General features: G+C 43.2%; 4 protein-coding genes and 1 long non-coding RNA gene across 10 annotated transcripts; 3 read left to right on the top strand and 2 right to left on the bottom strand.

Annotated features, from left to right (window-relative positions):
- Window positions 1-5,422: 5,422 nt before the first annotated feature.
- rsf1a (remodeling and spacing factor 1a) lies at window positions 5,423-28,689 on the top strand. 2 transcript variants are annotated; one of them, XM_079677462.1, is made up of 18 exons: window positions 5,423-6,019; window positions 9,097-9,188; window positions 10,172-10,264; window positions 10,371-10,576; window positions 11,055-11,173; window positions 14,672-14,764; window positions 14,864-16,160; window positions 16,530-16,707; window positions 16,799-17,041; window positions 18,019-18,123; window positions 19,717-19,796; window positions 20,237-20,285; window positions 20,544-20,650; window positions 20,745-20,809; window positions 21,552-21,726; window positions 21,860-22,086; window positions 22,532-22,729; window positions 23,521-28,689. In XM_079677462.1, the coding sequence occupies exons 1-18, from the start codon at window positions 5,866-5,868 to the stop codon at window positions 24,231-24,233; spliced, it is 4,194 nt and encodes a 1,397-aa protein (XP_079533588.1). In that variant the 5' UTR covers window positions 5,423-5,865; the 3' UTR covers window positions 24,234-28,689. The 2 variants fall into 2 exon arrangements, with proteins under 2 accessions (XP_079533588.1, XP_079533587.1); XM_079677461.1 differs by having other exon boundaries at window positions 11,055-11,179.
- Window positions 28,690-35,339: 6,650 nt separating this feature from the next.
- Window positions 35,340-52,574, top strand: clns1a (chloride channel, nucleotide-sensitive, 1A; the record flags this gene model as incomplete). Of its 2 annotated transcripts, XM_079675495.1 has the most annotated exons (7): window positions 35,353-36,005; window positions 39,963-40,099; window positions 40,952-41,080; window positions 48,060-48,170; window positions 49,584-49,757; window positions 51,975-52,041; window positions 52,150-52,574. In XM_079675495.1, coding segments are annotated over exons 1-7 (738 nt in total). In that variant the 5' UTR covers window positions 35,353-35,886. The 2 variants fall into 2 exon arrangements, with proteins under 2 accessions (XP_079531620.1, XP_079531621.1); XM_079675494.1 differs by lacking the exon at window positions 52,150-52,574 and having other exon boundaries at window positions 35,340-36,005; window positions 51,975-52,045.
- A 1,220-nt stretch (window positions 52,575-53,794) lies between these two features.
- Window positions 53,795-69,522, bottom strand: LOC307035539 (zinc finger MYM-type protein 1-like). 3 transcript variants are annotated; one of them, XM_079675012.1, is made up of 5 exons: window positions 69,420-69,516; window positions 68,933-69,010; window positions 68,660-68,758; window positions 68,345-68,499; window positions 53,795-54,537 (listed from the first exon to the last, which is right to left on the bottom strand). In XM_079675012.1, the coding sequence occupies exons 1-5, from the start codon at window positions 69,508-69,510 to the stop codon at window positions 54,532-54,534; spliced, it is 429 nt and encodes a 142-aa protein (XP_079531138.1). In that variant the 5' UTR covers window positions 69,511-69,516; the 3' UTR covers window positions 53,795-54,531. The 3 variants fall into 3 exon arrangements, 2 of the variants coding, with proteins under 2 accessions (XP_079531138.1, XP_079531137.1); XR_013807126.1 differs by lacking the exon at window positions 53,795-54,537 and adding an exon at window positions 57,954-58,951 and having other exon boundaries at window positions 69,420-69,522; XM_079675011.1 differs by lacking the exon at window positions 53,795-54,537 and having other exon boundaries at window positions 66,004-68,499; window positions 69,420-69,522.
- A 34,914-nt stretch (window positions 69,523-104,436) lies between these two features.
- Window positions 104,437-106,700, bottom strand: LOC307035791. Of its 2 annotated transcripts, XR_013807202.1 has the most exons (4): window positions 106,640-106,700; window positions 106,367-106,480; window positions 104,877-104,933; window positions 104,437-104,506 (listed from the first exon to the last, which is right to left on the bottom strand). It is a non-coding gene; the product is annotated as an uncharacterized lncRNA (long non-coding RNA). The 2 variants fall into 2 exon arrangements; XR_013807203.1 differs by lacking the exon at window positions 106,640-106,700 and having other exon boundaries at window positions 106,367-106,499.
- A 724-nt stretch (window positions 106,701-107,424) lies between these two features.
- Window positions 107,425-114,153, top strand: LOC307035790 (uncharacterized protein). The gene is made up of 2 exons (XM_079675493.1): window positions 107,425-107,556; window positions 112,847-114,153. Exon 2 carries the CDS (start codon window positions 112,900-112,902, stop codon window positions 113,653-113,655), a length of 756 nt encoding a protein of 251 aa, XP_079531619.1. The 5' UTR covers window positions 107,425-107,556; window positions 112,847-112,899; the 3' UTR covers window positions 113,656-114,153.
- The last annotated feature ends 5,838 nt before the right edge of the window (window positions 114,154-119,991 follow it).

The raw sequence follows: 119,991 nt of genomic DNA, 5'->3' as shown, positions 1-119,991 counted from the left end.
ATTTTCCAGGGCTAACACTCTCTCCATGACATGCGAGATTCGGAAGGAGACTTGCGGGGATCCGAATGTCACGTTTTTAGTTTTGTATGTCTAGGTTTGGGTGTATTTTGCTGTTCGGTTCTCCCTGTCATGTTTTCCTCCTTGTGTATTGTCTGGTCCCTCTCTCTGTGTTTTTCCTCCCTGTCGTTAGTTTGTAATGTTAGGGATCCAAAATAGTGCCACTACAAAGTACTACCAATCGAATCCAAATTGCCTGAAACGTGCTCCTAACTGTTTTTTGGGTGGTCAATTTTGGCCTCAACACAAACACAATTTATGTGGGATATTTCTCCCACACCCCCCACCACCACACACAGACTACACCTCCCCTCCCCTACAGAGTACCCCCCTCCCTCCCCCATCAAGAAAAAAAGAAAAGGCAAACAGCATAGATTCAACATTAATTCAATGTTGGCATTTCAATCATTAAATTCGACCACAATACAACGTTGATTCAATGACATCTTTTCAACATTTAAGGTTGATCCACCATCAATCTTCAACCTTAACCAAAAATCAACATTTTTGACCATAATTCAACATTGATTTAACATCTTTTGCTATCTGTAGTTACATTACAACACTTTTGTTTATAACTGTCAGCATTGTCATCCCTGCAGCTTCCTCGATTCACCTACTCCGAGACATGAATACAAATGAGCATAATTCACAAAAGGTTAAAGTTAAACTATTCCTAGACCCAACATACCAATTTGAAATCTCACTTCTGCACTCTGTAGCCATGAGCCATAAGGAAGAGCTGGCAATAATGGAATACTTCACACTTGTTAACGGTCGTTCTATAACCGAGGGTACACTGAAGTATTCTCCGGAGACGATTTCAGCCAACAGTGATGTTTAAAAGAGGCGTGACGCATGGCTGGATGTCAACAAAGCACAGCTCTGCAAACTGTTCCCGTTGTGATTATAAGTTATTCAAGATGATCAAATGTGCATCAGACTTTCTGCCCTTTACCGTTTGTTTGTTTGTTTGTTTGTTTACTCACTAATCACATCTCCCCTGGATGTTAGGTTATGCTTTCATTGTGAGGCGATGTTTACAGTGAGAACAGCTGCTGAGGTCAGTGCAGAAAGCAGAACAGTGTGTATAATATATATCGCTCAATAATATATGTAACAGGCCTACATTTCACACTTTATTTGTAGGCTTTAGGAGATATCTACAAATAAACAGTAGATATTTTTCATGAAACCATAGTGCTTCACATAAGCCTGATATTTAGTTATGCTTTAGGAGCTGTTTGTGTTTGTTGTACAATGTGTAGGTGTGGTTGTGTGTGTGTGTGTGTGTGTGTGTGTGTGTGTGTGTGTGTGTGTGTGTGTGTGTGTGTGTGAGTTGAAGGTGCAGGCAGACAGGCGGGTCTCAGTAGCTTAAAGGGGACCTATCATACTATATTTGAATAATATATTGTAGGGCCATACCTATATTTATAAGTTTTATTTTCAAAATACCAAACAGATCATGCATTTTAGCCATGCCTCATTTTGCCTCACTCCAGCTCTGTCTTTGCATGAGCTGGAGCTGACCCCCCCCCCCCCCCCCCCCCCCCCCCCCCCCCGCAAAGGAGGGGGCGAGGCACAAGCGTCATGTTACTATGCTGTTGCCATGTTGTTGCTATACTGTTGCCATGCCACTGCAACCTCTCATTCCCCTGATAGGTGGGGAGTTGACCATACAGGTGGAGTGACATCATAGAGGTGCAAATCAGAATCCACATGTATCAAATTCGTTGCAGCCCTGTTTTTAGGTCCCCTTTAAGGTAGTATGTGACTCTTAAATGGTCAAAAATGGTACATTCTCCATTAGCTTACGATCTCCATGTTCAAGCGATCGACTATTCCTTCGCAATGTTGCATCCCATTGGATATCCGCTTAAGTTGCCCTAGATTGGAATTTTTCCGATCATTTCCCTATGACGAATTAGCACAAATGTGCTTAAAATTAGTGATTTTTCCAAAATGTGCTCCACAATTAAGTATCATATTGGATAGGGGCTGAACTTGTCCTGGATTGGAATTTTTCCGATCATTCCCCTAGGAGGAGTTCGCAAGAATGTGCTTAAAATGGCTGAAAAACGCCCATTTTTCAAAATGGCCGACTTCCTGGGGGGCGGGGCTAATGGAAGGCAATTTGAAATATGTGTGCAATCCTAATAGTATTGTGTATACAGCGTTTCGTGAATATCGGAAAAACTATATGAGAGCAGTTTGGAGCAATTTGCGCCATGTAAATCGTCAACAATTGTGTATTCGCTGTTAGCTTACGACCTCCACGAGTGATTTTTCCAAAATGTGCTCCGCAATTAAGTATCAAATTGGATAGGGGCTGAAGTTGTCCTGCATTGGAATTTTTCCGATCATTCCCCTAGGAGGAGTTCGCATGAATGTGCTTAAAATGCATGAAAAACGCAAATATTTCAAAATGGCCGACTTTCTGGGGGGCGGGGCTAATGGAAGACAATTTGAAATATGTGTGCAATCATAATAGTAATGTATATATAGCGTTTCCTGAATATTTGAACAACTGTATTTGAGTAATTTGGAGTAGTTTGGAGTCATTTGCGACATGTAAATCGCCAAAAATTGTGTATTCGCTGTTAGCTTACGACCTCCACGATTGAGCTATCAAAAATGTTCTTCTCAATTTGGCATCATATTCGATAGGGGCTGAACTTGTCCTGGACTGGAATTTTTCCGATCATTCCCCTAGGAGCAGTTTGCAAGAATGTGCTTAAAATGGCTGAAAAACGCACATATTTCAAAATGGCCGACTTTTTGGGGGGCGGGGCTAATGGAATCTATTTACAAAAATGTCCGCAATTTCATGAGAAATGTCTGTGCCAAATATCGTGAAGTTCTAAGAAACTATATGTGACTACCACACAATAGGGGGCGCTAGTGAGCAGCTTTTTTGAAAAATTACGTTTTGTTTTTACATTCTCGAAAAGGTCGTGGGCTCTGACGTGTGTCCCAAGTTTTGCGTCCGAAGCTCATTTTATGCTATCGCAATTTAAAAAAAATGTATAGGCCACGCCCACATTCTGGATTCTTTACGACACTTTACACCTGAGTTCGTAGTCACCCTGAGAGTATGTCTAAAAAAAAATTAAAAAAATTAGTCCATCAGCTCTTGAGTTATAAATTGGTGGTGTATTTGGCGCCCCCTATAGTCCAAAATGAAAATGCTTTGGTGTGCCTATTCCACAAGACAGTGTGAACCTATCTACCAAAATATGTGTTGTTTGGATACATTGTTGATGAGTTATGAGCATTTCTTTCTAAGCCCCGCCTTTTTGCGAGTACGTTTTTTATTGACGGCGGCAATATTTATCGTCCTAACATGCTCATTTTCTACGGTAATGTGTCTGACCCTCCACCGATACTGGATATGCAGTTTGGTGTTGAAAAACAGAAAATTGAAATGTAAGTGAATATTTAAATGTTTTGAACATTATGCTAATTTAGAAGAAAAAATATGTAGGCGGAGCTTAGGGTTCCAAGAGGATTATTTGTATCCACCCGGATATGTGTGCGGAATTTCAGGACATTCGGAGTTACGGTGCGACTTTGTAAATTTATTCCGAAATGGGATTTTCATAGGTGGCGCTAGCGAGCAGGTTGAATAATTTGAACCCTTTGACTCCAGAATGTTGCAATTTTTACGGGTCCTGGCGTCCTTGCAAATGTATATAACTTTGTCAGCATCCTAAAGGCCTCAAAAACAGGAAAGATGGCGACTAAAAAAAAAAATAATAATAATAATAATACCACCAATAACAATAGGTTCCTCGCACTTCGTGCTAGGATGTCGTTGGGTCCTAGCGCTCCGTGCTCGGGACCTAAAAATAACAAAGCTTTGTGTCAACTGAACTGTTATTTTATAAAAAAAACTGTATAGATTTCAAATACACAGACACACTGAAAAAACAACAGGACACATTAAGAAAGTATTCCGTAATAATATTAACCACGGTGCAAAACGACTTGACATCTAATATTAGGTATAAATTAGTCATAGCAGCAAAAAATAAAGGTTATAAGTATGCTATTACCTGGCCTCTACATAATGAATGAAGGCAGCCAGTCTTATGTCATGTCTCAGGAGGAGAACTTCTTTGATCCTCATCGTGGGAGCATGTTTCTATTTGCAGCTCATAGAATGAATGAGTGTGTCATTAGGTTTATGAAGCCTTGCCATAGTGGAAGAGGACTGTCACAATTGACATAAACATATCTTATTCGCATAATGACTTTCCAGGTCCAAATGAGCTATCTAATTGAGAGGCATGGAACCAGGGCGTCTCTCCCTACAGGAAGATCACGCAGACTGCGTGGGGCCTCACCTCGCGGAGGGGGCCTCATCTTGCGGAGGGAACTTATGCGTTTATGCGGCGCAATTAGTGTGGTGCGGCACGGTTTCGCCGCTGCGAGGCTCCAATAGCACCCCCCCCCCCCCCCCCCCAGGAACGGCCCTGCATGGAACTGTTATCTTTCACATTCAACATTCAAAAGCAAAGGAAAGAATCCCGAAGCACTCGAAAATGCTGACTTATTTAAGACATTATTTTAAGAGCCTGTCTTATTAAATAGAGCTCTTAAGACAAAAAACATGTTAACTGCAAGCACATTGTGTAAAATCAAAATCCCTCTGACGTGCCAATATTTCCAACAGTCCGTAAAGGCAGCATGCTCCTGGGCAGCATGACTCTATACGCAGCATGCAGTGGTGCTGAGCTCCTACAGAACAGAGCATTTGGTCCAACCATTTGAAAATAAATAAATAAAAAGCTTTAATCATAAAAAGAAATCACATGAGATGCAGCGTCAGTTGTTATGCTTTTGTTCACACCTATGTTTGGTCACTAATGTGTGTTGAGGACTGAGGCCATGCGATGCTATTGAGCTATTTTGGAATCGTTTGAGGAGCAAAAACCATTTTGAAATGGTTTTAATGTGTCTCTATCGCGGTGAATTCTGGGCATTTCTCTCTCTACCCTCCATGGTCCTCCCAACTTCTCCCAGCTGCGTCAAGCTCGCGCACATGATGCCCAGTGTTACCGGAAGATAAGGGTTGTGTGTCCACAATGAAGTACATGAGGGCAGAGGTTCTCAATAGTAGTTTATTATTTTACAGTCGATGCCCCTTTCAAGACCGAAAATATGACTTTAATGCATGTGTTTGAACCATACAGTCTATGGTTTGAACTAAAACTTGACTATCTCTACAATAATAAAAACGATTTACTTTAGTTAAATTAGTCGCAAGCAATACATGATGCCCAGGGTTACCGCATAGGTGCGTCGCATATTTTTAAAACAAAAATATTAAAGGCAAATCCAGAGAAAACGTATAATTCCAACTTTCAGAATATTTTAAAATAATAATTTAATAATATTTAATACATATTTTAGATTTAAAAAATAGCAATCTTCAAAGCATAAAACTGTTTGGGGAATAAAAGACATCACGATCATTTAAACAATTGAATTCCCCACTCCACTGTGAGAAAACACGGTTTTATGGGAGTCAACAAAGGATGACACTAAACATATTGAAACAACACTCTCTGACACATTAAAATGATTTTGAAAAAGTGTGAGAAACTTGTGTAAGTTTCCATCTTGTTAAGTTTTCTGTTTACCGAATCCAGAACGGTAATTTGAAAATCCTAACCGGAAGCAGCATGCTACCGTGTTGTCCCGCTTGATCCCGGTAGATGCCGCTTCACCCCCTCCATTCATTTCATTCGCACAAAGTCGCATCCCAGCAGCGCCCTCCCCTCCTGTTTCTCTCCGCCTGGAAAGATGGCTGCTCCGGTGCTGCTGAGAAGCTCCGGCCCGCCGCTCTGCCCGAGCTTCGCAGAGGTCTGTTCGTTCCTGGAGCGGTACGGAGCAGTGCTGGACCTGCCCGAGATGACTTTCCCGCAGATGGAGAGATATCTGCGTGACACAACGACAGGTGAGAGATCGGTGGTGGGGCGAAGTAGTGGTAGAAAGCTGCGACACTTGAAACCGAAGGAGAAGGGGTCCACCACCATCACCACCGTGATGAGGAGGATGTGGAAAATGTAGATAGTGCCCCCCCGGCAGGGCACCATTAGATCAGCGAGCAGCTACACTCTGTGGCACCTTTTGGCCCGTGTCAGACTCAGTTTTCCTCGAAAGAGAACCAGTTTTTGTCCAAGTTTCTGAGTAAATATTTGAGAAAACGCAGACTGCTAACACACAGCTAACCCAATCCACATCCCAAACACTCAGGGCTATGTTGTGCTACAGTCAGGGATACAGGCGGGAGTAAAACAGTTTTGCTAGCTATCCCCGTGGGTAAAAGTCAAGTGACAGATCGTCGATAATGTTTTGTATTGATCAGTGAACGCTGGACGGTGTGGGAGCCATGATGCAGCACTGCCTAGTGACCACACACAGACACAGCTAGCTGCGGAGGGTTGTCAGGTGTTATTTCCCCCCCGGCCTTGCCCCCACAGGCAGTCGGACTGGACGTCATTATTGTGCTGGTATTCTCTTGGATCTGTCTTTTAGACGGCTGCCAGAAGTGAGCCACAGCTGAACACAGGGGATGTTATTTTTGAGGCATTGGTAGAGAGGCTGTCAAGTGTGCGCATGCGCAATGGTGACTGGCTACTGGCTAACTAGTTAGCATCGATGAGTTCGTCAACTTTTAGCCAAAGTACAACACCAAGCCCTTCAGTTAACTGAGGACGTGTTTAAGGATAAGACGGAGATGCCTGAGGCGTGTAGTTGTGATGTTTGTGTCTCTACAAACCGTGTTAGCCCTCACAGCGGGACCGTTTTCAGTTACCGTTAGTTATGTTGCTTAATGTAAGCCTTCACTTTCCATAACGTTAGAGCATAAAGTCAGACATAGTTGCTAACATTCTTTAGTGAGCTACAATAATCATATTACATTCTAGACTCTGGTCTGATTAACTGCGTTTTCTCCCGACACTGAATTGTTGTCTTTTTTTGAGCCTAGAAAACGTGCGCTACAGAGAGAACTGGAATTTCCTGTAAATTCATGGTATCCTAACAGCCTCACACAGACCACACAGTCAGGTTGTTGATGCAATGCTCCGAGGCTGTGATTTTAGTTATTGACCTGGTAATAAATGCCAGTTGTTTACAGTATCATGAGAACAATAAACAGGACATGCATAATGACACAACTATTTCTTTCATCTTGAAAAAACTATATTGCAGAATAGCTAAAATAAATAATGAAGACAAATTAATGGAGTCTTCTTAAATGAAATGTCACTAAGTACAATCCCCAAATCTCCTGCAGAGTAGAGAGTACTTTAAAGCGATGAGGTTCATGTTAATGTCAGGCTTTTCCTTTAGGAATTTCATCTTATCAATAAATCATTCCCCTGCCAAAATTTAAAATAAATCATTTGAATTGGCATTATTTAAAGAGTTATTAGAAAGGGAAGGAATTATAACCTTTTTTCGGAAGTGGGACAAATGACCCTGATGGGTTGATTTTATTGATACCTGGACAATTATCATTTTATAAAACAATTACAAACTATTTGCATTTATTTTAACAAAACAGTGTACATGGCAGAGTGATAAATGTTTACCTGGAAATAAACATTTAGCTGTGAGATCTGTGCACAGTAAACCTTTGTTGACCCAGCATCACACTCATGAGCCACCAGCTATATAAATGATACTTATAAAGCACAAAAAGTAAATAAAGACAGTGTCAGTACAGAGAACACATGGGCAAAAGTGTCTGTTTGTAATGCTTATCTCAAAGCTTTTATAAAGCACTGAAAACTGGCTGATAAGCGCTCAAAGATTACAGTACGACATAAGGGCTTTGAGTCTGTAAGAACACCGCTGTCATGATAGGAATCATACAGAGTGTAAATTCCTTTTTATCCATTCATCGCTGGATTACTGTTTTCCAAAAACTGCTGAAAGAAATAAAAATAAAAAACCCCTATGTTACACACGGCGGCGTGCGTTGCCGCTTCCACGCTTCTGCCCATTCACTTTGAATGGGGTGACGTCACGATTCACCGAACTGCATTGTGGGAGCAAAGCGTAGCTTCTCTCGCGGTGCTCGCTGCAAAAGTAGAGCAATGTTCTACTTTTGCCGCCTCGACGGAGGCGTCAGCCAATCGAATCATATGCCAGTGCAAGCTCTAGCCAATCAAACGGCGTGCTTGTGTGTCTGGGGCGGGAGACTCATGTGATTGGTTGTTGGTCGAGTTTCAGCCCCCCCCGCCGGCAAGCGGCAACGCACGCCGCCGTGTGTATGCTCCGTTACGGCCCGTCCAAACAACAGCGGCGTGCGTTGACGCTTGGCGTATCGGAAGCTTGGGGATTATTTGCTAGCAACGCGACCAACAACCAATCACATGAATCTCCCGCCCCCGACATACAAAGCAATAGCAATGTTAAAATGAAGTACACTGGATATAAAATCCCCAAACAGGCAAAAACCTACCAGTTTCACCCACTGTCTCTGCCACGTCCCTCCATGCCTGGCTCCTCCGGTTTGTATCCCGGTAGACGAACAGGGACTGATCATACAGCATCGGGTGATTCACTACCGCTATAATGAATTTTCCCTCCATTTCCATTTTTTGGAATATGAGGAAATGACCTGCGTAGTCTCTCCCAGCACGCGGTTTGATTGGCTAGCGCTTATACTGGCAGATTTGAATAAACGGGATTTCATTGGCTGACGCTTCTGCGAGGCGTCAAAAGTTGAACATTGCTCAACTTTTGATGCGAGCAACGCGTAGCTACGCTCCCCACAGTGCAGTTCGGCGAAGCGTGACGTCACCCCATTCAAAGTGAATGGGCAGAAGCGTTGAAACTTCAACGCACGCCGCTGTGTGGACGTGCCTTTACAAATCTGATTTTCATCATAAGAAGTATTTAGAATCCGGAACCAAGTTAAAGATGAAATAAGTTCTCTTTTGTTATGAACTTGGTTGTTTTACATACCTCATAAAAGAAATGCACAGTATTATGTTTGTAATCATCCTGTGTGTTTTCCAGTTCCTAAACCCCTGGTGGAGCTCCACGTGAAGCTGCTCAGAAAACTGGGGAGGTCTGTGACCACTGACCGCTGGGAGAAATACCTGGCTAAGGTGTGTGTGTGTGTGTGTGTGTGTGTGTGTGTGTGTGTGTGTGTGTGTGTGTGTGTGTGTGTGTGTGTGTGTGTGTGTGTGTGTGTGTGTGTGTGTGTGTGTGTGTGTGTGTGTGTGTGTGTGTGTGTGTGTGTGTGTGTGTGTGTGTGTGTGTGTGTGTGTGTGTGTGTGTGTGTGTGTGTGTGTGTGTGTGTGTGTGTGTGTGTGTGTGTGTGTGTGTGTGTGTGTGTGTGTGTGTGTGTGTGTGTGTGTGTGTCATGATTAAACAGGTTCAGCCATCAGTGAGGGAGCTGTCTCCGGAGGGTGCTTGCTGCATCTTAAAGGGATAGCTGAGATGTTTTGAAGTGGGGTTGAATGAGCTAAATATCCTCTGTCATAGATTAGCTAGAGTAACATGCGACCCGAACGACCCCAGTTTGTAGAAGCAGACAGGAATACCAGCCCAGAAGATAAGAAATGTTGTGCTTTTCACCGTTTCCCCTTGCCTTCAGATGTCCCTTTTGGACATATTTCTTTATTAGCGGTTAATCAAATGACAAGGCAAAATAAGACTAAATGTCTCTTCTAAGTAAATAAATCTGGAGTTTTGCTCACTCAAAAAACTACTCACTTTCACTTCAGCTCATAAACTTGCCCTTGAAAAGAAACACAAATGTAGAACCCTGTACCCTGTCTGCTTCACCAAAGAAGAGATCAACATTTACTGTATGTAAATGCACCCCACTTCAAAACATCTAAACTATCCCTCTCAAGTTTCCTTACCTGTGACCACAGCCTACAACTAAAGTAGTTGTGTAGGAAGGATAGAGTGTTTTATTATAGGAAGATAACATATGTGTATTTTGTACAGAAACTGTATGCAAGTAAATTGAACATCCACCTAACTGTAGAGCCTTGCTGCAGTGGTCAACAGATGGAGACTTGAGAGATGAAACAAATCCTGTGTTCCTTACTGACCACATCCTAACCGTGTGTTCCTGTAGGTGTGCCAGGAGCTGAACAGCACCTGGGCCTGGGAGCTGGAACAGAAGGGCTACCAGGAGATGTCCATGGAGTGCAAGTCATGCATCCTAAAAGTATGACATGCCTGGTTTTTAGTCAATGCAACAAGTGTAACTAAAAGTCTAAACATCTGCAGTCAATGCAATAACACATTGATGTCCTCCACCTTCTCTCCATCAGTATCTCTGCGAGTGTCAGTTTGATGACAACCTGAAGTTCAAGATGGCGATCAATGAGGAGGACCCAGAGAAGATGCGCCTCCAGCCAATAGGCCGGGACCAGCAGGGCCTGATGTACTGGCTGCAGCTGGACCCTGAGCAGAACATCCGCCTGTACACAGAGGAGCAGGACGACCTGGACGGCTCCACCTGGAAGTGCATCGTCAGGTATCACTGTCTCACATGTCTCAGACTGCACGCACAGCTATACTTACTTTTTTCTCAATTATAAAAAAAAAAAAACTATATCTAAACATCTATTTGCAAATTCTCCCCCAACTTGTGCAGTAATACCCAGGTCTCATCCAGTCGTACGATCACTCAATTGGTTCACAAGTTACTTAAAACAAACAAACTTCCACATAAACTCTAACTCTAGGTCTCTTGATGTTCCACCATTTTCTTAAATTCATCAAGTTTCTCAATTTTTTGATTCTTTTGAGAAAAAGAAAAAGTTGAGTAATTGATGTAAAATGTGTTGTTTTTGGATTGACGTCTAAAGTTGGTGAATTAATCTGCACTGTTATATTAAATATTCCTTTTAAGGCCGTCTTAAAGCCGTCTCCTCACACTGTGCAGCGTCATGTCACACCCTGCTGCCCTGTTGTTATCTGTTTTGAGCCGCTTGTCCATACTCTGTTCTCAGGAACCGCACAGACCTGGCGGAGGCTTTGGAGCTGCTAAAGGGACAAGTTGAACCCAAACAGAGTCAGGACCAGGAACAGAACCAGGACCTGGATAGGAGTGCCAGCCCCACACAGACAGGTGCAGGTGAATGGAGTTTAGATCATACAGTGATGCAAATTAGTCGCTTTTCGGCGCCTCCCGCTTTTTTAACGCTGATTTGGGTGACTTGTGTAATTCGTGGAGAACCGAAGAGTTTTCGTTTTTGGGAGGGGGCAGTCCGTCCGTCCAACTGACTGACGGACGGACGGACAACTTCTCACTTCAAAAAAGAAGAAGAAATCTAGATCGCAAAATAATTAAACAAGCGAGTGCCTGTTTTTCCTGGCCAAGGACAGGTTCATTGAACACAACACGAGCGTAACGTGTCTTCACCATAGGTCTTCACGTGGTTATGTCTCGTCTGAAAGGAGTAACGGAGAGCATCGGAACGCCGCTCCAGCTCTTCAAATATTAGAGTACCCATAAGTAGCCGTACACATGCCGCAGTGTTTGCGTGGCTGTGTCTTTATTTGTTAGCACAGTGGCGATCTGTTGTTATTAGCATCTGGTTAGCTAGCTATGCTAAAGAATTTAAAGAGCTTTTCTATAACCAGGTGGAAGAGAGCTCTCTCCTGAGAGGCTCAAATAACCTCAGCTCAGTGAGGTTAAGGCACACCTTGATATGATCATTATAGTTATTAATGAGACATTAGAGACTAAATGAAAAACAGGTATAAAATACTATATGACAGTAACAAAAAAAGTTGTTAAAAATAACAAGAATGGAGTTTAAAAGGGAGTGATTTGTAAAATATCCAAAAAGAAAAATCTGCTTACAGTTCTGTTTCATATGGATGTTGAAAGATGTACCCATAGATCTCCTCATGTTGCTCTCAAAGTGCACCAGATTGATGCTTTTAACTTCAATATTTAAAAAAAAATCTTCCCGGGGGAGCATGCCCCCGTAACCCCCGAGAGGAGGTTAGGTCCCCCCCACTTAAATCATGTTCACATGGATAGGATACTAAATACATTTGCCCACATCTTGTGTCCATATATTTTTCTGTTTTGGTGGTCATGCCACACCGTGCACATTAGGGCTTTGCAATTTAATCGATCCTGCGATATATATCGATATTTTGTTTCCCGAGAAAGTATCGATATTTCAGCCGCGGGTATCGATACATTAACTCCCATTCAAATCCCCAGTGTTCCGCCTGGCACTCTGCTCGCTGCCCATTCCCCCTGTTCGCTTTGCATGAAGAGCGGTTACGTCAGCCAGCCGAGCCGCTTGTGTCGCTGTAGAGCATTTCTAGATACACAGACGCCGGTGTCTTCTTCTCGCAGTGAGTGCGAAGCGGTTCAGGAGAATGGCGGCAAACATTAACCACACTGGAGAGGGTCTTCTCTACCGCCGGAGATATCGGCCCAATCCCAAACCACTCCCTCGACGGAGTGAACTCCGTCTGTAGCCACATTCGCAGCTCAACAAGGCTCCCTCCTATCAGATGGAGGGAGTAAATACAGCAGCAAGCTTTGGGACGGCCTCCCCTCTCTCCGGCAGAAACAGGAAATGCCGTAACTGTATGTAACAACGGTTTCAAATCAGCATCTCTTAGACAAAAAGTTTAAATTAATAACTCAAATAAAACTCCGAACATCTTTCATTGTGTTTCAAAGCTCTTTTAGTTTTAAACCTGATGTTTATAAGCTTCTTAGTTTTTGCAACGGTCTGTAAATATACACAACTTTATAATAAAATGCACACATTTACCTTTTTCTAGACTAAACACAGAAAAATCCTAAGTTAAAACATATGAGGTTATCATGAGGTTGTTAACATCGCAGTTTATCAGTGGATGTTTGCTGGAACTACTTGTTAACAGCTTGACAGCAACGGACACACACAGCGCGACTCCGGTCAGGTAGAGACCGGTCTCAAGTCAGCACTGCTGCAGACTCGCTGTTTGAGGGCTTGATAGCCCACTCCCCCTCCACACCGCTCCACACTCGTAGGCGGACCCTCCGCGTCTATGCGCAAACGGAGGGGTAGGGTGTAGGGGGCGGTTTGGGAATGGGCCATCGTCACTGCTCAGAGAAGTGCACTTCTCCCAGACCACGTTGATCAGATTATATTCCTGAACAAAAATCTGAAGACAATGTAGATGCAGTTATGTAGAGAGGAGCCTTTCTGTTTAGTGTTTTTGGCTTAAATGTTACTCCTTTGGACTTGAATTATTGGCAGGTACATTTTACATTAAATGTTGTTCTTAGTGACTTGAATGATTGGCTACCTCATATTCTGTGTTAAGCTAAAAATGCTGTAAAAGAATCTGTTCAGAACAGGCCACCTGCTGCACCTTTTAATTCTCCATTGTCCATTGTGATACTGCACTTTATGTACTTACGTTTCAAAGGCTTGTAAACTACAGTTGGCACTGTTTCAATAAATGAAATAAATTTTCTCACCACATCTTTTGAGTCATTTTCTCCAGCATTTGCAAGCTGTAGACTCTCTGTCCAGTCAGAGCCATATATTGTATAATTGATGCTTTCAGTTTTCAGTTGAATTAATTCAATCCAAGTCAATGGAACACTCACAAGATGTCACCAAAATCACACTGTCCCTTTAAAATCTTTCAGAACATGATGTAAGTGTATCGAATTATATCGAATCGTATCGTTGGCTGAATATCGTGATATATATCGTATCGTGAGCTCAATATCGTGTATCGTATCGTATCGTGAGATTAGTGTATCGTTACAGCCCTAGTGCACATGCATGCATACGTGAGTCATCTGGATTAAGAGGTTGCTTTTTCTTTGCACAGCATGAAAGAAAGGCCAAATGAATGGGCTGTGATTTTAGTTTTTTTAAGCAGAGGTTGAGTTCAATAATTTGTACGGCCCTCGGAGGATGTTGTACAAATTGAAAGGAAAAAGGTTCCCTTCTGTAAATAATAATAAAAACCCTTGATTTATCACTTAAAATCTCTGTCTCTATTGATCTGAGTAAATTATAAAGAACAGTTAATTGAAGCATTATAACACAGGCCTTTGTCAGATGGTATATTACGCTGTTTTTTTTCTACTTCTAATAGTTCTCTCTTTTTTCACCATACCTGTGTTTGCATCACTGATCATAGGAGTATTACCGAGAGAGAATATATAAAGTTGTTGTCCTCCTCCAATGACTTTAATCACATTTAGGCAGGGAACACTGATCTAAGATCGGCAAAGATGAGAAAAAAAGGAACTCAGAACAATTTCCCTCTTTTAAAGGCCAAAGATAAAAGAAATACCAAAAGTGATAATGATCTGAAATTAATATAATGAAAGTCAAATAGTGTGTGTGTGTGTGTGTGTGTGTGTGTGTGTGTGTGTGTGTGTGTGTGTGTGTGTGTGTGTGTGTGTGTGTGTGTGTGTGTGTGTGTGTGTGTGTGTGTGTGTGTGTGTGTGTGTGTGTGTGTGTGTGTGTGTGTGTGTGTGTGTGTGTGTGTGTGTGTGTGTGTGTGTGTGTGTGTGTGTGTGTGTGTGTGTGTGTGTGTGTGTGTGTGTGTGTGTGTGTGTGTGTGTGTGTGTGTGTGTAAAATTCAGGGGGTGAGGCTGTTGGAAGCACCAAGACCCCAGAGGAACAAACTGACAGTCGGGGGGGTGAGCTTGTAAAGGCAGAGGAACACCTAACTGCAGGTACCTCGATCACATATATCTGTTAACCCCCCTGTTTGCTTTGTTTCAGGAGGAATAGAACATTGTCTTTAATGGTTCACTCTGTCCCTCTGTGTGCAGTGATACAGCTGGAGCACACCCAGCCGGGGAACACTGAGGTGAAGGAAGAGAAGACAGAACACATATCATCACCTGTCTTTGACAACCGCGTGAGCACCATAACCACCGTCATCAAATCAGAATCCAGGGACACTGACAATCCAAAAAATGCTGTGTCGGTTGTCATGGCACCAGGTGCGACTGTGACAAAGCAGGAAGTGAACAAGGAGGAGGAAGTGGAGCGGGCTGTGGTCACTCGCAGCGAGCAGGCCAAGATACCACTGAAGAAGAGGGAGCTGAAGCTGGCGGAGAGCTTCAGTAACCACCTGAAGAACAGCAGCAGCATCATCGTGTGCAACCCCTCCGTCATCCAGGCCAAGGCCCCCCCCCCCTCGCAGCAGCTCCTGGTCACTGCATCAAGTCAAGAACTGAGCAACGGAAGGGCCCCTCTGCCCCCGCCCCACAAAGAGGGTCACAATGGAGTCATTGGGGTCATAGGTCAGGTCGGCGTTATAGGTCATGTAGGAGTCATCCGCAGCCCGCTGGAGCGCCATAGAGCCTCCGGGGCTGAGCAGCAGGAACTAAACGGGACCAGCTTAGACCAGCGGGGGGGGGAAGACAGGGAGGTGAGCCGGCAGTCAGTGCTGGTGAGGAAGGGGGATGCTGAGGGGGAGACGATGACAGCAGCAGCCAGCGCTCCTGCAGCCATGGACACTCAGACAACCAGGAACCAGCCGCTGCCATCCCGGAAATCTGTTCCTCTGCCTGACGCTGCAGAGAGCCCCTCCTCACTGTCTCTGCCCTCAGAGGACCCTCAGGGACACACTGCAGAGGACCAGGGTCAACAAGTAACTGAGGAGCAGCTACACAGGGAGAGGAAGACTGGACACAGCAGTGAGGAGAGGGAGGAGAGGGGGAGTGTGTCTGGGTGCCCTGTGGAAGAAGGAGGAAGTAAAGATGACCAGGAAGATAAAATCACTTTAGCAAAGGTGGAGGCGGAACCACAGAGCAGCTCTCCAACTCTTAGAAAAGTTGACCAGGAGGAGAAAAAGGAGCAGCAGGGAGGGGGGGTCAATTGTGGGACGGCTGCCCAGGTCAGGGTGAAGGACACTGGGCTTGCATCAGGGGAGAGGCAGGGTCCCCTGGAGGAAGCCTCCTCTGAGCTCCAGAAAGAAGGAATCAGGCTGAAGATCAAGATCCCCCCCCATCGCAGGAGCAAGCTAAGGGGGAAAGGGGGAAAGGAGGGGCAGAAAGAGAGGGGGGAGGAGGAGGAGCAAGATGAAGGGAGGATGCTCAGGAGATCCTCCAGGATCTGCAGGTACGTGTTGAATACCCTCCATAAAGGTGTGGGTTTGATTAGAAGGGTGGTCCGACCTGATGAATCCCATTCCCTGTCTGTTTTAGAGCTATACATATAATACAGCTTGCCTCACTTTTCTTACATGGAAGAACAGTTGTACACAAAAGTCTGCATGTTACAGTCTCTATGAACGTGTGCTCGTGTCTGCCCCACCCCCCTGACAGCGGGTTACATACATGTGTTGCATTACTTTGATGTAGCACACTGCGCTCACTAGCGATCCCTTTCTAAATCTCCAGAATGAACTCGCTGCTTGTTTTTCATATCAGATACAACTTGTTTGATTTTGACAATAAATTCAGTCCATTTCTACTTTTCTTCTTGAAGATCATCTGCTTTGCCAAACTGCAGGCCAAGCTCCAAGGCTTCTGAGAGCCAGAGAAAGAAGCCTAAACAAACACAGGCACTCTCTGATAGAATGGGGGAGGAAGATGAAGAGGAGCAAAGCTTAACGACAAAGAAAGAGGGAAAAAAGGAACCTGTTGGGCAAATAAGGAAACAACGGGTAATCATTTTCATGTGCTTTGTGAGAATGAACATCAACTTGGGTTTTCTTTGCCGGTTTTCATTTGTTGAATTCTCTCCTTCATGTTCAGGGTAAGCGGAGGCACCGGCGCCCCCGCTGGTCCAACGTCCGTGTTAAGAGACGCAAACTGAACGAGGAGGAGGAGGTGGAGGACCGAGGGAGGAAACGAGGAGAGGAGGAGGAGGACCGAGGGAGGAAACGAGGAGAGGAGGAGAGTGAAGAAGGGAGTGATTCTGAAGAATTGTGTAAATCACAGGAGCTTCCCAGTGAGGACGCCTGCAGTCACTGCGGACTGCCCAACCACCCGGAACTGGTGAGGGGGTCTCAGAGGGGGTCTCAGAGGGGGTCTCAGTCTCAGAGGGGGTCAAGGAGTCACAGAGGGGGTCTCGGAGTCACAGAGGGGGTCTCAGAGTCACAGAGGGGGTCTCGGAGTCACAGAGGGGGTCTCAGTCTCTCAGAGGTGGTCTCAGAGTCACAGAGGGGGTCACGGAGTCACAGAGGGGGTCACGGAGTCTCAGAGGGGGTTCAGTGTCACATTAGTGTGGCCCTGTGCTCTGCATAAAGAGAACACGTAGTAAAACTGCATGAAACAATATTTAACACTATAAATACACAAGTTGCCTGGAGTTTGAAATCCCTGTCTATAAAGTAGACCAACATGAAAAGCCTGAAGAGTAATGCATGTGCATGAAGCAGATCAGCGAATGGTCCCTTTGGAGAGGCTGTCAACAGAAAAAGTCGGCCATCTTTGATGGATATATGATGATGATGATGATGATGATGGATCGTCTCTGCAGACTGATGAAGGGCTGGATCCAGGGTAACTTCCAGCACTGGCTCCAGTGTTATTAGGCCGTGTGAAGGCCTGGCTGTTTGTTCTTCAACAAAGTGAAATAGAACAATTGAAATGAATTCAAATCCAATTTGAATCCAATCCACACTCATTTGCTACACATGTCTACAGCACCACACGCAGTGAAATGTAGCCACAGCATTTACCCATCATAGTATTAAGAGTAGTTTATATAGTGGTTTATATCAATGCAAAGAGTTGTCCCTGAAGTGTGTGTGTGTGTGTGTGTGTGTGTGTGTGTGTGTGTGTGTGTGTGTGTGTGTGTGTGTGTGTGTGTGTGTGTGTGTGTGTGTGTGTGTGTGTGTGTGTGTGTGTGTGTGTGTGTGTGTGTGTGTGTGTGTGTGTGTGTGTGTGTGTGTGTGTGTGTGTGTGTGTGTGTGTGTGTGTGTGTGTGTGTGTGTGTGTGTGTGTGTGTGTGTGTGTGTGTGTGTCCTCAGATCCTGCTGTGTGACTCCTGTGACAGTGGGTACCACACCGCTTGTCTGCGGCCGCCGCTCATGTTGATTCCAGACGGACAGTGGTTCTGTCCACCCTGCCAACATGTAAGCTGTGTGTGATTTCCATGCTGTTTACCGTGAAAGTATTTAAAGTAGGGCTGTCAGTCGATACAAATATTTAATCGCATGATGTCCATAGTTAATCGCAAATTTTTTACCTGTTCTAAATGTACCTTAGAGGAATATTTTTCAAGTTTTTAATACTCTTATCAACATATGAGTGGACAAATATGCTTTATGCAAATTTTTGTTTATTATCATTGGAACAATGACAAATATTCTCCTGAATATTCTCAATACAACAACCTGGAACCTCTCTCTCTCTTACTCTCTCTCCTAACCCTGTGTACTTCTCTGCACTGAGCCAGTTGCTCAAACAGACAAGCCTGTTTACAGTTGTCGGCGAAATGCCGCTCCTCTGTCTTCATAACAGTCAAAGCATGAGACTGAAGTTCCCACTGTGGGTCAGAATAATGCGCTGTGATGTGCAGTCTACACGTTGGATGCGATCCCAATTATCTCACGCAGCCCCTCGTCCTCCACAATGTTAAGCTGTAGCCACCCATTTAGCTATCGCTGTTGAAAGGTTGCTGCTCGTAGACGCCGTGTCCAGGCGTCTCCCCGGCAAACTTTCAAGCGCGGTCTGCCGCAAGCAAGTGGCAGGAGCGGGGCTGTCAGCATCAGCTGTGTGCTTGGCTTGCTGTTTAAAACACCTTTTTTTGTATCCATATCTCTCACTAGAATCTCCCACCATCCAACTAACAACAACAACAACGTCAAGCCTTTGGGCTCTGAAACTACGGGGCGGGCCGAGGACAAATACACATGCGTTAATCGCATGTTAAAATAATTAGTGGCGCTAAAAAAAATGTCGTTAACGCGTTAACTTGACAGCCCTAATTAAAAGGCTCCGTCCATAGATACACTCTCCAGCCCATATTAAGACACTGAGCCTTAAACAAACTGTCCGGACCCCCATAAGGTTGTGATGTGTCTGCACCAGATATACAGGTATATGTGTATATGAAAGCATATGTGCAGCTGTGGAATGAAGGCAGAGTGCACAGATACACACCTGCAAACACCGACCAATCAGAGCGGGCTGTTTTTGGGTGACATGCTAAAACTTCAAACTGAGGGGTACACTTGTATATTCAGACGCAGAGTATCAGAAAATAACATATGCTTTGAACATAAAAGCATTTAAAGATGTTCTAGTAAAAACTCAAGTATGTATTTAAGTTTCTGATGATTAGACTAAGAACTGATTGTTCGTTTTGCTTTCATATTGACATAAGGCTGAGGTTTTCCATACAGTACCTACACACATAGTACATAGACAATACAACACAATAACTACACTACTAAGCTATATTAGCTCAGCTATGTTGAGATTAATTTAACAAATTACAACAACGTGCTCAAATATTTCATGCTTTCAAATAAATTAGGAAATATTTTCATCAAATAACCACCGAATCATATTTTTATTTTGAACAGACATTCAATGCCAGCTTTCAGAAAGTAATCAAAACTCGGTGCTTAGGAACACATTTCAGTGTTATGAAAGAGTGTTGATGTTCACTAACACAAGTTTTCCAGCATTTGATTTGTTTTGATTTGTTTTCCTCCCTGCAGAAGCTGCTGTGTGAGAAACTGGAGGAGCATCTGCTGAACCTGGACAGTGCTCTGAAGAAAAGAGAGAGAGCAGAGAGGAGGTACACACACACACACACACACACACACACACACACACACACACACACACACACACACACACACACACACACACACACACACACACACACACACACACACAGTAGCAGTTATGTCAATGAGAATCTGAAGTACCAGGCTCCTCCAACAATGCAACATAGTATTTATAAGACATAAAACAATACGAATAGCGCAAGAAGAAACAGAGTAGAATAAATTAGTGCAAGACCGATATGCAAGTCATGCAGAAGAAGTAAACTATATACAGTACAGGTCAAGAGAACGTAAGAGTAAAAAATAAATGCAGGACTCTATATACATGTTAATAGAATAGGATAAACACAAACAGAATGTATAATGAAATAATATACTGTTAATTGTAGTTCCACGTGTTAAAGTGAACATGGTGTGTGTGTGTGTGTGTCTCTCCCTGTGTGTCCAGGAGGGAGCGTCTGGTGTACGTGGGGATCAGTGTGGAGAACATCATCCCTGTGAGTAATGTCCAGCACGTCATCTTGTCTTCTGTAATGTCCAAAACTAACATTTAAATATAAAGATTGACTTTTGGAGTTGCTAACGTTCAGAATTTGCAGTTATCACAATGAAGCTGGCCATTGAAACTAACACATTATGACACTGTCTAATGTCTTAGAAAAAAACTGACCTGACATTGTGCCCATCTGTTGATGTCAGATATATACGAGCCCTTATTAAACAGATCAAGATTACAACTTTTCTTGACTGTTCAGGAGGGGGATGAGGTGGAAGAGGAGAAGACCACAAAGAAGAAAGATCCCAAAAAGAGCAAAAATCTGGGGAGGAGATCCACCAGAACCAGGAAGCACATCAGCTACAGGTGGGTGCCGCCGGCGTGGGGGGTTCTGTTGCATTCATTGTCTCACCCAAATATATTGCCACACAAACAAGGTGCTCTGAAATGTGTGTTGCAGGTTTGATGATTTTGATGATGCCATCGATGAGGCTATAGATGAGGACATCAGGGACCTCTGTGGGGGTGAGTGTGAGGGGAGGGGGGAACATGTGGCACATTTCGTGCTGTGATGAGGTTATCTGCAGAATTAGAAACACCGTTTATATGTTAAGATTTTTATTTTAAAAGTTGTATTAATATTCCTACCCTTAGACAGCAGCTCTTAGGAGCATGTTGATGAAGTCATACGTTTTAACAGAAGCTCGGTTTTATAGTTTCTGCATCTGAACATGATGACATTCAGGAGATCTCTTCCTCCAGACTGCATTAATGATGCATGAGTGTTAGTCAGTCATTACAGTCAACTGGCATAACACCACGGACACACCTTAATGTATGCATCCAGTATTTGACTCCACATCCTGCTCTCACAGTTAAAACGTGCTGTATGTGTGTGAAGAGCAATTACATGATGTTTTTAATGTTTGTCCAACATTTTTAAATGGTTTAATAAATCTATATTCCTCATTTAATAAATCCCTATAGTAAGATAAGTACTAGGTATTAGAACCTTTTGGTATCTCCCGGTTAGATTTCATAAACCAAAATCCACTCAGTGAATCATTGGACTTCCCATCTCTACATGTATTCTGTATGTATCTGTTAGGGATGCAAGGATAGCCCTTTTTTATTGATGATTTCAATTTTTGCCTATTTTCTACTTCAAGGAAATAAAACTGATATTTACACAAACATTGACCTTGCCCATTAAGATGATGGAGAACACATCTAACCATCTGCTCTAACCTGGACTGTTGTGATGTAGGAGCACGGCGGGGTAGAAACCTCACAGCCATCCTAGCCGAGGAAGGGAAGGAGAGCCAGCGGCCAATCAGAGGCCAGGCTCACGCTGCCAGGAACAGGAAGAGGCGGAGACTGAATGACCTGGAGAGCGACAGCACGGCAGCTGAGAGTGAAGATGAGTTCATGCTCAGCAACAGGTAACACACACACACACACACACACACACACACACACACACACACACACACACACACACACACACACACACACACACACACATACTTTCTTCCATTTGTTTGCTTCATGTTTTCTTCCTCTTCCTCCTCAAAGCTCAGAGGAAGAGGAGTTTGGTGCGTCAGGGCCTGATGAAGACGAGGAGGAAGATGAAGATGCCGGCAGCGATGTAGACAGCTTAGACATCGGGTCGCGTTCTAAACGGGCAGGGAGGGGGGCATCTAAGCCCCGCCCTGGAAAGACCCAGCGGCGGGGCAGGAAGCGGCTCAGACGGCGACGAAGACGATCCTCAGAGGAAGAGGAGGAGACTGAGGAAGAGATGGGTGAGGCTTCCACGCTGCAACACAGAATGGTTTGCATTACATTTGCAGAGTAGACTGATTGTGTTTGATGAAATCTAAAAGCAGATCTCCCTTGAAAAAGAGATCTAGGATTTCAATGGGACCAATCTGGTTAAATAAAGGTTTGAAATGAAATGAAAATAAATATTGTGAGAACACAGCTGTTCCAGCTGTTCCAGCTGATGGAATGAATACTTAAAGGATGGATGGAAAGCCCCTGCAGCTGTGTTAAGGCATATATAAAGCATAACATTCAACCGATAGCGTTTAGAAGTTGTAATAAGGACTGATTCATTTCCCAGAGAATAAGGTGTTGTACTACCAACAGTATAATGCCCCCAGATATTCAGTCTACCCTGATGTTCAGCAGAGGAAAGAAGAGTCATTTATATAAAACACTTGAGTAAGGGTCTTCTCTCCTCTCCAGACTCTGATCAGTTCAGCGACATGACTGACAGTGACGATGACAAAAATAGGCGGGGCCTGAGGCGGGGCCAGCGTCAGCAGGTAAACTACCGCGAGACGTCTGAGTCCTCCGACAACTCCCGGGCCTCCGCCAAGAAGGTGGGGGTCCGACCCCGTGGCAGATCTTGCAAGGAGCATCTCTCCAGCGACTACAGCGACGGTCAGTCAGTCCTCACACACTGCATCACACAGTAGTCTAGTTGTCAGCCCATAGAGTCCTGTTACCAACCCGGAAATATTGGGACCCCAAAGTTTTATGTTAGAATGTATAGTACGGTCCCCAGCACAAGTTGCACATGTTGGGTAATTAGCACAAGTTGCATTCATTCGTATATGCAGACAATAGCTAAAAAATAGCCTGGCCGATTTGGACAATTTTGGTCGGGTTTTGGAGGTTATTGAGGATGCTGAATGCATTTCTGACATTTTAGGATAAAAGATGGCAGTATGGAATCCCCTAAAACGTATAAATCGACCCAAAGCTCATAAAAATCACCCCACCGTGAATACAAATATGGCCACTTCCTGGTTAAAACTGAAATGTATTGAACATCCTCAGTAACCTCCAAATTGTCCAAATTGGCCAAACCATCTTTAAGCTATTGGTTGCATATGCTAATTAACTAAATGTTTGCTAATTATGCAAATTGCCGGCTAGCATCCGGAAGTTTCTATGTGCTGGGGACCCTACACTAAATTTCTATCATAAAGCTTTGGGGTACTCAACATTTCCAGGTTCACAGTGCTGACACGTGGACTTCAGTATTGTGTGGAGATGACCCGGAGAGACCCCCTCGGGCTGCAGAGCTAACGGCTACAGTAATGATCAATCTGTGGAGGCTGCTCATGTTCTTCTTCACAGTCCTGCTGTTGGTATTTGTCACAAGGATAAATGGACACCTCATCGGTTTTGCTGACGTTTTATTACTCCCTCTTTCCTTTTTGTTTTAGTCACACCGTCTTCCAGAGACTCAGAGGAGGACAATTATGAAGACCTAGATGATGATGACAGGAGACGAAGAGCGAACAAGAGGAGAAGAGAGGAGGAAGACCCCCTGAGGAAGAGGACGAGAGGAAGGCCGAGGAGAAACGAGGAGGATGAGCGGGAGCGAGGGAGGCGGCTGAAAAGGAAACGGTTAGAGAAGGACAGAGACAAGAGGAAGAGGGTGAAGAGGACGGACAGAGAAGAGGAGGACCTGGAGAAGATGGGTCGGGGGAGGAGGAGGGAGATTCTGTCCCAGCAGAGACGCAAGCGCCTCGCTCAGATGCTGAAGAAGAGGAGACCTTCTACTGACGAAGAGGAGGACGAAGAGTCTGAGTCTTCATCAGAGGAGGATCGTCCAGTCCGCAAAAGACTCAACCGCATTGACTCTGATGATGAAGAGGAAGACAGGGAGGAGGAAGAGACGATGAAGAAGTGTTCAGAGGTGGAGAGGAGGACCGACAGTGACACTCAGGAAAAGAGGAGGGGCCGGAGCCTGTCCCCTTCAAACAGACATCGGACCCCCAGGGGCCCAGAGGAGCCGGTGGCCGAGGGTCCTGCTGCAACCAGAGACAGAGCAGAGCCCGGCTGCCACAACGGGCCCTCGCATCAGGAGGGGGAGGAAAAGGAGGAGGGGGAGGGCCAGACATTGAACTCTGTCCAAAACAGTCCGCAGTCATGATGACGTGTGAATAAGCTTTCTGTTTGCTTTTTTTAAGTGTCATGCCTTTCACCCACAGACATGCCCCCCCCCCCCCCCCCCCCCCCCCCCCGTGCTGCTCCTCCTCCTCGTGGTTGTGTTAGAGTGCTCTCTCCGTCACACACTGTACTTCAGACTCAGGATTATGCATTCACACTCATCCTCACCTCTGCTCAGCCGCCTCACAGCCGGACCGGAGCCACTTCCTGTGTCAGCGGCTGCACTTCCTGTGTGTGTCTGGCTGCACTTCCTGTGTGTGTCTGGCTGCACTTCCTGTGTGTGTCTGGCTGCACTCACACTGCAGGTTGTGCCTGGACTCACAGGAGTGTTTGTACCTCATTCTAAAGCACTTCATCATCCTCAGAGCACTTGCCGACCCGCAGCCAGAGGAGAGTCGGTGTCACAGTAACACTTCGGAGGCTCCTCTCTTACCTCCAGACGATCCCACCACGCAGACACTTCTGCTTTGATTTCTCTAGGTTTTCAAATGTATGTTGGGTGGTTGTTACATGCACACTCCTAAATAAGATTGTCTCCAGATCACGTAAAGAGCAGGTGGGGGGGCATCATGACTGCAGTTGGAATAAGGAACTGATGACAGGTCATTTGCGTCATGAGGAGCAGGGTTTTGTGAGAGTGGGAATGACAGTGAAATATGAATGTTCATTAGCCACAGGAGCTCAGAATAGCAAGAGAACGTACACATGTTGCTCTTCCCGTCTGTAAACTACCTGCTGGTTGGATCCTACTGGAGGTAAGTTGGAACATCATGAAGCAAACGCTGTGGAGCTTTTTTTTAAATGCAACTGCAGTACTCATTATTTTCTGGGACTGATGAGGGATCAAACTGAAGCCCCCCGCCCCACATCAAAGCTTCAGCAACACTTGCGGTGCGTTCAGGTGCTCCTTGTCAACGGGGGAAGTCAAAATGCTTTCTGCAGAGGTGAGCTCAGTGCTGACTCTGAGCAGAGCTGCAGCCTCTCGCTGCTGAACGCTTTTAGTTGTTCTTTGCATTAGCTTCAACTGAATAGTTTTAAGTTGTCAGCCAATTAGGTGTTGCAGCCCAGGTTCATATTTTCCTATATCTTCCATCACTTAGTTTTGTACACTTTGCTACAGGTGGCTAACGGGGTGAAGGTTATACTAACACAAAGATGGAATGACAAATAAGGAATAACACAGTAAAGGAATTGGTAACCTCTGGCAGGAGCCATAGAGAGAAAGAGTAGATCCCAGAGAAAGATGGCGTCACTTTAACGTCAACAACTCAACACAATGTTGACAACATGAATTGTATCCTCCTCTGCATGTCCAGCAGCATTTGATCTGATTTTCACGCAGAACTACTTCAGAGATCACTCATGGTTTTAAATCTACTTGTTATCCAACATCTGCCCCTTCAAATGTCTTACAAAGCACATATCTACTGCAGGGAAATCCAAAATGCTTGTGGGGACACCTGAGCCCCCCTAGCAGATTATTCAAGGACCTCCGTATTTATAAAATCCTGCGTACGGCCATAGTTCAGGGTGTAAATGATGGATGCTCCATTCAATGACTTCCCTTTACTCAAGTTGACCAGGATCACCTGAACGTGCATCAATAAGCTGCCCCTGCCTCCCACAGTCTGATACTGTTGGCTCAAAGCCCCCCCCCCAGCTGAAGTGTTGCTTCACCGTCCTCTCTTTCTGCTGGTCCCAGGTCTGCTGTACAGACTGCCTTGTACGCTGTAAGATAATAGATGTCTGTTCTCTTAGTCCTGTTGTAAAAGATAGTGTTATATTTTCTATATGAAGGAGAGGAGGTGTGTGGGGGTGTCGCTGCTTTGCTCCTGTTCACTCTGCAGAACACTGCTCACCTTCATCTGATTTTATACCTGAGACACCATATTGATATAACAACCATATTGTAGATTTTTGATAACTAATCATCTGTGATGTGGATATAATGACCTAGTGGGTAAAAAATAATAATACAACATATAAAATCAGCCTGTAATGCAGCCTTTCAAATCAGGAAAGTACGTTAATTACAATATTAGGATTTTAAATATTCCAAATGTAGTCTCATGATATCTGAATGATATCCATAAACTGCCCAGACATATTTAGAGGTTTCCTCTGGTGTTCCATTGGAGGTGTGTTGACGGAGGGTCCCTGCCTGCAGAATGGAACATTCCGTCACAGTCACATGATAGTCCAGCTCTGACAGCCTCTGACCTGCTGAGATCAGTCACTTCCTGCAGAGGGCAGACTTGGTGTCAGTCCAAAGGTTTAGTTGAGCTGAAAACAGATGATGTCCAAACTCTGAGAACAGATATAGAGCTCTAAAGTCACTCTGCCACATTCTTCATCACATTCTTTAAACACCTCACATTTGACTGGTACTTTCTTCCTGCAAAAATATGATCGTTTGACATTTCAAAATGTTCGCTAGCTATTAACATGTTTAATAGACTAAGAAACATATATTTATGATAAGCAAAATTTGAATAGGCGTGAAATCATTCGAAATTGGCTGAAATTGAAACAAAAATAAACTAAACGGAGAAACTTGTTGTGTAAGTCAGTAAACATTAGTTAAGTAAAATAAAGTACACATTGAAGTTCAGACACATGGGCTTGTTTCAGTAGAAAGAGGATATGGAAGTATGTCAAAAAACACAGTGCATTCTAGTTTGATCAGATAAATACCTTATCAAATGCAGTTGATAACTACCTGATACTGAACGCTCAGCTAGACCTTCATTCAGCGTGAAAAACATGTCACACATATGTTTTATCATCAAGGCTGTGAGTGGCAGTAGAAGTGATTTGATTTTGATCTGAAATCCAGAAGGTCCTTCTTCAGTTTGATGGAGACGGCCTGATCTCCTCTGAGCCTCTATTATCACATGTTTCATATAATAAGCACTGCTTTCAAACACAACAAAAGTCAGTGATTTATATTTCATTAGCGTTATCCAAGTTCAAGTTTACTCTCCCATCATCTCTGGAGCTTTCTGGGTACATGCAGTTTGAATGAGCAGTGCTCCTTAACCAGCAAAGATTCAAACAGAGAAACATTCATTTATTTCTTTATTGTAAAATGTCAGAAAAGGAATAACACTACTGAACAAAGGCAGAGGACCGCCACCAGTATACAGAGTTGGAGGACGGGCTGATTCCAACTTTAGGAATTTTTCCTGTGCAGAGTGATATGTTACACACAGTGTTTAGCACCTCTGGGGAAATGCTTCTGTCAGTTGTCAGACCAAAACTAAAATGAAAAAAAGATGTGAAGGGCATCCTGAAACTGAAGATGTACATACAGAGGAATCCTTCAGACAAAGAGAAAGTTAGTTTTTTTTTCAGATGTGGTTCCATTTTAAAAAGGACATGGATTTCTCAGTGAGCACATTGTTGCTTCTGCTTGGTCATTGGTTATCACACTTGGAAGGACATACTGTAATGACTGAAAACAAGAATAAATAAAGTGTATTCCTCAGATTATATCAGGAGACAATGAGAGAAAACATCTGAAATTGATCAGTTAATCTTTGCAATAATGTTAGATTTTTGAGTCACGAATACAGAATATTAGAAGACCTTCTCAGCGCCCCAAAGCTCCATCAAAAGATTGAGTGGTTGATTTAGTTACTGGGATAACTGAAACGTACTGGCCCTGCGGTCTCACTTAGAAATTGACAAAACAAAATGTGCAGATGGCTGGAGATTTGAGGGGCCTCTTCATTAGGTGTCTAAATGTTCTTTCAGGTACTTTCCTGTGAATGCTCAGGTGTTTTGGGACCTCCTTTTGGGGAAAGTCCAAATACATTAAATAAATACTCTTCGTACAGGGACTCATTACCTGCTAACTTGTTTGATAACGTGTTGTTCTGAAGATCCCATTGCACATACATGTCTAGATTACATTTCTTAGATTTTAAACAGAGTGTATTGGAAAACCCTCCTTAAGGCAGAAGCACATTATTGTATCATCACAAATATTTCTTATAATTGATGAGCTCAGTTAGACTCAGAACAACGTTTTAAATATAGATTCAGGACCAACATTCAATCTGTTACAACGGATTTGTTTTTGTTGTGATGGAGAGTTTCTGACAGCATTTGGAGACCAGTGATAACACCCTCTGAGAACTCTAAAGGCAAGATGAACCCCCCCACCACCACCACCTGTTAGAGCAGGACGGGGAGAGTAGTGTGTGTTAATGCCCCCAGCCCCACATCATTCCACTGAACCCGGTGTGACTGTGTGTTGGCACTGTGGCAACATCTGTTGCTTTTCTAATGTTCAGACCCAGTGGTGTGATTCAGAGGCTCCACTGAACGTGAAGGTGGCTCCTTGCATTTATCTGTTGTACTGTTACTGTAGTATTGCTGTAACATAAATGTTTTCTAAGTTATTAAAAACCAACAGCCAAGGCATCTCCTCAAAAGCTCACTGTGTCCTTGCCTTATTTTCATTCCTGAAATGATTTTTTACAAGAAATGTATTTCAATCCTAAAAGCCTTGAAGTGGATGTTTCTGCTTTGAAGAAGTCCCAGCTGAGCTGCTGAGATAGGGATGTAGGTTTTATGTTTAAGTTATTTTTGTAATACTGTACAACTCTGTTTTAAAATGCGAATTTGAACCATGGTCTTAGGAGATAAAAACCTAGTGTAGTGATGTTGCTAAACAGAAATGTAATTGAATCATATTTTTGACATATAAACATGTATACATTGAATGTATTTCTCTGTAAATAATAAGGACTACAGCAAGCTTTATTATTTTAATTTAACTTGTTTTTTGTACTTATTTATTCATTTAGATTTACTTGTAATTGTGTTGTGTAAGTATCACCGAACTTCACGGTTCTTTTACTTGTCTGCCCTCTGGCTACAGTGAGACGCTACATATACCATTTGCGTCAAGAGCATACAATTACACATAATAAGCACATCCCGTTGAAACCATAGACTGTATAAAGGTTGAAACCTACAAAATAAAATGATTTATCGCCATGCTTTAATAGGTAAAATTGCACGCAATCATTAATTAAGTTAAACATATTAGTTATTTTACCATTAAAGCTGACATATTATGTCACATTTCAGATATTTGACACTAGGGAGGGTTACTTGTCAGAAATGTGTTCTAGGTGGTCTATTTAGTCTAAATTATGTTCCCCTTAAAGGTAGGGTAGGTAAGAATGGAGAAACCAGATCGAGTGCGCTAGAATATTAAAGTATACATCCGGAAAAAATCTGCCCCTTCCTTCAGACTTCCTTACAGAGCTCCTCCTCCAACACACACGAGCGCGCACATGATGACCAATGGGCACGAGATCAATTTGCTCACAGATGGAAGGCTGACAGGCAGGTAGGCCATACAGTTATTTTAGCCGGGCCGGCTCAAATGATTGGTCGTGCTTTTTACAGCGCCACGGCTTCCACAGATAACATTTTATTTATTTATTGTCAAAGCATTTAATATATTCATTGCTATCGGGATGTTAAGAGCATTCCATGGAATACAATTCCAAACAATATTATGAATCCTTATGAATCCTCTATTCAAAAATATTATTCAGTGTCCATCGACATGAAAATAACAAAAAAGTTCATGCTGGACTCAAACCCGAGTCCCAATAGCAAAAATCACTCGAGCCATGCGCGTTATGAATGAGCCATATAATATACATAAAGTAGGCATTTGCTTTCAAATAGTATACTGACTGAGGTCTGTATCAAGCCTCATTAAGACCCACCGAGATCAGATATCCTAGTTTATCAGCCTGCGAGCCTACATCATGTTGTGATAAGTGGTCATTTCACATATAAATGTATTCTAGTGCACACATTAAGTTCAAATATGCAAATCAGGCCATGTGTTGCGTTATGTAGTAGCTAGGTATAATCATCACCGACAGATGGAAAGACAACAATAACAAGGAATGACTATAATAACAACTCAGACAGACTGTATGCAGTGGCGTCAATTCAGCCAAAGCTAAGGTATGGCAAGGTTACTAGTCACATGACTTAACTACAGTATCAATCAATATACATGCCCAGCAAATAATCATAACAAAAGTGACAAGTCTGCTATGTAGCTTTTCTGTGTGGTTAGGAAAATTTGAACTTTTTCAAATGCAGCCTCACTCACATCCCGCTAGCGCAAGTAACTATGGACACAAACACTTAACTACGCACGTCAATCAATCAATTCAGTCAAATGCGCCGTTACGCATCCGTTTTCAGCACCATGGATAGCAAGCGGCAGGGTTAGACAGCAGTAATAGCCTTTCTGACACAATTTCACTCTTTCTGTTCACTTCATTCACTATGTAATTGCAACAATATCACGTGAACATACCAGGTAAACTGCTGTAAACTGTTAAAGTCCAAATATAAAGAGGAGAGGGAGGGAGGGAGGGAGGGAGAGAGGAGAGGGAGGGAGGGAGAAGAAAAGAGAAAGAGAAATCATATTAATAAGATGTTTGGGTATCTTACTTTGAGATGAACTTTATTAATTATTCCACAAGTGGATAACGGCGGGTCCTCAAAGCAGCAAAGTTATTGACGAGTTCATCTGCGTCCAGGGATTTTACGACAGCAGGCTCAACAGCCATCAACATGAGGTTTGTGAGCCTGTCATCGCTCATGGTGGTCCGCAGGTAAGTCTTGACTCTTTTTAAAACGGAAAAGAATCTTTCGTTGGATGCAGTGGAGACAGGAATTGTTGCTGCGATCTTGAATAGCTTGATGACCTCTGAAAAAGCGACAGACATGGTCTTCAGTCGTGTCAAAGCCAGCATTATGTTTTTCTATCGGGATGTTAAGAGCATTCCATGGAATACAATTCCAAACAATATTATGAATCCTTATGAATCCTCTATTCAAAAATATTATTCAGTGTCCATCGACATGAAAATAACAAAAAAGTTCATGCTGGACTCAAACCCGAGTCCCAATAGCAAAAATCACTCGAGCCATGCGCGTTATGAATGAGCCATATAATATACATAAAGTAGGCATTTGCTTTCAAATAGTATACTGACTGAGGTCTGTATCAAGCCTCATTAAGACCCACCGAGATCAGATATCCTAGTTTATCAGCCTGCGAGCCTACATCATGTTGTGATAAGTGGTCATTTCACATATAAATGTATTCTAGTGCACACATTAAGTTCAAATATGCAAATCAGGCCATGTGTTGCGTTATGTAGTAGCTAGGTATAATCATCACCGACAGATGGAAAGACAACAATAACAAGGAATGACTATAATAACAACTCAGACAGACTGTATCATGTTTCACTAACAGACTGTATGAAAGTATAAACGGGTCTCAAATCAACTCGACATCATGTTAATAACTATATATGATACAAATATAAGACTGACAACAAGAACAAGCCACAGAAGTATCACAAGTTATCCTTGGCGGAGCTCTCCACAGCTGAAGACTTCTCCACGCTGCTTTCAAACTGTGAGTAAACAACGTGTGCTTAACTTGGGCCCTTTCTCATTTCTCTAACTCCCCTCCTCGACTCCTATCCTCGACTCCTATCCTTGAGACTTAGTCCCGCCCACAGGAGATGCGAGCGGAGGAGCCGAGGAGGGGAGCCGAGGAGAGAGGAGGGGAAGCAGCAGACGGTTAGAGAAATGAGAACTCCTCTCCTCTGAGCGGTCATTTTAAAGAGACGTCCATTAATGATGACAGGAGGCACAGCAGCCCTCTGTCTGATGGACAGATGTGTTCATGACGACTTATACTGAACAAAAATATAAACGCAACACTTTTGTTTTTGCTCCCATTTTTCATGAGATGAACTCAAAGATCTAAAACATTTTCTATACACACAAAATAACCATTTCTCTCAAATATTGTTCAAAAATCTGAAAAAATCTGTGATAGTGAACACTTCTCCTTTGCCGAGATAATCCATCCCACCTCACAGGTGTGGCATATCAAGATGCTGATTAGACAGCATGATTAATGCACAGGTGTGCCTTAGGCTGGCCACAATAAAAGGCCACTCTGAAACATGCATTTTTGCTTTATTGGGGGGGTCTGGGGGCGGTCCGAAAACCAGTCAGTGTCTGGTGTGAGGATTAGGATTAGGGTTAGGGTAATGTTGTGAATCGAGTGGCCTGTGTTCATCTTCCATAACATACGCCTGCCCATACCATAACCCCACCACCACCATGGGCCACTCGATTCACAACATTACCCTAACCCCAGCCCTTTGGTGCGGCAGCACGCAGCAACACGATTAAAAGTGCCCTAGTGACGACCAAGTAAGTAACCACCAGGTAACAAATACAACGAGTGTATTGTTTAATCCCCTAAATCAGATGGCAAACTAAACTATAACTTCACTTCTTTTCTTGCATCCATCCATTTAGTCTCGTTGTGCACTTTTGAAAATAGCAGATCTACAAGCTCACAAAGGTCTTAAAAGTCACTTGTTAATAAAGTATTTAGTCAATCAATCAATGCTCACTCAAGTCATTATTTAGTCAGTTATTTATTTCATAGAAACTAAAGCATGCATGCACAATGTGGCACTGCAATCTTTGTTTGTTCTGTTGTTGCTTATTTAAATTGTTACAATAATTTACCAGAAACCAACCTGTTGAATGTTATAAACATCTGCATCAGACAGCATATGGTTATTGAAATAAATATATATGCAATTACGACATACAAGATGTGCCTTTAATAAATCTCACACTACTAAGGCAGCCAGCTCCACCAGGGCTGTCAATCCCGGGGCGGGGGGGGTTTGTCCCCCCCTAGCTTCAGATTGGACCCCCCTAAGTCATTTAGAATAATACAAATTTAAAATAAATGTTAAAATAATAATAATTTTGATAATAAATCAGTAAAATCAGGCAAAAATCAGAATTAAATAACATAACCCTAACCTAACCCTAACCCCGAAATAAAGTAAACAAAAACCGAAAAGAAACTAACAAAATCCGCCATTATCCGGCAAAGTTTTTGCGCACAATTTCGGCGCGCACAATTTCGGCGCCCGCGAGAAGGTGCCCTTTTTTTTTCTCTTGAGCACCTGCCCCTATAAATGTCTGTGTACGCCACTGTTAAAGAGCAACTTCCAGGTTAAAGACACCTGTGAATAAATGTGTAGGAAAATGATGAATACACTAGATTTTCAAAAAAATATACAGAAATATACACTACAGTGACATCTGGCGTCGTTTTTGTAAGAAATGTTCACTTCCGCATAAAAAAGCCTCGGCACGTGACCTCCCACATGTGACGTAACATGGGGGAAACAAGGGGGAGAGCGGCCGGTGTAACGTATTAATAAACATGGATCCCAATGCTAGTTTTGACACAGAAGACACAGAAGAAGTTGAACATGAATATTCAAATGCATATGACGGACCACAACCTTATAATTATGAGCCTGCTAGGCATCCAAGAGACCAGGAGCAGCCAAGGATTAGAAGAAATAACGGCCATCGGAGAGAAATTGAGCTGTGGTGTGGGGAGAACCAGTGGAGAACTGGGCAGCTATCTTGGTGAGTGACCGGCGTTAGCTTCAGAATGTTAATCTTACGTCACATCACAACATTGTGAAGTTAGCTATCATATATCAGGCTATAACTAACGTAGCATTGATAATATAGTAACGTTACTGGCAGGACTGTTGATACTGATCCATAACAGAAACTAATGCGCAAGTATCAGCCGTATCTCGCGTTACCTAATGCAACTCCACACTACGGTGCTGTGTACCGGAGGGGAGACGCGAGATACGACTGATACTTGACGATCTGGCGGAGAAAGGTTGTGGAGCTTCCGTTGATATGCCGTTGTAAATGGCTTGATGGAAAGCATGTGTACAGTCGGGGAGGGTGCACAGCTGATTGCAGCAGGTGAGTGGAGGTTGAGCCGGGAGCCAGGAGTGACAGCCACCACGCTCACACAAACAACACAGACAGGGGGAAACAAACAAACACAAAGGAGACGGCTGGAGCAGTACAGCCACCACAGCGTTACCTAATGCAACTCCACACTACGTCTTACGGTGCCGTGTACCGGAGGGGAGAGAGAGAGAGCAGCGAAGGGGGGGGGGGGGGGGGGGAGAAGTAATACGGTTTCCTGATAAAGCTGTGGAGAGTATGTGCTGCAGGGAGGTGGATGCACAACGCACCCAGGAACGAACGCTAGCTCCGGTCCTTTTTACTGTGGACTCGATGTCCTGACAGGCTGGTATTTGTGTAACCTGCACAAACACAATACTGCAGCATGATTACAAATGGTGAAATACAATGTAAAACTACCGAAAAATACCAGCTCACTAAAACACAACCGCTCAACTCAACGCAACTACTAACTATACCCGCGGTCAGAGAGCGGAGATGTTTACCCTTTGTTATGTAATATGACGCGTTTGACGTATGACCTTAAAAAAAAGCCGTTTTTAAGAGCAGAGCTCAAAATTGCTCCTTTCCCTCTGAATTCCTGCCCTTATGTCTCGTAAAACATATCAAATCCTACATTCACTTTCTTTAATTGTAATTTTCAAGCAAGTTTAAGCATAAATGTAGAAAAAAAAACCCCGTGCAAGATGCTCTTTAACAATGATATTCAGTAATAGGTCTGGCAAAAATAACTGGTTTAAATGATTTATTCAAGCTTGCAATGTTTTAAACAGACATCCACAGTCACCTCATGTGTCTTTTTGTATTCCTTGCTGTACGCGTCCGTATATCGGCATCGCAACCACAACCTCACACACTGTTACTGAATGTGCATCAAAGTGTTCCTATCCAGCCAAATATACCAAAAGATGAATATTAACGACAGAAGAAGCGATCGAAATGTGTATTTCCTGGTTATTCGACAAAGGCCACGCCCCTGTCTAAAATAATAGAATGACACTGGCGACGGTGTTACAGTATAACTTGAGTCATGACAGCTGGTCATGTCATGACTCAAGTTATACTGCAACACCGTCCCCCGTTCAAATGAAGTCGCCGCCAATCATATTTCCAAGCTTGCTCCAGGGCCGGGCACAAGACTCGCGTCTTGTGCTGCATTCACTTGCACTCAGACATTAGAGATTTTCTCTCATAAATGTCCGATTAGCCACAACTTTTCTTTATTTTTTAAGGTGACAGTTGCCACCATGCCACCCCGGTAGATCCGCCCCTCGTACAAAGATTTCCGGTAGTAACCTTGTACATACAATGTTTTACGGAGCATGGCTTCAGGAATAGGGATGTTACGTAAAACAGACGTAACCATCAATTTAACCCAACCACGCTTTGTTCGCGGGAGTCACGTGATTATTGTTTTTTTTAACGTATTGCTTGGAGTTATCTTGCCGCGATATTTCAGCTTCGAAAGGTCTACAGCGAGGAGCAACGAGTTCTTCAACAATTTCCTTAAAGTGTGTTTTCAGACTGTCCGCCCCGGTTTCCTGCTCTCCGGAGGCCTCGGCCTGGTTTAGGTAATCCCAGAGAAGAACCGCATAGCTCGCAGTTTATCCGCATCCGGCTCACACAAGTTATACGGGGTACATCAGCAAGCTTTTGTGGCACGAAATAGAACACACAGCTTCTTGCTGTCACCAGGGTCCTGTGTCTCTACCCTCCGGCACACGTTAACGATGGTTCTGCTGAAAGACCTCCATCCTCCCACCGAGGGAGTGCGGCACGAGCAAGCCGAGACCACGGCGGTGTTGGACGGCCAGAATCTGGGCTGTGGCACGCTGTACGTCGCAGAAACGTAAGTGATGCACGTGGCGCTTGTTTTTGTCTTTACAACACCAGTGTTAGTTTATGTGTTGAATCTTAATGTGTTGAATCTTAATTGTTGTTAGATTTAAATACATGAATTGTGTTAAAATAAACCAGTAAACAGCATAGAGCGTTTTAAAAACAGATGCTCCACTCGGCGTGCTAACCACTTCCGGAGTAGTCACTTTCAAAATAATAATTACAAATGTATTGGATGAAAAAACACATAATTAATCACCCAAAAAGTACAGTGGTGAAACAGTTAGAAGCACTTTATTTTACAAAGACTTGCAAATCTGTAGCAGATACACAAACGAGTTGTTTGTAGGATGTGTAAAGATCTACCTAATACTAGATCAGAATATTAATAACTATTTTCATAGTCAGATTTTCGGTTCACGTTTCAATGTCAGATCGGTTCTAAAATCTGAGGATTTAATTGATTTTATTTTGTGATTATTAATATGAGTGAATACAAATTGGTTATACATAATTATAATTGTCTTGAAAAAGCACTTTTTTGCAATAGTTGGTAATTGATTTATAAAAAATAGTGAAGTTGCAGCCCTGCAGTCAGGTTGTTTTTATTTGAACATAAGCCCGAAGCTGCTTTCAGACACTGACTCTCACTTAGCCTGACTTTCCATTCCAAATCACTTCCTGAAATTGGGAATAATGTTCCCACGGTCTGTAAAACTTGTTCTGGATGCCTGGAAGTACCATTAAATGTACCTTAATGCAATTATGTAACTTTTGTATTCTATGTGTGTGGACACTACAGGACTGTCTCAGAAAATTAGAATATTGTGATAAAGTTCTTTATTTTCTGTAATGCAATTAAAAAAACAAAAATGTCATACATTCTGGATTCATTACAAATCAACTGAAATATTGCAAGCCTTTTATTATTTTAATATTGCTGATTATGGCATACAGCTTAAGAAAACTCAAATATCCTATCTCTAAATATTAGAATATCATGAAAAAGTATACTAGTAGGGCAGGGGTGCCCACACTTTTTTGGCTGGTGAGCTACTTTTGAAATGACCAGCTAACCGAGGTCTACCAACCAAAAATAAAATCCCAAATTGCAAGGGTTGCTGAATAACACGTTTTATTTTTACATGGGATAACTACAATAGGGCTGCAACAAACGACTAATTTGATTATCGATTAATCTATAGATTAATGAAACGATTAATCGACTATTCGGACTACTACTGTGTGCCTTGCACAATTTCTCAAACGCTCTTATTTAGCCATCAACTTTTAGATTTAGTTTGAGGTTGTTTTAGGCATGTGGAAACTAACAATGAAGACAATAAAGATGAATACTTGATTCAAAAATACATATATGATTAAATTAACTTAACAAATTGTCAAGAAAATTAACATTGCTTTTTATTTGAATTAAATAAATAATATTTCACATCAAAAGAAACAACAATGTTTTAACAAATCTTATTAAATAATCTGATGACAGAACTGGAAACAGAATAGCTGAAACTTTAACAAAATAAATAACTCAGTTACCTCTAATCATTAACCCATGTTTGTATAATGTAGTTAACTCCGTGTGTTGCTGCTAGCATACATAACACCTGACGTGGAAACGTTACTCGTGGATGGGGCTACAGAGCTACTAGAAAGATAGTCGAACCCGGTGCATTCGTCCGTCTGAATGTGGTGCACTTTTGCTAAATGTTTAGACAAATTTGTCGTGTTACCGCCCTTACATGCTAAACACTTTTGGTGACGAGCATTGTCCACCTCAAGACGGGTAACATGTAACCACACCTTGGAGCGCTTCTCTCCACCATCTCCTCAGTGTGTTGCTGCATGTAGCAGATGCGTGTGTGTAAACTGCCCCGCCCCCTTGCAAACAGACGGGGGAGAGAGAGATCTCTTCTGGATTGGAAAGATAGAAAATACACCGACCATAGACGCATTTGTTTGTCTTTTTGCATGTTAGAAACGAGTTGGCGACACTAAGACTAAGAGATAATGTTTGTGTAGCAATAATACATGACCTTTCTCTTTCTCAACTCGCTACTCGGAGGGAAGTCGCTGTCATATGCCTTGTGAACACTCCGATAATGCCTCTCCACTTTACCTTTCTTTGGCAGAGCGACGCTTGCTTTACAAATAAGGCAAATAACCTTTGAATGTGACATTACAAAAAAAGATTCTCCCTCCCATTCTGTGTGGAAGTGGTATGTTTTTAGCTTTTTGCTCGTTCCCGCACTCATTTTGTTGTTTGTCTCTCCCGGCACTTGACTGATTTTGTATCGCTTTGCATTCTGGGTTAACAGACTGGAAAGCAATAGGTCGCTTTTTCTGTCAATCAAGTCAACTCCTGAATTAAGTGGCAGGGAGGCCAAGGGAGGAGAGATCAAAACCTGTTTTGTCTATTTTAACGGAGCTGGATTTTTATTTATTTATGAATGACTCGCGATCTACCAGCATTGCCCCCGCGGTCGACCGGTCGACCGCGGTCGACGTACTGGGCACCTCTGTAGTAGGGTGTTCAACGAATCACTTGAATCGTCTAATTAACTCGAAACACCTGCAAGGGTTTCCTGAGCCTTGAAAAACACTCAGCTTGGTTCAGTAAACTAAATCACAAGTATGGGGAAGACTGCTGATCTGACTGCTGTCCAGAGGACCGTCATTGACACCCTCCATCAGGAGGGTAAGACACAAAAAGAAATTTCTCAAAGAGCAAGCTGTTCACAGAGTGCAGTTTCAAAGCACATCCACAAAAAGTCTGTTGGAAGGGGGAAATGTGGCAGGAAACGCTGCACAACCAAGAGAGATGACCGCAGCCTTAACAGCATTGTGAAGAAGAGTCGCTTCCAGAATTTGGGGGAGCTTCAAAGACAGTGGACTGAAGCTGGAGTCCAGGTATCAAAAGTCACTGTTCACAGACGTGTCCGGGAAATGGGCTACAATAGCCGTATTCCCATGGTCAAGCCACTTCTGAACTCAAGACAACGGAAGAGGCGTCTGACTTGGGCTAAGGAAAAGAAGCACTGGACAGTTGCACAGTGGTCCAAAGTCCTCTTTTCAGACGAAAGCAAGTTTTGTATTTCATTTGGAAGTCAAGGCGCCAGAGTCTGGAGAAAGGCTGGAGAGGAGCAAAATCCAAGTTGCTTGAAATCCAGTGTGAAGTTCCCACAGTCAGCGATGGTTTGGGGAGCCATGTCAGCTGCTGGTGTTGGTCCACTGTGTTTCATCAAGCCCAGAGTAAATGCAGCTGTGTACCAAGAGATTTTAGAGCACTACATGCTTCCGTCTGCTGAAAAGCTCTATGGAGATGAGGAATTCATTTTCCAGCATGATCTGGCACCTGCCCACAGTGCCAAAACCACCAGTAACTGGTGTACTGACCATGGCATTACTGTCCTCGATTGGCCTGCAAATTCCCCTGACCTGAACCCCATAGAGAATATGTGGGGTATTGTGAAGAAGAAGCTGAAAGACACCAGACCCAACAATGCTAATGAGCTAAAGGCCGCTATTGAAGCATCCTGGGCATCCATAACACCTCAGCAATGCCACAGGCCTCCATGCCACGCTGCATTGATGCAGTAATCCGTGCAAAAGGATTCCCAACCAAGTACTGAGTGCATTAATGGACATTTTCAAATGTTTGATTGTGTTTTGCTGTTATAAATCTTTTTTTTTATACTTGGTCTGAGGAACTATTCTAATTTTTTGAGATAGGATTTTTGAGTTTTCTTAAGCTGTATGCCATAATCAGCAATATTAAAATAATAAAAGGCTTGCAATATTTCAGTTGATTTGTAATGAATCCAGAATGTATGACATTTTTGTTTTTTTAATTGCATTACAGAAAATAAAGAACTTTATCACAATATTCTAATTTTCTGAGACAGTCCTGTATGTGAAGCATCAGCTGTTAGATGCATGTGTCTTTTGGCAGGCAGCTGTCATGGTTTGATGGCTCGGGGCTGGGATTCTTTCTGGATTATCCCAACATCGGCCTGCATGCCATCTCCAGAGACGTCAGCGCTTACCCACAGGAGCACCTGTACGTCATGGTCAACGGCAAGATCAAAGGTGAGAGAAACAAACAGGATGCAATCAATGTTCGGAGGATCATTCACAAAGCTGTATTTTAACCATGTGTGTCACCTTCAGTGATGCAAATTAGTCGCTTTTCAGCGCCTCCCGCTTTTTTACCGCTGATTTGGGTGACTTGTGTAATTCGTGGAGAACCGAAGAGTTTTCGTTTTGGGGGGGGGGTCCGTCCGTCCGACTGACGGACGGACAACTTCTCACTTCAAAAAAGAAGAAGAAATCTAGATCGCAAAATAATTAAACAAGCGAGTGCCTGTTTTTCCTGGCCAAGGACAGGTTCATTGAACACAACACGAGCGTCTCGTCTCGTCTCGTGTGGAAGGTGTAACGGAGAGCATCGGAACGCTGCTCCAGCTCTTCAAATATTGCAGTACCCATAAGGAGCCGTACACATGCCGCAGTGTTTGCTAGTCTGTGTCTTTAGTTGTAAGCACAGTGGCGATCTGTTGTTATTAGCATCTGGTTAGCGAGCTATGCTAACGAATTTAAAGAGCTTTTCTTCAACCAGGTGGAAGAGAGCTCTCTCCTGAGAGGCTCAAATAACCTCAGCTCAGTGAGGTTAAGGCACACCTTGATATGATCATTATAGTTATTAATGAGACATTAGAGACTCAATTATTAACAGGTATAAAATACTATATGAAAGTAACAAAAAAAAGTTGTTAAAAATAACAAGAATAGAGTTTGAAAGGGGAGTGATTTGTAAAATATCCAAAAAGAAAAATCTGTCATTGTCAGATGGTATATTACGCTGTTTTTTTTCTGCTTCGAATAGTTCTCTCTTTTTTCACCATACCTGTGTTTGCATCACTGCACCTTCTGTCCTGGCAGGGGAGAATGTGGTAGAAATGGCAGAGAAAGCTGGGGATGACGAAGAAGACAACAGCAGTGACAGTGGTGATGAAGATGAAGAAGGAGTGATCACAGAGATCCGTTTTGTGCCCAGCGACAAGGTGGCATGTGAGTGACCACGCTGAGCCTGAGGGCCACACTGATGCTCTCCCTTTTTATGAAATGTTTCGTTTTTTTACAGCCTGGGCCTCTGCCATGTTTGAATTCGGATCTGATTTGGTTGTATTTTTAACTTATTTTTAGATTATTATTTATTATGTCTATACTTTATTCCATCAAAAACACAGATCATAAGATAAATGTTAAAATTACTGTTTTAACAGGTTGTTGTAAATGCGATAGGGCTGTACCCGAATACTCGGTTGTTGGCCTACTATTCGGTTTTCAATTTTGTTATTCGGATATTCGTTTTTTAATTTGGCACTGCGGCTGCCAAATTGAATTTATTGAAATCTCCAATATCAACGTAAGAGCTTGTGCCTCTTCGGGGGGTGCTAACACTTAACCATAACCGTTATCGTTTACTTTCTCCGTCTTTATATGTAGATATGACTTTTATCCGTTAATCTCCGCTCCTTTTCACGTTGTTTCCATAGCAACAGCAACTTCCTGTCAACAGCACTAACTCTCCTTCAAAATAAAAGCATGTCCATACAAATTGGAAGCCAAGCCAAATTACACTTAAGACATATACAACTGCAACGAAAGTACCAAACACAATGCAATATCCTTTTCAATTTCAAAGAACACAAATTGGGTTGTATACAGATGTAGCACCTCATTTCAGACAGTTTGAAACGCGAGGGCCGTGGCCGGCAGGGGGTCTGCCCTCGCTCAAAGGAAAACCTCCTGCGTGACTTGAGACCGCACCCGTGATAAATAAATGTAATTTATAATGAAGCCAGCTGCAATGGATCATTGATCCACCAGGGGGTGCAGTGGGGTTCCACACTGGAGCTCATGTGAAATAAACTCTGATACAGTACGGTAGATTTATGTCTGGTAGGCTACTACTGTATAGCGGATCTTTGTTAAGATCCATATGTCACGGATAGGATCATTCTCTGTGCTAAATAAGAGACATGTAATCATTTACAAAACATCACCATGTTTTTATTTAACAAAATAATGTTGTTTAGTCCACAACTACTGTACAAAAAACATCAGGAAGCCCGCCGGCTCCAAAAACGAACGGGAGGAAATGCAGCCCGGCTCTCGATTTTTAATCCTAATTAAATCATCATCTTCACCACGATCATTTATGTTTATGTTCGCTGAATTTAAATGAAAGCATTGACAAATATGAATATACTACAGTCAGCTTCATTAAAACGTTATTAACGTGCCTAAACTCAGTAATTCACTAAAAATATTTATATTTTAATGGAGCCTGAAGGGTGTTATTTTCCCCATAATGAACAAGTCGCTGCACATTATCCCACTTATTACATTGCTACATTCTCAACAAAGTAACAACATGACTCCCAATATTAATTGAAATGCTTTTATGGATTTAGAAAATATTTTTATTGATTTAAAAAAATAGTTGTATGTATTGATTTAAATTGACATGCATCCGCTAAGAAAAATAGTCCGTTGTTACCGTTTTTTAAACAGTCTGAATGAAACGGCAGCTCTCAGGTGATCAGTGTGTTTACACACCTAATGGCCCACAGCTCTCTTCCCCCCCCCCCCTTCTCCAGTAGTTAAGTTAAAGAGCAACTTTCAGGTTAGAGACACCAGTGAATAAGGCCCTGGCCCCACGAGGACGCATACGGCAAAACGCATAGGATTAACGCAATCGCAAAAAAGCTTCCGTCCACACGCAATATTCACCTAGTGTATTCAATATAGTGTCTGTCCACACGAGACAGCTCCGCTTAGCTCCAACCGCTGGAAAAAGCAGCAGTACATATGCCGAGCCTCTATGTGGCGCTGTAACTTCCTCCACAAAAGCAGCGAAGAAGCATGGTTGCCCTTCTGTTTATTCTCCGCAGTGGGGCCAAGGGAACCGGGCAGAGTTTTTCGCCAGTCAACGTGTATTAAAGTTAAAATCTTCCGGACAAACTGATAAAAGTGCCAGTCAAAGGTCTTCTTTGTTATTTATTGAGCTTTAAAACAAATGAATAAAGAATCTATATAATATAATAATAAAATACATGGAGCCTCTCTTTTTCCTCCCTCTCTTCGGACAGCGTCAGTGTCTGTCTCATGCAGCAGCTGATCCAGTAATGAGTGACCCGGCCGACAGTAAAAATAAACATATTTATTACTAGTTTAGGTAGTTTGAGAGGTAATTAAAATAGCTACGGGTGATGATCTGACTTGAAGTGTGTGTTTTGCTCCGTTCACCGCTGCATTACAGCGGGAGGAGCTGCAGGTGAGCAGAGCTGCGTGTCTCCGTCCTGTCAGATTAGACTTCACTCGCGTTTATGTCCATATCGAGAGAAAGATAAATAATCTGAATTCAGTGTGCAGTTTACTTTGACGCTGGGGTGAGCAGCAGAGGTGGGGAGAGGCGGGGCTATTGCGTCATCATTATCAGAAAATGGTCGTATAGGTCCTACACACGGAGCTGTTGGACCCCCCAGAGCGTTGCGTATGCCGTGCTATCCACCTTGGGACCCGTTATCGTTACCGCAGTTGTTTACTGTCATATTCGGTCGTCCTAGTGTGGCAGAACGGTCTATATGACACTAAACAGTATCGCAAACGGCCGTAGTCGTTCCCGTGGGGCCGGGGCTTAAATGTGTAGGAAAATGATGAATACACTAGATTTTCAAACAAATATACAGAAATATACACTACAGTGAAATCTGGCGTCGTTTTAGTAAGACATTTTTACTTCCGCATAAAAAAAGCCTCCCACGTGTGACGTAACATGGGGGAGAGAGGCCGGTCTAACGTATGAATAATCATACGTTAGATCACAATGCATTGGATCACAATGCTAGTTTTGACACAGGAGAGGTTGAAAATATATATTCGGATGCATATGATTATAATTATGAGCCTGCTAGGCGTCCAAGACACCAGGAGCTGCCAAGGATTAGAAGAAATAACGGCCATTGGCGAGAAATGGAGCTGTGGTGTGAGGAGAACCAGTGAAGAACAGGGCAGCTGTCTTGGTGAGTGACCGGCGTTAGCCACAGTTAATGTTAGCTAACGTCAGTCACATCACAACATTGTAAAGTTAGCTATCATATATGAGGTTATAACTAAAGTAGTATTGATAATATAGTAACGTTACTGGCCGGACTGTTGATACTGATCCATAACAGAAACTAATGCGCAAGTATCAGGCGTATCTTGCGTTACCTAATGCAACTCCACACTACGTCTTACGGTGCTGTGTACCAGAGGGGAGACGCGAGATACGACTGATACTTGACGATCTGGCGGAGAAAGGTTGTGGAGCCTCCGTTGATATGCCGTTGTAAATGGCTTGATGGAAAGCAGGTGTGTAGTCGGGGAGGGTGCACAGCTGATTGCAGCAGGTGAGTGGAGGTTGAGCCGAGAGCCAGGAGTGACAGCCACCACGCCCACACAAACAACACAGACAGGGGGAAACAAACAAACAAACAAACAAACAAACAAACAAACACAAAGGAGACGGCTGGAGCAGTACAGCCACCACAGCGTTACCTAATGCAACTCCACACTACGTCTTACGGTGCTGTGTACCAGAGGGGAGAGAGAGAGAGCAGCGAAGGGGGGAGAGAGATGTAATTAGGCATGGGCGGTATAATTTTTTTCATACCGTCATACCTTGCTGACATCATACCGTGGTATACGGTATATGACGGTATCAGTCCCAATTTAAGGGGTAATTTTCCCCCCCAAATTTTTTTTACTCACTATATCAACAGCCCCACCAAAAATATTTTCCACCAGCCGCCACTGACGGTATGACTTGGGTCGACTTGAGTGAGGTGGCGTTCGGCGGCAAATAGATGTTTCGAACGGTATATTATATGTTCGGTGTAAAATGCAGCCCGAGCCGGTAGACGCTCGCAAAGTGCCGCGACGTGCGCGCTAGTACAAAACAAGGGCTTTTTTTTTTTTTTTTTTTTGAGATCGGATACAGGACGCGTTTGTAGATGGCCGACGTTGTTTCCATAGTGAGCTAAGTTAACAATATATCATCATACATAAACATTTTCCGGGAGTAAATACTTGACTTATTGAATAAAGTTTGCTATATTCACTAACTAGTTTGGCAATATTATTCCGTGCATGTGTTAAAAACCTTATTTCCATTTGATTCATTGGATTACTCGCGTGAATGTTTAGCACGTAAATGCTTTCGTTTTTAAAACCGTCCGACCTCGACTACAAAACCATCAACCAGTTGCATAGGATTAAAAAATGTCAACACTCACTCACCCCGTCTTAAACATTCCCAAAGAAGTGCCTCTGTCTCTCGTTGTGCTGGATGAAGTCACTGGCGACGAGTAAACCCAAAATAGTCCCAAACAGGCGCAGAGGCATTTTTCTTTTTTACTGGTTGTCCGAGTTCGGGGCCGGCAAATGCTGCCGCCATCTTGCTCAGCTCAGCTCTGTGCTGAGCTCTGAGAGCGGGAAAGACGGACTGCCCTCCCCTGCCCTCTGCTGGCGCGTGCTGTGCATTACAACCAATGTCGTCCCTGTCAAAACTCCGTGTCAGTGTAATAGAATGAAACGCATCTGTGATTTGGCGCACAGTCTGTGACGTTCCGGTATTGAAAATCATACCAACGGTATTTCGAAATACCCTGGTATACCGTCATACCGCCCAAGCCTAGATGTAATACGGTTTCCTGATAAACGTTTTGCTTGAGAGGGAGGGAGGTGGATGCACCTCGCACAACGCACCCAGGAACGAAAGCTAGCTCCGGTCCTTTTCCTGTTAGGGAAACTGTGGACTCGATGTCCTGACAGGCTGGAGTTTGTGCAACCTGCACAAACTCCAGCTCACCGTGATTAAAAATGGTGAAATGAAATGTAAAATTACCAAAAAAATACCTGCTCACTAAATTACAACCGCTCAAACCAACTACAAACTACTTCCGCGGATTGGGCAGAGAGGGAGTCCGAGAAAGTTGCTCCCCCATGTGACGTAATGTGACGCGTTTGACTATGACGTTAAAAAAAAGCTGTTTTTAGTTGCAGAGCTCAAAACGGCTCCTTTCCCTCTGAATTCCTGCCCTTATGTCTTGTAAAACATATCAAATCCTGCATTAACTTTTTTAATTGTAATTTTCAGGCAAGGTTAAGCATAAATGTAGTATAAAAAAACCCTGCAAGTTGCTCTTTAACTGTAGGTTACTCTGAGTGACAAGCTTACAGTTAGTGAAGTAACACTTTTTTTTTGTGAGTCACGACCTGGCTATTTCATTCTAACATAAGCTCCAAATGTTACTGTTTCCACTCGGACTTCAATACAGCTACACCATTGTTTGGTTTCCATGGTAGCGCGTCTCTTTAGTAGCATTCAGCCACAGCTCCCTCTATGCAAATCAAACTGTAGACGGTGTGAAATCGCCTATTGTTTTAAATAATGGTCGGAATGTGAGCCAGAGAACTCTAAACAAAAATGTTCAATCAATAAAGTAACATTTTATCTTATCTTAATAATATCTTCATATTAATAATAATAATAAATCATACAGTATGTGTCCGAAAGTTAGCAGGAGGAAGCAAACACCAACAAATATATTGCAAAAAATATACTGCATATTAAAGCAAACTATTGTAAAAGTATGAGCATAACAAATAAAGAAGTGTAAATATTTACATTATTATTATGATTATTTAATATATAAAGACTATATATGATTGAATTACAATATTAGATATACTTTATTTGATCTAAAATATTGATTTTTTTTCGTTATACTGTAGTAGCCTGTGAAAACCATAACAAATATGTGTTCAAATGCTCTTCAAAACACAACTGAAGTACTGAAAGTCCATAAAACTTGTCTTTCTGTATTTGTGAATGAAGCGCCATCTAATGGTTAAAAACTGAAATTGAAAATCTGGCAATGCCCTCTTGGAAAATAGTGGGAGGGCTTAACATTCCCAGCCGCTGGGATCCGTTGGGTCTTTGGCAGCAGTGTTAATTTCGTCAACGAAAACTATGACGAAAAATGTTTGTCGACGACCTTTTTTACATGACTAAGACGAGACGATGACGAGCTAAAAATAGATTCTTGATAACGAAAACTATGACGAAATGTATATTTAGTTTTCGTTGACGAGACGGGACTAAGGTGTTAATGGTGGACTATCGGACATTCAAAATGCAGCATATTTTCCCCCAAGTGTCCGTCTTGTCTGTCAAAATGCATCTTTCGTTTCTAACTTGCAATATCATTATTTCCGCTCTCTTCACCCCAGAAGAGCGATCTCCCTGTGTCTCTCTGTGTGCGGGGGGCGGGGCCTAACATACATACTGCAGCGGACAAAGAGATCTGCCGTGGACAGAGCGTTCAGAGAGTATAGAGACACAATTTGACTAAAATGTAATTTTTCATCGACTAAAACTTGACTTAAACTACGAAGGACAGCCATTTTTGTCTTAAGACTAAATCAAAAACAGCTGCCAAAATTAACACTGTTTGGCAGGAAGCTGTTGGCTGGAGTCCTTTTCTAGAGTGCTACATCTGTACATTAACAAATAACTATAAAACAACAATACTGTAGAATAACAAAATGAATGCCGTGAATAAACCGAAAAACACATGTTGAAGGGCGCGCTGAATATTCGCTGCTGATTACTACCCCTCCCCCGCCGAACTGAATATTGTTGTCTTGAATCTAAATATCTGAAATGTTTATTTTATTAAAAAAGGAACATGTATTGTCTCTTTTGATGCATGCATATAGCGTTTAAATGGACACAACATCAAAGGGGTGCTGTAGTTTCGTTATATTTTTCAGCAGTATTGTGGTAGAATATACATTTTAAGGATATTATTAAAAGTCAAATATATGTAACCCAGGAAATATAACATAGTGTCAGTGTTGACACTGACTTACACATTCCTAAATTGACTAATGCTACTAATGTTGCATCTTTTATCATATGTTGGTCTGCATGCAGTGGAGTCCATGTTCTCAGCCATGTGTGAGTGCCAGGCGCTGCACCCCGACCCAGAGGACAACGACTCCGACAACGACTTGGAAGGAGAGGAGTACGATGTGGAGGAAGCCGGTAAGGTCGGTCACTCACTCACTCACTCACTCACTCACTCACTCACTCACTCACTCACTCACTCACTCACTCACTCACTCACTCACTCACTCACTCTCTAACATTATCAGTCTGTTTAAAATATGACATTAATGTCACAATTCTATTATCAAGGTGCCCTCCGATTCGATAGAAAAACACTTTTGGTCCAATATAAATGATCAGTATATGATGCAATAATGCAACATTATATAACATATATATATATATATATACATCATATATGACATAAAACAAATAAATAAACAATGAAAATATGGCAAGCTCAGGTGTTTAATATTCTTATTGCCTGTGGGACGAAACTTTCCCTGAGTCTGGTGGTTTTGTCCGGATGCTGCGGTAGTGCCTGCCAGACGGCAACAGTTTGTGGCTGGGGTGATGGGGGTCTTTGATAATCCTGAGGGCTTTCTTCCTGAGCCGCTGGGAATAAAGGTCCTCCATGGATGGCAGCTCCGTCCTGGTGATGTTCTGTGCAGCTTACACCACCCTCTGTAAAGCCTTACGATTGAGGGCGGTGCAGCTGCCGTACCAGGCCGTGATGCATGTAAAGTGCAGTAAAAGCCATCCGGCCGTATGGACACAGCTCTAGGCTCAGTCACAGTTTCAGTGTCCACTGCAAATATTTCAGCAGCAGAGCACCTCATGATAAACACAGTTTCAGTGCACAGGCCCCGGGGCCCTACAACATAAAGGGGACCCAAGGATTGTGTGGGTGTGTGCGCCCATTATGTGAAAAGGAGATGGATATAAAACTACAGGGTGCTCATCTGTTCCCTTTAGGTTCTGTGGTTTCTGTAAGGCACAAACAGACTCTTTAACATGCTGCTGACTGAATAACGTGTTCTCATTTATCTTTTCTTTGTCTCTTTTGTCACTCTTTGTCTCCCTGCTCGTCTGGACCCGGGCTGCAGAAGCAGGTTAGACATCCAGCATGCATCACTTTATCTTTACACAACCCACGTCTTCTGTTGAGCCTTTACAGCGACACTTGTGTATGTTCGAAATCAAAACGCTCAGGGACTTATTGACAGCGTTGTTTGATTGGTGTTTTCTAAATAGTTCTTATTGTTGTTTTGTAAGAAGCCCAGGATCAGGGACAACTTTGGAAGCTAGTGGGGATCTAAATAAAAAAGATTAACCAACACTAACACTTTACAAAAGAAAAACACTTCGTACAAACACTTATAAATATATGAATAGTTAATCACAGTTGTACAGTCTCTTCATAGTAGTCTTCATACTTTAAATTACTAAATACAGACAATGTATTTATAGCTCTGTAAAACTACCTTAAAGTGTCTTATAAATCATGTATTTAATGTTAGCATAATGCTAATTGATGCACCGTGCCCCCCCCCCCCCCCCCCCCCCCAGAGCACGGCCACGGTGACGTCCCTACCTTCTACACCTGTGACGAGGGTCTCTCCGCGCTGACGACGGAGGGCCAGGCCACGCTGGAGCGGCTGGAGGGGATGCTGGCCCAGTCTGTGGCCCAGCAGTACCACATGGCCGGGGTCCGCACCGAACCACCCAACACAGAATTTGAAGGTTTGAGTCAACCTCACATACTGAAATTACAAATATGAATCGTATTGATAATGGATACAAATTGGGTTCAAATATGCTTTATCCAAACTGAATGATTACTGCAAATATACTGGAACAGCTGATAATGTGACCTCTACTCTGGTTAAGTGAAGGAACTCTCATAAAAACGTGTACTTCTTATCAGGATGGGTTTCCTCAGGCTGTGCTCAAGTAGTCTTTGTTTTGCTTAGAAAGGAGGATCATCGTTTATTAATTACGAAACGATGATACTTTATAGGTCGGATGAAGTCTGAAATTTGACTTTCATCACAGCAAAAATAGGAAAAAGGAAAGGAGCGTTAGTGTTTCCTTTCTTATCTTCTATATATATATATATATATATATGTATTAGGGCTGTCAGTCGATTAAAATATTTAATCGCGATTAATTGCATGATTGTCCATAGTTAATCGCGATTAATCGCACATTTTTTATCTGTTCTAAATGTACCTTAGAGGAATATTTTTCAAGTTTTTAATACTCTTATCAACATATGAGTGGACAAATATGCTTTATGCAAATGTTTATTAGCATATGAACAATGACAATGAATATTAAACACAACAACCTCTGAACATTACACATATTCGCCTCAATTCAATCTGGAACCTCTCGTGTGTGTGTGTGTGTGTGTGTGTGTGTGTGTGTGTGTGTGTGTGTGTGTGTGTGTGTGTGTGTGTGTGTGTGTGTGTGTGTGTGTGTGTGTGTGTGTGTGTGTGTGTGTGTGTGTGTGTGTGTGTGTGTGTGTGTGTGTGTGTGTGTGTGTGTGTGTGTGTGTGTGTGTGTGTGTGTGTGTGTGTGTGTGTGTGTGTGTGTGTGTGTGTGTGTGTGTGTGTGTGTGTGTGTGTGTGTGTGTGTGTGTGATCGTTGGAGCTATCTATGTGCAACTCAAGGCATGCTCGAACGGGAGCTGCCTGGACGCTGCAATCATGTTACACTGAGTGTGCTGACTTTTCGTACAATGTCTGGCTGCCTGCCTGCATAAAGTCAAGTGCTCGGCACAGTTGTTGGCGCGAAATGTCGCTCTTCTGTTTTCATTTAAACAGCTCCTTATAACCGTTAGCGCAGCTAGCTAGCAACAGATGCTAACAACAACAACAATACACGTAAGGTCTCTCTCTCGCGCCACACATGCCGCAAGCAGACGGCAGGAGCGGGGCTGTCGGCATCAGCTTGTAGATGGTATTTTAAACTCGATGCGCTCTGAAACTACGGGGCGGCCGAGGACAAAAAATACACATGCGTTAATCGCGTTAAATAATTAGTGGCGTTAATTGACAGCCCTAATATAGATAGATAGATAGATAGAAGAATATTCTTCAGGAAATGTGACAGTTTTCCTCTGGAATATTCACCAGCATGAGCCTTTCTCTGTCCTCGACTCATTTTGATGTCTTATAAATGAAGTTGCAAACAAAACCGCTTGTGAAGTCTCAATCTCTTCAAGGAAAAGTGGTGAGGATAAAGACGTTTACCCAGCTGTAGTAAAAAAAAAATACAATGTGGATGGGGTATAAATTATGAAATTATCGAATCACAAATAATATATATATATATATTTAGATAATACCAGCAACATCACTAGAGTCTCCATGTATATCTGTAGAAAAGTAAATCTCTAAATTCCTTTTTCAAAGTAAAAGTGTTTTTCTGTGGACAGAATCCCTTCATCTGTTAACAGAAGCTCTTAGTTCTGAAATATGTGCAGGACAGTGTCGTGGAAAATCAATGGCACGGCTCCATAAATCATGTCATTAGTTGTTTTGCAAATGACCAAACGAGTTCCTCAATCACATTTTAAATAAAACTTCTCAAGAGGGAGCAGTTTCCAACAGTCTATACTATGTTTTAAATCAATAAAAACTGCTGAGACATTTGTGTTTAATTTAGCATTTAGCTTTGGTCCTAAAACTGCATCTGGTTATGTTGAGCTGGGACTATACTCTAGGACGTTTTTTTAAATTGTATTTAATGTACTAGCCAACCCAGCAGGTCACAGAGAGTGAGGTCAAAGATTTGGAAACACTTATCTGATGTGTATTTCTATTTTTATAAAGAATATGATGGAGAAAGTTACGAGTATTAAGGCTTATTGTGTTCTGCTGTGCAAATGGAAACCCAGCAGCTGGTCTTTTCAAAGTTTAGTTTATGCTGTTAAACTGCAGTGTGTGTTGACAGACGGTATGGAGGTGGAGGCAACGGCGATGGAGGCGGGGCAGTTTGAGGATGCAGACGTGGAGCACTGGTAACATTATAATGTTTTACAACCGCCAAAACATCTTTGTAAATACATTTGAATAATGAGATCTTAGAGGGAGTGAATCATCCATTTGTTATCTCACACTCTCTGTAGATCTCATCTCAGCGGACATTCAAAGCTCCAGTGTTGCATCATGGGATTGGAGAGGCGGACAGCAGCACTTACTCACTCTCTTGTTTAACACAACTTTTCCTTCCTACTCAGTCATCTCACTAATCTTTGTAGCATCCTTTATTTCCTCCCATGCGTTTTGATGCATTGCTTAGTAGCTCACGCGTCATGTGTTGTGTTTGTTCTCCGCATCACATTTACTAATTTGTTCAAGTCGTATGAGTTTATCTTTGTTATACGACCAAGGCATCTACTGAGATGCAGACCCAAACGCCCAAATCATGCTGTAAAAAAAGATTAAAAAAAACCCAACGCTCTGTTTTGTATAACAATTTAATTTCAGGTTTTTTTGAAAAAAAAGTTATTGTCTTTATACAAAATTGTGAATAAATGCATAGTTTTTCTGAGTTTTTTTGCTTCATTTATTAACGTAAGGTTTGAATTGTAATTTTAGTGCACAATTATTGCGGGTGGAGTATTTTAAGAATATTTTGTTGCATTATATATACTGTATATTGTTTTATATAGAAGATGTATTAAATAATTAAAGTTAAACAAAGCAATAGTGCTAGCATGACTTTGGGGCTGTGGTTTGATATAATGCTAATGTCAGAAATGTAAAGGGGATTTTGGCAGTAGCATGCTAACATTTGCTTAAACTTAGCTCGGCTGATGCCATTCATTTTGTGGTATTTGGTCTTAAACCAAGGTACTTGACATATTCAATTGTTGACCTAATAATGACGCTAAAGGAAAAGGTTATTTAAATTCATCCTGAGGGCAACATACAAAACGAAACCAAAAGGTTTTAATGTTCCTTGGATCATGTTGAGTTGCATGGCATCACCTATAAAGAGTTGTGTTTTCTGTAATAACAATAAAAGAAAATTAGTTGATATTTCCACTAAAAGCTACAGTAGAGCCTCCTCTGAACTGAAGAGGATGATCCTGTTGTAACGAACCGGACCGTTTATACACCCAAACAAACCAACACATTAAAACATCTTCAGTGGGCTCCAACAAAACTGTAACTTCAGTTCCAGTTCTGACGGAGGGTTCGGATCCTGTCGTGTAGAGAACATCACTTGCTTGGTTATGGAATGTCACATTATCTATAACCATCAATTGCGTATTATTATTATTTATATTTTCACTGTTAAGCACCTTTTTATTTGATAAGAATAGTGCTGCACAAATAGTGTATTTTTATTATAATATTCAATTATATATTTCAATATACCTGAATAATTTTGAATATTCGATAATCGTTCCCATCCCTATCAGAAAGTTGCTATCAGAAACAATGCACGACTGTTTTTGATGTAATATGGTCGGAGTGTTAGAGCTCTGTAATAGCTCTAACACTCAGAGCTAACCTGTACTGGATAGAGCATGTGTGTGAAGAAGCAGGAAATAAAAAGGAACTCACCTTGTGGTATAACCGGCAAGAGAGAAAACCTTTGAGCTCCATACTGTTTCAGAAATAATCCTTGATAATCTATGATATGGCGTTTCATCACGGCAGCATCTGCCTGTAGAATCTCCCACATGGGCAGGCATAAGCTCCGCCCCTCTTTAAAAAAAATCAATTTTCTTTAAAAAAAATCTTTATACATATAATCAGCACTTTTGAAACAGGAAGTGAAATAGAGGGATATGAGGCATGGCTAGAATGGGTGATCTGTTGGTATTTTGAGCAAAACACTTCATAGACATGCTTTTTATATATTTGTATATATCTCTGACCTATGCTATTGCCTAAAAATAGCATGATGACCTTTAGCTGAACTGTTCTCTACACAAAATCTGCAGGGGTTTGGCATTGACTTGCTGTTTTTATTTGCCTTAAAGTCATAAAACTAAGTCAAAGCTTATTTTTTCATTTAAAAATTGCAATTCTAGTTACAGATATTACCAAATGACAGATAAGCCTAGATGTTTCCAGTGTGTTGTACAGTTGTAGAGGTGAAGAGGTGATATTGCTATGGTGGTGATCCAAAAATGTAAGTGTCTAGTATTTAAAACGAAGAAATACGTGCATTTGAAAGTTTTGAGTGTTTGTAAATAAGCACATATTGAAGAAAGACATGTAGTTAATCCATTTCTGCTTGCATAATTTGGGAGATCTATCTTACAAAAAATATGTTTCTGTTTAGCTTCTAAGATGTGCTCTGAGGTTGTGAAGCCTATAAAAGGTTCATATGCGTGCTGTTCTATAGCTCTGTGACTGGATCAACAGTCTGTCCGGGGTAACATCAGGTGTGCTGGGGATACTCCTCTTCTTGGACTCCAGCTGGAGGTCTTCAGAGGGAGACCCCCCTGACAGCAGAGGGACTAGTTTATCACACAGCAGCACGGAGCTCATCACACCTTCAGCAGCAGAAAGGTAAGAACAGAGGAAGAGAACAATTACCTTAGCATGCTAGGAGAAGGTTGAAACTCTACCAAAAGAAACAAAGTCTATAATGATAGAGAATTATGAACTAGTCTCCTATTATCCTTCACATCTGTCCTTCCTCAGTTTGTCATTTGGCCGTGGGGTTTGGGCAGTGTTGTGTTAAGCATTGAGATAACCTGGCGCCTGTTTAGTGCGAATGCTGTTCACAGCATTCCACTATAGTACTTTGATTCTTTATTAGTGCGAATGCTGTTTACAACAAGATGTCGTCGTAACGCCTATGAAAAGGGTTAAAACAGCACCAGACTTCAGATAATGGTTAATGGTCCAGCCCTCAACATGTCTATGTGCCAATAGTGAGTTTTCCTCAAAAGCTGTTTGCCATGGCAAATCCCTCGCCATAAAACACGATATTGCTATAACTCTTATGAAAATGTTCAACAAGTGCTCAAACTTCACTTGTGCTAACAGTCCAGCCGTGATGACATCTACGGGACAGTTTTGATTTTTGTTTTGTTTGAAAACGGCCCAAAACCTCACAGGTTTGGGAACGATGCAGCACATCTAAGCGTATTATGGGGTTTCATCAAATTCCGTTGCCATGGTGACAGATCACTCACCATCAAGTTAGTTCAAAGGTTTGCAGTTAAAATATTCTGCTGCTTTTCAAAGCCTTTTTACTTTATTTTCTCTTCTTAATATACATCCATTCACTACTACTTACATTTAATATCTAACTCCTTAAGCCTACTTTCAGCTATAAACCTATTACTATTAAATTATTCAGCTATTTCAGGAAATTGAGGCTATACATTTGATTGTTTATACCTTTTTTAAAGCTTTTCTTTGAAATATTAAGCTTCTTCACTATTTAGTGCGAATGCGGTTTACAGCATTCCACTATAGTTCTTCGAATCGTTATTCCCCTTATTTCAGCCAATACTTTGGTTCTCAATAACTTCAGCTTATTTTCAGCTACAGAAAACATTCAAATATTAAACTATTCAGCCTTTTCAGGAATCGATGGGAAACCTTCAACTTTTTAAAAATATTTTATACTTTTTGAAATATTCAGCTTTTTAAACTCTTTTTTTGAACATGGAAGTCAATGGGTCGACTCTTTAAATCCTCTTTTCCTACAACTTGCGCCAACTGCTTCTCAGATTTTTGATATCTTTTACACTGTTTGAGATATTTAACTTAGTTTGGAGTTTGGTAGAGAGGCTTTCTTCAGATTTTAACATCAGTGTGGATGGAGCAGCTCGTTAAGGCTTAGAGTGCTTTGATCTCAAAACAGAGTGCAGGAGTGCTTGAAATTCTCTCCAATTTCTTTTTTTAAACCTGCCATAATTCCCAAACCCTACACTCCTCAGACATAATTTTTAATGAAAAACGTAGGAAAACCTCTCCTAGTTTGGAAAATAAAAAGAAATTAAGAAATAATATTCAACAAAATGCCTCTTGAGGGCATGAAGAGACAAAAAGTCCAGCTAGCTCCCAATTGATTTCCATGTTAAAAACATCCGGATCTTTCTTCAGAACAGAGAGAAGTACACTTTAGATAAATTGCTCTCATCTTCACATTTTACACACAAAACCCAAAAAAACAACATATCAGTTAATTGGGGTTCCCTGATGCTCACGGTCTGTTAATCTTTTGATCGGAGCGATAGTTTTTGAACAGGAGGCAAAATGGTCAGATATGATCCTCAATGCATTCTTAATGACACTCAGTGCTGCAGCTGGTAACCATGGTGTTGCTGGGCAGATTGATCTCTGGGCTCACACAGGTGTTATGATTAGGTGCTCAGCACAGAAACAGACACTGCGGCACTTCAGGTAGAGGTCGGAGAAGTACCTATTTCTTTGAGGAGAAAGCAGTTAATTGTTAATTACTGGGCAAATCTACAGGGTCATGAAGATACTCACCCTACTAAACAAACTGTACAAACAAGTTGGGAAAGTAACACAATAAAAAAAGAAAGTTTTTGTTTTTGTGTTTCGGAAATATGTAAGGAATTCAAAGTTAAAGAATGGAATATTAGTCCGACGGTGTTGTTATTAGCTGTTCCACCATGGTTGCTACCTCAACCTATAGTAGATTTGTCGCTCGTGAAACGGGTACATTCAATGAAAAACAAATTCAATGTACAGGCTTATGTGAACACTGTTCTACATGAACAATATGGGCAGTTTATACAAATATTTACTGATGGATCCAAAAATCCAGAAAATGGTCTAACTAGTTGTGCATTTTATGTTCCTGAGTTAAAAGTCAAAGTGGGAAAGCGTACAAGTGATCACATTGCAGTATATACAGTAGAGATGATGGCTATCTCTCTAGCACTTCAGTGGGTAGAGGAAATACAGCCAATGCGAGTGGTCATTTGCTCTGACTCCAGTGCAGCTCTGGAGAGTATAAACAACTTCTCTTCAGAATGGCGTCAGGATATTTTACATGACATTTTACAAAGCATGTTTAGGTTAGTTCATCTGGGAATTGTTGTTCAATTTGTGTGGGTTCCAGCGCATGTGGGTATTAGAGGGAATGAAGTAGTGGATCAACTGGCAAAATGTGGTTTGAAAGCAAACCAGATTGATATTATGGTACCCATCAGTAGAGCAGAAGTCAAATCTTTTACAAAAGTGGTTATCAAGCAACAATGGCAAAAACTATGGGACAGTAACACCAAAGGAAGACAGGAACAGGAAGCACTTGGGGGAGTAGTAGAAGAGGGCAGAGCATTAACAGCAGGATAAAATTGGGACACTCTGGACTAAACTCATCACTGCATCTGATTGGAAAACATCCAAATGGCAATTGTGATGGTTGCCAACAACCAGAGACAATACATCATGTATTTTTTAGCTGCCCGGATTATAACAGACAAAGATTCATTCTGAAAACTGCACTGGAACAACTCAACATCAAGGACATGGATTTCAAGGCAATATATGAAAGTAAATCAAGAAATGAAGCAAACAAGCTGATCTTCAAATTCCTCAAAAGCACTGGTCTGAGGATAAGGATTTAATATGAACATGTAATAACTCAACAGTAGGTGGCGATATATGCTCCAAGTGGAAGCGATTCGCCATTAAAGAGAAGAAGAAGAAGAAGAAGAAGAAGAAGAAGAAGAAGAAGAAGAAGAAGAAGAAACAGACACTGACAAACACACTGGACTTTTCTGTCTGATGGAGACTTCATACTGACTCATCCCCGGATAATTAGGGCTGTCAAACGATTAACATTATCAGATTAATCACAGCTTAAAAATTAATTAATCATGATTAATCACCATTCAAACTATGTCCAAAATATGCCATTCCCTTATGTATATTGTTGTGGGAATGGAAAGATAAATGAAAGACGGCGGGTATATCAATTCAACATACATATGTATGTATGTTTATTATAACCAATCCATCAATACAGCATGGAATTGTGGATAAAATCGTATCCAACGATAACAAAATATTCTAAGTCTGAGAGTCTAAATCTCATCAAATGGTGGTCCGTGGCTCAAATGCAGAACAAATAATGGACCTTGATATGAAAAGGGTTGAAAACCACTGCTCTAAACAAAATAGGATGGTGTTGTTAAGAACATTCTTTCTTTAAAACACACTTACTGGCCAACTTAGCCAATGGCCATTTCTCTTATTTGAATTAAACCTCTTTTTTTTTAAAATATCAAACCAAAAGAACATGGCCAACACAACATGGCCTACAAAATTACATGGCCCTCTTCTCTATTCATCCTTTAGCCAGTTGCTGAGGCAAACCAACTTGTCCACATTTTCTGAGAGTAAAGCTGACCGCTTATTTTGCACAATGTGACCTGCAACTTAGAAGAGTCTTTCACATGGAACTGTGGATGCAGGAGTGGCTAAATATTTGCGAGCCAGTGGGGCCAAGTTGTCATGGGCTCCTGCATGAGATGACCACCACTGCAAGGGACAGTCCTCCATACTAGTGGTGGGCTCTGCTCTGTACCTGTGTATGGCTCTTTCAGGCTGTACCTCTTCCTCTGATACTGAATCTGAGCCCATCTGTAGAAGAATGTTCTTTTTCTTCTTGGGTGGCCCATCTTCAGTGTGTGGAGATCTTCTGGGTGGTGAACGCAGCATGCCTCCATGTGTGGTCCACACCGCTTCTCTGTCTGTCTTGGGCAGGCTCTTTAAGTCTTTAAAACGTGGATCCAGTGCCGTCGCACTCTTGAGCCATGCATTGTTGGTGTGTTCTTGGCGGCAGGCTAGGTCTTCCTTGAATTTTGCCTTAAAATCTCACCAAATATGCAGGGTCCTCATCAGAGACTTCCATTACACGACGCAAATGGCAGGTAGTACCACAGAGCAGGAGACGTAGGCCTCCCCACCCAGAATCTCCACACACACACACACACACACACACACACACACACACACACACACACACACACACACACACACACACACACACACACACACACACACACACACACACACACACACACACACACACACACACACACACACACACACACACACACACACACACACACACACACACACACATTAACGTTTAAAATTAATTTAATTTCAGCCTACAATGAATGGTCACATTATATGATGGAAGGCTTAGGGATGGGTATCGTTAGGATTTTATCGATACCGGTACCGCTTATCTGTATTTTTCGATACTCTTATCGATACTTTTCAATAATTTGGTGCTCAAAATTATAGACATGAATACAAGATGTGAAGATTAAACAGTAATTGTATTGTAATTTTCTTGCAGAAATAACTGTATAACTTATACATTAGTTTCTCAGAAGCAGACAGAAATAAATAAAGTAACTTAAAGGGGTCTGGCTCGCCCTATCATGCTTTTTGGGGTTTTCCCTCAGACAGAGGATGAAAAGAGGCATTTTTGAAAACATTTTTTAACATTTGTAATTCATTTACATCTTCATCCAGACATTTCAAACTGACAACCTAGCTCAACAAGAGATCCTTAAAACATTGTTCTACAGTGACATCATGCAAAACTGTGATATGAAGAAATTGGTCAAAAGGCTAAGATGGCAAAAAGATAAAGGCGAGTATGTATATTATTCTGGATTGTACTTTTAAATCATCTCAAAATAAATGATGTGCTGAACTGAAACACGTCAAAATGTGTCTGAAGGTTTAAACATAGAACAACGTATTTGAGCTTAAAATATGTCAATTCCTAGTAAACGACCAACAATTGCTGAACCATACATTGAAACGTTGACCTTTAACAACATTTAAATGCAGTTTTCCAATTCAGAATGACATCTGTAAGTTTAACTGGTTTATAAAGCATTCAATGAAAGGCCAAATTATTATAGGTGTAGGAGCTCACATTAATACACTGTCAGTGTTAATAAACTAAAAAAAGACAAGGCGATGTGCCTGCAAGACTGCACTCAGGTAAACAAAACATGTTACCCGTGCGCCAGCGCCATATAGACTGAAAGTTACGTCATCTCCGTTCACTCCAAGGGACCACTTTTTTACAGCAATAGGCGCATTCACACCGCAGTACTTTTCCCACAAAGGTTCATGAGAACTGAGTTCATCAGAACTTTTTAGTTCTGAGGAACTAAGTACAGATCGCGTTCACACCGGAATAAGTCCCTGGGGGTGGATTAGGCAAATGAAGCCGCTGACATCACTTCTTCTTCTTCTGCTTTGGGTTTACTGGCAGGCCGCAAACAACTCCACGGCGTATACTGCCGCCCAAAATCCCCGGCCGGAAGTCCCCGGTTGTTGGGGACTGGCTTCAGTAGAAGCTGCTGGGAGTCCCAGCAGCTTCTACTGAAGCCTTCCGAGTAAATCGCCAGAACGCCGACACCTCTTCATCTCCATCGCTCCCATGTTTTATTTTCTGTTGCCATAAGTTAGTCTCTCTGCGTTTCTGCGCCGGGCTAATGCTAATAATGCTAATAAAATGGTGTCTTCACAACACTTTTTTTGAATTTTACGGGGCTTGGTTTGCAATCCGCCCAGCCAATCAGAAATATAGCTCTTTTCTCACAAGAGAGCCGCATGAGAGTCCCTGCCCTCTAGCAGGGACGGAAAAGGGGGTAAAAAGGTTCTCATGAACTAATTTGAGTTCCGGCTCTTTTTGGTGTGAACGCGAAATTTCGGAACTATATCGGAACTAAAGTGGGAAAAGTACTCCGGTGTGAACGCGGCTATGGCGGATCGTGGAGCCTCTCAATCGTTCCCCGGAAGTTAGCGCCAAGGCTAGCAGAGCTGTAGAGTTTGCAGAATAACAGACCGTTCGTGACGGACTTTTAAAGGTAAGAAGAAGTTTAAAGATTTATATTGCGGATATTATCAGTACATCTGATTCAAATTAACATTTGTATTAAAGCATGTCAGTTGATTATCCCTAAATTAGTAGATTTAGGGAACCTTTACAGATAACAGATTAAGCTAGGATACCATACCATAGTACCATACACTATACCATAGTGGTTGAATACACAGTATTAGGAAACACTTTATACTTACTGGACATGTTATACTCATTACATACTGTATATAAAATATGACCAAGAATGTGAGACAACTTTATAGAAATTCATATCACATCTGTTACTGATGCCATTTGTCATACTTTGTTAAACTCACAAATAATAAAGTTCCATAACTTCAGTTGGGAACAAAGACCACACCTTATCTCCCCAAGGCAATTTCCCATCCAATAGGTGTGCTATATAGGTGTGTATAACCCTTTCTCCTGTCTGTTACTCCCTCTTTCAGCACAAGAACCAGAGGGGGATTCAATGGAGCCCGAATACCTGCACTGAGACCCTCACCCTGCACCCTGAGTCTCAACTCTCAGTGTTTTTCAAGCCTTTCCCTGTTTTTTTGTATTAAACAAAACATTAAGCTTTCCCAATGGTGTGGTTTTTCGTTTTGTGAAAAAGTGCAAATGCAGTGTTTGTATATAATAACCTCACATATTTTTTTGCTGTTGGTCGTTAAATTGCTCCTGCTGACTTGAGCCAGCCATTTTTTCCTCCGCTCTGTGTCAGTGGGGAAGCCGTACAGTCGTACTCCTTTCTCGGAGCGATTTGAGCATCCCCAGGCAGCACAGCAAACCATGGTGGCGAATAGGAGGCAGCACAGCAAACCAGGACAACAAGGAGGAAAAGGCACAGACAAACTGCATGATATGCTATTCAATGTTTATTGAATTCCATGTATTCGCAATGGATGTTCCTAAAACAACACATTTAACATCATCAACATCATGCTGCTGCTGCTGCTGCTAGTCCTTTGATAGTCCCCTGTCGGTCTCCTGTCCTTTCTGAAAGCCATAAAGATTGAGACTGGCGACCCCCTGTCGACGGGGGGGGCTAGTGAATTAATTTCAGTTTTCCGCACCCTCGCGGGAATATCTCCGCAATGGAGCGAGCTTGAGTTTCACTTTCGATTGCATGATATAGCCCAGCGCAACACCTCCGTCAAGCATGTTGCCACTTGTTTGTACCATTTTCAGGCGATTTGTAATCTGTTCTAGAAAAACGATGTGTTTTTTAGGATTTCAAGAAGCATATAGGACAAACAATGGATGTATTTTATGAACATTTATCCATGCTGAAAGTAGATTTAGATGTGTTAGGAGTGAGATAGAGATTATTATCTAATATGCATCTGATGAAGCATTGCGTGAAGTCTGTTGATGATCAGAGGCTGTTGTTGGGGCTGCATAAACGTTTTTTAGGGCCCGAGCACGATGTGCTAGGACCCAACGGCGTCCTAGCACGAAGTGCGAGGAAACCTATTGTTATTGGTGGAATTATTATTAGGGCCCTTGCTCGATGTGCTAGGACCCAACGGCATCCTAGCACGAAGTGCGAGGAAACCTATTGTTATTGGTGGAATTATTAGGGCCCGAGCACGATGTGCTAGGACCCAACGGCGTCCTAGCATGAAGTGCGAGGAAACCTATTGTTATTGGTGGAATTATTATTATTATTATTAGGGCCCGAGCACGGAGCGCTAGGACCCAACGGCGTCCTAGCACGAAGTGCGAGGAAACCTATTGTTATTGGTGGAATTATTATTATTATTATTATTATTATTATTATTAGGGCCCGAGCACGGAGCGCTAGGACCCAACGGCGTCCTAGCACGAAGTGCGAGGAACCTATTGTTATTGGTGGTATTATTATTATTATTATTAGGGCCCGAGCACGGATGTGCTAGGACCCGACGGCTTCCTAGCACGAAGTGCGAGGAAACCTATTGTTATTGGTGGAATTATTATTAGGGCCCGAGCACGATGTGCAAGGAAACCTATTGTTATTGGTGGAATTATTATTATTATTAGGGCCCGAGCACGGATGTGCTAGGACCCGATGGCGACCTAGCACGAAGTGCGAGGAAACCTATTGTTATTGGTGGAATTATTATTATTATTATTTTTAGTCACCATCTTTCCTGTTTTTGAGGCCTTTAGGATGCAGACAAAGTTGTATAATTTTGCACGGACGCCAGGACCCGTAAAAATTGCAACATTCTGGAGTCAATGGGTTAAAATATTCCAACGTGCTCAATAGCGCCACCTATCAAAATCCCATTTCGGAATACATTTACAAAGTCGCACCGTAACTCCGAATGACCTGAAACTTTGCACACATATCCGGGTGGACCTGCTCTACAAATAATCCTCTTGGAACCCTAAGCTCCGCCTACATTTTTGTTCTTCTAAATTAGCATAATGTTCAAAACAGTTAAATATTCACTTAAATTTCAATTTTCAGTTTTTCAACACCAAACTTAATATCCAGCATTGGTGGAGGGTCAGACACATTACCGTAGAAAATGAGTATGTTAGGACGATAAATGTTGCCACCGTCAATCAAAACGTACTCGCAAAAAGGCGGGGCTTAGAAAGAAATGCTCATAACTCATCAACAATGTATCCAAACAACACAGATTTTGGTAGATAGGTTCAAACTGTCTTGGGGAATAGGCACAACAAAGCATTTTCATTTTGGACTATAGGGGGCGCCAAAAACATCACCAATATATAACTCAAGAGCGGATGGACTAATATATATATTCTTTTTTTACACACACTCTCGGGGTGACTACGAACTCAGATTTAAAGTGTCGCAACAAATTCAGAATGTGGGCGTGGACTATACATTTTATTTTGAATTGCGATAGCATAAAATAAGCTTCGGACGCAAAACTTGGGACACACGTCAGAGCCCACGACCTTTTCGAGAATGTAAAAAAAAACCCCACTGAGACCTGTGTTACAGGTTGAGTTGAGCAGATCTGAGATTTAAAATCTCTCAGAAATCGCCGTTTTAGCTACAATAACTACAGAACAATTATACAGAGTAGAATAAATGAAACAGAGAAGTCTATTTAAACAAGAATATAACTTACAGTGATTGCTGAGTCAGTATCGATAGTGTCCTTACCGGGTCTGGATGCACACTGAGTTATTCAGATTTTAAATGCGCTATTTAAATGTTTTTCAGCTGAGGGTTTACTAACTCACGCTGTTTTGCACTTCACGCAATCAGCAGAGTGTTCCTGCCTAGTGCAATGCAGGGTTAAGGCGCGTGACCCACTGAGACCTATGTTACAGGTGGAGTTGAGCAGATCTGAGATTTAAAATCTCTCAGAAATCGCAGTTTTAGCTACAATAACTACAGAACAATTATACAGAGTAGAATAAATGAAACAGAGAAGTCTATTTAAACAAGAATATAACTTACAGTGATTGCTGAGTCAGTATCGATAGTGTCCTCACCGGGTCTGGATGCACACTGAGTTATTCTGATTTTAAATGCGCTATTTAAATGTTTTTCAGCTCAGAGTTTACTAACTCACGCTGTTTTGCACTTCACGCAATCAGCAGAGTGTTCCTGCCTATTGTAATGCAGGGTTAAGGCGCGTGACCCACTGAGACCTGTGTTAAAGGTTGAGTTGAGCACATCTGAGATTTAAAATCTCTCAGAAATCGCCGTTTTAGCTACAATAACTACAGAACAATTATACAGAGTAGAATAAATGAAACAGAGAAGTCTATTTAAACAAGAATATAACTTACAGTGATTGCTGAGTTAGTATCGATAGTGTCCTCACCGGGTCTGGATGCACACTGAGTTATTCTGATTTTAAATGCGCTATTGAAATGTTTTTCAGCTGAGGGTTTACTAACTCACGCTGTTTTGCACTTCACGCAATCAGCAGAGTGTTCCTGCCTATTGTAATGCAGGGTTAAGGCGCGTGACCCACTGAGACCTGTGTTACAGGTTGAGTTGAGCAGATCTGAGATTTAAAATCTCTCAGAAATCGCCGTTTTAGCTACAATAACTACAGAACAATTATACAGAGTAGAATAAATGAAACAGAGAAGTCTATTTAAACAAGAATATAACTTACAGTGATTGCTGAGTCAGTATCGATAGTGTCCTCACCGGGTCTGGATGCACACTGAGTTATTCTGATTTTAAATGCGCTATTTAAATGTTTTTCAGCTGAGGGTTTACTAACTCACGCTGTTTGCACTTCACGCAATCAGCAGAGTGTTCCTGCCTATTGTAATGCAGGGTTAAGGCGCGTGACCCACTGAGACCTGTGTTACAGGTTGAGTTGAGCAGATCTGAGATTTAAAATCTCTCAGAAATCGCCGTTTTAGCTACAATAACTACAGAACAATTATACAGAGTAGAATAAATGAAACAGAGAAGTCTATTTAAACAAGAATATAACTTACAGTGATTGCTGAGTCAGTATCGATAGTGTCCTCACCGGGTCTGGATGCACATTGAGTTATTCGGATTTTAAATGCGCTATTTAAATGTTTTTCAGCTGAGGGTTTACTAACTCACGCTGTTTTGGACTTCACGCAATCAGCAGAGTGTTCCTGCCTATTGTAATGCAGGGTTAAGGCGCGTGACCCACTGAGACCTGTGTTACAGGTTGAGTTGAGTAGATTTGAGATTTAAAATCTCTCAGAAATAGCCGTTTTAGCTACAATAACTACAGAACAATTATACAGAGTAGAATAAATGAAACAGAGAAGTCCCCCCCCCCCCCCATAGAATATATAAAGAACAAATTAAAAATCTCTACAAAAGACGAATACACTACAAAAACAGAAACTTATTGACATAGGCAAAAAGGCTTACCAATAACCTACCATAGCCAATAAATGTAACTTATTTTATTTTTGTTGTTCATTCACATCTTATTTGACCTAGTTAACACTCATTTATGTATTCATATTTTTATCTCTGCAGTTTTTAAATGATATTTTTTGTTTACTGTCTTATAGTATACATTGAAAACACCAACCCCCCCACCCTACACACAAATACAAAAACCACACTTGCTTTAGTTATAATTCAACAAACATCTTTTAATAAACAAGTAGCTTCCGCAGAAGGAGTTATAGAAATATTTTAAAGAACACTTAAGAACACACGTATTATAATAATAAATAAATAAAATAAAATAAATAAAAAAATATTAACAAATACATAAAAACGATTTATACAAAAAAAGAACAATTACATTTCTGTTTTTGAACACATATATTGTAATAATAAATAAATACCTTACTGACTTGCTTGACTTAAACACTCAGAATTGCACTCATCTTGACTTCTTTGCTGCAAAGTCATCGATAACATCCTCATATGACAGCTGACGAGAAACATCACTGTTAATGCTGATGATGGCAAGTCCACTGAGGCGTTCTTGGAACATTGTAGACCTCAGGTAGGTTTTAATTAACTTCAGCTTTGAGAAGCTTCTTTCTGCTGAAGCCACTGTCACTGGCATAGTGACTGCGATCCTGAGGGCCACCCACATATTAGGATAAACCTCCCTCAGGTTCTTCCTTTCCAAGAACACCAACAGTTCCAGGGTGGTCATTGTGGGTGAGGGGAGAGTTGGAAAGTTCATCAGCTCCAGTGCCAACTCTTTTCCATCTATGTCTGACTGTCCGCCAGAGCTCAGGGTGTTGCTCAGTGTTTGACACTGCTTTGTCAGCTCGTTTCTGGGCAGTTCGGGGAAGTTGACAAGCACCCCAAACTTTGCCTGAACTTCTTCCAGGTGTTCAAAACACTCATTGAGGGAAGTGATGCAAACATCAACCACCCTGTTGAAAAACGTAACTTCCATCTTTTTTAGGGCATTGGCCATTGGCTCATCAGGTGCTTCATAAGAGAACTGCCTCTTGGTTGACCTCAGCCTCTTCTCCTTGAGGACAGCATCCACATCCATGTCCTCACACATGTCTTTAGCACTGATCTGAGCAGAGGCAAATCCAGTGGCTCTGTAGTCTTCCAGGGTGGCCTTTGTCTTTCTCAGGAGGTCAACTGCGATGTCAAGTTGCATTGACACAGACTGCATGACCTTACTGACCTGTTTGACTTTACTGAGGATGTCGTACCACACCACAGTGCAAATGGAGAAGCGGTAGGACCCCACTTCCTCAGCCAAAGACTGTGCCTCTATTTTGATCATTATGTCAGTGGCCTTGTCCCTCACCTCCAAAAGTGCATCTCGAACATGTTGAGCCTGATATCGCACAGCTTCCACACTGTTGACCCGGCTCTCCCACCTGGTTTCAGACCATGATTTCAAGGTAGTGGTGACATGGCTCATCAAAATGTCCCAGCGCTTTGTGGATGCTGAAAACAATGTAAAAAGCTTTTGGAGGTAGCCAAAGTATCCAGTGGCATCTAGGGAGCTTTTCGCTGCATCAGCTAACACCAGATTGAGAGTGTGTGCGCCACATGGCACGAATAGTGCCCTCGGGTTTAGTTCAAGTAACCTGGCCTGAACTCCTTTGTTTTTCCCTCGCATATTGGCACCATTGTCATAAGACTGTCCCCTACAGTCCTCAAAGGGGATGTTCAGTTCTTGGAGCCTGTCCAGGATGAGGGATGACAAACTCTCGCCAGTTGATTCCTCAGCGACAAGGAACCCCATGAAGTGTTCCTTAACTTGTGGCATCTCCTCCATTGTAACAATCCTTAAGATGACTGATCACTGCTCTGTGTGGCTAATGTCAGGTGTGCAGTCCAGAATGATGGAATAATATTTAGCCTTCTTAATTTCTTCAATTATGTGGGCACTGATTCTCTCACCGATACATTCAATGAGTTCATTTTGAATATCTTTTCCGAGATATGTGGTATGGCTTGCACCCCTTTTGACTTTAGCAACGTGTTCTTTCATTACAGGGTCAAACATTGCCATCAGCTCCACTTCTTTAAGGAAGTTGCCATTGTTGGGTTTGTTGAGTGTGTCACATGTTCCCCTGAGGCCCATGTTTCTCTCAGCTAATGATTGAATGATGGCGACCAACCTTGTTACCACCTCACGCCATCTCTTCCTTTCTATGTCTGTAAGCGCCATCTCAGTCCTATCAATAGTTTGCCCCTTTTGTAATCGAAACTCTAACTCTTTCCATGATTCCATGTGTTTAGTATGTTCTGGAGTTCTCTCCTGTGTTTTCAGTAATTGGTGGCAATTTTTCCAGTCATTTAGTCCTGCACTGATTAATGTATATTCCTTCTGGGAGAACAGCTTGCAGCAAAAACAGTAAAGGCTGTCGTTTTTCTGTGAGTACAATAGCCAGCTTCTCTTGATTCTTTCCCCATTTACCAGTTTTCTATAAAAGTATTGGTGGTGGCAGCTTCTCCCATCCTGTCTTTTTGGAAAAATGAAGTGTGGTTTTGCCTGATAGGGTCCTCTGCTCACAAACTCTGTTCTTACCTTATCAGACATGGATGGCCAGTCGGCAGGGTCAACAGCTGCTGCCTTTGTGGCGTCACGTGCTGCAGACTGTGTTGTGGTACTCGGGATCAATGTTTCCCCTGCAGATTGTGTAGCAGCAGGTTCACTTGGGACAGGTAGTGATATGTTTTCACCTGCAGACAGTCAAACATGCATGAATACAGTCGGACACCCACTGTGTGTGTGTGTGTGTGTGTGTGTGTGTGTGTGTGTGTGTGTGTGTGTTTTACATTAACATGTACATTATTAGTAAGAGAAGTGCTATTGTAATGTGCAATAATAAACTGGACTCACGTGCTGCAGACTGTGTTGTGGTACTCGGGACCAATGTCTCTCCTGCAGATTGTGTAGCAGCAGGTTCACTTGGGACAGGTAGTAGTGATACGTTTTCACCTGCAGACAGTCGAACATGCATGGATACAGTCAGACACCCACTGTTTTACATTAACATGTACATTATAAGTGATATAGGTGCTATTGTAATGTGCAGGTGTGAACATGGTATGAACTAACCACAACCCTAATAAACTCAACAGGCAATATCACAAAAAACTTGACTGAACTCACCTGCTACAGGCAGTGATGCAGTAGACTCAGGTTGTGCAGTGGTGGGAGTGGGATTACCCAGATATTTTAACAATGCACCTGGAAATTACACAGAGAATAATGTAGTAGGTATCTATCTGCAATAATACTGAGCAGTTCAGACTAGCTGACATAATTTCCTGTGCCCAAATATACAAAATATATTTTTTAATTGATAACCTAGCTAGTTAATGATTGAGCAGAATTATTTTGTGTCCATTACCATTTGTAAGCTAAAGATGGAACAAAAATAGATAGCTTTAATAATAATAAATATATATAAAGAATACAAGAAAAACCACACAGTGCAGTTTGTGTAAAAAGAGCTATCAAGCTAGATGGTAAAGCAGCTCATCTGCTAGCTTCTATCATACTATATATCAGCTGCTATCATTGGCTAACATTAGCTAGCTAGCTTTATACCGTTGCTTGAAAAATGCCAATAAACATAAACAGTCATCAGACATACCTCTGTTTTCCTGGAGTTTTTCCTCCTCTCTCTTTCTTCGCCTTTTCCAATGCGCCCCAGACGGCTTTTTGTTGGGGTTGCCCCGCTTCATGTTGTGACAGTGAAGTTCTAATTATCGTTCAAAGCGCGAGCGCGCGCGACACGCGAAACACAAATGGACAGAACCAAAGAAAACATAGAGAGGGGTGGTGCAGTGTTGGGGCGCCCCTACGTTTTATTTTTCATATTCTCAAAAAAACAAATGAATCCTGATCTGAGCGGCGCCTAAAAAAAAGGTATCTGGGGGGCGCCTACAAAAATAAAAAAATATACATAGGCCTATTACATTTTTAAAAAAAATCTGGACTGCACCCCTGCGCTCCCTCTACAGTTCAGCGCCCTAGGCGAACATTTATAACGCCAGTGCGGCGGGCCGTCCCTGTCGATAGTGTCCTCACCGGGTCTGGATGCACACTGAGTTATTCTGATTTTAAATGCGCTATTTAAATGTTTTTCAGCTGAGGGTTTACTAACTCACGCTGTTTGCACTTCACGCAATCAGCAGAGTGTTCCTGCCTATTGTAATGCAGGGTTAAGGCGCGTGACCCACTGAGACCTGTGTTACAGGTTGAGTTGAGCAGATCTGAGATTTAAAATCTCTCAGAAATCCCCGTTTTAGCTACAATAACTACAGAACAATTATACAGAGTAGAATAAATGAAACAGAGAAGTCTATTTAAACAAGAATATAACTTACAGTGATTGCTGAGTCAGTATCGATAGTGTCCTCACCGGGTCTGGATGCACACTGAGTTATTCTGATTTTAAATGCGCTTTTTAAATGTTTTTCAGCTGAGGGTTGACTAACTCACGCTGTTTTGCACTTCACGCAATCAGCAGAGTGTTCCTGCCTATTGTAATGCAGGGTTAAGGCGCGTGACCCACTGAGACCTGTGTTACAGGTTGAGTTGAGCAGATCTGAGATTTAAAATCTCTCAGAAATCGCCGTTTTAGCTACAATAACTACAGAACAATTATACAGAGTAGAATAAATGAAACAGAGAAGTCTATTTAAACAAGAATATAACTTACAGTGATTGCTGAGTCAGTATCGATAGTGTCCTCACCGGGTCTGGATGCACACTGAGTTATTCTGATTTTAAATGCGCTATTTAAATGTTTTTCAGCTGAGGGTTTACTAACTCACGCTGTTTGCACTTCACGCAATCAGCAGAGTGTTCCTGTCTATTGTAATGCAGGGTTAAGGCGCGTGACCCACTGAGACCTTTGTTACAGGTTGAGTTGAGCAGATCTGAGATTTAAAATCTCTTAGAAATCGCCGTTTTCGCTACAATAACTACAGAACAATTATAGAGAGTAGAATAAATGAAACAGAGAAGTCTATTTAAACAAGAATATTGAAGAAACACACTCCTCAATGTCAGTTTCGGTGATTTATTGACAAGGATGACGACACCCTAAAACAGAATAATGCAGCAAGATAAGCTGACAAAGTATTACATCCATGCAATTCAATCAACACAAATATATACCACGAAACAGAGTATAGTAGTATAATAGTATAATATATATATAGTATAATATATGGTATAATATAATAGTGGAAACAGTCTTACATGAATGAGTGGACGAACGTCTCAACTCGAGGCGGAGTGCATGAACAATGTTTGAACTAAAATGGCCGCTCGGCACTTCCGGGTCAGAGCACGGCATAACCGGGCAGCGACAGCAGTGACACTGCCCTCTAGTGGCCGGCGATAAACTCTTCATCCCCCCCAGACCGGAAAGCTATGGGCCGGAATAGGTTAACGGTCTACATCCCGTATCCAGCTGCCAGACTCGGGCTCGTAACGTGCAGGCGGCCTCCTCAAGCGGCCCGGCCGAGTCGGCTGGGGCAGCGTCGGCGGCGACTGCGGCACCGGGAGCGGTGCACCCAGGAAGGCACCCGTAGGAACAGCGAGGTCAGAGGACGCCCCATCAGCAGGCGTCGGTGGGGAAGCGCCAATAGCCGAGTCGCGGGGCCCGACAGCCGGCCGCTGAGCAATCCCCTGGGGCGTCGCCCAGCCCGGGTGGATAGGTGGGGGCTGATGACCCAGGGCAGCGGGCGGCGGCGACGGCGCAGCCGACTGCTCGCGGGCGCAGGGTGTGGCCGGCGTGTAGGCACGGAGGAACCGCCGGTTGCGCAGTGTCAGACGTCCCGAACCGTCAACCCTGACCCGATACTGGTCGTGGCCCGGCGACTCCACCACGATCCCCGACCTGTCCCATTTGTGGGGGCTCGGGCCTTGCTGGTTCTGGAGGAATACCCTTTCGCCGAGTGCCAATGGGCGGAGCGGTCTCGAGTGAGCCCCCAGAGACTCGGTGGTACGGGACATACGGGTCCGAAGGGCGTCCTCCTTCGCCGCCCATGCCTCGCGCCATAGCAGGCGGATATGCGGGTTCGAGAACTTCTCGAGGCGGTTCACGAAGGAGAGCGAGCCACGAAGTGGGCGGCCGAAGATGATCTGTGCTGGCGAGAGGTCGCAGTCGGGGTCAGGCGTGTTACGCAACTGCAGCATAGCGCGCAGGAAGCGGTCCTGATCAAGGCTGCCCGACGGGCCGGTGTTGGACATCAAGAGGCGCTTAGCAGTCTTAACCGCAACCTCCGCCCTCCCATTCGACTGCGGAAAGCTAACGGAAGACACACGGTGTTCGACGTGCCATAAGCGGAGGAAGTCCTCGGTGTGGCTCGCCTTGAATTCCGGACCACCGTCGCTCGAGAGCTCCTCCGGTACGCCGAAGGTGGCGAAGAACGACCGGAGGTGTTGGACCAGGCCAGCTGAGCCCGCCAGGGCAGTACCCGCCGTAGAGCTCAGGACCTCTACCCAGCCCGAGAGCCGATCCCCGACAACTAGGTAGTGACGGCCCCCATAGTCGAAGAAGTCAGCAAACACCGCCTCGAATGGCGTGGACGGGGGTGGGGACGGCCGGGGGGGTGTAGCCGCCTGTGACGGAGCATTGCGGTTGCAGTCTGCACACCCGTCCCTGGTGGCCTGAATGTCCCCGGACATCCCGGGCCAGTAAACTATGGCTCGGGCATGCTGCCCCATAGCTGAGGTCCCCTGGTGAGCGGCATGGAGATGCCGAAGGACCCTCCCACGGAGGGATGGGGGAACCACGACGCGGTCCCGATAGAGCAGGACGCCGTCCTGGGCGTAGACGGACTCACAGACCGATGACAGACTCGCCAGGGCAGGGTCGTTAACGTCAATCCCACCCTCTTGCTCGATGAGTTGGAGGAGGTGGCCGAGGCATCCATCAGCCGCTGTTTCCCGTGCGAGGAGGGGCCAAGAGACGGCTCCGAGCTCCCGTGCGTCGTCGCGGATGGAGGCCATGAGTGCTGACTCCATGGCGTCAGGCCCGCTCGGCAGCCCCAATGAGAGGCCGTTCGCTGAACCCGAGGGGGAAGGATGCCTCGACGTGGCATCAGCGGCATAGTTGCTCTTGCCAGGCAGATGCACAATGTCGAAGCGCCATGGGAGGGTGCGCTGCTTCAGTCTAAACAGACGCGAGTTTGTGATCTCATCCAGCGTACGGTCGCCAAAGATTTTCACCAACGGCTTATGGTCGGTGACCACGACGAGGTTGTCGGACCCCTGCGTGAAGTACCGCGTCTGTTCCAGGCCCCATGCCACAGCTAGGGCCTCTCCCTCGACGGCTGCATAGCGCTGCTCCGCAGGGGACAGGAAACGCGAGCCCGCGAGGGTGACCCTCCACCCTCCTGGACAGCAGTCCGGTATGCCCGAGGCACAGTGACAATGTTGCTGGAGCAGGAAGTAGCCAATGCCACGCATGGACCAGTCAGGGCGGAGGCAGGTAGGCTTCTGCATGTCGTAGATCTCCACGCCCTCGCGGATGGCCTCCATTATGGCTTGCTTGGACGTCTGGAAGGCCTCCTCCAGAACGGGGGACCATAGGAACTCACAGCGTGGGCTGAGGAACGGCTTAAATGGAGCCATCGTGTCACGCAACTGGGCGTAGTTAGCCACCTGGTTGACAAGGCCGAACCAACTCCTGATGTCCGTCGTGGAGCCTGGGGTGGGGAAGTCCCGGATGGCGTCCAAGTATTTTGGGAGCGGTTCGATGGTAGATTCCGACACCCTGAAGCCAGCGAAGTCGACGCACCTCTCCGCGAACTGAAGCTTGTCCGGATTCAGCACGATCCCCGATCGGCCGACACGCGTCAGGAAGTCGATGGTCCTCCACCAGTGTTGCTCCAGGTCGGTGTCATAGTGGATGGTGTCATCCACACAACGTTCCTTGCGTTCATAGTCCGAGAGGACGGCGTCAAACCGACGGTTGTAGCCATCCCCTGACGACAGGAAACCCTGTGGTGCCCTGGTGTAGCGCCAACGGCCGAAGGGCGTGATGAAGGTAGTGAGGTGGCGATCCGACTCACGCAGGGGAACACTGTGGTAGCCGTTCCAGGCGTCCGTGACGGTCTTCCAGGTGCCCTTCGGGACGCGGCGTGCGAGGTGGAACGGGGACTCAGTGGCGAAGGTCTCACGTTGGCAGAACTTGTTGAGGGGGGAGAGGTCCACGGTCCTGCGGGGGGAACCGTCGTGCTTCCGAGTGACTACCATACGATGGCACCACGTCACCGGCTCGCCGTACGGCACGCGTTCAATGACCCCAAGGGCTTCGTCCCGCAGGAGGTCATCGTGAACCCTCCGCTGCCAGTGTAGAGGCACCGTAGCCGCGGTGTGGCATGCCTTAGGCGTAGCTGCGGGGTCCACGTGCATCTCGATAGGCGGCCCCTCCATGCATGGTTGTGCCCGATGGGGTCAAGTATTGAATGTCGACGAGGCATATCTCCCGAGTAGCCAACCTTTCATCCGGTTATTGTTCTCTGGCGTACAAGGGAACGGCAGTGCTGCGGGGCGCGCCGGGGGGACCGTGCGCTGAGGACATGAGCATTGGGCGTCCCCGGGGTCACTTGGCCCCACGCAGCCGCCGTTGGTTGACCTCGTCGCATTGATGGACAGGGGCTGGACTGGCGTGTCAGCCGTGTCAGGGCTACGCCTGTCCTTGGGCCCCCTTGCAACGTCGTCCGACGGGAAGTTACTGGGCAAGAGGCCGAGGTTGAGCAACGACTCGTAGGAGAGGTACATGGCCCGGACTGAGCTGCTCACATATACCATGGAACGGCAGGATGTAGTACGGCCCCCGCTGCAGGTCGTCGAGAGCCTAGCGAAGAACGCTCCCTCGATGGCTATAGGGGAGCGGTTGGCGGCCAACAGGCTGAGGCTGACGGGTCGCAGGTCGTCCCGCGCGAAACCGCAGGCCAGGAACTCCTCCAGAGACCAAAGGTCCGACTGCGCGCCAGTGTCTGCGACGGCGGATATTCGAGCTCCGTCGGCCGAGCCCCGGTTGCTGGTGCCATCCCTCGGCCCGACTGGCATGTCCATCGAGATGGTGATTAACGCCCGGGGGTGGTCTCTCAGCCTGGCTCGCCTCCATTCGCCCTTGGAGAAGATGTGGTGCTCGAGTATGATAGGTGAAGGCCTGTCGACACAGCCGTGCGACGTAGGGGCGCGGCGTCGGCGAAGGCTCCCGCGACGTCGGCCAGGGCGGGCTCCAGCTTGCACCGACGAGACCTGGGATACCACCTCCGACCCCATGGCGGCCTGTTGACTGTCGGATGACAGCTGTTGACGCCTCTGTTGTCGGCGGGCCCTGTAGCAGCCGATGCACACCTGGTGAGGCTTAGGGTTCCACCCGCGAGGCCCCTCCGTGAAGACGTTAAAGACGTTCTTACATTCCGGACACGAGGCACGTTTAGCCCCGTCCGCGGGGCTCGGGGCGGGGCTCGCCTGTGGAGTCGTCTTCAAGCGCCGGAATGACGACATGGCTGATAGGGAGGACGACGGGAGAGCGTTACGGGCCATCTCTTTGTTCTCGACGAGTGCAATCACGTCATTAACTGGCTTGACCAGGACGTCAGTTGTCCCTAGCGTCTCGCGGCGTATGTCCGAGTCATAGATGCCATTGAGCAGCACATCGCGGATAATGTGGTCGGTATAGTCCACGTCCTTACCACACTCGCATACCGCATTATATGCGCATGTCTCTGCTTTACCCCGCACTCTGGCAGCGAATGCGCGGAATGTCTCGTCGCGTTCCTGGCGTAACTGAAGTAGTTCGGTGCGCAGGACGCATGTAGCAACTGGGATGACAGCTAGGGAACGCATGACGGTGATCAGGTCTGGCAAGGGTCCGGAAGCGGCGTCGGGGACGGCTTTCAACAGGCTGTCTCCAAGTACAGGCCCAGGGCACTGAAACAGCTGGAAGGGGGCCTGTGCGTCCCCTATGCCTGAGCCGGCGCGGAATACATTCCAACGGCGGATGAACACGTTCCATTCCTCTATTGACACGCCCACATCAACTTTGGGCCGATCGAGTCTCGGGCCGTGAGGGGCTGGGGCCTGGGCTGGCGCGGCCATGACAGGCGCTGCGTGCTGGTGGCTACATCCATGAATCGTCAATATAGCAATGACGAGTGCTTCAGACAAGTCATCGGATTTGAACTCGCAGCCGGGGACAGGGCATCCAACAACGACCATGGTGTCGTCATGAAGAAACACACTCCTCAATGTCAGTTTCGGTGATTTATTGACAAGGATGACGACACCCTAAAACAGAATAATGCAGCAAGATAAGCTGACAAAGTATTACATCCATGCAATTCAATCAACACAAATATATACCACGAAACAGAGTATAGTAGTATAATAGTATAATATATATATAGTATAATATATGGTATAATATAATAGTGGAAACAGTCTTACATGAATGAGTGGACGAACGTCTCAACTCGAGGCGGAGTGCATGAACAATGTTTGAACTAAAATGGCCGCTCGGCACTTCCGGGTCAGAGCACGGCATAACCGGGCAGCGACAGCAGTGACACTGCCCTCTAGTGGCCGGCGATAAACTCTTCAAATATAACTTACAGTGATTGCTGAGTCAGTATCGATAGTGTCCTCACCGGGTCTGGATGCACACTGAGTTATTCTGATTTTAAATGCGCTATTTAAATGTTTTTCAGCTGAGGGTTTACTAACTCACGCTGTTTTGCACTTCACGCAATCAGCAGAGTGTTCCTGCCTATTGTAATGCAGGGTTAAGGCGTGTGACCCACTGAGACCTGTGTTACAGGTTGAGTTGAGCAGATCTGAGATTGAAAATCTCTCAGAAATCGCCGTTTTAGCTACAATAACTACAGAACAATTATACAGAGTAGAATAAATGAAACAGAGAAGTCTATTTAAACAAGAATATAACTTACAGTGATTGCTGAGTCAGTATCGATAGTGTCCTCACCGGGTCTGGATGCACACTGAGTTATTCTGATTTTAAATGCGCTATTTAAATGTTTTTCAGCTGAGGGTTTACTAACTCACGCTGTTTTGCACTTCACGCAATCAGCAGAGTGTTCCTGCCTAGTGCAATGCAGGGTCAAGGCGCGTGACCCACTGAGACCTATGTTACAGGTGGAGTTGAGCAGATCTGAGATTTAAAATCAATCAGAAATCGCTTTTTTAGCTACAATAACTACAGAACAATTATACAGAGTAGAATAAATGAAACAGAGAAGTCTATTTTAAACAAGAATATAACTTACAGTGATTGCTGAGTCAGTATCGATAGTGTCCTCACTGGGTCTGCATGCACACTGAGTTATTCTGATTTTAAATGCGCTATTTAAATGTTTTTCAGCTGAGGGTTTACTAACTCACGCTGTTTTGCACTTCACGCAATCAGCAGAGTGTTCCTGCCTATTGTAATGCAGGGTTAAGGCGCTGTTAATGAAACAGAGAAGTCTATTTTAAACATCACTGTTGGCTGAAATCGTCTCCGGAGAATACTTCAGTGTACCCTCGGTTATAGCTCCTCCAGAGACACTCCTCTCTCCTCTAAATCAGTGTATCCTCGGTCACGGCTTCTCCAGACAGCCTCCTCGATAATCGATCCTCGACGAGCCTTCAGAGAAATTAGTTTTCTTTCCAGACGGTGCGCCGACATCCGTTTCCGGGTTGCTGCAGGATGACCTGGGAGTCTGGGACGCGAAATTAGACAAATGACAAAATGCTCATTTCCGAGTACTCGCGCGCGGCTGCTTGACGCCAGGACGACCGGCCGCCCTCCCCGACAGGCGCACGGACGCGAGGGCCCGCTCATCACTGCGAGCACAAGTGCGACCGCAGTTTTAATTATTATTAGGGCCCGAGCACGATGTGCTAGGACCCAACGGCGTCCTAGCACGAAGTGCGAGGAAACCTATTGTTATTGGTGGAATTATTATTATTATTCGGGCCCGAGCACGGATGTGCTAGGACCCGACGGCATCCTAGCACGAAGTGCGAGGAAACCTATTGTTATTGGTGGAATTTTTATTATTAGGGCCCGAGCACGATGTGCTAGGACCCAACGGCGTCCTAGCACGAAGTGCGAGGAAACCTATTGTTATTGGTGGAATTATTATTATTATTCGGGCCCGAGCACGGATGTGCTAGGACCCAACGGCATCCTAGCACGAAGTGCGAGGAAACCTATTGTTATTGGTGGAATCATTATTATTAGGGCCCGAGCACGATGTGCTAGGACCCAACGGCGTCCTAGCACGAAGTGCGAGGAAACCTATTGTTATTGGTGGAATTATTATTATTATTATTATTATTATTTTTAGTCACCATCTTTCCTGTTTTTGAGGCCTTTAGGATGCTGACAAAGTTGTATAATTTTGCACGGACGCCAGGACCGGTAAAAATTGCAACATTCTGGAGTCAATGGGTTAAAATATTCCAACGTGCTCAATAGCGCCACCTATACATTTTTTTTTTTCGGAATTCAGTTTTTCAACACCAAACTTCATATCCCGCATCGGTGGAGGGTCAGACACATTACCGTAGAAAATGAGCATGTTAGGACGATAAATATTGCCACCGTCAATCAAAACGTACTTGCAAAAAGGCGGGGCTTAGAAAGAAATGCTCATAACTCATCAACAATGTATCCAAACAACACAGATGTTGGTAGATAGGTTCAAACTGTCTTGGGGAATAGGCACACCAAAGGATTTTAATTTTGGACTATATGGGGTGCCAAAAACACCACCAATATATAACTCAAGAGCGGATGGACTAATTATTATTATTATTTTTAGACATACTCTCAGGGTGACTACGAACTCAGATTTAAAGTGTCGCAAAAAAAAATCAGAATGTGGGCGTGGCCTATATTTAAAAAAAAATTGCGATAGCATAAAATGAGCTTCGGACGCAAAACTTGGGACACTCGTCAGAGCCCACGACCTTTTCGAGAATGTAAAAAAAAAAACGTAATTTTTCAAAAAAGCTGCTCACTAGCGCCCCCTATTGTGTGGTAGTCACATATAGTTTCTTAGAACTTCACGATATTTGGCACAGACATTCCTCATGGAATTGCGGACATATTTGTAAATAAATCCATTAGCCCCGCCCCCCAAAAAGTTGGCCATTTTGAAATATGTGCGTTTTTCAGCCATTTTAAGCACATTCTTGCAAACTGCTCCTAGGGGAATGATCGGAAAAATTCCAGTCCAGGACAACTTTAGCCCCTATCCAATATGATGCCAAATTGAGAAGAACATTTTTGATAGCTCAATCGTGGAGGTCGTAAGCTAACAGCGAATAAACCATTTTTGACGATTTACATGTCGCAAATGACTCCAAACTACTCCAAATTACTCAAATACAGTTGTTCCAATATTCACGAAACGCTATATATACATTACTATTATGATTGCACACATATTTCAAATTGCCTTCCATTAGCGCCGCCCCCCAAAAAGTCGGCCATTTTGAAAAATGGGCGTTTTTCATGCATTTTAAGCACATTCTTGTCAACTCCTCCTTGGGGAATGATCGGAAAAATTCCAATCCAGGACAAGTTCAGCCCCTATCCAATATGATACTTAATTGTGGAGCACATTTTTGAAAAATCACTCGTGGAGGTCGTAAGCTAACAGCGAATACACCATTTTTGACGATTTACATGTCGCAAATTGCTCCGAACTGTTTGCATATAGTTTTTCCGATATTCACGAAACGCTGTATACACATTGCTATTATGATTGCACACATATTTCAAATTGCTTTTCATTAGCCCCGCCCCCCAGAAAGCTGGCCATTTTGAAAAATGTGCGTTTTTCATGCATTTTAAGCACATTTGTGCTAATTCGTCATAGGGAAATAATCGGAAAAATTCCAATCTAGGGCAACTTAAGCGGATATCCAATGTGATGCAACATTGCGAAGGAATAGTCGATCGCTTGAACATGGAGCTCGTAAGCTAATGGAGAATGTACCATTTTTGACCATTTATATGTGACATACTACCTTAAAGGGGACCTAAAACAAGGCTGCAACGGATTTGATACATGCGGATTCTGATTTGCACCTCTATGATGTCACAGAGGTGCACTCCACCTGTATGGTCAACTCTCCACCTATCAGGGGAATGAGAGGTTGCAGTGGCATGGCAACAGCATAGCAACAGCATGGCAACAGCATAGTAACATGACGCTTGTGCCTCGCCCCCTCCTTTGCAGGGTTGGGGGGGGGAGGGTCAGCTCCAGCTCATGCAAAGACAGAGCTGGAGTGAGGCAAAATGAGGCATGGCTAAAATGCATGATCTGTTTGGTATTTTGAAAAATAAAAATTATAAGTATACCTTATATAGGTATGGCCCTACAATATATTATTCAAATATAGCATGATAGGTCCCCTTTAAGCTACTGAGACCCGCCTGCCTTCAACACACACACACACACACACACACACACACACACACACACACACACACACACACACACACACACACACACACACACACACACACACACACACACACACACACACACACACACACACACACACACACACACACACACACACACACACACACACACACACACACACACACACACAGCTCCTAAAGCATAACTAAATATCAGGCTACAGCCCTTGTATATTTTATTATGTGAAGCACTATATGGTTTCATAAAAAATATCTACTGTTTATTGGTAGATATCTCCTGAAGCCTACAAATAAAGTGTGAAATGTAGGCCTGTTACATATATTATTGAGCGATATATATTATACACACTGTTCTGCTTTCTGCACTGACCTCAGCAGCTGTTCTCACTGTAAACATCGCCTCACAATGAAAGCATAACCTAACATCCAGGGGAGATGTGATTAGTGAGTGAACAAACAAACGGTAAAGGGCAGAAAGTCTGATGCACATTTGATCATCTTGAATAACTTATAATCACAACTGGAACAGTTTGCAGAGCTGTGCTTCGTTGACATCCAGCCATGCGTCACGCCTCTTTTAAACATCACTGTTGGCTGAAATCGTCTCCGGAGAATACTTCAGTGTACCCTCGGTTATAGCTCCTCCAGAGACACTCCTCTCTCCTCTAAATCAGTGTATCCTCGGTCACGGCTTCTCCAGACAGCCTCCTCGATAATCGATCCTCGACGAGCCTTTCGAGAACGCGCCGACATCCGTTTCCGGGTTGCTGCAGGATGACCTGGGAGTCTGGGACGCGAAATTAGAGAAATGACAAACGGCTAATTTCCGAGTACTGGCGCGTCTGCTTGACGCCAGGACGACCGGCCGCCCTCCCCGACAGGCACACGGACGCGAGGGCCCGCTCATCACTGCGCGCACAAGTGCAACCGCAGTTTTAATTTATTTTTGTTTTGTAGACAGACCATGCAGGCCTCAGAGAGTTAAACTTGGGCCTGCGAACATATTTTTATTGTATTTTGTTTTGAAAATCCACAGCGGAGGTTTGTGTCGTACTACATGCGGTGTATTTTGCATATCTCTCAGTAGCCAACAATCTATGAGTCTGTTGGCTCGGACATAAACTCGTGTTTAAAATAATACTACATAATAAATGTAGTCTACATTTCATAATAAGAGGTGTAAAACCTGAGAGGATTTTAAATCGCATTTGAACTAAATGCTTATACAATCTGTAGTTGTATTTGTATTGTTGATTTAATGTGTGAACGAGGCGATATAGAGAAGGTTAAGCTGTCATTATTAGGCTATAATTTGTTATATACTGTTGGAATGGGTAAGCAGGCCTATTGTTTTTGGATATTTGTGGAGTTAGGTGGTCCATGAGTGTTTTTTACTGGTTAAATGGTCCTTGGTATGAAAAAGTTTGAGAAACACTGCGCTAGTGGATTGTCAAAGGGGGAGCCTCGTTGCGGGGAAATTATACAGATGGCTAGTCCGCCCCTGAAAATGTCTCTGTAAACGTTATTATTATTAATAAAAATGTTTTAAAAATTATTTAAAAAAATGAATCAATTTTTTTATTTTTTTATTTTCCATTTTAATTTTGTAATCATCTTGCGACCCCCACTTTGGGAACCCCTGGTGTAGAGTCTTGTTGTGATGAGAGGGATGGAGGTATTTAATAAAAAGCTTGCTCGCTGGAGAATAGCTACAGAAGTCCTGTCACAAGTTAATCGGAGAGGATCACAGCTGGCCACGGATCTCGATAATGCATTCGGGCTGTGAGTAAACAACTTGTGTCTTACTTTTAGGCTGTCTGGAGGTATGGACAGCTATCAAAGCTACTAAACATCACATTAACAAAGATGTACAAAGTCGGAGACAAATACATATTTGAAATGATTTATTCACGTTTGCAATGTTTTGAACAGACATCCCCAGTCACCTCATTGTCAATTTGTAGTCCTCGCTGTACGCGTCCGGATATCGGCATCGCAACCACAACCTCACACACTGGTACTGAATGTGCATCAAAGTGTTCCTATGCAGCCAAATATACCAAAAGATAAATGTAAACAACAGAAGAAGCGATCAAAATGTGTATTTCCTGATTATTCGACAATGGCTCCTCAAAGTACACGCCCCATTCCTACCGTTATAGAACGTCACGAGTTCCCCGGTGTAACCAGTTAAACGGCAACACCGGCAGGGCTCTTGGTCAGGGTCCCGTGGAGTGCAGTTGGGACGCTCCAAGGCTCCTTCAGCTTCATAAATGGACGCAAGAGCTTTCAACTGATTGCAATGTTTTCCCATCGGCGACCAGTGGTGTAGTGGGGATTTTTTACTGGGGGGACGCTATTTTAATTAGGTCCAATCAATGCCACACAAGTGCGCACATGCGCAGTGCACTCACAAAACAGGCAGACAGGTCCACAGAAACTACCGATATGCTTAGTCCTACTTTAGTTACTGTACTGCAAAAAGCACACACAGACTCCAAACCATGGCACATAAACAATTTTCAGTATTGCAACATAAAAAATAAGCAATAATCTCTCTCTCTCCTACTTATGCAAACAACATTGAACCTGGATTTGAAATTATTCTGATTAGGCCTAGCCTACATTGCAAATAAGCAGACAGTGCTGCTTCACACACACACACACACACACACACACACACACACACACACACACACACACACACACACACACACACACACACACACACACACACACACACACACACACACACACACACACACACACACACACACACACACACACACACACACACACACACACACACACACACCTCTTGTTTCCTCCGCCACATCTCCTCCGTCCATACCTCTGGGGGAAAGGTGAGCTTGAGCTAGCCAGGGGAACGCTGCTAGCGCAGCTAACGTTAACGTTAGTGCTAGCATTATCCACGTTTTTAAGCGGCTCTTCTGATGATGTAGTACTAGTAGCAGCTTCACTTGTAGCTTTGGTGCTGCTAGCCTCATTCTTCTTGTGAATGATATTCTTTTTAGAAAATAAGTCAAGTAAGAAAGCCTGTGGCTGCCGTTATAGAGCTTTTTCGTTAGCGTTCTTGAGGGAAATAGCACACCCCCAGCTCGCCGCGGGGTCACGAGCGTGATGACGAGTCATCATTTTTTAGGGAAATCGGTCCGATTATTAGGGTCTGAGACCTAGGTCGGCGAAGACCCTATTGAAATCGGTCGCGCAGCGACCGATAAACCTGCGAAACACACACAAAACAGGGAAAAAGACGGGCAAAAGCCCATCAAAAGTGGCCTAAATCATGACAGTAGGTGGCCCACGCCAACCTAGTCACATGGGCGCTCGCGCCCATGTGACCTCGGCCACCCTAGGCCGAACATTATTGATATCGGTGCGATTATTATTATTCTGATTATTATTTTAATACATTGCGCGCACTTTTGACCCCCGCAACATATGTGAAAACTCACCAAATTTCGCACGCGCGTCAGAAGTCGTGAAAATTGCGATGTGTAATTGGTTCCGGAACTTTGCGTCAAAAATTGCGTAGGCCACGCCCACTTCCGTTTTTAACGTTAACTCCCCCCACTTTAACTTTCACGTAAACGAACGAAACTCGCTACGCATATCTAGGGTGCGGAGACGAGCAAAAAAGCCTCTTGGAGGGGTATAAAATAACGTACAGGAAGTCGGCCATTTTGAATTTGGCGTTGGAAAAACGCGATTTATCGCGTTTTTCGTCCCTCGCACTTTAACGAACTCCTCCTAGGGACTTTATCCGTACCACTCCAAATTCCTCGGGTAGCTTCTCCACAAATGGGCGATCTAAAGTTATCACGGAAATTTTTTTCTTTCGCACGGCGTAGCCGTGATTTGGCGCCAAAGTTCGCGTTCGCTCGATGCTAGGCCATCCCTCAACATGGAACACGATGATGTCATAACTCAAACTGACATGCTCAGAACGCCACCAAACTTCACGTGATGGTTAACACTGCGGCCCTGAACAGCTCTACGTAAAATCCGATGTTACTTAATGTGGCGTTACCATGGCAACGGATCCCTCGCCATAATTTGGCGTCGGAAAAACGCGATTTATCGCGTTTTTCGTCCTCCGCACTTTAACGAACTCCTCCTAGGGACTTTATCCGTACGACTCCAAATTCGTCGGGTAGCTTCTCGATAAATGGGCGATCTAAAGTTATCACGGAACTTCTTTTCTTTCGTACGGCGCAGCCGTGATTTGGCGCCAAAGTTCGCGTTCGCTCGATGCTAGGCCATCCCTCGCCATGGAACACGATGATGTCATAATTCAAACTGACATGCTCAGAATGCCACCAAAATTCACATGATGATTAACACTGCGGCCCTGAACAGCTCTACGTCAAATCCGATGTTACTTAATATGGCGTTACCATGGCAACGGATCCCTCGCCATAACACACGGTGTCGCTGTAACTCCAATGGACACGGTCCCATCGTCCCCCAATCTTCACTTTTATATCACCGGTGAATGCCTCAACAGCTCTACATGAAATCTGAGATCTCATCGTATGCCGTTTCCATGGCAACGAATCCCTCGGCAAAAAACACGATGTTCTGTTAACTCAATGGAAAATCGTCCAAACGGCACCAGACTTCATATGATGGGTGATGGTCAGGCCCTAAACAGCTCTATGCCAATTATGGGATGTCATCGTATGCCGTTTCCATGGCAACGCATCCCTCGCCATACAACTCTATGTTGTCGTAATTCAATGGAAAATCGTCCAAACGCCACCAGACTTCATATGATGGGTGATGGTCAGGCCCTAAACAGCTCTATGCCAATTATGGGATGTCATCATTTGCCGATTCCATGGCAACGCATCCCCCTCCATAAAACCCAATGTTGTCTTAACTCAATGGAAAATGGTCCAAACGGCACCAGACTTCAGATCACAGTTAATGGTCCGGCCCTCAACACCTCAATGTGACAATAGTGAGTTTTCCTCAAAAGCTGTTGCCATGGCAACGCATCCCTCGCCGTTAAGCACGATATTGCTAAAACTCCTGTTTAAATGTTCAAAAAGTGTTCAAATTTCACATGTGTGCTAACGGTCAACCCCTCGAGACATATATGTGTCAGTTTTGAGATTTCGTCAAATGTCGTTGCTATGGTAACTAAATGGTCGCCGTGAAACACGGTTCTCTCATAACTCCAGTTAACTTGCTCCAAACGGCCCAAAACTTCACAGGTTTGATAACGATGCAGCCCTCAACACATCTAGGCGTATTATGGGGTGTCATCAAATTCCGTTGCTATGGCGACAGATCACTCCCCATCAAACACAATGTTTGTGATACTGCTGTAACTCCTGTGTACGTTGTCCGATCGGCCTGAAACTTCCCACGTTTGCCAACGGCCGAGTCCTCGAGACATCTGCCTGACGTCGACGTGCGGACAACAGCCTGCAGAGCGTCGAAGACCCGCTCAACGCTGCTCGCAGCTTTAATTATTATTATTCTTCTTCTGATTATTATTTGAATACATTGCGCGCACTTTTGACCCCCGCAACATATGTGAAAACTCACCAAATTTCGCATGCGCATCACAAGTCGTGAAAATAGCGATGTGTAATTGGTACCGGAACTTTGCGTAAAAAATTGCGTAGACCACGCCCACTTCCGTTTTTAACGTTAACTCCCCCTACTTTCACTTTCACGTAAACCAACGAAACTCGCTACGCATATCTAGGGTGCGGAGACGAGCAAAAAAGCCTCTTGGAGGGGTATAAAATAACGTACAGGAAGTCGGCCATTTTGAATTTGGTGTCGGAAAAACGCGATTTATCGCGTTTTTCGTCCTCCGTACGAATTTTGTATCGCTTTCGGGACTTTATCCGAACGACTCGAAATTCGTCAGGTATTATCTCGAGACATGGGCGGCAAATTGTTATCATGCAGTTTTTTGGTTTTTCGCACGGCATGACCGTGATTTGGCGCCAAAGTTCGCGTTCGCTCGATGCTAGGCGGTCCCTTGCCATGGAACACGATGATGGCATAACGCCAACTGAAATACTCAGAACGCCACCAAACTTCACATGATGGTTAACACTGCAGCCCTGAACAGCTCTAGGTCAAATCTGATGTTACTTCATTTGCCATTACCATGGCAACGGATCCTTTGCCATTAAACACGTTGTCGCTCTAACTCCAATGGACACGGTCCCATCGTCCCCCAATCTTCACTTTTATATCACCTGTCCATGCCTCAACAGCTCTACGTTAAATATGAAATCTCACCATTTGTCGTTTCCATGGCAACGCTTCCCTCGCCAAAAAACCTGGTCTTTTTGTAATTCAATGGAAAATCGTCCAAACGGCACCAGACTTCAGACTATCATTAATGGTCCGGCCCTCAACAGCTCTCTCTCAATTAGGGGATGTCAACATATGCCGTTTCCATGGCAACCCATCCTTCGCCAAAAAATACGATGTTGTTGTAAGTCAATGGAAAATCGTCCAAACAGCACCAAACTTCAGACTATCATTAATGGTCCGGCCCTCAACAGCTCTACGTCAATTATGGGATGTCATCATATGCCGTTTCCATGGCAACGCTTCCTTCGCCATAAAATACCATGTTGTTGTAAGTCAATGGAAAATCGTCCAAACGGCACCAGACTTCAGACTATCATTAATGGTCCGGCCCTCAACAGCTCTATGTCAATTATGGAATGTCCTCATATGCCGTTGCCATGGCGACAGTTCCCTCGCCATGAAACACGGTGTTGTCCTAACTCAATGGACAATGGTCCAAACTGCACCAGACTTCAGACTATCATTAATGGTCCGGCCCTCAACAGCTCTATGTCAATTATGGGATGTCCTCATATGCCGTTGCCATGGCAATGCGTCCCCCGCCAATAAACCTGGTGTTGTCGTAACTCCAATGGACAAGGTCCCATCGTCCCCCAGACTTAACTTTTATATCACCGGTCAATGCCTCAACAGCTCTACGTGAAATCCGAGATCTCACCATATGCCGTTTCCATGGCAACACTTCCCTCGCCAAAAAACCCGGTATTGACGTAACTCAATGGAAAATCATCCCAACGGCACCAGACTTCAGACTATCATTAATGGTCCGGCCCTCAACAGCTCTATGTCAATTATGGGATGTCATCATATGCCGTTTCCATGGCAACGCTTCCTTCGCCATAAAATACCATGTTGTTGTAAGTCAATGGAAAATCGTCCAAACGGCACCAGACTTAATATGATGGCTAATGGTCCGGCCCTCAACAGCTCTCCGCCAATTATGGGATGTCATCATATGCCGTTTCGATGGCAACGCGTCCCTCGCCAAAAAACCTGGTGTTGTTGTAATTCAATGGAAAATCCTCCAAACGGCACCAGACTTCAGACTATCATTAATGGTCCGGCCCTCAACAGCTCTATGCCAATTATGGGATGTCATCATATGCCGTTGCCATGGCGACAGTTCCCTCGCAATGAAACACGGTGTTGTCCTAACTCAATGGAAAATGGTCCAAACTGCACCAGACTTCAGACTATCATTAATGGTCCGGCCCTCAACAGCTCTATGTCAATTATGGAATGTCCTCATATGCCGTTGCCATGGCAACAGATCCCTCGCCATGAAACACGGTGTTGTCCTAATTCAATGGAAAATCGTCCAAACGGCACCAGACTTCAGACTATCATTAATGGTCCGGCCCTCAACAGCTCTATGTCAATTATGGGATGTCCTCATATGCCGTTGCCATGGCAATGCGTCCCCCGCCAATAAACCTGGTGTTGTCGTAACTCCAATGGACAAGGTCCCATCGTCCCCCAGTCTTAACTTTTATATCACCGGTCAATGCCTCAACAGCTCTACGTGAAATCTGAGATCTCAAATCATCCAAACGGCACCAGACTTTAGATGATGGCTAATGGTTTGTCCCTCAACACCTCAATATGACAATAGTGAGTTTTCCCCAAAAGCTGTTGCCATGGCAACACACCCCTCGCCGTTAACCACGATATTGCTATAAGTCCTGTGTATATGGTCGAAAACTGTTCAAACTTTACATGTGTGCCAACTGTCAAGCCCTCGACACATATATGTGTCAGTTTAGAGATTTTGTCAAATTTCGTTGCTATGATAACAAAATGGTCTCCGTGAAACACGGTTTTCTCATAACTCCAGTTAACATGCTCCAAACGGCCCAAAACTTCACACATCTGATAACGATGCAGCCCTCAACACATCTAGGCGTATTATGGGGTTTCATCAAATTCCGTTGCCATGGCGACAGATCCCTCGCCATCAAACACAATGTATCTGATACTGCTGTAACTCCTAAATACATTGTCCGATCGGCCTGAAACTTCCCACGTTTGCCAATGGCCGAGTCCTTCAGACACCTAGACACGTCGACGTGCGGACAACAGCCTGCGGAACGTCGAAGACCCGCTCAACGCTGCTTGCAGCTTTAATTATTATTATTATTCTTCTTCTGATTATTATTTGAATACATTGCGCGCACTTTTGACCCCTGCAACATATGTGAAAACTCACCAAATTTCGCATGCGCATCAGAAGTCGTGAAAATAGCGATGTGTAATTGGTACCGGAACTTTGCGTAAAAAATTGCGTAGACCACGCCCACTTCCGTTTTTAACGTTAACTCCCCCTACTTTAACTTTGACGTAAACCAACGAAACTCGCTACGCATATCTAGGGTGCGGAGACGAGCAAAAAAACCTCTTGGAGGGGTATAAAATAACGTACGGCAAGTCGGCCATTTTGAATTTGGCGTTGGAAAAACGCGATTTATCGCGTTTTTCGTCCTCCGCACTTTAACGAACTCCTCCTAGGGACTTTATCCGTACGACTCCAAATTCGTCGGGTAGCTTCTCGACAAATGGGCGATCTAAAGTTATCACGGAACTTCTTGTCTTTCGCACGGCGCAGCCGTGATTTGGCGCCAAAGTTCGCGTTCGCTCGATGCTAGGCCATCCCTCGCCATGGAACACGATGATGTCATAATTCAAACTGACATGCTCAGAACGCCACCAAAATTCACATGATGATTAACACTGCGGCCCTGAACAGCTCTACGTCAAATCCGATGTTACTTAATATGGCGTTACCATGGCAACGGATCCCTCGCCATAACACACGGTGTCGCTGTAACTCCAATGGACACGGTCCCATCGTCCCCCAATCTTCACTTTTATATCACCGGTGAATGCCTCAACAGCTCTACATGAAATCTGAGATCTCATCGTATGCCGTTTCCATGGCAACGAATCCCTCGCCAAAAAACACGATGTTCTGTTAACTCAATGGAAAATCGTCCAAACGGCACCAGACTTCATATGATGGGTGATGCTCAGGCCCTAAACAGCTCTATGCCAATTATGGGATGTCATCGTATGCCGTTTCCATGGCAACGCATCCCTCGCCATACAACTCTATGTTGTCGTAATTCAATGGAAAATCGTCCAAACGCCACCAGACTTCATATGATGGGTGATGGTCAGGCCCTAAACAGCTCTATGCCAATTATGGGATGTCATCATTTCCCGTTTCCATGGCAACGCATCCCCCTCCATAAAACCCAATGTTGTCTTAACTCAATGGAAAATGGTCCAAACGGCACCAGACTTCAGATCACAGTTAATGGTCCGGCCCTCAACACCTCAATGTGACAATAGTGAGTTTTCCTCAAAAGCTGTTGCCATTGCAACGCATCCCTCGCCGTTAAGCACGATATTGCTCAAACTCCTGTTTAAATGTTCAAAAAGTGTTCAAATTTCACATGTGTGCTAACGGTCAACCCCTCGAGACATATATGTGTCAGTTTTGAGATTTCGTCAAATGTCGTTGCTATGGTAACTAAATGGTCGCCGTGAAACACGGTTCTCTCATAACTCCAGTTAACTTGCTCCAAACGGCCCAAAACTTCACAGGTTTGATAACGATGCAGCCCTCAACACATCTAGGCGTATTATGGGGTGTCATCAAATTCCGTTGCCATGGCGACAGATCACTCCCCATCAAACACAATGTTTGTGATACTGCTGTAACTCCTGTGTACGTTGTCCGATCGGCCTGAAACTTCCCACGTTTGCCAACGGCCGAGTCCTCGAGACATCTGCCTGACGTCGACGTGCGGACAACAGCCTGCGGAGTGTCGAAGACCCGCTCAACGCTGCTCGCAGCTTTAATTTTTTATTATAATTACTGTGAAATGTATTATGTTTTTGACATTATTACAACAAATACACACTTGCAACTGATAACACTAGCAACGATTTTATATTTATTTGACTATTGAAAAAAATTCATGCTCCAAATAAGCGTCCAACGCCCACTACACCACTGTCGGCGACGGTATTTGACGCTCATGGAAGCACCGCATCCATTTATGTCGTCAGCTCTTAAAGGCAATGTGAGCGTCCATTCCCATTGGATATTGGAGAATTCTACACCCGGAAGTAAGTATTCTCCTTACGGTCGATTGATTTGACAGTGATATCTCCACTACTCATCAACTCAAAAACACCAGATTACCTTTGTTAATTAAACGAAATTGATAGGTTTAAATTGTGTACAATGCTTTTGTGTTTTCCCCTTCAATTCCGAGAAACAAATTGTTTTGCACACTACCCACAATCCCCAGCTATTGTTGTGACGACGCCTGTCCGCTTTGACAAACCTCGTGATAAGTCAACAAGCTCTGTGATTGGATGAAACATAAATTCATTAAAAAAAAATCCAAGCCTGTCTCCTAAAAACTACGTTCCCACAGAACTAAACTGCATTCTCAATTACGTTTAGCTAGAAACGTATTTTTTCCCACGTTACGTTTTTTATGAACGTATCTCAAATACGTTTATTTTCTACGTATTGTGATGTGAATGCGCCTGTGGGCACTGATTAACTGAACTGAAACAGGTGTGTTAATCAGCGGTGGGACTCGCAGCTGGGGGACTGACAGCTGAGAGAGAAAAGGCAGTGGAGAACTGTGAATGGAGGTTGGAGGACGCTACATGTGACTCGGCACTCATTAGGGTGGGAGGGTGTCGTTTGCAGCGGATAGAGCTGCCGGCGACGAAGACAGCCAGACAGGAAAGACGTTCGAGTGTCAGGATCGGGAGGCCTGTTACCTCCTATAGATAGGGCCGGGGTTTTAGTGAGTGCGAGCCGCGATCCCTCCTTACGCACGGCGGTGCCCAAGCAACATGGACACCAGCTGTAGTGACTCAGTTCAAGTCGTCCAGCGAAGCCGATCCTCGGGGAGTTGGACGGCGTCCCAAGCGGGAGGGTCTCGCCAATTGGCGAGTTACGTATATCCATCTATATTGTTGTCTGTCTGATTTTAGAAGTATTTTACAGTGTATGGAAGGAGAGCAGCAGGGGAGAGGCTACCACCAGTGCTTAATTTGTAAATCATAAGGTGCCGGAACGCAAAGTACATATGACAGCTCAGGGATGACGAGACGCGTACAGGTCCCGGAACGTATACAGAAAAGGTGCTGAAAACAACATGAAAATGTCCACTTGCAACGCTGTGGGACTTACAAGCCTCAATTTCAAATAGTATCTATGGTATAAATGTTATGACGATAATTTATAATTTTTTAGGCTAGTACGCACAACATAGGCAAATGCCCACATCACCACAGGTGGGACTTCAGTATACAGCCAGCAATTAATTTCTCAACAGGTTTAACGTGTAAAAAAAATATTTATTAGGCCTATTCAAAGATTGGCACGGCGGCCTATTAATAGACAGTATGTTTGCTCACCATATTTAATTGTTTAAAACACCCCACATCACGAGCATGTCCGGATTGTCCTCTATCTCTTTTTTTCTGCTTTTACTGCGTGTGTCTGTGGCAGTTCTGTGTCCTTTGGCCACCCAGGGCCTCACGTACGGGACTGGATTGAATTTAGCCAGGGGGGGTCCAACAAGATTTAGGAAGAGTAAAGATGACATGGTGGATGTGAGCAAAGAGCTACGGTTGGGAATGCAAATCAAGTTCATTTGAGAAAATCCGCGCTCACATTCAGCACTTGCAATGGGAATGCTGTTGACAGCAACAAGTAACTCCATCAGCTCTTCGGGGGTGTCTTTACCATCTGAGTCTCTGTACGTTCTGTAGGCCCGTATGACTGCGCGCGGGTTGGCAATGTTGAAGCGCTGACACAGTGACTCGACCTCAGTCTCTCCATACAGCGCACCTGCGTCCTCGGGCCAGTATTGTGCGTAAAGCACCTTCAACTCCTCAATGAACTTGTTATATCCAGTTTTATCTGGCATCCGGCCTCCTTGAGATAACATACGGTCCTCCAAGTTCTTGGCCACAGTTAGAAAAAACTGACCTGTCGCTGGACGTCCCACACTCTTCTACGCTCAATGCGCTCTCCTCTCCTACTGAATCTTCCTGCTGTAAGCCAGCTGATGTCGCGGTTCCGCTCGACTCTTGCTCCGGCTGTTGTACCGGGCTAGTTGATGCCAGGGTACCCACCCGTTGCTGTTGGTGGTCCACCTGGCTGACGGTAGCTGGCTCCTGTTCCGGCTGGCGGTGAACCTGACCCGCTGCCCGGGCTTGGCTAGCTGTCGGTTAGCTAGCTGGCTAGCTGTTGCGGCGCTAACCTCCTCCTGGTTTTGACCATCAACATGACCGCTGCAGCTGCCCTCGTCGCTGCTTGTGGAGGCTTTTCTGACTCGTTTTGAAGTGTCTATTACCTCTTCCTTCTTTTTGAAGAAAAACAGTAAATTTAACTGTCTTTTTGACATGCTTGCATTGAATCACCGTTTCTTCCTCTCTGCGACGTGCTCCTCATGTGGCGAATTTCAAAAGTGAAAGACGTTTGTCCGTTGGTCCAGCTTTTCAGTGCGTCAACACAGATCTCCGACTCTTTCAAATCTTAATCTTAATAAACGACATAAAATTCTTGGGATTTTTTCTGTAAATGAATATCTGCATATTTTATTTAATTTTAACCATTTTTAATTTTTATTTTTTGTGAGAGGTACCGGATCTGCCCAAATAGGTGCCGGAACACAGGGTGGCCAAAATGAAGAGGTGCCGGATCCTGTTCCGGCAGGATCCGGCTCAAATTAACCACTGGCTACCACGAATTGGAGCTCTCGCCCTAAATTGTTGGTTGGGTCATTGCAGTGTGTGTGTGCTGTGTGTGTTCATAATTGCCTAGTTGTGTGCCTCCGGCAGAGGGTCTTTGCGTGCCATGTTCTTGGTGTGGTGTACCGTGTTAAACGCTAGTAAAACTAGCCCTGTCGGGTGGACTCCACAGTCTTGTGGGGGTTTCGGGTGCCCCCGTGGACTTGCTTCCTCTTGTTCTCTCCTCTCCTCTTACCAATTAACTGTTGTTGTTAAAATAAAGATTGTCCTATATTTTGTACATAGCTGCCTCTGTATTTACTGGAAGGTTCTGACAAAGTGGTAGTGTTTCCTGCCAAACCTGAGCGAATCCAACATATATTACACTGGTGGCAGTGGTGGGATCTAACTCTTGGGGGTGGCGGAGGTTTGGCTGCGGGCACCGAACTGCTTTCCTTGACAGGCTTGATCTTCCCAACGTGGAATGTAGGGTGGACCCGCAGGGACCTGGGGAGTCGCAGGCGCACTGACACAGGGTTCACAATCTTTGTTATTGGAAAGGGACCAACAAACCTGGGGGCTAATTTCCTCGAAGCGACATGGAGGGGTAGATCTTTCGTAGACAACCAAACCTTCTCCCCAGGCTGGTACACTGGAGCCGGACGGCGGTGTCGCTCAGCCACCCTTTTCATACACTGTAAGACCGAACAGTACAAGCTTCTTGAAGAATATGGGTTGTTTTAACCCAAACATTTATAAAAGTTAATTCACCGCAAATGTTCTGATGACTATGAACTGATTTGTAATATTGTGTATACAGTATTCATCCACTTTGGGTCATATTGTACTCAAATGTTTTTACTGAATCTGTCTGACGTCATCACGTATGTGCTCCGCCCCCGACATGCCTCAATGCTCTCACCATGGCTCTCACCCATGCGTTCATGTGAGTCCGCCATTAAAGTTTGTTTCCCCCTGGGTTCTGCTTGAAAGCAAGTACCTGCCTATCTTTAGTATCTGTATATCTATATCTGACCATTAGAATCTGTATTTTTGAAATTGTCGTTTTTAACACCGTAGTTTTACAAATTATAGAATCATTAATTACCAGTGTTTTCCAATTTTACTCGGCAGGTCGTTTCGTTAGCTAACGTTAGCTAACGTTAGCTAAAGCTAGCGCTACTAGTTAGCTACGCAATGGTTTGTTGCTTTGCTCCGGGTTGCAGCCACAGGTCTTCGCATGAAACGTGCTTGTTCTATCGTTTCCCGGCCAGAGTCTGGATTCGTGCCATGAGGTAAGCTGACGTTACATTTTTGTCCATGTCACGGTGAAATGTAAATAATGGGTAGTGACTGTACCGCCGTTTTAGAGATGGCGCTGCTGAAAAGACCGCAACATAAGTAAAGATAATGAATACATCCTATTAAAACCTGTGTGGCTTATATGATAAGTCTAATTAGTACAAGCAGCATAACGTTTCACCATGTAACTAAAGATTGTAGTCAGGGAAATCAGTTTGACATATTGAACTAATAACAAATCACCTCTGGCTGGCAGAGAACTCTCTGCTCCATAGATTCTCTTGGACGTAAAATCACATGTACATTTTACATTTATATTCAATTTAATATTCCATCCCTCACATACTTTTGTATATATAATAACTTATATTTTGTTTTCATGTTATGCTGCTGCAACACAAACATTTCCCAAATTGGGATCAATACAGTAATATCTTATCTTAATTAATTAAGAAATATAACTATTATAATTAGTTTAGCCGCTGACACCTATTTTCAATATGGATTAATCTACCATTTATTTCTTTAGTTCAATTTTCATCTATAAAAATGTCAAAATAGTGAAAATGTTCACAAGACTTATCAAAGTGCAAGGTTATATCTTTAGATGTTTTGTTTTAGCCTATGTACTGTATGTCTTAATGCTCTTACAGTATATGTGACGGTGTGAATTCCATGAAAATAATATTTTATATCTTCCCAACAGACGAGCTGACAGGAAACCTAACACTCTAACAACCACAACATTGCAAAGGCGAGTAAATGTAAATTAAAAACAATTCACAATTTTTTTATTTCTTCTTCCTTGCAGTGAGGTGAAGCTGACCTTGCACTTGGCGCCAGTAAGGATGTTCCTCACGCAGGCTGAATGTTTCTCCTTCCTTACTGACACAGAAGCCCTTGATTTGCAATGCTTCACTAATTGTCATTTCCCTGGCTCCGTAGGGACACTTTACCTCCAGCACAGCGGAAGACCCTACCAGACCATCTGGAGATGCCCCCAACAATCCTGATAGGGAGAGCTACAAATCTGACTCATGGACCTGCATCTGAGTTGCAGTGGTGAATGCCCTGACACCCTCACATTCATTCATAGTCCCCCACTGTACAGACAAAACACCATCAAGGGCCTGTTGTTGCCCTAGCACCCTGGCAATAAAGGAAGCAGTCACACGCTTTGACCTCAGGACAGCTCCAAAGTTGCTGGCAGTCAACCTTCCTTTCCTGAACAAATGCCGGTTTGGGTTGGTTCGCTGACCAGTGGTAGCCACCTGAATTGCCCTCTGGTGCTCTTCAGACAATGCCATGCTTGCCACAATTGCCTCAGGTCCCTGATGCCCAACAGATTTGATAATTTCAGGAACAGTAAGTGTTTCCAAGCTGTAGTGTTCCTCTTCTGGCTCGGGGGAGAGAAGCCAAGAAATTCCTGAGAACCTGCCCCCGAGTCTGTCCCTCAGCCAGTCACGATCTTCGGAGGTGGGCTTTCTTGTCAGCGGGTTAAATTAGTTATTGGTTTCAACAGTCACATTAAAACAGTTACTAAATCAGCTTACTATCACCTAAAGAACATATCTAGGATTAAAAGACTAATGTCACAGCAGGATTTGGAAAAACGTGTCCATGCTTTTATCTTCAGTAGACTGGACTATTGCAATGGTGTCTTCACAAGTCTCACTAAAAAATCTATTAGAAAGCTGCAGCTGATTCAGAACACCGCTGCTCGAGTCCTTACCAACACTAAGAAAGGGGATCACATCGCTCCAGTTCTGAAGTCTTTACACTGGCTTCCTGTGTGTCAAAGAATATATTTCAAAATACTGCTGCTGTTTATAAAGCACTGAATGGTTTAGGACCAAAATGCATTTCTGACCTCCTGCTAAATGATGAACCATCCAGATCTCTAAGGTCTTCAGGGACTGGTCAGCTTTCTGTCCCCAGAGTCAGAACTAAACATGGTAAAGCAGCGTACAGTTATTATGCTCCAAATATCTGGAACAAACTCCCAGAAACCTGCAGGTCCGCTGCAACTCTTACTACTTTTAAATCCAGGCTGAAGACTTTTCTTTTTGTCGCTGCTTTTAATTGAACTATTCATATCTTAGACTGCACTGTAACTTTTATCCATGTATTTTTTCTTTTAATGTTTATTTTATTAGCTTTTCTTTTTAATGACTGATTTTAAATGCCATTTTCTTAATGTCGTTAATTTTTTGTAAAGCACTTTGAATTGCCTTGTGTTGAAAAGTGCTGTATAAATAAACTTGCCTTGCCTTGCCTAATAAAGATTTCATGTGACACATACAATTGATTTGTTGATGGGAATTAATGTGAATAAATTAACTCTAGGTTAACGGTACTCTTGCTATCACTACTCACCGACACTATAAACCTTGTACCTCATGCTAGCCCTGACAACGCCGGTAAGCACACCTTCATCTAGGCTGCACTGTAACGTGTCCTGACTTGTAGTGGTTCTCTCCTCTATCTACACTCTTCTTGTCATCTTTGTAAAACGATATCAGACTGGTAATTGACACAGCCATGACTTCTAGTTAAATTCAGTGTGGCTAAAATTAAAAGCTTTGTTAAAATATGCAGGCACGCGAAAGTCAAATTCAGCTTTATTGTCAAAAATTCTACATGTGTTATACATCCAGAAATATCGAAATATCATTTCCCACAGTGTGAAATGTATACATAAAACAAAACAAAAAGGTCCTAGATAAACGTGGTATACATTAAACAAAACGGGCCTAGATAACCGGGGTATACAGTTTAAAATGTTAATATATTTAAAGTGTTCAAAGTGCAGTTTCAGTGCAAGTCAGTTGAAACGATCTTAAGTTGGCGTGACGTTGAAGTTGTGCGACCCTGCTGCTGTACTGGCTTGTAGTTCGTTTATAGCATAACGTTAGCATTTCGCTTTTGGCGACTAGATTTATGATTCAAAAATTATAAAAGTAAGGTTGACATGTGGAGATTATCCGGCTGAACAAAACGTGATCCCTCTCTTAAATGTGTGTCAACCACAGACCTTATTTCGAGCTATTTTCCAAAATCCTATGGAGAATTTGCATTGGTTTTTCGCGAAGGAACCGGAAGAAGTTTACTTCCGGGTTTTACGATGCGTCACTGCGATTCTCTATTTGACCGCGCTACTCTGGTAAGTTACGTCTTGCCTTTGCACAGTATTTAAATGATGTTTTATTAATTTCTGCATCTAATGCACTTTGTTTCGCATGGTGTTTGATTTGAGCTCTTGTTAGCTAGCCTAGATTTAATATCTGCCTCACTTGAAAAATGGGGGGGGGTGCGCTAGTGGAGCCACGCAGCAGCGAAACTGTGGTGCGCTTACACTGTAGGTGCGCCGCGTTTGGGGGGGGGGGGGGGGTGGGGGGTGCTAGTGTGTGTTAAGATGAGAGATAAAAACCATCCCTTGATTGTAAAGTTAATGCAGACTACCTTTGCCCTGCGGTGTAATGAGATCATCAATGATGAGCTACCTGTTGGAGAGATCCTGGAACGCTGGCCTGCCTTGACAATGGAGTCACAGGTGAAAATATTTTAGATATTACAACTATATAATAATTTTGTGTGCCTTTGTAACTGATAACTTTGGCATGTTTACTCAGATTTAGCATGTCATGTTTCTGTTTATCTCTGCTGCCTTCAGTCCACATGTACATTGTACTCTGAATTAAATAGTCATTTTATATTTTGGCAGATTTTTGCAGAGTTTCACAGGATAACGAACCTCAACCTGAAGAACCACTTTTACGCGGAGTTGGATCGGCATGCTGTTCAGGAAGAAGGCGGCACGCAAAGGCGAAGTGTCTGAAGTTCAGCTCTTCACCGCCTATGACCTCAAGGTGAGTCGGTTAAGCCTCTTGGTGTTTTATTATCAAACTAGAGTGGATTTTCTGTGTGTGTGTTGGGGGGCAGGGGGTCAGCCTGATAGATTTAGATTTATTATTAAGATACTTGTGTTTGGGCGAGGGAACAGAAGTGTTATTGCACCTGTGTAGTTGTGCTAATGAGATATAGGTGGGATCGCAGATGCCTCAATTGCTTCAAAATGGTAATCTCTTCAGTCATGGAAAAGCCCTTGTGATATAAATTGTTGTGTGGCTATGCTGTTTAGCATTCAAAGTAAAACAAAGATATGTTTTTGCACTCAAGGATCAAGGTGACGTCCATAGCCGACGTGCTGCTCTCCTCCCTGTCTGCCTGGATTTCTGCATGAGGATGACTCCAGGTTCTGAGGCTGTGGCATGTAAGTCAGCAAAATAACTGTTTTGGATGTATGTGACAGATCATCAAAAAATATAGTTTATCTTATACACACACACACACACACACACACACACACACACACACACACACACACACACACACACACACACACACACACACACACACACACACACACACACACACACACACACACACACACACACACACACACACACACACACACACACACACACACACACACACACACCCTCGTACGGGTGGCTTGTCAGGACTTTTTCCTCGTACCAGTTCAAACACTGACTTATGGGGACCCACCTTTCCCTTTGCCTTAGAGAGACAGCAGAGTGCTTGAACTGATCATAAACAATTCAGCTACATTTCTGTCTATTTAGAATTCAGTTTTGGTAAAAGAGTGTAGAGATCTGTAGACCTGAAATTCTACAGGACTGTGAGGACGGGGACTGGCGGGAGTAGGCGTTTCCTGACACAATTATGACTTATGAGAACCCCTCTGGATTAGCTGGACATTACCCATACACACCCATACACACACAGGGTTCCCGCGGAGTCTTAAAAAGTCTTACATTTGATAATCTGAATTTAAGGCCTTAAAAAGGTCTTAAATATGACCAACAAAATAAGAAAGGTCTTAAATATGATTTAGAAGGTCTTAAAAATGATCGGATTTGAAAGGTACTTCTGTGTTGAGATCGCGTCTAAATGTGTTTTGGGGGAAATGTCCGGGCTGCAAAGTAACCAGTACGGTAAGAGCCTTTCAGTTCACCCCAACAATTTGTATTGAAATAAAACAACATGGAACTAGTAATCACTAACTTTGTTTCCCCCGGCCCCTTATCGGAGAACACCCAGCTAGTAACTTAGCAACCAAGCTTCAGTTAGCGGCAGTCAGAAACTCAGGTATCTTCGAATCTACTTACAAATAAATATGGGGAAGTGTAAGTTCAACCGTATTTGGTTGGAAAACATCTAATTTAGTGCTTGGTTGAAACCAGTGGAGGGGAACGTGTTTGAAGCCCGCTGCACCTTTTGCAAAAGAAATTAGCGTTTGTTTTGCTAATGTAGCGTTAGCTAGTGCAGCAGCTCCCGCAACAACACCGGGGGACCTCCGGGCGACGTTTGGGTCTACGTCAACCCTAAAAGCGGAGGTGCTGTAGACGCTAAATACCGTAGCTAAACACCAATCATGCAACAGCAACGATGAAATAGTGTAGCCAAGGCAGCAGAGCTCTGAATATAGCTCTTGTTACACACACACACACAATACGATTATTCATTGACTTTGAAAACATCCATTTATTGAACTTTAAAACAAATAATAATTTGAACAGTATCTTTTTAACTGTTGATTACCCTGAACGTATAATTCAACTGAAAAGCCAATACAAAAATAAATTATACATTTAAATAAATAATATCAAAATAATAAATACCAATAAACAAGATCAACAAATATTTTGGAGCGCACTTCCACACGCTACTAAACATATATAAATAAGATAAATACAAATAAATTAGACTAAAATGAATTAGATCAAATATATTGTAGTGCACTGTCACAACCTAGCAAAGCAAAATTCAGTTTTTTCCGATTATGTTGTTTTCGTAATTGTGGTAGGCCAAAATCGTAATGACGTACAACGTCCTCCACGACTTCTGTAGTCCTATTCAGCCACTTGGTAACAACCATCGTTTTTCAGACACGTCAACTCTTCAGAAATCACCAGTGGGGTCACTGCTGATGGATTTAATGTCGTAGAACAAAACGTGATCCGTCTCTTAAATGTGTCTCACCCACAGACCTTATTTCAGATATTTTCCTAATTCCTATAGAGAAAAAGCATTCTTGATGTTAGACTGGTTGTAATAAAGGGAGCAGGACACAGTTTTTCAGCTCTCTGTTGGTTAACAGTCTAAATCACTTGCACAGTTTTAGCTGAGGTGAAAGAGCCCCTACATCTCTCACCAATGACAAAGGAATGAGCTCCCTAAGATGCTGCTATTGTGTGGCCTGCAAATGCATATTTTGTTTTACAGGATTTCTGTACCAGTTGAGTGTACAAAATTGACAAGGACTTTTAATTTGCAGATATTTAAAATTCTTTTTTTAAAGATGTTTTTGACCAGAGTGCCATTATTCCAGAGAAAGTGTGAAGTTGGAAGACAGAGGATAAGACATTGCCCGTAACCTACGGAGGGATTGGGATTCAAACCCACCTAGTAGGCAGCGGAGACAACTTTCATGGGCCGCGCGCACTAACCACTGTGTCACCTCTAAATAATTGAATATACTGACATAATTTATACGTTTTGCCTCAAAAGTGAATATTAGACACAGATTCAAACTGTAGAGGCAATGGGATTTCTTCAAATAAAAAGGACAACAGACTCAACAGCTTGGATTTAAGCATTTACCTCATTTTTAATGAACCTTTTTTCATCACCAACATTTCTTCACTTAAAACTAAAACATCTTTAACACATTTTAAAATGAAATGCTTTGAAAAAATAAGGTAAAATAAAAGTGTATCTATGTACAAATACATACAGCTCTACAAAAAAATGCTACCACTGCTAAATCATCAGTTTCTCTGGTTGTACTAGTTATAGGTATGTGTTTAAGTCAAATTTACATTTTTGATTTATTCTATTTACTACCGACATCTCTCCCAAATTTCAAATACAAATATTATTATTTAGAGCATTTATTTGCAGAAAATTAAAACTGGTCAAAATAACAAAAAAAGATGCAGTGTTTTCAGACCTCAAATAATGCAAAGAAAACAAGTTCATATTATTTTTTAAACACAGCTTTCATGCGTTTTGGCTGCCCTCCACCAGTCTGTCACATGGCTGCTGGGTGACTTTATTGTCAGACTTATTGTCAGAGCAGAAGGAAGCACGATTTGTTCCAGGAGAACCTTGTACGTCGTTCAATTCATGCGTCCTTCACAAAGACATTCAGCCGTGCTGAAGCCCCCCCAGATCATCACCCATCCTCAACCAAATGTCCAACACCTGGTCATCTTATGGTTAGACAGAGACCTGGAGAGGCCCTACAAGCCTCAGTGTCCCGCACCCACTGTGACATTTGTTGAATGACGCATGAATCGAATCACGTACAAGGTTCTCCTGGAACAAGTCGTGCTTCCTTCTGCTCTGACAAAAAGGATTGTTTTTTCCAGAAGGACGATACTCCATGCCACACAGCCAAGTCAATCAAGGTGTGTTTGGAGGATCACCAGATCCAGACCCTGTCATGGCCACCCCAATCTCCAGATCTGAACCCCATGGGAAACCTCTGGAATGTGATCCAGAGGAAGATGGTTGGTAACATGCCATCCATCAAAGCTGAGTTGCTTGAATTGTTGCACCAGGAATGACATAAAGTCACCCAGCAGCCATGTGACAGACCGGTGGAGAGCAGCCAAGACGCATGAAAGCTGTGATTCAAAATCAGGGTTATTCCACCATCTGGTGATCCTCCAACCACACCTTTCAATGTTATACTTTTTGAGGGCGCAAGAAGATTCTTTGGGGTTTGCAACACACTTCATTATTGCCCTCTCAGAGAATGAGACTGTTACAGCTGTCGTGTTAAACCTTGGAAGATTCTGAGTATTGTATGTGGTAGGTTCATTATCAGAACAGGAAGCCCCATCAGGGATGAAATCTTCATCAAGTTGGAATGTGTCAGAGGTAGTAGAAGCCATGTCTTGTTGTACAACACAGTTCTTTGTAGAGACGGTTGGTGCAGTCTTACCATGGGTTGGCTTTGAATCCCTGATGGTGGCAATGAGAGGATCCCAATCGTTATTTGCTTCAGAGTCAGGTGGGCAGTCTTCATCAGCGCTGGATCCATCGCTGCTTGACGCAGTTTTGGGAATGTAGTCTTTATCACAGAAGGAACCTTCATTACTGGAAAGGCAGATGTCCTTCACCTTTGAACAAAAAGGAACACCAAGTTTGTATTTTCTTCATTATCCAGAAAAATGTACTGGTAACATTTGTTGAGCATTATTTTAACATTGAATCACTGTGCATTTCACCATATAACAAAGAAGAAAGCAAGTCAAATGGAATTTTAGTTAAGTTTTTGAAACCAGACCCAGACCCCACGCAGCATTCTCATCTGTTTGTCATTACTGGTGTCACTTTCTGGTTGCTAATTGTAACACATAAACACACATCAGCGCACACTGGGAGGGGGGGGGGGCAGGAGCTCCAACAAGGCGTGTAGGACAGAGAATGAATACACATACTATACAGAGATGCTGTATGAGAAACCAATGTGAGTTTGGAACATTGAACAATGTAAATCTATTCTAGTAGACCTCAACAATGGATCAGTGGATCAGTCGAAATCTATCAGTGGAAATGGCCATGTCATGGGACCGTTAACAGTTATGGAGGTGTGCACATGCTGGATGAAGGCAATGATCTAATGTCTAGTTATGTCAACAGGTTGTAAAATCATCTGTCCTTACAAGGACTGCTGTCCCTACAAGAAACCCTGTGGCCAGACGGCCTTTATCTTTCTGTGTAGATATGAGATTATACAGAAACATTTCAATGTTGTCATTTTTAACTCCTGTTGACATCATCTGTCCTTACAAGGACTGCTGTCCCTACAAGACACCCTTTGACCAGACGGCCTTTATCTTTCTGTGTAGTATGACATTTAGCCCGTTTCAATTTGACCCAAAGTATGGGGAAACGGAGGTAGTCGATAGTCCTGGTAAAACAGCTTCAATCTATACCAGTCAGCGACACGCAACAATGTATGGAAAAACAATACATTGAAACTTACCATCTTGTCCCCTGATGTGTTTGGAGTTGTACGAAGTTCGGTCCCAGCCTCTCCTGTCCCACCACATACTTCCTGTAAATAAGTGAAAGACAGGCACGACTTTAAAACATTATTGACTCATTTCCATCAATGTGACACAAATCTGAACATTAACACGACTTTATTCATTCATTAGCCAGCAATGAAAATAAAAATACATTATTAGCCCCTATATAACATGTTAGGGCCCAAAAGCAATTTATCACAGAGCAATAATTGATAAAAATCTACTAACACATTGACTGTTGGCATTGCTATGTGTGCAGCAGCCATCAGCATATCTCATCCAAGGAAGAATGCTGATGAGCACAGTAGGACTGTAATGTTAACCATATTACAAGTTGGCATCCTCATTTTGTTTCATGAATGCCATTGTAGCGCTGCTCCTCTGTTCCAAATACGACTTCTACTAACTCTTACTCTGAGCATTTATCTTTTCATGGTGCAGCAAATAACAGTCTACAAACTATGGCTTAAATAATATAGAGACACATATGTTTCAGTTTCTGGAATTTGACTAATCTTTCACAGCATTAAGAAAAGTACAATACTTTCACAGGCCCGTATTGTTTCCCTCTACAGCCCGACACAGAAAGTGATTGTGATATGAAGTACAACTTGCCATTTTGGTTGGTGGGGAGGACGGAGGATCTCTCTCGGGCTCAGGGTTAGAAGCTTCTTCACAGTGAGCCTGAAATTGTAACACAAAAAAAAGACACTGTTGTCACCTTGGTAGTGGTTTGATCTGACTTGTGTGCTGCAAAGGTTTAACAGTTATGGAGGTGTGCACATGCTGGATGAAGGCAATGATCTCATGTCTAGTCATGTCAACAGGTTGTAAAATCATCTGTCCTTACAAGGACTGCTGTCCCTACAAGACACCCTGTGACCAGACAGCCTTTATCTTTCTGTGTAGTATGACATTCAACCCATTTCAATTTGACCCAAAGTATGGGGAAACGGAGCCCCTTACCAAGACGATAGTCCTGGTAAAACAGCTTCAATCTATACCAGTCAGCGACACGCAACAATGTGTGGAAAAACAATACATTGAAACTTACCATCTTGTCCCCCGATGTGTTTGGAGTTGTACGAAGTTCGGTCCCACCACATACTTCCTGTAAATAAGTGAAAGACAGGCACGACTTTAAAACATTATTGACTCATTTTGTATTAAATCAGGTGAAATTCAGAAAATAATGTTAACAGTATAATTTTTTTTTTGCTGAAATAAATCAAATCTGCTTAACTGAGCTGAGTGGTAGTACCATGAAGAGCAATGCAACACTTTTTCCCTGTCAGTTAAGCAATGTCCTAAAGAGAACATAACCTCACTATTGAGCACCAGGGCCAAGCAGGATCCCCATACTTGTATGTTATCTCCTCGTCTGGGAATATTTCCTTTACAGCAAATAGGTACAAGTGTGGGGAATTTATTTTAATTGTGTAGCAGTCAGTTTATATTTTTGGCAGCACTGTTGAGCATTTTAAAAATGTATTTTCATGCCCCTTTGCAAGGCTTAGTCTTTCTATCTTTATAGCCACTGGTGTAAAGTAACTAAGTTCATAAACTCAAGTACTATACTTGGGTACAATTTTGAGCTACTTGTATTTTACTTAATTATTTCAATGTTTTGCTACTGTGTACTTCTACAGTTCAGAGGTACATGGTGTACTTTTACTCCACTACATGTATGTAATACCTTTAGTTACTTTACAGATGTGGATGAATGATGTGAAATATAATCAAGTGTTAAATCAGACTTTAGTTCCACCTGGAGTAAATCCACAAGCTACCCTGCAGTATACAAAGTAATTCAAACTAGCTGCACCTTTACCAGCTTTGAGAACACTTTCATGATCAATCATTATAAAACATATCATATATCATTCTGAAATGGACCAATCTGCACAATGACTACTTTTACTGTCGCTACTTTCACTATATTTTGATGATAATACTTTTCTACTTTTACTTGAGGAACATTTTGAATGCACTACTTTTACTGTAACAGAGTATTCCTACACTCTAGTACTTCTACTTTTACTCAAGTAAAAGACCTGAGTACTTCTACTTTTACTCAATTACAAGAGCTGAGTACTTCTACTTTTACTCAAGTACATTATCTGAGTACTTCTACTTTTACTCAAGTACAAGAGCTGAGTACTCCTACTTTTACTCAAGTACAAGATCTGAGTACTTATACTTTTACTTGAGGAACATTTTGAATGCAGGACTTTTACTGTAACAGAGTATTCCTTAATTGTTGTATTGGTGCATACATGAGGATATGGTGAACGTTCTTCAGCAAAGCTAAGACATCTGTTTGAGCAGCCACTTTAGTATGATGATTAATGATCTATCGATCATAAATCTATCGATTAGATGAGAGGGGCATACATTTACATATTACATATCCTGAAAACGTACATTGTTGAAAATACGTGAGGCTGATGACCTAAGAGCAATGGCTAAAAGGTCAGGGTCATATTGATGAAACAATGCTATACGGTCTTTGATACTACATACTGTATGAGATGAATGGCTTACCTTTAAATGTGTTAATGAACCTGGCCTCTAGGAAGGGTTTGTCTCTGCCCAGAATGATATGCTCTATTGCATCCTGTTCAGCAGTCTTTCTCCTGCTCCTTTGCATCGTCCTTGCTAAAAAATAAAACAGAGAACAGGCTAAGTTTAATGTACATGGTTAACAATAACATCTCTTGGGGGGAAAAATATGCATTAGGATAAAGAGGGGTTCAATATGAGGCATGATACACTGTTCTATTAAAGATTGGTAGTTCATTAATAAGAATGCACAACATTTTTAAAGTCCCGGAACGTCGTCCTGGTGTGCTCCGACGGCAGTGTACCTACAGTCACCAGCTACGTCTGCATTTAGGTGCATGAAACCTACAGGTGCATGAAACGCTGCACGTTTCATTTGCAAAACACGGTAGTCTGCTCCTCCATGCATGCACAGATCATGCACTGAGGAGCCGCTCCGTTGTAACCTGTTAGAAATTAAAATCAATGTTGATATGGCGTAATTTGAATTAAATACACTATTTGATTTAAATCAGTTTTATTCTGAAAAACCGGAAGTTCTCACTATTAGCTTAACACTTTTATTCTGAAAATTCGTCACTTCCGGTTAGCATTTAGCATCTGGCGGAATCATACGATTTCAAACCTTGAACCAAGGTGAAATGACATGTGATGTTGCACACTGGGATTAGCACTCATTTATTGACGCTGAATAATGTGTAGCAGGGAATGTTTAAATAACCTCAGACGCCAGAATGATGCAATTTAGCTCCAGAAAAAGGCAGGAATTGCATTAGACCCGCCCCCCGACAACGCCGGCCAATAGGAGAAGACCTCAGATGACAACAGGAAGAGCAAGCCAAGAATTGAGCTCTTCTACCCCCTGACCTGTACTGACCGGTCGTTGGATGTGGAGAGCGCCTCCACTCGCACATTTCATTTTGTACACCACCGCATCTTTTGTGTAATTAAATGCTGTTAACTTTTATAAGCTTCCCTTGACTCTTTTCAGTCTCTCCTGCCTTCAGGGTTCTAGAATTGCTTTCAATTTGGTGTCCCTGGGTGGACCTGAAGCAGGATAGAGCTGAGTAGAGGGGAAGGCTGCAAGCTAACTAGCATCACACCAGGCTGCACAAAGGGGAGGACAGGCTACAGACTCACTGCTGGAGTTTTTGGCTGGGCCTAAACGAAAGGTGAGACAGTTACCTGTTCAATTCAAAAACTGTATAGTTAAATAACTTACATTAGGTGCAAGCGTTGGTAGTGATCTGTAGATTGATCTGTGGTGATAATGTGGTGATTGCGAGTGGTGTGGAGATTGTATATAGTGTTTCTATTTATCTCTGTTGTATCTTCGGCGCCGCCTGATTAATGTGAATATTACATAGTATTAAGACCTTCTGGGGAGGTACCAGACTTGATCTGGTTTACACTGGACTGGGTCCATTCATGTTTATCTATATGTTTGATGTGTTAAACCGGCGTAGTCTGGTTTAATAAAGTATATTGTGTGGAGTTTTTAAGCCGAAAAGTATATTTTTGTGCGATGTTTTAAGCCGAAACGATTGTGTACAAGATTGGTATGAGATCAGCTTTTAAGGTCAGCATCTATAGAATTTAGAGCTAAGATAAATGAAGATTGTGTTGTTTTGTATTGTCAAGCAGTGTGGTTTTAATCTGCACATGTTGAGTGTTCCCCTTCCCCCAGTCACATGAGGTTTATGCTATACTGCTAAGCTAGTTAGCTAGCCAGTTGACATTACTAGATGATGAAGTAGTTTGAGTGAAGATACAACTGGTAATTACAGATTAAATACACAGGGATGGTGTTGATGAACGTTGAGAGAAGATTGAGTTGTTTTGTTTTTCATGCTTTTCAAAGAAAGTCATTTGAACTTTATTATTTTGGGGAAATAAACAGGAAGTAGGTTTATGAACCGGAAGTACTAGTTGATACATTTGAGAGGAGTTCAAAAATAAAACAGCTCCCCTAGCGGACATAATAAGTATTACAGTTAATACATTCTTCACCACACAGATAAAGATTACAGGTGGTTTCTTTGAATTGAAGTATTGTAGTTGACTCATTTTATGACATTTGCATAATTTCATAAACTTGAGTATACACTGTACATTTGGATTTGCACCATATTCCTATTTTCATATTACTAAGTCAACTCCTGTTCATTTTTATTTCTTTATTCAGATTTTAAAATTTGCATAATTTTCAAAATGTTAATTTAATTTGCATAATTTTGATTTTGATTTTCCAATTTCAGTTTTACAACATTTTAATTTATTTTTAAAAAACAAACAAAAAAACAACAACCAGATTTTAAAGTTAAGTTCAGGTGACATAGGATATCTTTATAAAGAATACAAAGGTACGATTCAGAGGATTAGTTTTTCATCTTTGATAACTTAATAATATTATCCAAGTACTTAAACATGTCGCCAAAAGACACCAAGTTGAGACCAGTCACAGAGCCAGGCTCAACTGCAGATATCAAGGAAAGGGTAAGATGCTTTAACAGTTTCAAGTAAAAGACAGAGGAGATGGAACCAAATGGAGAAACTGTTAGAACAGTGGCAAACGAGAGGATTGATTCCAGCAGATGATCAACCTGGACCAACGGAAGCCCATAGAAAAGCTGTAGTTGAACATGAGAATGCTGAATACCTACAACAGGAAAAAGCATGGATCAAAGCCGGACAACCCTCTTGGTATGGACCTGAAAACATTGCTATGAACAGAGCTGAAAAAAGAAAAGCTATGGTTGCAAGTCTGGTATTCTATCTGGAAGATGCCAGCCAAGGATTGACAAACAGCTTACATGTGGTAGAACTCAGCAGAAGAATGGAAGAGGAGACCAACAGAAGAATGGAATAACTCAGCAGAAGAATGGAAGCAGAACTCTGCAGAAGAGAGGAAGAATCCAACAGAAGAATGGAAGAACTCTGCAGAATAATGGAAAAGGAACTCAACAGAAGAATGGAAGAGCAGCTCAAGAGGAATGGAAGAGAGACGAAAAGCAGATGAAGCACATAATGACATTATTGAAGAGAGACGAAAGGCAGTTGAAGCCCATAATGACATTATTGCCGAAAGACAAAGGGAGGAAGATAAATACCAACAACTTCTGGCGGAAAGACGACAAGAAGATGTAAGATTTCAGGACATGAAGGCAGATAGACAACAGAGAGAAAGGATAGAACAAGAAGAACGAAGAACTCAAAGAAAACGCAGAATAAACTACTCTCCTGACTATTCCGAAGGACAGGGAGGTGAAGATCACGACGGCGGTACACAGTCTGAAACCAGTAGACACTCCCCATACCATGAACAGTCACAGCAACAACGCGGTTTTGCATCTCCTCCTGAGAATAATAGTAGCGACGAAAATGAGCAACATTACCCTGGGAAATGCCCCAAAACGAGAAGAACCAAGAAAACTAAAAGATCCAAGACCGGTGCACATACCTCCATGCCATTGATAGTGGCTGGAAGAGGAGGATTTCAATACCAATCATGGACTCACAGGGACATGGAAGCATTAGTGGCAAAACTACCTCCACTCACGATAGGAGGACAGAAGTGGGTGACTGATCTGGAGAGATACACAGCCCAAGACCACCTGTGCTTGGTAGACATGAGGGCCCTGCTCGGACGGATTGAAGGACGACTGGAAGCAAGAGCAGTAGATTCCGAGGCCAATTGCACGCACGACCCATGACACTTCATTCAACTACATCAGGTCGAATTATTGGGCTGCTATTCGTCACATCTACCCGACAACACGCAGTTTACATGCCCTCACCGGCCTGAGGAAAGGCACGGAGGAAAACATGCATGCCTTCCTGAAGAGATGCGAAGGAGTGTGGGAGGACTGCACTGGAGAACGACATGACGTTTCGCCGGCTGTCACAATGCTGTGAAAGGACGCGGTCATTAAAGCCCTTCCCCAATCAGTGCAGGCACGCCTTAGAGATGTGGTGGGGTTAGAAGCTAAAATCCCAGAAGAATGGAGACTACATCTCATTCACCATGACATCAAATGCCAGGAAATAACAAAGGAAGATGATGAAGAAACAAAGAAACTGGAAAAAATACTTTTGAAGATGCAGGTGGCTGAGAAAGATACTGAAGCTAATCAGATGGCCATACTAGCAGAGAAGGCAGGGTGGACACCTCCAACAGTTCAAACTCAGGAAGAACCAGAGAATCAAATGCAGAACCAACAAAGCGGAGGAGGAAGTGTATGTCCACAAAACCAAGTTCAGCAGATACCTGTGTATCTTCCTACGCAAGTACAGCCACAAGCACAGCAGTATCTTCAACAGCAAACACCTGTGTATCTTCCTACGCAAGTACAGCCACAAGCACCGCAGTATCTTCCCACACAATTCCAGCAACAGCAAATACCTGTGTATCTTCCTACACAAGTACAGCCGCCAGCTCAGGTATACACTCCCATACAGCATCAACAAAAGGGACAATGGAGAGGAAAGCAACGCTCAAGAGGAAGAAGAGATAGCGGCTGCTTCATATATGGTGATTGTAGACATTTGGCCAGAGATTGCCCCATTCAGCAATATCCACCACAAGGTATCACCTCACAATACAGAGGAGAACCAGTGTTAGATATGAGAAAAATTGAGGCGGAAGCATATGCCAGGGCCATGACGAATATTTCTGTTGGACCAGGGGATTGTAAAAATCCACAAGATGAAGTTGTTGCAACCTGTATGGAGTGGACCGTGGGAAGTTGTAGAACGCAATGCAGATGCACTCCGGATCAAAGTTAAAAAAGGAACATGTTGGCACCCACTTACACAGTGTGTAGCCGCACCGCTACATTTGCAGAAACGGCACGGCAGTTAGAACTGATTTTGGAAAACTGGTTCAAAACAATAAGGAATCGAACATTTTTACAACGACAGCACCAGGAGATGAGTAAACTCAAGAATCCGTGGAGTGTAAATACATAGAGAAAAACACATTTTTACACTCAAACTGTTTGCACATCATAGACAAGGAATTTAGACAATATAAATAAATGTTCACTAAAAGTAATAAGTCTAAAACAATAACTAACCAAGCATGTTTTTGGACTAACATATTATTTTGGAGCTCCAAGGGAAACGAGAGGTTTCCTAAAAATTCCATAAAAAGGGGAAACTGGACATGTGACCCGTTTCTAATCTACTTGATGATATTTTATTCCCACAGGAGTTGGCGGTTTGCAAATGTAAAACTCAATCTAAAATCTGAAGATTCTGTTTCTTTTGGGCCTGAAAGATGGAGAGAAACACTTATTTTCACTGAAGTGTTTACTGTGGAAATAATAATAATGGATCTAAAATTGTAAACAATGTTCGTTATGTCCCTAACCAATATTTACCTGAAAGTGTTTTCCCCCTCCCCATTACAGGATTTTGTTACACATGAGTTCATGTGTAAATAGTAGGGATGTAACGATACCAAAAACTCACGGTACGGTAATATCGCGATAACAAGTCCACGGTACGGTATTTATCGCGATATTGAATAATAAAGGGAAGGAAAAAAAATCATAATTTTTTTTTTTTCAATAAAACATTTTTTTACTCGGAAAATGTTTCTTTATTACATAATAAATCTGATTTTTACAGCCTTTTTGTAGGATAGCAGTATTTTAAAGTGTCAAAAACAAAGTGACAGTAACAGACTGGAACAAGAAAACCAGTGTTTTTGTACCTACTGGTACTACCCAACAAAGTAAGCATTTTCTTTATGCCACTGCATCTCACAAATAAACAAGGACATTTAATAATCAGACCCTGCAATAAAATAAATCAAGTTTCACTTTAGTTTTTCAAGAAACTCAACTCAAACTCACTAGTCACTCACTCAGCATCATCAGACAGGTTTTTAGGAATATGAGAATGTCCACATTTCCAGGTATTTATAAACTGGGGTGTTTGGGCATTTACAATATCCCCTGCTCTGGAAACAACTCTCTCGCTTGGTACTGATGTTGCTGGGACACCAGTGGTCGCGTTAACCGAATATTTTATTTAACAATGACGGAAAAATCTGAAAGCAGTCTGTCATTTTGACAGATTAGAACAAACTCGGAACAGCGCCAACGTTTCCCCGCAGCGAGGCTCTGGTGTTATGCCGTGTTATGCATGCCCTCCAAAAGGAAATGATATAGTTCCCAAACCGTACTTTGCCGTACAGATCAATACATGTCTGGGAGGTTTTGCTTCACGCTGTACGCGTCCCGCGAGGTGCATGCACACACGGCATAACACCGCCCCCCCCCCCCCCCCCCCCCCCCTCCCCCTGTTGACAGTTCACGAGCATGCTCTATCGTGAACTTGGTCCCCTCCTCTTCTCCCTGTACACAAACTCGCTCGGGTCTGTCATTAGCCCGCATGGTTTTTCATACCACTGCTACGCTGACGACACCCAACTAATTCTGTCCTTTCCCCGCTCAGAGACCCAGGTCGTCGCACGCATCTCTGCTTGCCTAGCAGACATCTCTCGGTGGATGTCTGCTCATCACCTCAAGCTCAACCTTGACAAGACTGAACTGCTCTTCCTTCCGGGAAAAGATTGTCCCACTCTTGACCTAACAATCAACATCGGCACCTCTGTTGTTTCCCCGACTCAGACTGCAAGGAATCTGGGTGTGGTCCTAGATAACAAATTGTCCTTCACTGCAAACATCGCTGCTACAACCCGCTGCTGCAGATACACGCTTTACAACATCAGGAGGATACGTCCCCAGCTGACCCAGACATCAGCGCAGATTCTGGTCCAGGCTCTCGTCATCTCACGCCTAGACTACTGCAACTCCCTCCTGGCTGGTCTACCTGCATGTGCCATCCGACCTCTGCAGCTCATCCAGAATGCAGCGGCTCGTCTGGTCTTCAACCTTCCCAAATTCTCCCACACCACACCGCTCCTCCGCTCCCTTCACTGGCTTCCAGTAACTGCTAGAATCCACTTCAAGACACTGGTACTTGCGTACCATGCTGTGAATGGATCTGGCCCTTCCTACATCCAGGACATGGTTAAACCGTACACCCCAGCACGTGCACTCCGCTCTGCATCAGCCAAACAGCTCGCTGCACCCGCACTGCGAGGGGGACCCAAGTTCCCGTCAGCAAAAACACGTGGGTTTGCTATCCTGGCTCCAAAATGGTGGAATGAGCTCCCCATTGAAATCAGGACAGCAGATAGCTTACACATCTTCCGACGCAAACTGAAAACTCATCTCTTTAGACTCCACTTCGAGCGATAGAATTACTAACAAAGCACTTATATACTAATAAAGGGCTGGCTTTCTAAATGCCAGTTGAGTAGCACTTGAAATGTTTGGCTCTATGAAACCTGATGTACTTATATGATTCTGTTTTCTTAAAGGTTGTATCTTCCTGGTCGAATGCACTTATTGTAAGTCGCTTTGGATAAAAGCGTCAGCTAAATGCAATGTAATGTAATGTAATGTAACTGTTCAGACCCGACAGGTAATAAGGGATTATGACGGATATTTTACGATCCTGTCTGTCAAAATGACGGACAGCGAAAAAGTCTAACGCCAGGCTTATTGACATGGCGAAATATAACTATATGGTTGGTACTTGTCAATGTCTCTAGGTGTGTAAATGTAGCCCTGTAAATACGATGTCATTTTGTGTTATCTGTTGTTTTATTTTCATGTTGTAACCTACTTGCTGCCATGTTGGACAGGTCTCTCTTGAAAAAGAGATCGACGATCTCAATGGGACTACCTGGTTAAATAAAGGTCTAAAAAAAAAAAGTGTTTAAAAAAATAAAAAAATAAATTAAATCGCGGTAGATTTTGTCAGTCTCACGACGGTATTGGGAAGTGTATTTACCGCGATACCGCGATATTCGGTATATCGTTACATCCCTAGTAAATAGGGGGGAGTGTGTATAATGTCAACATGTAAATGTAAAATTCACAATTTAAATTTTTTCTTTAAGGATTGAAAGAAACTTTCCGCCCCAACCCAGATGTTCAAACTGAGCATTGAAGATAGTTTTAGGATTAACCTGCTCCATATCTAGGGATAATATACTGTTTGGTGAATGTTGACATGTTTCTAATATTGATTGAGTTATAACCGGTAACACAGATGCAGAATCAGTGGCCAAGGGGCTAGTGAGAGATCTAATTCCAGAATGGAATACCGAAGAAGTTGACCTGTGATAATGAAACAATTTTGTAATATTTCAACAGATATTAAAGTACCTGAGGTTTGAAATGTAGAAAGAACATATTACAGTTAAGCTAAAACATAGTAATGTAATGAGACAGAATTTAATTTTGGCAACATCTTGTAACTAGCCTGGTAAAAGAAGTAAAGGCCATAGACTTTATTGTTTAGGTTATTATTATCATTATGGGGATATACATTTCATTTAAATTCATAATAGAAAGACATTTGATGACAGTATGTTGGATTTCTGTATTCATTTTTCAGCTTGATAATAGATAGGTAGAAGCAGTATTGCCAGGTGCAATATTTTTCTCTCCGTAAGCACTCTAGTCTAGTCTACACTCCTTTCAGAAGAGACATAACCACGTGAAGACACGTTACGCTCGTGTTGTGTTCAAGGAACCTGTCCTTGGCCAGGAAAAACAGGCACTCGCTTGTTTAATTATTTTGCGATCTAGATTTCTTCTTCTTTTTTGAAGTGAGAAGTTGTCCGTCAGTCGGTCGGACGGACTAACGGACGGACCCCCCGCCCCCAAAACGAAAACTCTTCGGTTCTCCACGAATTACACAAGTCACCCAAAGCAGCGTTAAAAAAGCGGGAGGCGCCGAAAAGCGACTAATTTGCATCACTGATAACTATTAATCAACACACATGAGTGGGCATCAATAGTCAGCCTTTTAATATCACATTGCATTTAATTCATTTGTAAAGCGGAAGTCATTACCATGTGGTTGATGCTAAGCTAAACTGTGCTAACTGACAGCAGAGCTAAAGGTTAATGTAACGTTTCCAGTCAAATGCAGTGTCTTGGTAGGATTAACTTACTAAATAACTAACTAACTAACTTCATCCTATTACTTTTTAAAACACACGAAAAGCGATGGGGAGCATGCCCCGTGGCGTACACTGAGCCGGACAAACAAAGTAATAAACGAACAGCTGCAGTTTTGATGCTAGGTTGTAGCTGGCCACCAAACAAACATTTAAATCCTTATGTTTTGTTTCAAATACATGATAACAAATATCACATACCAGTTTTGGTTACAAGTCCGAATTGCCATCAACGATCTCCTCAGCCATCTCCTCTGCTACTGTTTCTTGGTGAGACATTGACCGAAAACTGAAAGACCAATCCCTGATGAGAACCTGCTCGCCTGATGACTGCTGGCCAATCCCGGATGAGAACCTGCCTGATTGACTCTTTAGCCGCCCAATCAGTGAGCAGGTGTGTCCAGCCAAAGAAAAGCGCATATTTTGTGTAAAATGAGAGGGAAATGTGTATGAAACTGCAATACCATGAATCGGCTGTACGAGCGTTTTATACACAATGAGCACACACAAATATACACTAGAAATCAGGTATAGGCAGTTTATTAGGACATACCGAGAAAAACCGGGAGGGTTTTATTTACATGTTGATAAGTGCTTCTACACTGCGCGACTTGTGAGGACACCAGTTTTGTCTTCACAAGTCGAAATGTCCTTATAATGCTGGTGTATCCATGCGAGTTGTCCTCATAATCCGGCCGCACCAGCACACACACACACACACACACACACACACACACACACACACACACACACACACACACACACACACACACACACACACACACACACACACACACACAGTTCTCTGTTTACATCCTGCACTTTAAATCTGTTCATTGAAAAATGTGTTACTGTTCAGCTTCAAGTTGAAGGACTGTTTCCCATACATTATTGTATACTTTAAAAAAAATATATCTGGATATTTGTCAAGTCCTTAGCACTGTTTAATTTATTTTGTATTTAAAAGTTAGTTATTTGCTATAATTTATATTGTTTGGTAAAGTGTGTGTCACTTAATAAAACAGTAATTTGCATTTTAAATTGTCAGTGTTAAAGTGCTTTTTAATGTTTAGTCAAAATGTTAACTTAGGGATTTTGAGTTACAGTTAACTAAAAATGTCGATGTAATCGGTTTCAACAAACGTTTTAAGAATTTGACATTCCGTTTTGAGTACTACTCAATTGAAATTTTTTATTCATATTGGGGTTTAGAGATAATACAAATATTTAAGTTAAATCTACCTGATTTTCATATCTACTGTCTTAACAAAATAGCTAGTTGAAGAGATATGAAAATGTTTAAGTTAAAGATACTTGATCTTTATATGTACAGTGTTAACAAAAAATATTAGTTTAAATAACTTAATATATCCATGTTTCTTTAACTTAAAACAATATGTTTGTGTCACTTAAAAATTACTTATAAATAGAACTTAATTGATAAGATTATACTTTAACTTAAAACATTTAAGTTGAGGTACTCAAAAATTTCGATGTAATCAGTTTCAAAAAACGTTTGAGTTCTATTAACTTGTCAGGTTTTACAGTGGAGCTCCTTAGAAGGGTTCGACGGGCAGCTGCACAGATACGGTGGCAGCGTCTGACCAGGGCGTGTGCAGAGGGGACGAGACCTCCTTCTCAGTCTCAGCAAACACAGGTGGTTGGTAGCCAAAGACGCAATGAAAAGGAGTCAGACCTGTGGCAGAGGTAGGAAGAGAATTGTGGGAGTATTACACCCAGGTTAAATGCTTGCCCCACGATGAGGGACTCTGAGCCACCAAGCACCTCAGACATGTCTCCAACACCTGATTTAATCTCTCCGTTTGTCCGTTGGACTGGGGGTGATACCCAGAGGAGAGGCTTGCGGTGGCTCCAAGGAGGCTGCAGAACTCTTTCCAGGACTTGGAAACAAACTGTGGGCCCCGGTCTGACCCAATATCCCTAGGAAATCCATGTATGAACACATTGGTCATCATAATTTCTGCCGTTTCCTTGGCCGAGGGTAACTTGGTCAATGGAATACAATGTGCCATTTTAGAAAAACGATCTACCACTGTTAGCACAGTGGTATTACCTTGAGACACCGGGAGTCCAGTAACAAAGTTCATGGATATGTCAGACCAGGGCCGTTGAGGAATGAGCAGAGGCTGCAGCAACCCAGCCTGGGACCTGGAAGAAGTTTTGCTGCGAGCACAAACAGGACAGGCAGTCACATATTCAACAACATCTTTTGCCACGGACGGCCACCAGAAACGCTGCTTAAGGGCGAACATAGTTGCTCTAACCCCAGGAGGACAAGTGAGCAAGGACGTGTGAGCCCAGTGAATGACCTTGGAGCGCAAGAGCACTGTAACAAACAGCCTATTAGGCGAACACTCACTAGGTGCTGGGCTCTCAACATTTGCTTGCTGCCCCTCTTTTTCTATCTGCCAAGTTACCGCTCCTACCACACGGTTCAGTGTAGGATGGGTTCTGGTTTCTTGGCAGCAGGCTCAGGGTCAAACAGACGGGACAAGGCATCTGGCTTGTTGTTCTGGGAGCCAGGTCTATAGGACAAGGTAAAATCAAAACGATTGAAGAGTGTCCATCTAGCCTGGCGTGAATTCAGTCTCTTAGCCTTTTTGATGTATTCTAGGTTTTTATGGTCTGTCCATACCAGGAACGGCTGAGCGGCCCCCTCTAGCCAATGTCTCCATTCCTCTAAGACTAGTTTAACTGCCAGTAGTTCACGATTACCTACGTCATAGTTCCTTTCAGCTGGGGATAACTTATTATCCTTTGCAGCCCGCTGAGAGAGAACTGCCCCCACACTGAGGTTAGAGGCATCCACCTCAACCACGAACTGGCGAAGTGGATCTGGGATGGTGAGGATGGGAACAGAGGTGAACATCTTCTTTAGGCCTTGTAAAGCGTCAGCAGCTTGGGAGTTCCATTCAAAAGGGACATGAGGAGAGGTAAGTACATGTAACGGGGAAGCAATAGAACTAACATTTCTGATGAAACGTCTATACAAATTTGCAAACCCCAGGAACTGTTGTAGTTTTTTCCTGTTGACAGGAACTGGCCACTCGGCCACGGCATTGACCTTGGCAGGGTCCATCTTTACTTGACCGGGGACAATGATGAAGCCCAGGAACGATGTGATTTGGACATGGAACTCACACTTTTCTGCTTTTAACATAAAGTTGATTCTGTAGCAGACGTTCAAGGACTTGACGGACATGCTGCTGGTGGGTTATGTTGTCAGGAGAAAAAATCTAAATGTTATCAATATATACAAACACAAACTTATTCAGGAAGTCCCCCAACACCTCATTTATGAGGCCCTGAAACACTGCCGGTGCGTTTGACAAGCCAAAAGGTATCACTACTCATAGTGTCCACTTGGTGTGTTAAAACCAGTCTTCCATTCGTCCCCCTCCCTGATTCTGACCAAATGATAGGCAGTCCTGAAATCCCGTTTGGTGAAAATGTTCAAAAGTTCAAAGGCGGAGGAAATGAGTGTGAGAGGGTACCTGTTTTTGATGGTGATTGTGTTCAGAGGGCTGTAGTCTCTGCAGGGCCGGAGTGATCCATCCTTTTTGTCGACAAAAAAGAAACCTGCTCCTGCCGGTGACGAGGAAGGGCGAATGAGTCCGGCCTGCAAGGTGGACTTAATATAATTGCTCATGGCCTCCCTTTCAGGTCCGGAAAGGGAGTAGAGGCGGCCCTTGGGAATGGGGGAGCCAGGTACCAACTCTATAGCACAGTACATAGGCCTATGTGGTATCAGGGCAGTGGCTCAGGCTTTACTAAAAACGTCCTTCAGGTCCCAATAGCAACTGGGCACCTTGGATTTGTCAGGGAAATCTTGCTCCTGTACTTGGATAGCCTCAGTCATTTCTGTACATGCAGTCTGAACAACATATTGGGTCTCAATCCATCTAGCATGGGGAGTGTTGTCACCAGTCTTATTGTCTCTCAAACAGAAATGCTTGCAGTCCTCTCCCCATCCTTTAACTCTCCCAGATCTCCAGTTTATGTGTGGGTTGTGCTGGATTAACCATGGGTAACCAAGAATAAGTGGGTGCTGAGCAGAGTCAAATAAGTGGAAGGTCATGTGTTATGTATGTGTTGCATTTACGGTTATTTGAATGGGCATAGTACAGTGGGTAACGGTAAACAATAACCGACCATCTAGTGCAGAGGCCTTTAACGGTTGCTTCAAAGGAATAACAACACAGTTACACTTCGTGTCCAAACCCCAATCCATTAAACTTTCATCTGCACCAGAATCTATGAGAACCCCCTAAGTTAAAATATGTCTATCTACTTTTACTTGCACCTGTGTCAACGTACGAGGAGGGAATCCAGAAGACAGTCGGCTCACCAGAGTCCTCCTCGTCCCTGATGAGCCCGATCTTTTACTGTACAGGAAGCCAGGAGGTGTCCTTGCTCCCCTGTCTGTAAATAAATCCAGAGAGTTACAGGCAGGTGAATCTCTCGCCTATTCGGACGTAGCCCAGGCCGCTGCTCTCCCCGTTAAGTGGCTCACCATGAAGGCTACTTTAGAGTGTTCAGT

The sequence above is a fragment of the Notothenia rossii genome (assembly GCF_949606895.1).
Source record: "Notothenia rossii genome assembly, chromosome: 4".
Taxonomy (NCBI): Eukaryota; Metazoa; Chordata; class Actinopteri; order Perciformes; family Nototheniidae; genus Notothenia; species Notothenia rossii.
The sequence above is the reverse complement of the archived record's forward strand: the minus strand, read 5'-3'. Positions and strand labels throughout refer to the sequence as shown.

Coding starts and splice junctions, on each gene's coding strand:
- LOC307035539 (XM_079675011.1), bottom strand. CDS start 67,588: ATGGAGGAGATGCCACAAGTTAAGGAACACTTCATGGGGTTCCTTGTC.
- LOC307035790 (XM_079675493.1), top strand. CDS start 112,900: ATGTCTGCTCATCACCTCAAGCTCAACCTTGACAAGACTGAACTGCTC.
- rsf1a (XM_079677461.1), top strand. CDS start 5,866: ATGGCTGCTCCGGTGCTGCTGAGAAGCTCCGGCCCGCCGCTCTGCCCG. Junction 11,180..14,671: donor CCCCACACAGACAGGTGCAG/GTGAATGGAGTT, acceptor TGTAAAATTCAG/GGGGTGAGGCTGTTGGAAGC. Junction 22,087..22,531: donor GGAGACTGAGGAAGAGATGG/GTGAGGCTTCCA, acceptor TCTCCTCTCCAG/ACTCTGATCAGTTCAGCGAC.